The sequence below is a fragment of the Oenanthe melanoleuca genome, chromosome 4 (assembly GCF_029582105.1).
Source record: "Oenanthe melanoleuca isolate GR-GAL-2019-014 chromosome 4, OMel1.0, whole genome shotgun sequence".
NCBI lineage: Eukaryota > Metazoa > Chordata > Aves > Passeriformes > Muscicapidae > Oenanthe > Oenanthe melanoleuca.
The window spans coordinates 8,723,763-8,867,941 of NC_079337.1; the positions used below are offsets into that span (position 1 = coordinate 8,723,763).

Here is a 144,179-nt window from a genome sequence, read left to right on the forward strand (position 1 = left end):
TTTCTCCCTTTTTCTTTCAGTTGCAATGCAAAAGGAGCCTAAAGGTTCAAATTTGCATCTCATGGTGGCATAATTATTAATAATCTATCCCTCTATTATCTGCCTAAAAAATAGGGAAAATTATTTGAAAATTTAGCACAATTTTTTTTAACTTATGCTGGCTAGCAAAACAAGTGAAATATTCTGAAACTCCCAGAAATGCTGTTGTGTCATTCCTTCCACAGTGCCAAAAGAGCAACAGGGAAGAATAAATAGAGATGAATTTCTTGCTTCACTTCTAAGTACAGCCTTGTCCACAGAACTCTTTAATTCTGCTCCCCAAAAACACAGGGAGCACTACAATTTGATGCTGAAGTCTGTTATCTCAGGAAGTTTGCTCCCTCCACTACTGACTGGTCCTTCTGGAAGTCACCTGCATCCAGCTCTGTTTCTAATGAAAGCACCATCTTTATAGTGCAGAAATCACTTGAGCTATCTGCCAAACCCATGCATTCCTCTCTATTCTGGTAAAAACCACAAAAGAATTAAATACACAGACAGGAAAGGAATTTGATTTACACTGATCACAGCTGAACGTACCTTTGTTGGTCCGGTGATTTCCTGCTTTGATCATTAATTTTCTGGCTGTCTTACTAAAAAAATCTATTCCTTACTGTGTGATATATGACTTGAAAAAGCAGTCTGAATTCAGACATCCTCTTGGCTCTGAAGATTTGAAACCCATGACATTTTGCTGCAGCTATTTGCTAATGACAACGTGTCAGAGCTACAATTGTTGGCAAAATGTACCTTTAATTTTCTGATCCTTGGTCTTGACTAAGCTTCCTCAGAAAGCCCAACCCTATGAACTAAACTAATAAATTCCTGACTAGGAATCTCCCATCCTCTCTGGAGCATGGCCTTTGGGTTTCAAGCCTTTCAGTAGATTAAGAGTGGGATTGCACAGATCTGCCTCTAAACCTTTCTTCTCTCACCTGTCACTTGTTGCACAATAAAGATTGCTGTGCAATGCTCTCAGTTGACTGTTCTTGGACATTTCAAGCACATGGCTATTTTATGGTGTCAGTCCTTAAATCCATCTACTCAAGTAATTTTTAAACAAACTAGATATAAAATAAATTTAAGTCATTAATTTAATACATGAATTTTTCACAGCCTTCATGGTGCAATAAGTCTAACCTCCTGTGCCACTGGGTTCTGGACATTCCTAGGCAGAGCTTGATTTTCACATCACAGGCTGGAATCTAAATAAAGTATGCTTGGAATGAGCATATTCTTGAGGCTGGAATTCTTATTTTGGCTATATTAATTTTATAATGTCTGGTTGCTAGGTGTTATTGTGGTAGTTAATCAACTGACTAAGTTTGATTTGGTAATTGTATTGTCTGATATGATTCTGTTCAGCAAAAACTGTATAGGGCTGTTTGTTTTCATGTTTATTTGTTCTTCTTTGTGTACTTCTTCCCACAAGGTGGGAACCTATCATTTGGGTGTGTGAGGTTCTTTCAAAACAGCAATACAAATCCAGAGAATTAAAATAAAGCAGTTACAATTCTTGGGAAGTCTAAGTTCTAAGTCCCATGTTAAAATTAAAAGTCAGATTTGCTTAAATTTTTAATTTTGTGATATCTTAGTCTTAATATTTGTGAATTGCTTGCAAAAGCTGATCAATGAAAAACAAACAAAGAAAAACCTAACCCAGGAAAAATGGCACTCTGGCTCTTTTATAATCATGCTGTATACAATGACAATACTACTTTTAAAAAAATTATCAGCTTTTCAGCATATCAGACTTTATTCCTGGCACAGTTAAGTCCATTTTTCCTCATCCTACACTTTCTCCCTCCTCGTGAGATTGCTTAGAAAAATAACTCACGCATTAAATAGCAAAAAAAGTTACCTTCTTTTCCTTATCTTTAATTTCCAGAGTAAATTCTTGCATCCACAGCTCCTGTGATGCCTTTCTGTGTCCAGAAAGTTTTAGTTTTTGTCCTTGAAAATTTTGTATTCCCAATGGTCTAAGTTCTGTTAATTCAGTCTGCTTTTGTTAAACTCTGCCTTGCTTAGCAAGGATCTCCTACACCAGCAGTCATCTCTTCCTGTACTGCACTCTGGGCAACAAAACGTGTTTGTAAAGATGGTCTTGTAAAACTCACTTAAAAAAACCAAGACACTCTCACACTTGTAACCTAAAGCACCTCTTTGTAAAGGAAATTGTTTCCTAAGATGTGAGTGCTTACACAGAAATAAGATGAGAGACTAAAAAGCTGATTCTTCCTCTCTGATGTTCACCTAAAAAAAAAAAAAAAAACAAAAAAAAAAAACCACAACTTTAAGAGAATAAATGACATGTGTTAAGTACATTTAAAATTTGCCACTTTTTGTGTTTTTCTTAACTTCTACCCTTGTGAAAACACAATAAAAATAAAAAATATAATAAATAGATTGTTGCAGCAATAATGAATTGAGTTTATTAATTTAAAAAGTACTCCAAAATTATTATTCAGAAAACACTTACCAGTTGAAAAAGTTTCATCAATGTTGTTTTTTCCCAGTATGGAATAGAACAGAAAGTTTTGTGTATTTCAACAAGATGAAAGTATAAACACACATAAGATCACAGAAGAAAACTATGGAAGTACAAATACTTTTACAGTTTTTCTAATAACTGGAAACAATTTGAGATTTTTTTAAACTTTCAACAGAATAATAAAAAAAAATTAGCATTTAATTGCCACAGTAATGAATAAAACTGCATTTATTATTAGTCAAGTATTTGGAAGATTTTGAAGTGCTGATTAAAAAGTCTAATTTGAATTTTAATTTTAATCACAATTTTTGAACTTTTCAAATTTCCCTGTCAAATGTTTGCATCCGGATAAATTAAAGTTAAACAAAAAACATACTTCTCTGATTTGCATAGCTAATGAAAATTGCATAGCTTATTTTCAGTTATCTTCCTTCAAAATGCAAATAATAAAAAAAAAAAAAAATCTATTAATGTTTTTGGGGGAACACATAGCACAACAGTGTAAATTGCTGTAAATCTATGAACTAAGTTTAATCATATGAAGTAGGCAGGAAGTATTGTCCTATCTCTTATTTGCAGTAACTTATAGTACAAATATTACAGTTATATATCATTTTATTATCTTATCAGGCTAAATTCATGCCATACAATATACAAACTAGTTTTCTAAATATCATGACAACTCTTTGGAATGTATGGTTTTGTTTTCTTTTATTTTTTCTCCCTTTTATGAACATCTAGATTGAAATATAAAAGGATTTTTTTCCATTTTATGAATAAGATATCAGATTATCTTAAAGTACTTTGAGAAATAATTTCTATGTTAAATTAACATCATTCACATATTTTTGCTGCTGGCTGCAATAATTGCCATGCTGTACATTAGTGTTGGGAAGTCCAGGTAGTCTTCTGATCAGTGTAGCTTTTATCCATTTGCCTAGGTGTGATGTGCTAGAATCTCAAATATGACTGCAATATAACAAGAATTACATCCTTGTACAGCCAAAACTTTTGTTGCACCTCATTGGAGACAAACAGAAAAAGTTGCTTTACATAAAGACCAGGAAATATTGCAAATCACACATAGAGCACCTATAGAGAACCACACCTCCACCAAATTATAATCAGTCAGAATGTACAAAACAGGAGGAACAGGAAAATATACAAAATATACAAAATACAACAATATACATAGTTATAATAGAAATACTACAATGTACAGGTTGGCAAGAATTAAAGAGAGTAGTACAAAACAACTACCACATTCCATGGTAGCTCCACAATATATATATATAACCCCACAACTCATAAAATAGGTCCCTAAGGATGAATATTCAACAATGATGATATACTTTGAAATAGGTAATTCCTACTTACATTTTTTGACACTCATGCTTCTTCCATGTAAGGTGGATTAACACAAATTAATTTTCACGCTAATCCATCTATCACACTAGAATGTCTCATTAAGCTTTTCCAGCCTCAGACAATTTACACAACTTGCAAAAGCATTGCCATAGTAATTATTGCTACTACTGAAATCCATTACTGGATTTTACAGTATAAGGTGCTAATATGGCAATTTCTCCTGCAGAAATTTATGACAAGCATTTAACCAAGAGTAAAAATACTCACTAAAGAAATTAGGATGAATGAAAATATTTTACCAGTGAAAATTTAATTTGAGTGGAATACCCTGAATGTAATTTCAAATGTATTTGTAAGGAGCAACTTTGTAGTGAGTATTCACACAAAAATATGAACACAGTATAACTTTGTTATAATTTGTACAAAATTGTAGCTTTTTTAACATCTTCATTGAAATCATCTAGTTCCAAATCTTTTGCACTAAACAGAGAATTTCTGATAGATGAAATTCACAAAATTTAAATTATCAGAATTTCTAGAAAGTAAATACACTCTTGTATTGGAATTAAAATGAAAATTATGTACAACTGTCATTTGAAGTCAATGAGGCATCTATATTCTTGACTCTAGCTTTTCTACTGCTTCTTACTTTCAAAATTCTGACACAAATTTAGAGCAGAAACAGGAGACATCAGAACTTCTCACTGGCATTAATTTACTACATAAGTCAATTAACCAATTGGAGCTAAAATAAAAATCTGAACCAAAATAATAGAGAAGACTGTTCAACACAGGGAGATGATTAAGTCATTAACCCTCTTGGATAGAAAAAAAAAAGCTAAATATTGATTTTAAAACATTGATGACTTAGTTGGATGTTAGGTGTGAGGAAATTTGTCATATGTCAGAAAGCTAATATATCTGCTGAGTCAGTGATTTGTAATTGAGCCAGTGATTTGTAATTTGTTAATCTTTTTTAGATTTATGACTTCAGAGTCAACTTGTGAAGGCAATTTGTTGGTTTCCCTTAGGAGTCAGGACTAAGGGAAAGAAGGAGGAGTGATTTGGTAGGTAAAGTTACTGATTACAAAATGTTTTTTTACCTTTCACTTATCTTGAGTAGTGTTTTCTGCTACCTCATGGTGGAGTGCTTTTGCTCACAGAATTGCTGGTACAAGACATTTAGACACATGTTATAGATATGAAGAGACATATGGTGACTATCTGTCATCCAGCAGTTGTCTAAAGAATGCCTTGGAAATAAGTAAAAGGGGATGTGGGGTTTTTTGAAAAAGAACATGGTATTACCTTCCTAGAAGCTGAAAAATTACCAAAATAACAAAATAGAAAGTTAATGAACAGCAATACTGCTGTTTACTTTAAGAATTACTTTAAACTTATGCAACATAAGTTAATGAATATCTGGGATAAAAATAGTAAACTAAAGGTTTAGCAGATAGGTATCTGGTGCAACACTGTTTTCAGCTCCAGCCAGTCCCTGCATCCTTGAGGTAAACTCCAGTCTTCAAAATTGTGTGTTGTTTTGTGTTGATACCCATTACATTTTTTTCTCACACCATTAAACACACATATAAGACAATAAGCACGTCATATAAGAATTGCAACCTGTTATCATCTGCACAAAAATAACTTTTTGATGGTTTTGGTACATTTTCAGATTGCTGTCAACTTGAACAATATTATATAACAGCATGTGATTGCATTGCACATGTAAGATATCTGAGAACAGAGTACAAGATATTTTCAATTAAAAGAGGAAAAGAAATAAGTTTGGTGTAGTGAGACACTTGTGCTTGCCATCAATAAAAGATATTGCTAAATTTAACACCTTTGGAAAAGGGAGAGCAAAACCTTATATGTCAAGTCCTTCTTCACTAAAGACTGTTACAACCCTTAAAAGTATCTCAGAGAGAAAATAAGAAAATAGCATATTCAGAAAAGTTTCCCAGGGGACAATTATTTTCCCTCATCCTTTCCTCCTCCTTCTTTTTCCTTCTTAGAAATCAAATATTATGCTAGGTAATTTTACTCAATTAAAGAAAATATTCAAAATTTGCAAATATATATTTGCTGGTAATATTGTAATGACACAGGGTAAAAAAAAGTCACCCAACTTTTTCTTACTATTGTTTTTTAAAGACCTAACCTGAAGAGAAAAGAATGTCATGTTAAAGTAAGGAAATGAAATATATTTCAGTCTTTTTTTCAGTCCTGTACAGCTTTCAACATTGAAACAGGGAAAAATAGGCAACTTCCTTCAGACCAGAATTGTTCTCCAAAAAACAAGTTCTCCACTGTACTGAGAGAAACAAAGTAATACATTCCCAAAAAATTTCAATAGCAAAAAGCATTTTAAAAAGGTAATTTCACTGTACTGCATTTAAACTGGATAGAAGCATGTTTAGAACCCCCAGCTATGCTGCCCTTTGAGGCTGCAGCACACATTTCACTTCATCCCTTATACTAACCTTGTACAGGCTGGCATTTTGCAGCAGAAGCTGATTGCAGAACTTTGTAGGACTCTTATGAATGCTACAGCATCTTTACATAATTCTGTGGGCCAAAGAACTGCTTAAAAGTTAGTGTGCTTAATTCTTTTCCTTTCTTTATCCTTTTGGGAAATCTTTTTGTAGTTGGTCACTGTTTAGAGTGCTATGTAAACTTCACTCTCTCTCTAATCTGGTGCTGAGAGCCCACAGGGAGTATTTGTTTTATGGCTGTATTTGTATTTGCTAAAAAACAATACCTGGGAAAATACTCTCATATGATAAATATGGCACCTTCATCCATCATTTCTACGAGAGGAGAGATATAAATAAATCCTTTTAGAGATGGCATCCACAGACACTGCTTATCCATGTAAAAATGTGCACAGCCACTATCAGAGTTTCTTCCACTGCACCACATCTAATACAAATGCTCATTTCAACCATCAGAAGGGTTTTTCTTCAAAACAGCGTAAAATCCAATGTGCTAAGAAACAAGCAGAGTAGTGAAAGCAAATGAACTGTTAAAATGCACAGACAATTATTGCTGCAGGCTAAAAGGGAGATCATTGGCCAGACACTTGAAGGGAAGCACACTTTGTGATTATTCACTGCACACTTTGACTATTCAGATGTCTAAAGCTAACAATCTCTCAACCATATTTAAATGGGGAGCCAAGGTCTGCCTTGGCACAGGAAAGCAAGCTGGAAAAAGCTGAGCACCATCACCACACTTGTACTTTCTGCTGGTAATAAACAAACAAACCAACCAGCAAACACCTAATTTCACACTTTCACCTACTATTACTTTCATCTGAGTTTAATGTACAGTTTTGTTTAAGAATTTTTATCCCCCACCCACATATGTTTCTCAGACAACTGACAGATAGAAATTTCTAATGTTAGACATAATTCTAAACAAAACTCTTTTGTCCAAGTCCACAGGAAACTGTTTTGCATTCTGTTTTAAGGGAATTCCTAAACACAAAATATAAATGAAACTGAAATACTTCATTTAGAAATACTTCATTCCGAAGGGCCACATAATGCACAGAATGGAAAATATATTATGAATATAGTTAATTTCTGTAATAATTCACATTTATGGGGGGTAAGTGATTAACAAAAAATATATATAAATAGATGACATTTTTTAAAATTATCTCTATGTATGTTATGCGTGAGTTAAAATTTTCTAAATACAAACACAGTTATCTCAAATGTTTATTTCAGTTGTTTATCAAAAATATTTTGAATAGAGAAAGAAGAGTATGGGAAGGAAAATTTACCATGGATCTGCCTAAAAATGGGTTCAATTTTAAAATCTACCTGATTTAGATGATATGTGAGTTTTTATTAAAGCCTTCAAGAGCATATAAATTTTCTGAAATCTAGAAATCCAGGCTGTGAAATTCAGAGGTGTTTTGAAATTAATTAGATCAGCTGGAAATGAAAGGAGATGACTGGTAGCAATTAGCAGATATTTCTGGTAGCTCAAGACACAACAAGAATTGTACTTTCTAATTAACATTTTTCTTGGATTATTTCCCACCAGCACAGCTTTCTCATAAATCTGAAACCAATTTAAAAATGTCACTAATTTAAAAACATACTTTTATTACAACGACATCTTTACTATGAAAAATTACGATGAAAAATACTCATGTTCCTAGAGTTTCATTCACTATCTGTACAGAACACTAGGCTTTTATAACAAATTTATTTCTTCTGCTTCTCAAGTGCTCTTTGATTTTTGTTTTGGAAAGTTTGTCTAGAACTGTGTTATAGTGAAGAAACAAATCTAAATCTTGTTATAGAGATACAGATTATACAAATTAGGTTTTGAAATATATTGTAACAACACACAATTGCATTCTGTGGAAAGTGATTTTCTGTAATTCTTTGATCCTATTAGATGAAATTATTTTAGAAAGTTACTTAGAGGTATTCACACAGAGTTTTTCACTGATAAATAGTTGGAATCCTTGGGGGGCAAAAAAAACACTATACAGAATCATAGCAGGGTTGACAGAAGTTTCATCAGTTTAAACACATATATTGTCATAGCACACAGCATTATTTTGAAAGAGCAGAAAAGAGACACAGCAACTTCCCAAAGAGTCCCACCCTGTTCCTGAGAGCACTGTCCAAAACTTCTTGAACTCTCTCAGGCTTGGTGCTGTGACACTTCCCTGGGGAGCCTGTTCCATGCCAAACTATCCTCTTGGTGAAGAACCCTTTCCTGATGTCCAACCTAAACCTCCCCTGACCCAGCTTTATACATTTCCCTTGAGTTATACTGGCCAGGAGATGAAGAGACTTGTACCTGCCTCTCTGCTTCCCTTTATGAGGATGCTCCAGGCTGAACCAAGTGAACTCAGAAGGATTCCTCACTTCACCACCTCCTGTGGACACTCTCTAGTAGTTTATTTTCTCCAGTAGCTTTTTCTATTGTGGTGCCCAAACTGCACACAAGCCTCAAAGAGACAATTGCATTTATTAAGTAAGTTTATTTTCATAAGATATGCCATTTTGGTGAGGCTTATTGTAAATGCTTTCTGCATTATAACTATTTCTCCAATGTTTGTAGCTTTATTGAGCCACAAGGAGAGGTCAGGTGGCTTTTGGTTGTCACTATTGACAATAATAAGCATTCACTTTATTGAAGAATGAAAATAATGTAAACAATGAGTTTCTGCTAAAAATACAATTCTTACTTGCTGTTTCCCTGTTATTACTTTCCCAAACAGCAAACAACATCAGTCATTGAAGACAAACTGCTGTGCTATGACAGAAAATATATGCTTGCCTTACAGTCATGTTTTTCTTCTTTTATAATGGACATTATTCATAATGGAAATAATAAATCTTAATGACTGGTTTCAAGAAATTTGGCATCAGACAAGTTCATATTTTATTCAATGTTTTAAGAAATGTTTTTCAGAAAAAAAATGGTATAGTAAATCAGACCCCAGGAAAATTATTCATCCTTATAGGTTCCCAAGCTCTTCAGAGATGATCATTGAGACCATAGGTTTGGTCTCATGCATGCCACAGGCTGCTGAATTTTTCAACTACCAAATTAAAAAGTGGAAGTATTAAATATCTAGAACTACATCACTTAATCAGGTCAATGGTAGAACAATCTATTTTCTTTTGGTTTTTTTTGTTTTTTTTTTTCTGATATAATCTTGTTTGGGGTTTTATAAATGTTGAACCAAGAACTAATTCAATCATAGCACTATTATTATACAGTCATGGACTGTGATATCCCTATTCTCCTTTCTCCTTTTTTAGCAATTATAACCATAATGTCAAAATGAAACCTGGTATCTGTTAAAAAAAAATCTAATAGAAAGAATATAGGACTATTCTATAGGATTTACTGACAGGATTTACTTGTTGTTAGAGCTGTGTAATAAGTCAATAAATATATAAAATTAGAGATCATATATAGAGTGTTTAGACATTTCCCCAAAGGGCTTTTTAACCCAATGTGTTAATCCTTCTATTCTACTCCTTGTGCTCATTACTGAGCTGAACAGAGTACAAATGCCAGACTGAAAATTATGTTTTCCTCATGAAAAGAACATTATTGATATCCAGGGATAAATTATTATATTTCTTGTCATATTAAATCACTGAAAGAAAGCAAAAATATGAAGCATATAATAATCTAGTAGGCCAGTTTTATGCCCTCAGACAAGAAGAGGAAAATATAAGATGGCTGGAATCTGGAGACAAGATTTTCTTAAAATTAGGGTAATGTCAATAATCAAAGAGAGAGGAGAGACAGATCCAACAAAACAACATCCCTTGAGTGAGCCTGACTTCTGTTAAATATTCACATCTTAAATTAGCCCTAGATTTCTTATTTATTAGGAGAGTTGGTCACCTCAAAATAGTATTAACAAGAATGAATAGGGTTGGTGAACCCAATACACCAGGATAGTTTAAACTGAATTCCTCTTTAGCATGGTTCTACAGAGAAACCATCTTAAACTTGTGTTTCAGAGCTGGAATTTGCTGCACCTGGCAGAGGCACAAGTGATTTTTATTCCAAAGATGATCAGTTACACATATTAACATTTCCTTTCTAATCAAGTATTTTTACAGTCAGAGCATTTAGGAGTTATTTGGAAATCACAGTTCAGTTCTTTTCTCTAAGAGGATTTAAAACCCTTTGCCTTCTACAAACAAGCTGGGTACAGGGGTGGAGATGACCTGGCTCATCCCCTGAAACTCTTCCATGTTCCATTAAATGTCTGCTCGGGCAGGAGCAGTGCTGCCAAGTCCAGCAGCAAGGTGCTCAGCAGAGAATGCAGACTGCTGATCCTGCCCAACAGCACTCAGCAAATCTGTGAGTAAGGGTCACAGAAATAACAAAGCAATAAAACATGAAAGGAGAGCAACATTTAAACGAAAATATTTATTTTGACTGTTTTGCTGAATGGTTTGGTTTGGATTTTTTAATTATATAGGATAAATTGATAAATAAAATTCCAATGTGTTTAACTATTTGTCCCAATTTGAGACAAAATTTGGAATGAAACTTCCCAAAGGGGACCACTTTTGTCTGTGAAGACTATTGTCTGTGCATGAAGTTATTTTCATAAATTATGCTAAATATTTGATTTCATTAAAGTGGTTTTAAAAAAATATTTAGCTTCTGGGTAAATACCAAACCACACAAAGTTTAAAATAAATAGAAATTGATAGAATACTTATTTACTTCTTTAGCCAAAAGGATTGATGCTGATGTTAAGAAAGCTAAGCAATGATTAAAACAATACAGAAGTGGAATGGGAGGAAAAAGAAAATTATAACATTGAACTTTATTTTCTGTCCTGTAGTTTATTTTATCTTTTTAGGTATCTACGCTTCTACAACCAATGTCTGGAAGTATTCCAATTGCCTGAATGAGGATCGAGGCTCCAAAAAGAATTAAAATGCTTGAGAAAACAATTGGAACACAGCTTGCTACTTAGAAATTATAAAATCATTCTCAATTCCTTTCTCATTTTTTGCCAGTTAATAAAACAGGCTAATAATTTAAAAACTACTTACCACATGTTTCCTCTGAACACATTTATTCATCAAGAACATTATTTGTCTGAAAAAGATGATTAATAATATAATTTACTTTTCTGTGAGAATGAAATTTGCTCTGGGTTGGAAACTCAACAGGCACCTTTGTACATGAGCCTGACAATTCAGGGCCACTTATGTGTACATTTCTGTAAAAAGTGACTCACCAAATCCTTTCTTGCCACACTTCAGTGATCTCTCACTTGATGGAAATTCTTCTGCTGAAAATATTTGCCTGCAGCTTGTTGTGTGAGCAGGTCTTCTACCTAATTAAAATACTTTGATAAGCCATGGAAATGTACCATACAATGCCTCTTGTACTGAGGACTAATGCATCAGCATTGATAATCAGTTTTTAGTCCAAAATGGTCACGACCAATGATCATGACAACTCTAAGAAAAACCTTCATTTCCATTTGAAACAATTGAAACAACCTTTACCAAGACCACCATAACATTGGTACTTTGCAGAAATATAACCTTGTGACAACTAAGGGAAAAAAATATTTCTTTTTGCCACATAATGAACACAATTCACACAAATATGATGCTTGTTCTTTTAGCAACTTGTTAATACTAAACTTAAAAAATTATGACAAGACAAAAACAATCATCACTTAATTGGCATCATCTTCAGATTCATTTTCTGCAGTATTTAAGTATTTCCTGAATGTAAGACCTGTGTGGAAGATTTGAAATATTCCTATATTAAACAAAAGTTCTGCAATGTTTGACAATATTGAAAGTTTTCAGGACTGCAGAGACTATTCATAGAAAAGGCTTTTTCCCCATCAAGAACTGTGGAAAGCAACAATTAATTTTGAAAACAACACAATAGTCAGCAGGCAGCCAGATCACTCCTGGTTTTTATCACCAGAAGAGCAGAGGGAGCCTGAGGGATTGCTGGTGAACTCATTGGGTTTCACAGAGCAGCAGGGAATTTCACCCATTTTATGTTTAACAGGAAAACGTTTTGTAGTTTGGAAATTCCTTGCTTAATTCAGCATTAACTTTTCCATATCAAAATGGCTGTAAGGGCTGGAGATGAAAGAGCAGAAACAATTCCTGGCAAGGGCACACACACAAAAATCATATGGCTTGGCATTCTGGTTCTCTTGGTTTTGTTTCTTTTTATAGGCACCAGCTATGGATACAAATCTGCTGGGCTTTGAGTCATGGAATAGCATTTTAGAAAACACTTGTGCAACCTCCAACATTGAGTGATTTTGCATGAAAATTGCATCAAATACAATCTGCTCACATGTTCATCCTAAGAATCCCTAGATGAGGAAACAAATCTTCCATTGCCTTTCCAGGAGGCAGAGGTTAAAAAATAAAAATAAAATCCTGCCTTCATAAGTCCTGGTTAACCCCACTTTGGTAAGTTTTTTGGTTAGCTGTTTGTGATCACGAACATGAAACTTTGAAGCAATGATACCTAAATTTCAGCTAAGTTGAGATTATAAATGATTGAATGACGCAAAAAATTGTTAGCTTTAGTTTTTTAATTAAATCCCCAAGACTTAAGTTTTCTGAGGTGACCTGTCCTAAGAGTAAAATAATGTTAATAGTTTTTCATCTAATGGATCTGAATTCAGGAAGGAATCTTTAGTTGTAACCCTTATATAATTTAAGATTAAATTTTTCAATTTTTTTTTCTCTTATTGTAGACATAAAAGAAATCATTATCAGTATATTCTTTAGCACTTAGAGGTCTGTTCATTATGGAAATCTCTATGATTGATTTTTAACAGGAAAAAAGAGGAAAGGAGCAGAATACTACTGTGAAGTCCTGTTAACAGGTATGCAAAGATTCAAGAGACAGGACAAATGAAGAGCTGTCTTTCAAAATTTGCTTTGAGACATTCTGAATCTGCACTGCATGCATCAAATTTGTTTCTATTCAGAAAAAAATTTCATACACCAGTTGTGAATAAACCATGTTAAAAAGCAGTAAATTCTTGGAAGAATAAGATTTTTAAAGTATTGTTACAAAGGGCAAAATAAGACCCACATAAAACAAAAAAAGAAGAAACACCAGAAATTGTTTTGAGGAGTCATTACAGTCCTGACACATGGAGGCTGAAGTTTATAATCTTCCATAGACTATGGTTCATTTGTTTAAAATGGAAGTGGAAGAATTAAATATAGAAATGTAAAGATCATTACCTCATGACAAAATTAAATTAGAAACACAGAAATCAATAGTGACTTTCTGTCCTTAATGTGTTCTAGTTCATCGTATTATTTTGGGATACAGACTGGATAAAATATTAGCTTAATTCTGGATTTACCAGTTTAAAAGGTTTTCTTGGGGTCTTTTCATGAGTTAAACAGAATTTCTTGTTTAATTATCACTGCTGTATCTGAAACACCTTTCTAGCTCCAAGACAATAAGCAAATTACAGAAATTTATGTGTGTCTATCCACAGCAGAACCATAGGCTGTGCTGTTTCTGTAGGAGACCATGCTGTGCATTGAAGAGTGAAGCCAAAGCACATCAACTTAATGGAGAGGAAGGATGCTCATGTGCTAATCCTTCCCCCTTTCTCCCTGTGTTGCCATCAGCAGTTCCCTTGTAAAAGAAGAAGGAGCTGAAGTCAGCCCTGTAAGATGAGCTTGCCCGTGCCTCTATGTGACACGGTTCCGTGAATAATTTATGTACCAGACACAGATCTGGAGCTGCTAATCTTTCATGGAGCAGCAGTAGAGCCCACATGGGGACTGCAGTCACCATCTCCAGAGCCACATGGCACAGCTGCCCACTGACACCACGCAGAACAAGGCAAGGAGGTGCTCTTGCTGCCAGGGTTTTCCTGGCATGGGGAGATGAGGAGGGCTCAGAGCTGTTTTCAGACAAATGGATTCCCCAGTTCTGGCTCAAGCCCTGCACAAGCTGCCTCCTCTGCTCATGGCACAGCTGAGATGCCATGCTACCTTTCCTCTCCATCACAATGAGCCAATTGCTTGTGGTAGGTCACATACACTCAGCTAAAAATCAATTGTCAGCTTCACTCTAAGAATATTGCTGAATCAGTGATGCTACACATTGCAGTAATGCTGTGTCTGGCCACAGATCTCTCTGGGGAAACTTTCCAGGTTTCATGGATTTTCATCTGGAAATGGAATCACACTTAGAGTATTTCACTGCAATAAATAACATTCCAAATAATATTTCCCCAAAAATATGCCTTCTCCTCTCTTTTATTTTGTTTGGGGTTGAATTTTTTTTTTTTTTTTTTTTGTTGGTTGGCTGTTTTATTCTTGTTTTCCAGGACTGCTTTCATCAGTTGCTAATAACCACATAATGAAAGAAATGATCCAGTTTCAGGAACTGTGAAAATGCACTACGTGTTGCCAATCTTTAAGGGAAGGATTTTCAGGTACCAAGATGCTAAAAATCAGTAATAGCTCCATGGTAACTAATACTTCTATTAATGTAGTGCCACTATATAATTATTGTGTGGATATTTGATTGCATATTACATGAATCTTTTACAAGGAAATGTTTTTCCCAGTTGCATGCCATGCTGCAAAAAGCACATAACTGGTATGTGACAAGGGCATGGGTCCAAGATTCAATGCTTGTATGTAAGAAAGAAATAGGTAGGATCATTACACTTCTAACCTGGAAGAAGAATAGAGAATAGCTAATTCTTTAATTATTCTTACACAGTAATTTCTAAGTTATGAGACTCTATTGAGTGCTTTGATTTCACGTATTGCAGTCATACTAATTTACAAAAAAAGAAATTGTGACAGAGCTGGTTAAAATTGTTGCAATTATATGATTATTGTTTGGGTTAAAATGATAAATCTTTATACTTAAGGTAATGAAAAAGCTGGAAATGGAGTGAGGACAAAAAGCAAACATTAAAATACTCTAACTGGATAGAAAAAAGTTATTAAATCATGTGTCAATGTGAGAGTACTGGCTTAATGAAGTACAGCAAACTTGCAATTATTTCTTACCTACAAGAGCACCTTGATTTATGCTATCAAAAAGAAAAGTATTATTTTTGAGCTTAAATTGAGAAATACAATGTTACAGAAGGAAAGTGACCTTTATAAAACAGGAGCAGGTTGGGGACAGCAAGGAAATATTCTTTTATATAGAGTTCTTCTGTTCTTTAAATTTAAAAATCTCAACTTCACTTACTTAAACAAATCTATGAAAGGATTTTCCTTGAAGTCATTCCCACTGAGCATAATCAGAAATTGAACTGGAAATTGTACAACTAAAATGCTCTTAATTAGACCTCTTTATGAGGAAATCAGAGGACTGAACACACATTGGCTTATTAATCCTTACCAAAGTGCAGACTGGAACATGAGATCTAAAATCCACACCTTCTTGTTGTCACTGTGTGTTTGGGAGAACTGCTACAATTTTTGAAACAACATTCCATGAATATATATATATATATATATATAATTAAGTGGTACTTCAAGTGGTGCTACAGTATGTGTTGAAAAGTTCCAAAATGAAATTTTCATATTATGTAGGTATGAACAGCAACTGAACATATAAAATCAAAAGCCACATTCTGATATCTGAATTTTCTCACATCAGAAGACTTATTTTAAAATCTACTAATGTTCAATGATGATGACTTTCCCTCTATTTATTTTGGGAAAAAAAGCACCTGATTCAAATGCTTTCACCTTAAATGGCTTCATCTTCCATTAAGACTCAAAGATGTTTAAAATATATTAATAAAACCAGAATTATTTAGGCAAAGCTGATTATCTAAAATGAGCATTATGCTCAATAGACTCTACCTGAGGTCACAACAGGTATAATTTTTATACTAGAACAAAGTTACAGCTGTACTTTAAATCTACCTGCTGGTTATCCATAACTCCTTCTCTGGAACCATGTGCTACAATTTCCCTTTCCCTTTCCCTTCCCACAAATTCCATTCCTGCTTTTTTCTTACATTGTCGCTGTTGGAGTGCTTATTGTGTTTTAGGGGTTCTATTTTAAAATATAATTCTTTTCATATAAAAATATTAAACACCAATCTGTTTTTCAGCATTAGAAGTATGAATGGAAATTTATATACTCATTAAACTTCTTAATTTAATGATGGACAAATAGAACTCTGTGATCCTTGCAAGATTCCTGTGGAGTAAGATAGACATGGACAATTAAAGCATGCAAGAGATTATATTAAAAAATGGGATGAGTGAACTTTTATATAAATATTTATTTAAAGGATTAAACAATGTAATATTACTAAACATTTTTTCAGGTCTTGATTTAAAAATATATGAAGCCTTTCAATGCTCTCAAAATCCACTAAAATGTGTATAAAATAATACCTCTAACTAGAATAAAAACACAAAGATAAAACCAATCTGAAGTTAAATTACAACTTGACATTTTTATTTCTTCAGTTAATTTGCCTCTGTAAGGGGGACATTATTCTAATTTTCAGGTTTGCATATTTCAGGAGCAATTTGCACTAACATCTTAAAAAAACATTTTTAACCAAAAATTAAAATGCATTCACCATAAGCAACTATAACCATGTTATCACAGTCATAATATTTTTTCCTAAGAATTTATTTCACTACAATAAATAGTTATACTGAAATCAGAGTACTTAATAAATTTGAATAATTTCATTTAGAACCAGATATCTAAAATAAAATAAAGAGGCAGATTTCTTGGACTTCAAGTCAATATTTCCAAACACTTTACTAGAAAAGCACTTCCATAAGGATCATTTCTGCAAACTCAGGTTTTACTCCTGTCTAGAACCAAGCTCATACATCTTATGAGCTCACTTTCCCTGGAGTAGTGATTCAGCTGAACTGCTCCTCTATGTTGGGATGCCAAATGCACAACAGTAAAATTTATTTCTAGACATTGAGATTTTTACTTGAAAGTTTTATACAATCTTTTTGAGTGTCTTGGTTACTTGGAGATGGGGCATTTTGTCAACTTCATGAAGCTCAAAAAATTTCATATATTAAATATTCTTCATGACCATCTATTGAACAAAATCATGCTTTAGAGTAAAACAAAAGAGAGCTATTTAATCCAAAAGGAAAAAATAATTAATTATTGTGCATCAGTTCATTTTGTCCAAAGAACATTGACCAGATTCAGAACTGTAGTAAGCACATCCAGGTCAGGCAGTAAACAGCACAACACCAGCTAAAGTGAGCCCTGAGGCTGCTGCATTTTCAGCCAGACATGATTTGTATAAAAGGAAAAGCAGCTCTCCTAATCATGGCCATGCCTAATCCCTCAATGTCTCACTGAGTGGGTGGGTTGGTTGTCCTACACCTGCACTACCAAAAAGCTTTTCCCTATTATATTAAATACTAAATCTGCTAAATTAACTTTCCCCTTTTCACTGGCCAGAGAGCACTTCTTCCATCACAAACATTCCTATGCATTGCCCAGTCCACAGGCACCATAAATCCACACCAGTGGCTGGACATGGAGCTCTAAAATGCCCTATTAAGGGAACCTCATAGAGTGATGTCTTAGGCAAGTATCTCACCTTAGTTAAGGAACATATCAGAACAAAGACTTTAGCAAAAACTTCTTGCAGTTAGTGATGTGCTTTTGCAGTTTCTTTTGAAACAACGTTGCCCTCTAGCTTTCAAGGAATGAAAATAAACAAGAATAATTTAAGAAAACGCATTCTGTGACTTGGAAGAGACCAATCCAACTTGGAATTTGTCTGTATATTTCTTATTCATCTGAAATCTTTGGCCTCACCTGGAGATTATAGCTCCAGCAAATCAACATTTCAGGCAACAGCCTGTACAGGATGATGAATGAAATAAATTAAATTACTGAAATCTTCACCAAAACAAGAGGGTTATTATGGAATGGTCACTCCACTACTTTTCCTATCAGATTTTTTAATTCTAAAAGATTGTATCTCAACTGTGAGATAAATACATTCTGGGTTGCCTCCCATGGTATGAAAACTCAAGTTATAAAGTACCTGAAGGACTGAAATATTTAAAATTCAATTCCTTCATAAGTACCTTTGAAATTAAATGGATTTTAATTATAATCAGAAAGAATACCTCACTGGAAATGACAAATAATGATAAGAAAACTTGTCAGAATTATATTCCAGTTCCAAGGGAAAAATATTCTCTTTCACTGATTGATCAAAAGCATCACTTCAGGGATAAAATTGTTGCAGTTCACCTTATTGAAATAAATGCCAAATATCAGAGTTGTCCTACTGCTCATTCACATTCCTTAATTCAAGAACAGTGTTCTGTGGATGCAAGAATCAGTATTACTTAGGCTGCATTTTGGTTTCCACTCAATATTTGAGCATTGCTGAAAGCAGAGCAATTTCTTTTAGTCATTTTCTGTCTCATCCCTGAATATCTTCTAAGATAATTACTACTGATGACTCCAAAATCTTTTCTTGAACAGATGTAAGAGCTTGTTCCAGAGAATGTTTGGGACAGCAGGAACTCAAAAGCCTAAAAGATCAGGAACTTTTTCAGGTAAATGATTTAATGCAGTTGTGGTACAGTGGCTGTTGTTCAGTGAGAAGAGGAAAGGAGCCCTGTTCCATGGGTAGGCACTGCAGTGATGTTGGCTCAGGATAATCTCTTCCCCATGAAGAATAGTGAGATCATGATGGAAGAGAATTTTTCTATTTCCTGACCCTACAGGGAACAGACCTTCAGATCAAATATCATTCCTCATTAAAACTTTATTTTTTTGTTAAGAATTTGGCTAAATATATACACATATATAATTTCCAGGATATGAACTCATTAAATTGGAGACATCAGTTTATTTTTATTTAAACTAAGACAGCAATTTTTGTGTTATCAGATAAATTACAAGTTGTTCTACTATGAAATCTGGAAAGAGTCCTAGTTCAGATTTTAATTCTATTTTTCTGTAAATAGCAAAGATTTTCTCAATGTTTCATTTGATGTGAATGTTTATTGTTGTCAAAGATAAAGAAAATTAAAACTTCCATAGGTTGTTAATATACACATATTTAACAAAAAAATTTAGTGCCTGTATCAATTGTTAGGTGGGAAGAGAATCTTCTGTTAGGCTCTTGTCTTGTCAGCCTCTTCCTTCAGGTAAGAGAGAAAAGCTACTTGTTCCTTTGGTCTTTAAAACAACATAAATGTATAAATGTAGTAAAATTGTAATACTAAAAATCACTCTTCTAAAATACATTTCTAGATAACTTGTAAAGTAAAATATTTTCTGCTCTTTCTTGCAAGAAATCAGCGTGGGAAGTTTGGAAGCAAAAATAAAAGCTATTTGCCTATCAAAGCCAAATTGATAAAGGAATATGTTTTGGCTGACTCCCCTTTGTTTTGAGGGCGCTGTATGATGGCTTTTTATTTATCCATATATTTTTACTTTTCAAAGCTAAACATGTTTAAACATATTCCTGACTTCTCTAAGTTCCCAAAGTCTATATCATCATGAGATTGACTGTAAAGGATAAGTTTATTAACTGTCCTTGGAGTATAAGTGAATATAAAGGGAATTTTCATGTTAAGGCAATTCTTTCATTCACACATGAAAAATTAATGGTGAAAAGGGTGAGATTATGTTTTAAAATTATCCAGAACTACTAATGAAGGTCTTTACTATAATAACTCAAAGCCACAATTTTAATTTTCTCTAAGCAGTTTCTATACTCACAGACTTGACCCAAGAACTCTACAATAGTTTAATGTCTCAATTGCCTTTATATAGATTTTCATTCCTTCATGGCTACAAAAAATTATTTCTCTTGCTTATTTGCACACAAGGGTTTTCCCCTCCTCCATGGACAGCTCAAATACATGCAGGATTTACATTTCTAATGTCTTACTCATGTAAGTTAAGGAATACAATAAAAAAATGAGGCATCCTATTTTTTTCTCTAATTGCCTCTCAAATTTATGTAAATTTGCATCTCTACATAGTTATTCACTGAGCATCTGGGAAAAGCCAAGGAAATCTGTTAACTGATATAAAATCAGAGTTTTTCCCTTCTATTTTCTCTCTCCAACATCATATACTTCAGGAACCCTTCAGAGTTTGCTGGAGGCTAGTAAAATTATACACAGCTGTTCTTTTCCCAGTAAAATGGAATACAGCAGCAAAGAAAAATCTACCAGAATGGATCTTGTTTACAAAGAACTAAAGAAAAAAAATATTGTAGTTAAAGCAACAGGCTTTAAACAAAGAGCAAGTGACTCAATAGTAACAGAAATGAGAAATGATGAAAGGAAAAATAAACCAACAACCAACAAAAAAAAATTCCCAAAACCAAAACCCTGAAGGGGAAAAAAAATAACAAAACACTTTTCTTAGACACCATGACCTAAGGAGAAGAAAAACTTTTAAAATAGTTATTTTACATCTGGGGAATAGCACATCAAATAAAAATATATTCAGTAAGAGCCATTTCCTTTCTACAAGAAATAATATGCTGCCTTTTTTTCCTTGCCAATCATCTGCTATTGTTCTGTCAGATATAATACTACCAAAAACTATTGACAAAGTGAAGTCTCCAGGCAAATGTTATACAAGTGCATTGTTAAGCTGATTTCTGTGAATAAATCACCCACCCAGTTTGAGAAAGTTTGAGTCACACCATCCACCTGCCTGTCCCTTGGTTTTTTTATGGGAGTTGTTTACAAATTATGACAAAATAAATAAGTGCCTGGATTAGCTATAGATTTTTTAAAGAGATGTTGCATTTAAGAATGTTTTGTTTTGAACTCCACATTCTTACAAGAGTTTTTTAATAAAATTTGTAGAATATGTTGATTTTCTTTTTTGTCTGTCAGTAGCATTTATTGAATATTGTTTAATCCTTTCTTCCAAACTTGTGCTGAATTCTGTCAGAAAGAAAATTATTTGTCACTTATAAACGACTTCTGCCTTTTTTTTTTTTTTTTTTTTGTGTTTACACAGCCTTGAATATAGTTATAGAGAAACTTCTTAGAACTCTGAATTAAAGATGAAACACATGAATGTGGCTTATTTGTCAACATCTTTCTAGGGTTGAACAACAGCAAAAATACCCCTTCTGGAATAGAATATAATTATACACAGAAGAAAACAGCCAGAGTTCATGAAGACAAGAAAATATAAAAGTCCTGGATCTGGCCAGGACAGGGTTAGTTTTTGCAGCAGCCATGGTGGGGGAAAAATGAGTGAGTGACTATGGTTTGGAGTGTTTCAGTGGAAGCACTAAATTGAGGAATACCATTCCTAAACCATGACAATAAAGAGTAGCAGGAATTTCTGCCCCCCAGAAAATCCTGGTAGTAAAAGTAAAAGCAAAAAATTGCAAAAGTCTGATATTCTTAAGGAAGAAAAAGAGAGAATTTAGGAGTGTGAGAAGAAGCAAGTGTAATTCAGCAGAACAATAACATAAAAAACTAAAATTCACTTGTACTTTCTGTAGTATAATAAATGCTTTATATTAAAATAAATGAATGAACATATTGAATATCTAAATTTGAAGTAAGCTATCACATCTACATTAGCATAAAGTCAATTAAAAACAAAATGTTCCAAAGAACTCCACTGAATGAAAATATTTGCACAGCTTGGAAACTAGTTTTGGAATCTGTCATCTCAGGAAAATGTTTTTAAATGGAAATTTTCCTGATAAATTTACTGATTTTGACAAAGAGTTTTCATTATCTGGCCCTAGACAACAGTTCTGCTTCATTTTTGCTGTGCAAAACAGATATTAGATAATAATTTTTAATATCTCACCTTTAAGAAATGTACCTAGAGATGACTTACTGATAATGATGCAAATAAAAGTTCACTGCATCCCAAATGGAGACATTTACAAAGTGCTCAAACACAGCTCCAAACCAAATATCTTGAACTTTTTCACAGGAAACTGTTTAAAATATGGTCAATGTCTCTGCTCTAGTGAAACACAATAAATAGTGAGATTACAGATTGGGAGGTCTAGAAACATCCAAAAAATTTAAGATATTGTCTTAATAAGGAGGCCTTACATATATATATAAACAAGTTTTATGCATAACATTATATTGTTCAGAAAGTTTCCACACTAATTTAATTTCAGGAAGAGAAATAGAAAGTTGATATACATATGAGAAAAATGTACTTACATTAGCAAAACTACTTTAAATTCTGGAGATTGTTTTGCAATAACATATGGTTGAGATGTTGCACAAGTTTTGTAAATGTAGCTGCTTTTTCTTTTTTTGCATTTTGAAGCAAATCTCATTTCTGGTACCTTTTTCTCCTTTAGGTCAGGTAATTTTCACTTCTTCAGATGTGTCTTGTATAATATCTCATTGGTATGCAATGCAGTAATATTGCAAGGACATCTTGGAAACGAGATAAATAACTTTAAATATAAAAGGTACATATATTCTCTTTCTTGATTTTTACTTTAATTATAATGAATCCCTTTTTTCAGTATTTATATCTTAGTGGGACTTCAAGAGAGGTAAATGGCTGAAACAAGAAGAAAGTGACTTATAACTCTATAGCATATCTCAATGTATGCACATATCAATATAGATATTTTTAGCTTATACAGTTCTAATTAAATTAAATTTTTATCAGTATGCATTTTTCAGTTTGCTGATTCTGTTTCTATTTTAAGTTTTATCATCAAAGTAATTCCTAATGGAATAAGTGCAGCATAAAATGCAAATTATCCTGAAAACACAGCCAATATAAATGAGAATTAACAGACAATAAATACTTTATAGAATATGTCTATAACCACAGGATCTGAAAGTTTTATCTGTCTTTTTTTTTTTTTACTTTCTTGTGTATTTACATTTGATAGAAAAGTATGAGTAAATATTTCCTAAAAGGAAACAAATGTATAGTACACAAAATCTTAACTGGTTCTGAATGACTAATCTATCCCTGTGGAGTTAATATTAATAGCATAAAACAGAAGTTATTGAGCACTTCAAAGCCTCATGAAGCTTGTGGAGAGCATTAATGCTTTGCATCCCCTAGGAACTATAAAATTGAAGTCAGTTTTTTCAGTGTACACCTTCACACTCTGTGCTGAAATCAAATATAAGCTGTGAAGTTCACTCACAATCAGGAGGCAGGTATAGAGCCCTGCACTAGGTAAATCCTGCTTAGAGTTTCAAAATCAAGATTTAAACAAGACATCTCCACGTTCTCAGCTCCAGAAGCTGGACTCTGCAAAGGATTAAAGCCATACCAGGGATCCTAGGGGTGCTCCTGCAGCACGGATTCAGCAGGCTCACTAAAGGTGCAAGGAGCTAAACGCCAAAAATGACATGGGATGCCAATCTCAAGATATCCAGTGTGGGTGTATAGAGGTTGACATGCAGACATGGACACATCCTGCCAGTGTAAACATAAAGTCTTCTTGAAACCAAAACCAATTACTCCCATTCAGCATGTTAAAGTAATAAGTTGAAACTTGAGGCTACATAGAACTTCTGAGCGCATTAAGAGAAAGTTTTTTTCTGCAATCTGTCCCATTCTCAAACTCCTTTTATTTTAAAAACCATTTATTTGGAGAAAAGTGTTTGAATCTAGACTTGTAAACTGATGAGATGGCCCTACTCAATAGTTTACAGTAATTAAAGATTCATCTCAATCTGAGTCTTGTGAGTTCAGATGAATACTGAATTCTTCAAGGCAGCAAGACACTCCTTTCCTCTCTGCCTCCTTCCTAAACTCTTTCTTGTAGCCCCTAAAAACACTAAAGAGTGCCATGAGGTCTCTTCAGAAAACTATGCCCATATTACATCTTAATAAATTAATCATGCATTTTTACAGTCAAATGATACCCCAAAAAAATTTGTTTTTGTTGAAAGTCAGAGGTAAAACGGGTCTGAAGAAGATAAAAGTTAGTTCCTCTTTCAAGCTGTGGAAGTCAGTGGAAACTTGTTTTTTAGGCTACTAAATAATTCTGAAAAATGTGATCTAGAAATTCATCCACACAGATAAAAGCCAAAGGAAATGGTCAGAAGTGAGACTATATCCAGGCAAACCTGACTGTAGCAGAGAAATCTATATATTTCCTTAGGTTTTTCTTCCAATGCAATAACAAATGCAATAAGTAGTTTGAGCTCCATGATAGGAGTTGTGCTCAGATGACAAATTATTTTCACTATGGCAATTATGAAGACCTGCTGTTTCACCCATCATATTGTGATTTACTTGAGAGAACATGAAAACAGCTTGTGTGCTTCAGTACACAGACCACTCCTGCTTGATAAAAAAGGCCTTATTTCTCTGAAGACCTTCACATTTCAGAACAGATCTTCATATTTCAAATATTCTTCAAAGACAGAATAACAACTAAATATATATTCTCATAAGGCATTTCCAACTAAAAATTATAATACAGTTATTTAATTTAATCTGTTATGCATACATTTAATGGAGTGTCTGACCCCTAAACAATTTTCTACAGGTATTTCAGACTGGGTTCTGATTCTTAATTAGCTGGAAAAGCCTGATGAAGCAGCCCATAAAACTCCTTCTAGATTTAGGACTATGGTATTTGACTGGTTATGTAATGCCATCACTGAGTTTTTCTCCTTGCCCAGTGTTGGTTTGCATGATAAACTCTTTTGTTTTTCACAAATACTTCTGCTGGTTTAGATATCAACTCCCTCCAGGGAAAGGACTACTCTCAGGAGACTGCTGTTTATTCTGTGAGATGCTCTTGATGTGCTGTCCTTGAAAGCAGAATCAAGAATAAATTGATTGGTGTTTACTAACATGCATATTGTTGTCTACCATCTGTTTTGTTATCATAACTACTCTAAAGAGCTCCTTTTATATGGTTTTCTTTTGGTTAAATATTTATTATTTAGTTTTTTTCTCTAGCTCAGAAATGTTATAGTATGCAGCTTTATATCTTAGTAATATGATTCTACTGCTTATGAAAGTAGTTATGCTTTTTCTGCTGATGTGAGTCATTATCAATTAACTTTTTTAGATTGTAACTATTGCCTAATACCTATTATTTAGTAATACAGGCTAAATCTATGGGGAAGTTTTCCTTTTTTTCTGGGTTTTTTTTTTTTAATCTTTTTTTTCCACATCATTGAAATTAATACTGAATAAAAATGTGATTCAATAAGCAAGTAGTACCTTTTCTTTTTCTAGCAACATAAAACAGTTATTGAACATGCTTCTAACTGCATTGATATGACTAATTAAATGATGTTATTATCTCAACAGAGATTAACTTCATAATTGATAGTCCCATCTCCTGGTATTCTTAGAAAAGTCTAACCTGGATAAACAATCAGCAGTACATATAAATATACACAGAACTGGTGTGTCCCTCTTTGCTAGAAAAGGAAATCCTACCTTGTTTTATAACCTGGGATTATAAAGTTAAATTTTTATTTTATTCTTTCAGAAAATGTCTCGTTCCTCACATCACCTTATTTAATCCAATGACTTGCATATATGTGTTGTAGTTTATAATCAGTGAAGTGTTCATTTTAAAGCTATTAAAAAGATTAAAAACACCCATAACATTCCAGCTGCAGAGATGTAATTCAGAGGCCTTAGAAGCTAAGATTGTATTAGAACATTTTCAGATTTAAATGACATTAACATGTTAGGTTATGTTAAAATGTATTGCTCAATGCAGTTGTGCATATGCACTCTAATTCCCACTTATATGTTAAGTAAACATGATTCAAAATATATTCCACCTCCCCCCTCTTCCTCTTACAAAAGGGTGGGCTGCCAAAACACTGAGCTCATTCCAAAAGCAAGATTCAGTTGCATGGAGAAGGCTCAGGAACAGGAAGATTGATTTGGGATATCACAAATTTGAGGAAAGAATGGAAATTATAGGAGAGCCATCATAGCCCAGGGAATGTGTATTAAATCTACTCTGGGTGGTATGTGGAAAACCACTTACTTCCTGTATATGTCATCTAACTGGAAAAGTAAACATCTTAGTATATTTATTATATATATATATATATATATATATGTATATATATATATATAAAATACTATATATATTGTATATTGTATATAATATATATATTATATATGTATTATATATATATATATATATATTTATATATTTATATAATTCAGTGTTAACCTGAATTTATTATCTTCATTCTTCATCTAGACACTCTACATGTCCTACTAGCCCATTTCTGATTTCCTGAAAATGTCTGTTAATAGTAGGTGAAGCTATAATTAGAGAAAGTAAATTCTTTAGAGGTAGAAAATAATTATGGATGGTATTCATCTTATTTAGCTATTTACATTTGGATATCCTTTTCAGAATTAGATTCCTAAAAATGATAAACTGACTTTGGAAAAATTTGCATTACGAATTGGTGAGTGAGGTGAAGGAGAATTTATTCTAAAAATAATTTTCAAAATACTGAGAGGGAATTTTTCAAGAACAGCGCACAATCTGCAAAGGGATTCAGTAAAAAGCAGGAATTCTTTCTCATTGAGAACAGAATTAATATACTAGAGAACACAAGCCACATTTAAACTTCTGTTGCCTCCTGTAGAGGTTACACATAAATACATTTCAATTTGCATGGCACTAGCCTGTGGGCAATAGCCTCATTGCCCTCATTGCTTCCCAGATTTTCATGGTTTACAGTTGGATCTTCTTTTAACCTTGATATTGCTTTTTCATTCTGTACAAACTTAAGTCTTCTACTCACTTCAGGAGGAAATCTTGCATATCAAGAGTGAAAAAGCTTATCTTCCAAATCCCTTTTTCAGGGGACACCTGCTTTCTTCCAGGTGTCTCTAGAAGGGATATTTTCTAGATGGGCCTTAAGCACAAAAACCAGCTCAAATACTCTTTTGTTCTCTTAGGGTAGGGAGAAATTTCAAGTGTCCCACAAGTTTTTCTATAAAAGTCTGTTCTACTATTTAACCTTATTTCTTCAAACCCCAACGATTTGGAGTGCCTCCCAACAGAACAAGTCTCCCAGATGTTCTTAGGCTGAAAAATAAATTTGTGGCACCTTTAAGTTTGTATTTATCTAGAGATTAAAATAAAGGAATAAATCAATAAATGTGTAAAAATAATACACATTTTCTGTGTTCAAACAGTACATGTATAAATAAAACAGTTCTATTCAGCAAGCATTCCTTTTCAACCTCCTCCTTTTTAGAATCCCTGTAGAATATGATTTCAGTGTCCCACATCATCAAGGTTCAGAGCAAAGTGTTGCACCATATAACTCAGGTATAAAGTTCAAAGCAAAGATGGCATTTTGAAAACTAGTGATGCATTAGTTTTATAAAAAAACTAATGACTTAATAATTAAAACAGAAACATTGTCCAGTATCTAAAGGCCTGATTCAGATTCATGATGCAAATGCAGGGATGGAAATAGGAAAGGTGTAATGATGTCAGCAGAATAACAGCACAGTAAGTTTTAGTGTTAGATAAATGTTACTCAACATTACTGTGCTTCTTCTCATACCTTCTATGAAGCTTTTAGCATTGCACCCATGAGCCTGTTCTCAGGTTCCTCATATTAATGGAGTAGAGGAGAATGGAAGGCAGTATAGAAATGCAATTAACAGCAAGAAATGCTCAGGCAGAGGAAAGAAGAGAAAAAAGAGAAAAGCTGAAGATTTGATCTCATTGAAATCTGTTTTTTGTTACTTGGTCTCTTACTGATTTCTGCCTCTAAAATAGTCTGTGTTTTTCTACTGGTTTTATTATATGATATTACTCTAATGGAGATGAATAGAGTACCAAGAGGTTAATGAAAATGATGTGAACTATTAAGAGTAAATTTTAGTGAGTTATCTAGCATAACACAGAAATACAATCCATGAATTATTTTCTTCAACACTATATACATGAAAGACAATATTAAACTGTTAAAGATGGCAGTTATGAATTCTATTTAATATTATTCATATGAGAAATTGTTTATTAGGGCAGAAAAGAATAGAAAAGAAAAGTGATTTCTCTCAGAAACAGCTTTTACTTGGACCAGTATCCCAATCCATCCAATATAGCTGTGTCCTAAATTGTATCAACCATGGAGCTTTATCATAACTTCTTAGTAAAAAAGCACAAAAGCACCTTTCAGGAAACTAGAAAATATATATGTTCCTATTCTTTCCAATGTAGACAATTGTTACATACCTAGAATAATTTTGAGACATTTCAAAAGTATATTTCAAGCATAAATGTCTGTTTCTAAAGATTAACTGAATGATATTTCAGATATTGTTTAGTTAGTTAATAAAGGACTTTGTATAAGTAAGCTATTCTTCTCAGTCCTGCCAAAGTCATCACCATTAAAAAAATGCTTAAAACTTGCAGAAAATGGGGACATTATTCATATTGATCATCATGCAGCTACACCACTAATTTTGGATATTATTAAAAGTGATTGCATTTAATTTGTAGAGACATCATGAGTGAGCTAAGCCATCAAAGGAAGAAAACCATTGTCAGGAGTAATTTCAAAAATTAAGCCTATCCTGGAAAAAAAGTAGATGCACATGCCTATGTGAACTACGTAAATAAATATCAGTAGCTACCAGGAAAGCTTTTCCCCTCCTCCCCGGTTAGATTCTCTTTGCACAATTGTCTTTCCTATTACTTAAAATGCTAATGAGGTGAGATAAGCAGCACCACCCACGTTCCATGTATAGGGTGATAAAAGAGTCTCATCTTAGTCTCTAACAAGACTTTTTATGTTAAAATTGCTGAATCTTTGGAAGCAGATTGAATCATTATTCTCTTAAACTCCAGATGGCCACCTTCCCATTTAGGTATTTTTCTTTATCACTATTATGCCACCACACGTACTGGCAGGTAATGACTATTTACCTTTCTCTCTTTTTATTTTTTTCAACTTACATTTATAGGATTTCCACTGGTTCTGCTGATAAAAATCTAAGTCAATGTCACCTCAATTAATAGTTACTCTAATGTTTATTGTCTCTAATCCAATGGAGATGGAAACTAATCATGAAGACTTTTCTTAAAGAGATAACATCCCCTCAAAGTCATGATAATATTCTCCATGCAAACAATAGGATAGTTATCCCTGCTGATGTCTTTTTTCTCTTCCTAACATAATTTTGATGTACTTTCAAGTTTTATTTTGCTTTTCTTCTGGCTCAAGGGGCCAAAAATATGTTGCATGTCCTATAAGTTATGTACTATTTCAGACCAGGAATGAAGTCCACTACAGCCAGAATGCAAACTGTAGTGTTTTAGAGGAAAACAACCCTAGCCATCCATTCCCACCTCACACAAAGTCCTGCACCCAAAATAAAAGTCACAAGTCAATGTGCCCTTATAGCCTCTTTCAACTGTAGGGCAAAAGGGTTATTCAACATTTCCTGGAAAAAAAAAATTAAACAAATTTCAGAAGAAAGTCTTGCAATACTATCTAGGTAATAGCACCACCTGGTGATTTAACCTTGATGGTTGGAAAAAAGATGCATTTTCAACTGCATAGATACAAATGCTTCTTTTTCAGCTGCTAATCTCAGCAATCTTTATTTTAAATAAAAGAGCTAATCTTCACTTGTGTAAATTGAATCCAGATAAAAACAAGATTGGAATATTACAAAAATCAAACAAAAAGACTCTGTAATATGTGTGCTCTTCCCCAAGAACCTTCTACATGCATGTACCTAGGGACAGCAAGACCTTTAGGAAAAAAAATGGATACTTATGCTTAATGCTATGACATTTTACTCACTTGATCTTTGCAAAGAATTCAAGTGATTTATCTGACATAAATTAAGTGCACTAAACAGAAGATCAGTAAATAAAAATACATCAACTCAAGTATCAATCTTCCACTTATTTCCTTGCTTTGCTTCAAATGACTAAAACTCTGGGATATGACCTTGCAATGACTTAGCTGGCAACCTGCATGTGGAATTTTAAGAAGGTTCAAATGAGAGGAAGAGCTGATTTAGTACAGAAGAGCTTGGCCTTGCTGCTGAAGAAATGGGATGTTCCAGGTTAAGATTAGCAGGAAGAGTATCTTTTATTATCACATATTTGTACTGCAGCAGCACCTTCATAACCAAGCCAAAGACCAGGACACATTGTGCTAGGCTGGCACAAGCCATTAGCAAGAAACAAACCTTGTCCAAATTACCTTATTAAGTAGGCATTCAGAGGTTTAAAATCCTGTCACACATTCAGCTCCCATCTCATGCAGATATACTACATCAGAATATATTTCTAACATTCGGTTTCTCTCTTACAAATCAATTTTAACCAGGCTTTACAAGACAGAAATGTTGAAAATAAATGAGTGTAATTAGTAAGAGGAAACTATACACTACATAAATTTCGTGCTATGCAGAACAGAAAAGCAGAATTTCAGAATGACCCTGAACCTTTACCTGCCAAAATGCACAAAATATGTTTGAAGGTGCAAATAATATTGGAAAGTACAAAGTGATAGATGAAAGCACAAAATGATGTATGAAAATATCATCAAAACAATGCCTAGTTCAGCCTATGCCTGGTTCATTCATTTTTCTTTATATTAAGTAAAAACTATATAGGACAGCAGATATTTTCTGATTTGAAGAATTCAGCCCTTATTTTTTAACAAGATTTGAAAGTTTACAGAAGGAAGACTTTTAATACAAGACAAGTTCTCTTTAAAATATTGGTTTAAAAAAAAAAAAAAGAAAAAGCAACAAACCAAAAACAATTTTAAAAATGTGTTAAAATCATCTGTGAACAGCTTTTATAGTATTACCTGTTAGGTTTTTACAAGACCACGATGCTTAGAGAAGAAGGACTGACCATAGTAATGGGAATCCTGCACAAAGAAATTATATTCAGGGTTTTGTTTGAAAAGAACAAAATATTGGTAGCCATCTGTTGACTTGTAAAAATCTAGAGGCTCATAATAGCTAAAACTTCAGACCTGTGATAAACCTGTCTAATAATTTATTATTTATTCTCTTAAGAAAGAAGAATTTTGCCAGAAATAATGGCATTTCTCAGCTTGTGTGATTGCACATTCAAAAAATGGGAGACACTTTCAGGCATGATCTCACAGTAGACTGTGTGCTGAGTTTAATAAGCACAGGAGAATCTCTCAGCATGAAAAAAAATTAACACTATCAACAGGAAAAGTTGATATATAAGGTATATAGGAAATGTAAAGGCACATTAATCTAGAATGATTTATGTCAGAGTAGGGAAAATCAGAAATATGATATGGAAATCCTAAAAACAAAGCTAACCTGTGAGGTTTCATACCATTAACTTTTTTTCACAGACAAGTATGAGAAGAAGCAGCTACTATGATGAGATCCATGGTGCACCCATATAACCACTACTCACTGAATTTTATATCCTCTGGTGTGAGAGCACAAGGATGACCCCCTGAGAGAATTTTAGTGTTGGGATCCTCCATGAAGTTCCTTGTTCAGAAATCACCATGAAACACTGCTGAGAACCCTCAGCTGCTGAAGGCAGGGCTGTCAGCTTTGTCACGGAGCTGGAGGAGGTTTGGGTCACAAAAATCTTCTTGTAGATCTTCACTCTGACCTCTGGGCTGGTTTGGGAGTCACTGACACCTGGGAATCTCCTGATTCTGCAGATAAATTAAAATATTTCAAAATAAAACAGAAAGGAAATAGAAATATGAACAGCAGGAGCAACAGTGAGGCCAGTGGGAATAGATCAAAGCAAAGGCAGTGACTGCTGCCCTGTTCTTCCATGAAATGATGAAAAATTTTGAAAGACTGCTTAAATGCAGTGGAGTAAGTGGCACTTGAACAGTCAACAACCGAGTGGCAAAGCTCCTTGAGAAAAACCTCACCTGCATTTCATGTAGACTTTGCCCAGTACAGTTAATGCAAGTACAATATCTTTTGTAGAAAATATATTTTTTTTTAATTTTTTTTTTTTTTTTTTTTTTTTTTTAAGGAAGATGGTTGTGTTGAATTAGTTGAATGCTATTGATGAAGTCAGGTAGACTTAACCCTGCTTGATTTCTTGTCAGTTCAAGTCACTCCATGAGTGTGTCAGAGACAGGTATGTGAGCTCTGGTCTGCTGCTGTACAATTGGCAGCCTTGGCTTGCACCTCCTCTCTGTGCTGTGGGACTGTCCCTTTACACAAAAATTGCCACTTATAACTTTTTAAGATACATGGGCATTGATCATATTGTTTAATTGTATCTACATTACCAAAGAGTATAGTTCAGCTGGTACATGCTTATTTTTATCCATTGTCCTATCAACTTTAGTGTGATGAATAAACATTACCTGTAATTAATTTTATTTATTCTTTTGTGTCAGTGTGGAAGGTGCATATAGTGGGGCTAAGAATAGAATGTTGAAGGATCTGACTGGAAACACATCCTTGGAGGAAGATTCCCTGATAAAACCACTGTGGAAAATGCACTTAAGATAGGTTTATAATTATTTTATGGTGGTAATTTTTTGATCAAAATCTGATGGAAGCGTACTACAAATCTCAAATGTTTTGCAGAAGTTTCCATCTATATTTGTGTAAATCACCCAAAAAATACTAACAAATGTGCTAACCAGAATTCACCTCTCCAAGCCATGGCAGATATTGATCACCCTCATTTCCTTTACTTATTAAATCTCCTGCTATCCATAAATTCAAGCTATCTGTTCAATCTTTATCAAGTTGATCATGTTCAAGCTTTTCTAGTGTATGTTAGCACAACAGTGTTTTGCTTTCTCCTCTGGCGTTTTCCTCTGTGTTTCAAGTTTTGATAACTATCTAAATGATGTTCAATGGTTTTAATCCACTTGGGAGCAGTGTGCCTATGCACAAAGATTTAAAATGATAAGATTAAATTGTTTAAACCTCTTTCAAGTTATTAATGGAGTACAATGAACACTTGAAAATGACAGCTGTAAATTTGAAATCCAACTTAAGTGTGAAGGAAAGATTAATTATCTTAATGAGTTTCAGACAACATATGAACCAGCCTATGATATGCATATGGCATATAACTGTATCAGAATTTTTTCCTTTCTGCTTTACTTTTATTTTCCTGTTATGCTAATATTTATGTACTACTTTTTGGTTTTGTTTTGTTTTGTTTTTTATTTGGGAAGTTCACATTATGGAAGTTCAATGCACATATTTATTAAAATTCTACAAGGTTTTTACCCAGTATAAGGAATAAAGTATTTGCTGTGTTTATATTTTTGCATATTTTCTTATAATATCCCATTCCACATTTTATTTTTATTCTTACATCTACAAGAAAAATGCAATAAAATTTTCATGCTATAAAAATAAACACAAATCCTAGCCCATAACTTGAAACAAATCCAAACCCTAAAAGCTTGAAAGAAAACAAGCAAATGAAAAGATCTTTTTGTCAGCCTATTTCCATTTTGCACATATTTATACTCCCTGATCCAAGCTGAGATTGGGAGCAAAAGTGTGGAAATATCATAGTGAGTAGCCATCTAACCCAACCCAATTCCAACTGCAAACAAGTAACCAACAAAAAGAAGAAGAGGAAAAAGATTAAGAAAATAAGACCTACAGCCATCTATCATCTTAAATATTTTGTGAATATTTCCAATGACACTGTTCATCTTTTCTTCATATCCACAATTACTAAAACAGCAAATCTGTAAGAGGTGAGATGCACAAGCAGATGCTCTTGCAGTAACCTGTACTGCTTGTCTAAACTCAGCTGGACTGGAAGTTGCCCCAAATCTTATATGGTTAAATACTTTTACATCATGATTTTGCCTTTTCACACTCTCTGAATCAGCTTAAATTATCCCAGGGGAGAAAAATTACATGCTCAAGACCATTCAGGCCAAGACTATGGCCAATTGGGACTCCCAGCTCACCAAAAATTTTAATGACATGGAATCTTGCTAACATCTATCCCAGTTAATTCCTGAAAGCAGGAAGAGTAGATGGTAAAATTCTCTGGAGGGCAGCTTGTTCAAAGCAACCTAAAGAACACAACTTAGACAGGACAACTCCCTAAGAGCACAGGGGTCAGGAAAAAAGGTTTATGTATTGGGTTGGCATGGCCAGGCTTAGGTAGCAGTGGGGCTACAGGAGATGCAGAGGGAGTAAGAGATTGGTTTTGATGGGTGCCTGAAATCCAGCCAAAAAAAATGGGTAGAGAGAGAGTGCAAATGTCCTTCAGGTCACTTCATGTTTTTTCAGAATAGCTCAGAGCTACATGTCCTCCCAGTTTCACTGATAATCCATTTTTCATGGAACTGAAGTAGGCATTGCCAGAAGATGGGGCAAGAGAAGATGTCATCTTTCAGATCATGTTCTTTGAGACAGCCAAGACCTTTTCTAAATGGAGAAGTTAGTGGAATATAGGGCAAAATTCTGATATGGGATTGCACTAAGTATCCCCCACAACCTTCCTACCTCAATGCTCTTAACTTGCACATGGCTGGAATCAGAGTATTTCATGGTGCATTCCCAGATTTGGAGAAGTGGCTGAAGCCCTTCTGAGGAGGAAGGGAGAAGGATCACAATTAACCTTGGGAGAGAGAGAAAACCACTGTGTAACAAACCCCTCTGCTGCCTCCTGGCACAGCCCAATCTGGTAGCATAATGCCAAAAACTTTCAAATTATATAAGAATATTAAAATTATTTATTTGCTTGTATTTTTTAAATTATCGAATGAATTATTAAATCTTTTATATTATTTAGTTATTTATTTTTAAAAACAACCTTATTTCTATTAGTCACACACAAAATCCAGAAATACTATCCATGTGAAAGAACTGCACACCAAAAAAAGTTAGTAAAGAATTGTTATTTCAGGCATATTTACTCACTTGAACAAAATCTGCCAAGTTGTGGCAAGCAACCAGAAAATAAAATATATAAATTGGCAAGCCCTCAGACTATGAATAAACTAGTATCTTAACCATAATGGACAAAATTGTTCACTGGAAATAAACTCAAAAAATAGGCAATTAATATGTAAATATACCACACAGAAAGAAATACACACTTTCACAAGCTGAATGCACTTTTCAAGACATTTCCATGAGTTTGGAAGACACAGGAAAGATTAGGGCATTTATTGAGTGTTCAGGGCACTACCTGTCAGATAAAAAACATGCTTAGGGTTCATTTCTAAATTAATGAAGTGAGATTTTGTAGTTTATTTAAATTAAATATATATATATATATTTATTTTTTTTTTAAAATCTAGTTTCTTCCCCAAACCCATCTGCAATATAATTAAATTCTGCGGTCATCACACACAGATTCTGTAAAATCAAAGTACAGATGGTGGTTTATTACAAAATAACATAGGAGGCTTAGAATAGATGATACATTTGGTCATTTTTGCACATAAACTCCCTGATTAAGTATGAAAAATGTGAACATTTGTTTGTCTTGGAAAAACTGCTATTACTTGTCAAGCATGACCAATTAGGTATTACTAAACTGTTATCCATATAATTAAGAAAAACAGCCATCTGTAAAGTCAGAAGTTTGCATCTCTGGTTTTTGTATGTTTGGTTTGTTTCCCCACTACCACCACCCCCCCAGCTTATAAATGTAATTTTTCTGGTCTGTTTTACTTATAAAATAGTAACAGAAAAAAACAGAGATTGCTGATTGTAGAGGCTCTTTGAAAATTTCTTTAATTATTCCTTTCTTGTCTCTTTTTTCGTTTTTTGTTTTCTCTCCATTTAGTGACAGATGTAATCTGGAAACAAGGATGGAAAATGAAGCAGATTCTAAGAAATATTCATATTTTTCATCTTCTGCTGCATTTAATGGATGTCCAAGTTGTAGATAACAAGAAAAATAAAAAAAGAAAACTTATAATTTTTCTCACTGTTGTTTAATTTTTTGTGACTTTAAATTTGGAAAGAAAAAATGCCATTTGCTTCTAGATTCTGTATGGTTAAAAATTTTGCTATAGAAATGTAGCAAGCAAGACTAATTGCAGCTTAGGTTGATATGATAGAGTTTGTAGAAAACAGGTAGGGTCAATCAAGACATTTTTTAACATGGAATTAACAAGGAATGGACTGAGGATGCTCTCCTGGTGTGCAGTTTTACCAACTCACAAATTCTCTCTGAACCAGTTATTTTTAGTGTTAGATGGCTTTGATGCCTTGTTTACTTTTGCTTATGTTCAGAGAAGAGCTGAGAGATGTAGAGAAGGTCTTCTGATGAAAACAAATACCAGAGACTATGCCTTGTATGCAAAAAAAAAAAAAAAAAAAAATATATATTCAATATGGAATTCCTGAGTTTTGAATGTTTCTTGCTGAAATCCATGCACTGGTTTCAATTCCTTTATTAATTTGTCACACAAGACTGCTGCATACATTGGTGTGCCCAATGTGAGATGTATTTTGATTTTTTCATCAGTATTGTGCAGTTTACAGTGAAGAATACAAGCAGCAGGTTTGCATGGCATGCCTAAAATATCTCCTTTAGAGAAAAAAATTACATTCACTGTACAGCATCAGAACATGGCAATTTTGTCATGCTCTGTCAAAAACAATTTAGGTAGCTCTATTCTCTCAAGGATTCTTATAAATAGTGCAAGAAAGAGTCTCAAATTCCTGTGCTTCATTAGCACAGAAAGTTTCTAAAATGCCATGGAATTTTGGAGAGAGATGTCTTTAAATATCCCTCTGTTCTTGCTCAATAAATTGAGATACATAGGCTAGCATTTACTATGTATTAAAAGCAGTTCATTAAACAATCCAGAGTAACAGCTTGGAGTTTAGTTGGTGGCTATTAGCAATATTGTCTGTGAAACAGCTGCTTGATTTAATTGGCAAACACAAGTTCCTTTCATTTACTGGCAAAATTGGAACCTCTCTGCTTTCCAACAAGCTAAAGACTGTACCCATTCTAAAACAGACACTATTTAACCTGCCTCATAATTAATGCAGAAAAATCCCACCCTACAGTCAGCTCGACCTCTTTGCATTAAAAAAATGATCAGCTGACAATCTTGGCTAAAAGAAATCACTTTGAAAGTGATTTTTTTCTCTTGCCTTAAATTTCTGCTGTAAAAAAAAACACAAAATGTTGAGTCAAATGTTGAAGATGGTAGGCTAGATGGGATTAATCAATCATTAATTATTAGGTAACAGGGATGTGCAGGGTGACTGATGCGATTCTTCTGAATGGTGAGACACACAACCCAAATTTCTTTGTGAGTTTACAAATGGTCTTTCTTCCATCTTGTCCTTAGCTGTTCTTTCAAATCATTCCTTTCCTCACTAGTAAAGTGTTTTGTTTCTGCTCTTGCAGACAATGCTGTCATCATGGCCTTTCTGAAGGAAAGAAATTTTGTATAAAACTTGAGCTAAAACACATAAACTTCTAAACTATATTGGAGACTTTAGCATATTTGAGATAAAAAAACCTATCTACAACACTGTTAGGAATATTAACTCAGTATTGTCATTAATAAATAATGATGTAGAAAATTGCAAAGAAACATTCCTTTATAAGATGAAAGATAGAAACACTTAACTATATAATTAGATTTCCATTCTTTTAACTATAAGAGTAAGTACATATTAGTCTATGTACATCTCTGCTGTGACCTTGAGAAGCAAATATAAATTAGTATGTGCACACACAACTAGCGGGAGCTGCTTGGAGTAAGAGCACAAGAACAGAGTGAGGTTTTAGTGATACTTTCCCAAGTGGAACTATACAGACCACAGTGGTGAGCAGCTTAGGGACTTTCTGAGATGTGTTTATCATTCATTCATATTTAGTCTTAAAACAGACATATAAAAACACCACACACCATCTTTCATCCATTTTGTTCACAACTGACCAGCAGAAAAGAAAATTCCTCAGCCAATTAGCACACAGCTAGAATGCAACATACAGAAAGGAAATGCAGATGGCATCTGTGTTATTGCAACACCTGGGAAGTGCAGCATCACCACCACAGCCTGCAGAAATAAAAGTTTTGTGTTGTCTTCATACTCCTGTGCAAAGAGGCAAATGTCCTGGATCTTCACTAGGGCAAGAAACAGTACAGAATAATTCTCACTACTATGAAAACTTTCTCACATACATTTAATGAAACCTGAAGTTTAACCCCAAGTTTAGCCTCTAGGGCTCATTGAATTTTAAATACCCTTCTTGAATTACATTTACTTTCATGTACTTAGGGTCCCAAGCTTTTGACCATTTCTGGGCTCAGTGTTTTCACCTGCTCTCACTGATAGCAGCCTCCAGCTGGGAGGTTGCCAGAACGACCTGGCATGATGGGAACAGAATGGAAATTTCATTTTTAAAGTGAAAACAGAATGGAATATCTCCTTTTGAGCAGAACTTATCGTGTAGTTGTAGAAGCAAATTTCATCTGTGGCTTCTGTTAACTTCCTTATAGTTTCCAGTCTTCCATGTGACAGGAGAGACAGCTAAGTCTCCCTGCAGAGCTGACTACAATCAGAACATGTCAAAAAGACAACCAGGGATCCTTTAAACATTGCATTTTCTTTTAAACAGCATTACAGTCAAATGTAAAAAGAGGCATCTGTCTTTCACTCCTTTCAAGATCTCTACAGGCTTCACACTCACACTTTTCAAGAATAGCACTGTCCCCCCTGAGGGCTATTACATACTTCAAAATCTACAAAGCAAGACATAGGTCAGGAAAACAATAACTATTTTAACAAAAAATGTTGTCTTTCCTCCCTCCAACATTTTGGACTACTTCAGTGAAAGGCTAGATCTAAAAATATTTTGTTGACATCATAATTATTGCAATTAGATTCAATTTTCTTTTAATGTTATCCTGTCAAGCCATGTTTCTTCCTTTAGGAGTTTCAGGCTATTGCCTATTCATACAGACATGTATTATACTCCTGAGCAAGTTACAGACTATTTTCAGAGAAAATTCTGATATTGATTACAAACATTGATTCAATAGGTTCTAAATTAAGTGTAACAATTTGTTTAAAACAGGACTTAAGATAAAACCAGCTCCCAATGTCACTGTGCTGATGGACTACACAGCACTTGCACCTTGCAATGAGCACATTCAGTTCTAGCTGAAAGCCTGCAGGGATCCAGGAAAAATCACCAGGGCTTTCATTTACACTGTAATTTTACTGGACAGCCAGGTCAGACAATGTGTAAAAAGGCAGAATTAAAAAGTAAGGGGGAAAAGTGGGAAAATCATAAAAATATTCCACTTTATGCCCAAATCTCTCTGACATGTCCTGTGCTGATGCTCCCAACAGTGCATGTAGGTTTTCTTGGATTATAAACCCTTCTGAAATCTCAGCCACCCAACCACAGTCCCCAACAATGTTTATCACAGATTCCATACTGATAGATAAAATTCCAATTCACTATGATATTTCTGTAAATAAATCAGGAATCATCTTCCTGCCTTTGTCCATATATTACTATAATGTCACATGTACCATTCATTTTGAGCCTGGTCTTACCCTTGTCAGAGCTTTTTGAAGTCAGAGTCAGACAGCACACCTGCATTGTCATGGTCAGATTAAAATATTAGAGGGCAGAGGAAAGTCATATTAAAATTAATACCTTACAATTAATACTAACAAAATGAATGGTCTTACATGTTGGGGAGAAGAACAGGAATTCAGGACTTGAGAAGACTCACAGAGCTTAGACTACCCAGAGTTGGAACAAAAGGAAGAAATGACTGAATATGCAGAAAATTTGGAATATATGCTTCACTTATTAGAGAATGCAATTTCCTATCAGCAAATAATATACAGAAACCCTTAGGAAAATACCTGCCATATCTTCCTTTTGTGATTGATTTTCATGAAAGATGACAATTTGCAAATTCCATTGCTTATAATTCTCGTTAGCTGAATGGAAATGGTCTGAGTTGTTGACTTTACCACTCTAAATATCACTGCATGAGCTACTGTGCTGTCCTCCCCAACAGCCAGTCTGAGTTACTTTCAATCTGCTTTTAAACAAACATAGAAAGATAAAAATTATCTAAAAACATCATTAATCTGCAAAGTCAAGGACTGAAAAATGATGAAATGCAAGAATTAAGACTGACTCTGCATTTCTATTCCCTGTACCCCCCCTGCCTGTATGCATTTTGATACAGTTTTTAATTTCTTAATTGCATTTTGTGTAGGATGGACAGTGCCCAAGGGATAAATTAGGGTAAGATAGTGAATGAAGCTGTCATCTGTGGGACTTCTGTCTCAGTTGATACAAAAATTGTGAGGTGTAAACTGAATATAATTCAGTCATTTGTCAGGAGCACAGGTTTGATGAGTTATTTAACATTCATACAGGCAGGTTGTTTGATATGGACAACATAGCAGTGAGCTAAAAATCACTAAAGTCTCTCACCTTCTTAATAAGAAAGAATTAAATGTGGAGAGATGTTAAGCAATGAAAAAAACCTTGATTATAGAACTATTATAATATTTCTTTCCATGCAGATTATAATGGATTTTTTTCCTGTAAGAAAATAAAAGTGCAGTTTTCTAGCACTCTAGCACTATTTTTATCAATATGTTCAATTTCAGCAGAAATTAAAAGCAGAAGTTGGGGTTTTTTAAGGAGTGGCTTTGGAGTAAAATAAAGTATTTTAAAAGCATATTTTGACTTCTGAAAACAAGTCTATGCCCTCATAGAGGAGAACTGGAATGACTTGGAGGGTAAATCCCATGGATTGTAATATATATTCTGAAATCAGAATTAACCTGTGCAGAGGTTCACAAGAGATTTTTACCTCTGAATTTAAGTAGATGCTATGGGGGTACCTAAAGAAGTTCAGAGCACATAACTTTGAACCTCATTTTGCAAAACTGGTAGAAAATCTAGTGGTAAACAGGATTGTAATGCCTTCCCCTTTCAAAAGTCACCAGTGCATCACAAAGACAGAGGCAGAACTTCCAATATGTGGATAGAACACAGAATAAAAAGAACTAATATTAATTTCCCAGCCTGCCAACAGGAACAATAATTGAAGAAAATAAATTGTGCCATCATAACTTTTTTTTTTTTTTTTCTATTAAGCAATTGTAGGATCTCCCAGAGTACTCTGCTACTCTTACTCTATCACAAATTTCCCTGAGATATGTCAGGAACCATCCCAACCCCTAACACTCCTTACTCCACTGAGATGATGTGCACAGTGTGGGGTGATAGAGGCAAGGTTGGATTTCATGGGTAGCATCAAAATCAAATCCAAACAACTCCTCCAAACCCACTTACAGCAAGATTAGATGCCTTTCTTCTTCCCAGCTTGTAGTACAGCCCAAGCCAAAATTGAGCTATGTAGAAATGAGGATAAGGTGTTAATTTGGCACTAACATGACACTCAGATAACTGAGATGTATCTAGAATAAGATGCTCTGAAAAGTCTTATTGGTCCTATTAGTAACATTCAGCAAATAATGAGTTGCCTCTTGGATATGTTCTTTTTCTTCACAATTTTGTCACATTCTCAATATACCTCCTTAAACCACTTTACTGTAAGAATAAAAGAGATTTGAATCACTAACAAATTTTTATTTTTAAAAATGTATTAGAGTCCCTGCTTCTTTAAAGGTTAAAATATTCTGAAATTCTGGAAAAATTTATCTGAGTATCGATCTTTTAAAAAAAACCTGTGGTAGAAAGTTCTTAGGCAAATTACACTCAGATCAAAGTTCCTTAGGGTCAATCATCTGAAATGGGGCCAAGGCTGTAATATGCAAACTTCTGTGGCAGCACTATTATTGGGCAGAGATTGTGAGAAGAATAAAAAATATTTTGATTTTCTAGAAAGTGACAAAGGTTAATGGCATATATTTTGTACAACATATAAGGTAGTGAACTCAGTTCAAACTGGCACTAAAAGGAAAAATGTTTTCAATAAATGTTAACTACTTCATATTTAGGGAAAATACAAAAATAATTAATCTCCTTGATCAATCATCAAGCAGTGGTTTTCTTTTCTCCTTAAATTACTTTTACAATGTTATTTTTTAGTACACTTGTTATTGCACAGTATTTATTCTTCACTGATATCTCCTTCAAGAGTATCTTCTCCCTGATTATTAATTAAGGTTTTTGTTATCTTCACACATAGATGTTGTTTTGAGTTTTCTCCCTCCTTACTGTAGGAGAAATAGCTTTAACTTGAAGGAGAAATTATAAACTTCAGACAAAAACCAGGGAGCTGAATCTAATGTAGCTGTGGAGAATTCATTTTGTGGACTCTTAACAAATACAGTTTTGTTCCTTCAAAGTTATTACTGAAATTCATGATGAAGTAGAAGAATGCAGTTATTATGCCAAAGACATTGATATTTTCTGTGCCAGACAGATACAGAAAACAGGATAAAGACACAGGTAGCGATAGCAAAAAAACCCACATCTGTACTGACCAGTAATGCTGGGATGGTGAATTACTGTTTAGAAACCAGCTAAAATTTGAAAGGCCTTGTTAAACTTAATCTGAGTATTTGCAGCATATCTGCATAATGATTCCAGTGGGATTTATCTATTCTGAAATAGAAACTCTGTTGTTTTTTTTTTTCTTTTTTACAATGGAGATATGGCAAATACTAGTATATCTTACAGTGATAAGTATAATGCAATTGTTATTATTGTAAAGAAAACTGAGAAGTGGGAAAGTGGAAGAAGCCAAATTAATTTTTTGGTTTACTGAGAAGTTAAAGGTTTCTAAAGAATTATATATTCTCAGTTTGCAATGTGAGAGAAACAATAATTTATTATAAAATAATAATTTTTTTAATGATTTTTTTTTCACTTAAATTTTATATTTTTGTATCTGCCTAACAGACACAAAATACTTCTGGAAAAAGAGGCAATCTTCAAACACACAAAAAGTTCAATTATGTTAATTTCAGAACCATGAACTTAACTAAAACAACTTATTTTTTCTTTTCTTAAAAAATCAAACCTAATTGACACTGAGATGCAGCTTTTGCTTTTGTAGCATCTTCATCTTTTCCTAGAAAATTATTCATATTTATATCTCTGCTTTGAGTACTAAGTTCTAAGCGCATCTCCAATAACTTCTGAAGTTAATGCCGCTTGAAGTAGAAATTTTGTTTCTTGAATTTACATTCCTAAGCATTTCACCATCAGAATTTGTTCCCAGAGCCAAGTAAGAAGCCTGTAGAAAGTGAATGGCTAATTGAGGAGGAGGCTGGTGTCTCCCTGGAGAGTGTGGTCCCTCACCTGCCACTCAGAGCACACGTACAGCACTCTGACATTGCTGTCCCCACTCTGGAATCAATGCACATGCACCCACGCCCTCAAGGACAGCTGCTGGGACCTCATCCCTTCTCACATTAGCCCTCATCAAGCTGCTTATGTCTGCACAGATACCAATCAGCTGCTGAAAGGGAGATTCACTGTGTGCCCATAATAGCTCCACACTCCAAGTCTGCCAATCAATACTGACACTGCTCCGAGTGCCTCATTTATGCTGATACATGGATGAAGATCACTCACTGAGCCTGAAAAGAAATTGGGTGGGCCTGTTAAAATAGTGCCTTTTAAGAGCCCTTTCCCCCTAGTAAACATCATATTTAATAATCCACTGACAAATAGATGATTTCATCAACTGGATGTTACCCAGCTCCTTAGGATCACTTTGAATTTTATTAAAAGTCCTACTTACTAAAGCCTAGATGCCATCTTCAAAATTTTGAAAATTCCTTCTTCTTCTATTAAAAATAGAAGCAAATAAAAGCCAAAATTTTGCATTCTTTAAACCATAGTTAAATAATTAACTGAGAAATAACTGAGAAATTGAGTCTTGGCAAATGTGACCCCAGGTCTGAGCACACTTAAATAACTGAACAGGCTTATTTAGCAAAGGCTTTATGAAGCAGCAAAACAGATGACAAACCTAATTTGTCACTGAAGGTCTTGCTGGCACTTGTGCAAAGTGGAAAGAAAACATTCCCAAAATACAATATATCAGACACTTGCAAGGCTATTGCTTGCTGGTCACATCATGGGTCTAGAATGGGAAAACTGGGTTTCAGGTATCTTTGTATTATCCTTTTTTTGCTGATTCAGAAATATTACCATCCTGTTTGCTGCACAATAGCTAGCTTTTAATGCCACAGGCTATGAATAGCAATTGAGACTGAGGTTTTAAAAAGAAACTATTGTGGGTTTATATTAGTTCTATTTTTGAATGCTGAAAAAGCAATGAAGCATAGAAAATGTGAGCATACCCCAAAAAATATATATGAAGAGATCAGTTTTCAAACTATTTTGCCATCTGTCACCTGACAATGATTAATTGTGTGTGATTAGGAATAATTACTGTTTTAAAAACAACAGATAAAGAAAAAGCAATAACACAGCATTTCAACAGCATAGGTGTATGGTTTTCAGCAGTCTTTCTCAGGAACACTGAGTTACACTAAGAGAGCACATATCACCTACAGGCTCTTTTTCCCAGGAAATTTGTCTTTCTCCTTGTCTTCTAGAGACACACAATGTATTTTTACAATTGACTAAGGAACCAGCAGGATTCTATTGTTTGTCATAGAGCTTGTCTGCAGAGAGAAAAAAGCTCAAGTGAATCTATTTCTCTTTTTTAACGATTCAAAAGAACAAGTTACAAGACCATCTGTTAGCTGCATTGGCTTTCCAGTCAGCATCCATTTTCAAAACTACTTGTCTGGCAGAAGATATCACAAATACTCTCCCTGCTCATGTTGCATGGCAAAAGCAAAGATGAAGGCAGCAGATAGCTCTGCTAAAAATATAACTGAATATTAAAGAAATCAGTTTTGGTATTGGACTAGATGTGGAGCATTCAGAAGATACCACCCACAACCATTCTAGCCTAAAGGAGAGTTTTAAATAGTGATGGATTCTATGGCAGGCTGTGGTCACCATGGTGTGGGTTGCTCTGCTGGTGGCTGCTGAAGTCAATTAAAGAGATTGCAGATCACACTCAGAGTGTAGAAAAATATCTGAAAAAATGAACTGTTTCACATAAAACAATGTGTTTATAGTAGCAATTTCTAATATAGTATCTAGAACAGAGAAAACCAAAAAAAGAAACTTTTTTTTCTTTTGTAGGAATGAGGACCTTAATTACAAAAATCAATAGAACTTGTTTGGTTTTACAGGTTGTTTCTTTTTACACTTTATTTGTAAGTTGTGGGACAAAAGGTTACCTAGGTGCTGTATTTTTGTCAAATCATTTTGAAGAATACTTAAAAATTATTCCCCCACTCTAATAGTTGAAATTAAATCCTAAAATACAGTGTTAGATAATGCCTTTTACTGTATATATATGATGATGTTGGAGTATAATACAGGTAGATACATTCTATATCCTGCATACTTCACTAACAGTGTATCTTTTACACATTTATTTTCTGAAACATTAATATTATCTTTTGAACTACAGTTATATTCAGTTACAAATATAAAATTCTTTCTGTCTGCTTTATTCTGCTTCATGTATTTTTTTGATTCTAAATAAAAAAATTTTGTTGCTTACCATAGCATCTTTCTAGAAATCTTTCATATTTTTCATAAGTTCACTATTTTGTACCCTTTAGACAAGCTGCACAAATATTCAGTGACAGCTATGCATGAAATATTGATGTTTTCTGTTTCTTATCTAAACTGTTTTCTGAGAAGTATACAATACAAAATTATTCTGTTCAGTTGAACATGTTGTTAAAAACCACAAACCAAACCCCAAACAAATACATCCAGGAATTTCTGTGTCAAAATGAAATGCTGTGAGCCTGTCTTTAGCTAAACATGTTTTAAAAAATGTATATTCTGTCTTGCCTCCACACTTTGAAGGATTGGCCCATTTTATTTATCTGTTCATCAGTTTCTGCACTTTAGCCCTGAAATCTGCAAGTGCCAGAGAAGCACACTGATTTCTGGTGGTCAAAAAACACAATTTAACTCTGTGAGTCAGGACACACTTTAACTGCACATTGCAGGTTGTAGCCTCATGATATTACCTTCAACAAGAGAATTGGAATAACTGTAGTAAGACAGAGGGAAAAAAAAGAAAAAAATCAAATAAGTTCATCAAAGTACAAATTTTGAGACGTGGACTGAATCCTGCAAATGCTCCCCATAATATTAGAGCAAATGATAGGCAACTCTGGCTATTTCTAAACTGGGAAAACCCAATTATCAGACCTGTGCCTTTTCACAGATCCTTGGCAGATATCCACTTATTATGGGGCACACCAGATTAGAGTAGCTCTTCTATGGACTGTTCAGCAAGCCATATATTTTGAGTTTTATTGTGTTATTTAATTTTCTGTGTATTCAGCTGCTCCCCCAAACAGAGAAATCCTTCAGGATTTATAGGCTCTGTTACTTTAGGGATATTTCCTAATCTTAATATGCTTTACTCAAGGAAATCTTGAAAGGTGATGGGCTTAACCAAAAAGCATCTATGCTGCTGTGCTGGTTTTGACTGGCATGAAGTTAATTTTCTTCATAGTAACTGCTGTGTTTTGCATTTATGATCCCAAGAGTACTGCTAATACAGGGATGTTTTCATTATTGCTGATCAGGACTTACATGGAGTGAAGGACTCTCCTGCCTCTCACTCCACCCCAAAGAAGGAATGAGGATTTGGGAGGGGACACAGCTGGGACAGCCAATTCCATGGGATCTCCCATTCCATATGGTGTGATGCTCAGCATATACAACTGAAGAACAAAGAGGAAGAGGGGGATATTTTGGAGTGATGCCCTTTTTTTCACCACTACATGTGAAGGAGCTCTGCTTTTCTGGGCTGGCTGAACACCTGCCTGCCCATAGGAAGTGGTGAATTAATTCCCTGATTTGTTTTTCCTGCATGCTTTACCTGTTAAATTATCTTCATCTCAACGAACAGTTTATCTCACTTTTTCTCTTAAGGTTTCCACATTTGTCAATAGCTGCTTTATAATAACTCCCAGATGAAAGAGGCTGAATTCCTGTCATCTGTATTCTGTAGTGCAGGATATAATGATCTTGGTTCACAGCATTCTACTCTGCCTACAGGAAACTAGAAATTGAAATGTATCTCTTGGTCATTATTAGCTAAAAGATGAGTACCCACATGCTAAAGAACAGCTTCTGACCTCCTCACAGGATGCTCTTATTGTAAAATGTACATATCACTGTCTCTAATTCTGTAATTCTTTTTGCTTGCAAAACCACACATGAGTCAAATAAAGTGCTTCTATGTTAACAGGTTTAAGAGATTTTGTGTAAAAACTATACAGGAATTGCTTCTGAATTTCTGTAGATGGACAGACATTCAAAATGTATTTTTATAACTTTACCATTTCATACAGGATCAGTCAGGCTTGAGAGAGAGTTTCTTTAAACCTATTATTGGTGTACATAACCAAAATTTCAAATATTGTTTCCATCACTGAAACATTTGTTCTGAAAATAGACACTCACATGATCCCTTTCTTGTTTTTCAATAAATTGTATTATGAATACTCAGTAACAGTGCATCAGCTAGGGTTAATACTTTGCAGCATGTTTAGGATTCAATACTTTGCCTAGCTATTCCCTCCTACTCATCCATTTTACTGCAAATACATATATTTTGAATGTTGAGTGGTTTGCTTCTGGGTTTCTCACCCATATTCATTGCTCCTTTCTCATGCAGATGTTACCTTGACCAGAGATATCTAGAAGGAAATGCATTCAAACAAGAAAGGAAGAAAATGGCTCTGAGGTGTAACCTATAACTGGAGTATCCCAGTAATGAGTAGAAAAATGAAAATACAGCTGTTTGAAAGCAGTGCCTTCTGCTCCACCTCTTGATTTGACTTCTGAAGTACACAAATGCAAGAGACCACCTGTTAAGTCTTTGTTGGCAAGCCCACCACTCTCTGCCCATACCTGGACAAGCATGTAAATTTTGAGTAATTTTAAAATTTTAGCTTAATAAACCACAACAAAAAAAAAAAAAGAACAAACAGAAAGGAGAAACTGGGAAAATTTTGAAAGGAAACAGAGAAAGCAGCATGTCAGATAAGAGCAATTCTACCTCCTTTCACAACTTTTATCCTAAGTGAAAACATTGCAAATGACATCTCGACCTAAAAGATCACCAACTTTTCCCATGCCCTACAAAGTGAAAAGATTGAAGTTGTGCAGAACAAACTTTGCTTTTTACAAATCTCCACACACAAGTTATTATCTACTTGACAACCCAAAATAGCATTTATTTGCCACGTCCAGGTACAGGGTCTGTACCAACAAAGTGTTTTCTTGATACATTTGCTGTCCTCTGAGAAACAGCTGCTCCAGCTTCCTGCCCTGACACAGGAGTGATGGGTCAGGGGACACCAGTGAGTTTCTCACTCTAAAAGTCAGTAATGCACGGGCTGTGCCTTCAGTGGATGGAAGAGCTGCTGCAGAAGGTTAAGAACTGCCCCCTGCTCTCCCAGCACTGGAGCTGTGAATGGGGAAAAGGCAGAGGCAAGAAACCAGTAATCTGCAGCAAGCCTACAACCTGGAATATTTAAACAGGGGGAGTATAAAGTGGAGAGAGCTCAAACAAATGGAGACAGATGGAGTCTCATTCTATTCAGCAAAACAAATGTATTTGGGGAGAGTGAACAGAAGAAGCAGAGATGACATGCAGAGTTATTTGACTGGCTTTGAATTGTCTTATCCACAGAAATTGATGGGAAACAGCTTAGTAGCAAAAGCAAAGAACTAAAGCAAGTTCAGGGGATTTGCTCACCAGTGACACTATTGATCCACTCCAGTTCTGGACAAGTCATTTTACTGTATTCTAGGAAACAGCTGCCAATTTCTGGTTTTAAAAGTTATTAGAAATGCCTCTGCCCAAATTAAGGTGCAAATGAGACCACATGCCAGTGACATTAGAAAAGTTTTTATTTGATAGTAAATATGAGAGGTTTTCTCTTTATCTAACCTCAGCAGTTTGACTCACAGTCCAAAGTTCCTCAAGGAAGTTTCTGTGGTTGTAGCTTCTTTATGCAATTTTTGCTAAAATGAGCAAAACTTTATATCAGTGGTTGATGCATGAACTATTACAGTCTAACAGTAAATAACAGGGCTAATTAATTTCTGTGAAATATTTTGGAAATATTTATTAACTGATATTGACTTTAAAATATTAATGAAAATGAAATCTTGAAGAAAATTTTTTCAGGATTAAGACACAGCAAATTATTTTCCAAATATTATCTTTTATATTTAATCTTTCACAAAGATACATTGTTTCTCCATACCATGTATCTGAGAAAAAGCCTTTTTTTAATTAATTTGGTTAAATTTTATAAAATTTTTTTTTCTTCTTATTTAAGTCTATATTTCTGTTTCTACTGCATCTGATGGAAGAAAACTAGCTTAATTCTAGCAAGAAAATAAAATTTGCACCTTAAAATACAAGTTTTGTTCTGAGTACCCCTGAAAAAGTTTAAATGCTCAGCCACAGCTCTTCTGAGCTAAATGACATTTGAAGCCCCTTCTGCGTGGTCTTGCAGCACAAGATTAATTTTTCTTTTCTCCTTGATTGATTGCTTTTGTTTTGCTCTAAACATAATGTTTCATCAAATTTTGCTAAGCATCTTGTGAGACACATCTCATCCAGTCCCTTATCCTCTAATGACAGCAGAGGTAAACACATTTCTTGCTTGTTTAGCTAGCAGCAGCTTCAGAATGACCCACAAACCTCATTTGGCCTATAGAGCTATGAAATACTGCCCAGAATTGCTAAAATTTATGGTCCATCTCCTTCAAAATCCCTGTATAAAAATCACTCAGCCCTGTCAGGGAAACCATTTTGATGTAATAACTTTTAGGGATTACAGTGTAAGGTTTTTCATGAGCAGTCTCTGTGTGAGGAGAGGGAAAAGGGGCCATTCCTCCCTGTTCCACAAATTTACTCACTGGGTTGTTTTATTCAGGTTTCTCACATCCACACACCCTCCAGCAGAATGCATCCCACCTGTCCTGTGCTTTTCTTTTCCACACTGCAAGAGGGAATGCCATATTTTAATGGCAGCTCTTTAAATATTTTCTCCTTTTTCCATCTACCACAAATGTAAAAGTTTTGTTCTTTTTATATAGCAGGATTTCTGTCCTTTGGTGGTAAGGAAGCTGAGTTTTGTTAATTTAACATAAATAGTTCTAATACAGACTTAAGCTATGAGCAAGGCTGGTACCTCTCTTGTGTCTTCTGTATATTCTGTATTCCTTTTCTCTATTTCTGGAGAGATGGTAAACTAGCAGTTTTTAAAAACTGTTATTCCCTGGATTCTATACTAATTACTCATACAGTCAGAACATTTTTCATTAATAAATCCTTAGCTTCCTAGAAATGCAGCTCCTTCTAATTGTGTGTTTGTATTGCCCATGCAATTCTAAATTAATTAGATTGCAACTAGATTAATCTCTCTCATTGTTGCTAAACGTAATAATTGCTCTTGCAACAATCAATACACATTTAATTCATAGGAAAATTATTTTCTTCTTAAATTAAAGTTACTTTCCCATGTTTTGCTGAGTATTTGCATTGAAATGCCATTTTTCATCTTCTGCAGTAAATTTAAATTTGGAGATAAGGAAGCTAAGTCCCATGGTTATAGCCAGATGTTGAAATCAGCAAGGCTTTTGCACATACATTGAAATAAACATTAGGCCAGGATATAAAACATTCCATCACACTACTCTGATGTAAATCAGTCTTTCTGCACCTTTCTGTTCTGTAATCACTGTTGCAGTTAACTCTAGTTTGAGAGAAAAGAGTTAGTTTTCAAAAGATCTCAGTTTCTACAGATTTATTAAACATGCAAAAGTATTTTTACTGGTTTGTTTATCGAAGGAGTGGAGCTAACAAAGAAACTATAAATTTTGTACAGAGGGAATTTTCAGTTGCAGTTTAAAGCACTCCAACATCTTTGTTTATGAATCAATAACATCTTTGGCTCTTCTGTCTCTCTACACAATTATCTAACATTTTGCCCTTTCTCAGATCAGTATTTTCTTCTCTCACCTTGTGTCCCTGAATTTTCAGTAATTAATTCATTTGAAGTTACTTTATAGTACAATAATTCAGGCTCATGTGCTCCATACAGAATGAGAGCAAGATATGTAGACTTTGAAAGGATATATTAATTTAAAAGCTTACTTAAGAGATTATTTAAGTATTTCTTGCTACTTACAATAATGTATTCAAAGAAAAATTGTACTGGAAAGGCATTTAAAATTTTCAGTCAAGAGAGTATAAATTACTTTTGACCTTTAATTTACTGATTTTCAGCAAAAGTTTTCCAGCTCACCTGTCAAAAAGGAGCAAAATTTGTTGTTTCAAAATGAATTATTTCTAGACATCCTATTCTTTATAAATTTTTGTTCTGGTTCAGGGTGAAGTGATAAACTATTATAAATCATTTGAGGAATAAATAATCAGACAGCTTATGAATTCAGGTATTTTAAAAACTAATATTCAAAGCTTCCTTGAATTTCAGTAAAAATGGAGCTGAAGTAGGGTTATGAGCAGCCAGTTTGAGGAACACAGGTGCTTCAAGTGATGGAGAAACATGTTGAATTAGATCTGCCTTTCTCTTCCTCAGTAGCAGCAGCTGGTGCAAAAGCTAATCCTCTGATCAGCTCCACAGGCTTTCTTCTAGCACATCCCACAGGCAACCATGTCTTTAAAGAGAAATGAAACAGGCTGCATTCTTGTCTTTACATACATACATTTTTACATGAAAATGCAGCCGGTCCTTGGCGTTCTGTTTGTAATTCCCAAGGGATGTGATAGCGCGGATCAAGTGGCTCTCACAGAGGCACAGCACGGCCACATGATGGGAAAACAGGCCTTTGGAGGTGTGAGATTAGCACAGAATCAAAGTGTGGGATTCTAGCACAGGATCAAAGCTCTTGTGACAGGAGGATCAGAGAGAAGCCGTGGTGAGGAGGAAGCATCGCACCAGAGAAAGGTTCCTGATATAAGGACAAGTTTTGCAGCTGGAGTGAAACACCTCTGCTCCTCCCTGCCTCTGGGATGCCACACACAAAGTAGAATTGTCCTTTGATCAGCAGATATTTTGAACCATTCAGCTAGACAGGAGCTTTGATTGCATTAAAATGCACACCCACATGGAACATCATACTTATTTTTTAGTTGTCTTTAATATCTCCACTTCTGCTGTTCCTCTTGATGAGATATTCCTATACAGTTGCTAAATAGGCTAAAATAAGAAGTAAAACAACTTACCTTCACAAGCTCCTGAAAGTACCTCCAGAAGCTCCCATTTCCAAATGAGAGAGAGATCCTGAGTTTATGCTCTCTGCCACAGATCAGTTTCCATAATGCACAATGATTTATGCTTCCAGGTTCCTTCTTTCAAAACAGATTTTGGAAGTTGAGATCTGACTGCTGCCAGTTCTCACTGACTGCAAAAGCAGGCATCAGCTGAAATGTTTCCACTGGTGTTGATTGTCAGGAGGTGCTAGAAACACCCTTGTTTTCCCTATTAATCTTATTTTGAATAGCTATGATTCCTAAGGGGTTTTTTTTATGTAAACATTTTGGAATTTTTTTGAATGAAGAGTATTTTTTGCTAATAGACGGTTCAGTTTTCTGTGTTTTTATACTTCATTTTTCTTTTCTCAAATAGATATGTTTTTCCTGAGATTTATAAAATAATTATTCAAAGTATCCCCATTTGTCATTCCTTCATGACTGATAAATGGTTTAAGTAAGCATCCTCTATTGTCATCAGCTGAGAGGTAATGCCATTCAAGGTTCTTATATTATTATATACTTAGAATTATATATTCATATACAGTATACTTTCCAGACATTCATTTCTGCAAAGTAAATACTATACACTAGTATGAACTTCTTTAAATTCACTGGTTATCTAGTGATTATGCCTTGAATTGATGAAACTTGCATCAATTTTCTTCCTTACTCATGGTTTTGCTCTTATGTGTACTAAGCATTTGCCACTTCCATATTTCCCAAGCTGCTTATAGTTAATAATACTCAAAAGAAAAACATGTATTGACCAACTCTAAATAAAAACTCACTTAGTCCAAAATTTTGTAAAGTATGATCAGTTATGCATAATATTAGAGAGCTCACATTTAAGGAAATGTCCTCAATAACTGCAGCTGTAACTTCATATATCTAAAAATAGCTCATTATATTCTGTATGGTTGTGCAAGAACTTAGTCATTATCAGAAAGGAAATAGAAACATATTCCCTAAAGAATTTGTCTTTTATTGAAAACTGTGACACCACCATATTACTTTCTTCAGAATTCATAATTTTCTTTGGATATCTGATAAGACAAAACATAATCAGCTGTTTGGTGCTAGAATGTTTTATTAATAAAGCCAAAGTTTAGGTGCTCAGATTTAATTCTTAGTGGTGTCATCTGTATACTGAATTCTATGACATGTTTTAAAGTTTAGAGATATTTGAATTTTAAGAAATTAAAGTACATATACTTTAGCAATATCTGATATTTAGATTTATGGATTGTAGTCTGGAATAACAATAAACAATTTTTTAAAAACTTGAATATATCCATACTTTGAAGGCAGAGAAAATAAGCAGAAACATCATGTCCAAGGCCAAAGCTTTTAATTAGTTCCTAAAACTTTACATCTCACAGATCAAAGAGGACAGATACAATCACTTGTGTGATAAACAAAATGGTGTTGCTTATCTTAGGAAAATATTAAATGCTGTCTCTTGCATAAATTGTGTGGTGGAACAAGTAAATTATTAGGTTCTTTATTCATGTATCATTCTTATTAATTTAATATTGATTTTATACCAACTCAGGATAGGACCAAATGCTTTTAAAATAATGAATTACAGTTCAATTGTTAAAATGGGTTATTTTAAACAAAATAACATTTCACTTCAAATAGATGGTCAAAGCTTTCTTTTATGTGGAACAAAAGAAAAGCCTCAATTAAAATGTTCAGAACTGCAGGCACCAACAAGAAAAAGGAAGCTTAAAGCTGTTTAGTCTAGTTTTATCTCAAAAAGGCATTTATTCTGCAGCAGTTCTGTTCTCCCTGGTATTCCAGAAACAAATTGTCTCACCTTGGTTCCAATGGAAAGGCACCTTTCCAATTCATACAGGCACTGCCATTATTTCCACCTACCATCCAAGGGGTTTAAAATGAATCACCCAATTATCCAGAATTATAGGGCAACTTGGTCTGCAGGCTTTTATTCAGCATGGGAACAAACAAAAAGCACACAGCAAAAGCACAGCTGCAGTAAAGAATCTTGATGTATCAATGGCCTTGGCGTTGGCTCCAGCCTGGCACTAAGTTTTAAGATGTAATGGGAATGCACCTGAGTCTCTCCAGAAGCAATAGCTCTGAACCCCAAGTATTTGTATATCTACAAGTTACTTATAATGAAATATTTTATTTCCTTGGAAGATCTATCAGTTTATTCAGGTGTTCAGTCATGGTTTTGCTACAAAATAACTGAAAAGTGTTCTTTTAAAATAATAATGGTAATATACTCATACATCATTGCACATAAATATCCAGGGCACAATGGCCACATAGTATAGGAATAAAATAAGGTAAATAAAACATATGCTATGAATAAAACTGGGTGAACATGCAAAATACTATTTATCATTTTCAGATTTCCACTTTACTGTGTTATAGCCTGACTACAGGGACACAATAATTAATCCCTTCAGAACTGTTCAGAAAACTATGAACTATTTCCATATGAACAATTCAGTATTCGATTTTTTTTATTACTATTTAAAACATATAGTATTTCATTGTCTGATTTTATAAGAGTTTATTGTTTGATTCAAAACCTGAAAATAAGAAAGGGTACTGGTAGATGGAGAAAACTCTGAATTTCCCTGCCTGCTTGGCTTTTCCTTCTGTCTTCACATCAGTTGAATGGAAAAAAAAAACTTCTAATATTTTAGTTGAATTAATAATTGACTCTTTTGCAGAAAATATTTTTTAAAGAAGGGTTTGGTTTCTTTTTCATGTAGAGGGGACCATGGTGGGGTTGGGTGGATTTTTGTTGTTGTTGAGGGTTTTTTTTTCTTTTTTTTCTTATTTGCTTCCATTTTCACTCTCGCCAACAGAAATACATGCTTTTATCCACATCCAAACTGTTTCCCAACTGTTAGGAAAATTCAGGAAAAACATTTCCAAATTCTGTGCAGCTTTCTTAATTAAAATTGTCAAACCTAGATGAACAGTCTTATGAGAAATAAGCATGGTTTATGCATGGTAAATGTACTTTTAATGTCCTTGAGAGCCAGTCATATTACTATATACTGGCCTCCACAACTTGAATGAGGTCTTACTAGCATTGATGGATTACTTCAGCAAAATCCCTTGTAGTTAAAAGCATTTGAAAGACACCCAAGGGGAGAAATAGCATTAAACCAGAGATATATTTATTTATTGCCAGGCAGGAATGCCCTCAGAAAGGAGTAAATCAAAGCTATCTCACACAGTCTTAAGAAAAAAGATGTTGGAATGACAAATTTTCCATGGCCCCTCAAGAAAAACACTAGTTTGATACAGAAAACCAGAGTAGATGGTTTACAAGTGATCATGGCTTGAGGATGCTTGGAGAATAATGGAGAAGTCAGGACATGAGACTATTTGTAAGAGTCACTGTCCCAGAGACTGTATTTCAACTCTTTTCCATAAATGCTCTAAATCTTAACTTAAATCTTTACTTAAATGTTAATTCACTTGTGGGAGCAAGATCAAAGTCTAAATCCAACCATGTGGAATAAGATGTTAAATAAAAATAAACTCCTCTTATTTGATGAACGAGATAAAATGATTACCACTGTTGTTATATACTTTAAGTTTTGTTGAACTGGTGCTAACTTGGCACAATCTGAATGGTGAGAACATGCACTTAAAAAAGAACATGTGTAACTGTGACCTTACCCAGACCTTGCAGCAAAATTTAGCATAATTGCTGGATTTCAACTAGGCCACAGTTGAAGTTCCTTCTTCTCAGGAAGACTTTGCTACACCAGCTAAGCTCCCTGTGAAGTCATTGAAGTCTTTCTATTTTTCTCAGTAGGAGATGAAATGGATCAATCTATAATAGCTTTGACCTTTTTAGGGTTGGAAGCTGGTATTGCACTGGAATAATCCACATCAATAGTCCAAGAATACCTATAAAGCACTTAATTTTTTTTCTTAAGGAAAAACAAAGCAGTAGGGCTCCTACAATGGTTCTGGAAACAGTTGTCAGATGTAAGAAGGAAATTGTGCACAAATGAATTGCTGGCAATTCTCAGAAGAATTAATAGCTGAATTTCACAGCTACAATAGTCTCTTGCATCTTGTATTCCTTCACCTGTGCCCAAGACAAAAGGATTATTCAAAATGCCAAGTGTAAACACATTTCCTTTATTTGCATTCACACCAAAATCATCTGAAAAGAGTGAATCCTCTGGAAGAGTCAAACTGCAATCTGGAAGTGAGGAAAAACACCTTAGGATATTACTGTTGCATAATTAAATTCTGACAACTTTCTGTCTGCTAACCCTTTTGAACTGGACCATAGCTCTTTGAACTTCAGAATAAGAATATTTATTTGTAAATGTCCTGAATCTCACTCTATTTCAAATCATTAAAAGTTTTTAAACTTTCCTGATTTGTTGAATGTTTTTATGCCCCTTGTAGGTACTCAATATTTGGGTCCTAGACCAGTGTGAATGGGTAGACATTTCTAAATAATAAATAAAGATGAAAAATCAATAAGTGGAAGTTCTTAATAATCATGGAATGCCCTCTCTTGTTCTTTGCTTTGAGGGTTGTTCTATTGTTGAGGTTTCTTTTTTAAATATGGTTTTCCTTATCAATTCAGTCCCACACTTTCACAGCTGCCAAATAAAAGTTCTGAAAAAACTTATATGCACCTTGTAGTATATAATTTCTTAAGAGTTTTTGCCAGGTTTCAAACAAGATTTATGTTATTTTTCTGTAAATGTAATATTCCAGTTCTGCTTGCAAAATGCCAATGTATTTAAAAAGCAATAATGCACACATTTTAAGTCACAAGTTTTTCCCTTGAAATATTGCTCTCTGCTGTATGTGTCTATTTTGGATTTTTCCACTTTGGTCATGTCCAGTATCAGGAACCACTTTTGTGAGTCTGTGAGGCTCTTTTTCTGCTTCATCCACGAACTTAACTACTTGAGCCAACTCTCTCATATCAGGGACACTTCATTCTCCTACTTTTAGTAGTTGTGCACATCTTCTAAAATAGAAAAATATCCTTCCTGCACAGAAAAATATCCTTCCTTGATGTACACTGGTTGAGAGTGATACTTCATACAGAGACAAGGAGAGAAAGAAAAAAGAAAGGAAAAAACCCTTAATTTAGCTGTTGTCAACATACACTCTCAGATACAATTTCCTTTACAGGCATAATTGTTACTAGGGCTTTGTTTACATATACAATTTCTCAGAGAGTTTAAGATCTGATTAGGGAAAATGGGAAATTGAAATATAAATTAAAAAACAAAAATACCCCATACATATTAACTAATATACTCTTTCTTTCTATTGAAATCTATTTCTGGGATAAAAGAACATTTGAATGATACAGAGCTTTCATTCTCCAGGGAAGACAATGGGAATTGCTTCTCTCAGCTCAGGATTATTATTCTTCCCAGCCAAATCTTTCAGTAGGAACCCCACATTTTTTTCCTTGTTCCATGTGTTTAACCTTACAAACCACAACAGTTGCAGAGACAACTGAAATATAACATTGGCATTTTATAGAAACAATTACCTTAAGAACAGAATATTTTTCTGGGCATTAGGGCCAGAGAGCCACATCTAATTAAATTCAAGCAAGCCCTATCCAACTAACTATGATTTATAGAGTTTAATGTATCTATTTTGCATATTTGTGGCTTATATTTCTATCTTTATATTTTATATTACTATATTTCAGCATTTTATTCAGTTCCCCTGCATATAAATTCTTTTGACATCAGCAGAAACAAATCTCAATGGCCCTGTGCTCATGTGCCTTTTTACATAGCAATTTAAAGGAACAGAACTTAAAGCCCAGTGGAGTGAAATTAATGTAATTTAATACAAAAAAAAGGATGTTCTTCTTTTAAAAAATATCTTTTGTGTTCACTTAGCTTTGGTTTGAGCATCAGAGCTGGAAGATCATTGATAGATATATGGTTACAGAGCATTAAAAACAGTGATTTTTCCAAGAAATAATTCACTGTATTCCAGACTGCAAGAAAAAGTATTAATGGAATTTGCATGCAAACTATTAACATGTTTGCTTATAATTCTCAGAAACAAAAGATATTTTTTCATTTTTATGTAAGATTAAGTTTAATATTTCAGGCAGGTTTTTTGTTTGGTTGGTTGGCTGTTGTTTTGGGGTCTTTTGTGGTTTTTTATCTTGAATTTTGAGTTTCTCAGAAGTGTGAAATTTTCACAATTATGCATTCTTAGCAAAGACAGATGGATGCTGGAAAAGGTTAATAATGTATGAAAAAGTTATCAAGACAGTAGCATGTTATAGCAATAAAGAATTTCTTTATAGATAGCTCTGATAACCTGTCAAATTTCTATCACTTATTTTAATTACAAGATATGAGGGGAAAACAGAAAAATAAAAAATAAGATAATCTGTCATTTCTGTGTCTTCATAAATTTCTGAGACAGTCAAAACAGAAGTTTTTTTCTTGAATAAAGCAGAAATTTGAAAGATTTTGTTTTGTTTTGCTTAGTTAGCAAACATGAAGTTGATATACAAAGTTCTTATTGAGGCTCTCCACTAATTTCAAGGATTTTTATTGTAAAATTTTTGTGAGGTTTGGAGAAAAAATATTTTTGGTAAAATTCTTAACAGTCTGAACCCTGGAAGAGGAGTACATGCTACTGTTTTCACTCAGAACCATCCCTTAGTGTTGACCTAATCTCTCAAGTCTTGAAAGAAAATTATACAAATAGCTCAATATTCATTGGACCAAAAATAAAAAGATAAAGTTCATGAACCTTAACTAGGTTGTGGAAAGAAACAATCCCTTATCTGGACCCCAATTGTCATGCAGAATAAAGAATAAATATTTGATTCTTACACATCATTGGTGACTAAAAGGATCATCAGAAAAAAATGATGCATTTGTATCTATCGTATTTTTATACATAATTTCTGCATGGAATTATTTTTAATTGGCTGAAAGCAAAATATTTATGGAGTGGAAAAATCTAATTAGTTGCAAATTTTATCAGGGTTTTTTTGCCCTATTGTTTACATTTTTATTTTTTTTTTAATAATGACCAAAATTATATTCTCAAAAATTGTGTTAACTCTAAATATAGAACTAGAGAGCAGAAGACTCACAATGGATTTATCCTGCATCTTTCATAATAAAGCAGTGCCATTTATTAAATCCAAAATCAAAACAAAAAAGGGTAAGGGAAAATTAAAAGGTGTCTTAACAAATTGGACTTAAGCACATAAAAAGCTTCATTTTTACCAGTTTTGTTCTGTTTTGTTCGTTTTTTTGGGGTTTTTTTTTGTTTGTTTGTTTGTTTGTTTGTTTGTTTGTTTGCTTGCTTGCTTGCTTTTGGTGGTGTTTTTTTTTGTTATGTTTTTTGTTTTTTTGGATTTTACCATTTAAAGATTAGGAGTGAGTGAAAGTTTTTATGTAGGATTATTTGTACATTTGACAATCTCACAAAACCAGTCAGAATGGTTAACATTAGGAATAAGTACTCCATAAATATATAAGAGTCAAGCCTTTGGCAAAAAATAATTATTTCCTTAATGCAGTAAAAATAATAGAAAATGGATCACAAAGAAGAAAAGCAGAAGGAAAACACGTATAAATAAATAAAATAAAATTTTTAAAAACCCACTAAAAATAGAAACTCTGGCCATTCTATCAATTACAATTATCAACTAAACTATCAACATTCTTAGGGCATCCGTGCGTTATATTCCAAAATTGAACTAAATGAAATTGTAAAATAGATGCCAACAACCATAAGACTTACAGTCCATATTTTTTGTATATTGTTACTTTTGTATGATAAAGATAATGCTAGCAAAGCTCTAATAAATCAGGCAAGGGTTTTGATTGCTTTTGGGAGCAATCACACAGAGGCAGCATAAAGTGTCCCACATCTGGATGCTCCCTATAATCAGTAAAATGTCTGTTGTGAAGCAAATTCACAGCCAGAATGAAAAATCACCATTTAATGGGGCTACATCTGCTCAATTCTTTGTCCATTGATATTTTATTTGTTTGCCTTTCCTTTTAACAACTAGTACTTTGAAATAGAAATCTATTTTTTAATTTTTTTAAAGATACAAGCAGTTAATTGACAAAAAGGATTCGTAGCTAAACTAAATGGAGAATCCTGGTTCATATTCTTTTAATATAAAATAAATAAAATCAACGATGTTATTACAAAAAGGACTGGATTACCAGAAGAAATTTAAAAATGTTTCCATACACTGTTAACTTCACATAAAACAATACATCAGCAACTGCCATGTTATGTAAGCAATTTTTTTTTTTTCTTTATTAATCTTATTACTATTCTTCAATCATTGGAACAGTCATAGAGTAAATGTCTGGTAAGAAATGTTCCATCAATTAAATGATTTGGTATCCACACTATCTGAATTGACTGCCATAAGAGCCCATGACAAAGGATAAAAACAGAGAGGTTTTTTTTGCAGGTAAAATTTCAGAAATTACCACTTTTTATTTCTATAGGATGATCTAATTTAGAAATACAATGCAAATATCTGCAGCAGTCTTGTAGAGCCAGGCTCTTTAGTACTTGCTGAGGTGGATATCCTTGTCCTTCTGTGGGTGGTACTGAATTGCTGGTCTTTTCAGACCTACATTATTTTGCTGTTCAGCTCTCAGATAACAGGAGAGTTTAGAAAATTGCCTTCAGATGTTCAGTTTTGAAAAATAAACAAGTTTGCTCTAGAGAATCCAAAAGGCTTCAGGACACAAATTCTTGTTCTTAATGCATGGGTAAGAGAGCAATATCATGTACCTCTGGCCATCTAATGTGCACAAAGTCAAATTGTATGATCAACTGACTGCTCAAGTACATAAGAGATGTGAAATTAGTGGGGGGGAAAAATTCAGCTCATATTGTCTATTTTCTTTTGCATTTACAAAATCCTGGAGATATTAAGATGGATCATCTTTCTTGGAAGGAGCCTAGGCATCACAAGAGGCAAGTCAAAGAATCTGTGGGAACTCTGCAAGTTTTTGCTGAGAGGTTTAAGAGAAGAGCCAGGGAGTCTGCTACCCATTATCTGCAGTAAATTAAGAAGATATTTGTGGCATTACCCTTTGGAGATATAGTGACACACCAGCAAATCAGTGGCATGGTTCTGCATGGTGCTAAGTCTCCTGGCCCAAGACCAAAGCAGCAGTTCATGATTTGTGGAGCTTAAAGGTAAAGTTAGTTTGTTAAGCAAAGCCTTACTCAAGTAGCCTGAATCCTTGGCTAGATTCAAAGGTTTCAGCTCCCACTTCACTGTCAAGGAAGATCATATATTCAATGAGTTCAGCACTAGATCTAGTAGGAAATTCTCATGAGGAATATTATCCCACTGGAAAAGGTCAGGCCACTGAAACTAAGACTTGTGTACTGGGAATACTTTTGAGGTACCCTACAGAAAGTGCAGAGAGTGAGTTGGGAGTCTGTGTATGAGAAAAAATAGTGCATTGTCTTTTAGAAGGGACCTTTCCTCATAGAGGTGTTTCTGTCCAAAGATATAAAGAGATAATAGGAAAGAGAGAAAGAGACATGTATTATAAGAATATGTATATTTATACACAATAAAGAAACTGAGAGAACACATGCCATAGCTATTTAAAATTAATTATAGAAATGTTTTGCCCTACAGGTTTGTTTAGAAGAGTGAGGAATAGTCTGGAAAATTGGAATTATCAGTGCTAAATCCTCAACACAGCATACCAACTGAGGAAACTAGTTCTTAACCAATTCCAGCTTTTACATGAGCTCCTAGTTGGATGTTTCCAAACCTGCCATGCTCTGATTCTCTTTCCATACATTCTCAGGAAGGCACCATATCTTATCACTGGTACAGAAATTCAGCAAATATTCAAGCAGATCCAATCAAAATCAGAAGAGTGTGCCCCATTAATAGCTTTATAAATTAATTTCTATGAATTTAAATGATACCAAAACATTTTGTATGTATGTTATTCAAAGAAGCAGCACTCTGGAAAATGAAGAGATATCAGAGAAATTGAGGAAGGCAGATGTTTGAAAAAAAATATTGCTTCAAACATAGCAAAACCCTAACAGCAATCAACAATATGATTTAAATAGCAAAGTTTACTCATGGATGGAGTCCAGGTGGACTTGACAATTCCTACTGTAACCTCAAATATGGAATTAAACTACACTTACTTTTTCTTCTAATCACTGATCTAGCCTATAAGATCACAGTGGCCACTCTTCATTGGCAGTATTTTAATGAAAGTTAGCCCCCCAAAACCACCTAACAACAGAAAGTCAGGTGATATTTGTATTGTATTATGTTAATCATAGTACAGAAGAGCCCAGGAAATAATGTGTGATGGCCATTGGGCCTGTTTTACCACCAAATCCTTTTAAAAGAATCCTCAAACAGAATGGCATTACTAAAAGATTTAAAGAAAAATATAGAAAACAATCTAAAGTAGTAAATGGTCTAAGAAGAAAATTTTTTGTTTAAAATAAGGGGTTTAGTCCCAAACATTACCAGTATAGCTACTCTTAAATGAAGCTATTGAGTAATTTGAAATAAAAACTATTAAATCAAAATGAAAAAGCTTTTATGATTCATATCTCTGGGTTGTTCTTAATTTAGACATTGTTTCTTCCCAAATTGAGATAAGAGCAGAAAATAGCTGAATTTTGCCATTTATAATATGTGAAGTAGCTAGTGTGAAAACAAACCTTACAGTCAACTAGAGTAGCTCTGAATAAATTATCAGTACTCCATACAAATAAAACACAGACTGGCTCTAGGGCAGTGACAGAAAGAATAATTTTCCAAAGGAAATCCAAACACATGATAATGCATTGACAGGCTAAAATATGAATGTCTGTGCATGACACTCCTACCTTGTTGGCTATCCCCATGGATAATGGCACCTGAACCTTGAACAGAATTGTTTCCCAGCAGGGACAACAGTCAGAATATGCTTTTAGCTTTAGATTTCATCCATCTACACCAACACATTCTGTTAATTATTTTCACTAGACACATATAATTAATTTTTTACTTTGGCAGCCATTTATTCATACCTTATTTATAGTCTATATGGCAAATAAAGAATATTCAAGAGTTTTAGCTCTTAGTCCACTTTTGTATTTCAAGTTAATAGTAGTGCACTGTAGAGTACCTAGCAATAGAAGTACTCTTATGAACATTTTAAATAGTTATGACTCTGGACTACATCTAATAAATAAATAAACCAAATTAATTTTCACAGTTTGCCCCAAATGTATCCACTTATTTTTCTGCATGACTTACATTGTACATTCTTCCTATAAACAAATTGTCACTTATAGAAAAGTACAAATACATGCTGGCATGATGATATAACTGAAGCAAAAGTATTGATGAAATTTAGGAATTAAACCGAAACAGATTTGGCTCACCTGAAGCTATTCACACGCTTATTATCAGCAGTTTATATCAGAAAAGAGGATCTCTTTAATATCTACTATTTTATTTAGCTGCATCCAAACAGGAGTTTTTATAATTAACTAAAAATGAGCTGTGCTTTACAGAAGTCATGATCAGAACCCTGTCCCAGTCCTGAGCAATTAGCAAGGAGAAAAGAAAATTGTTTAAATTCTGCCTGACCCCTCATTATTTAAGAGATGAATTTCCTTAGTAAGGAACAATTTTTCTGTTTATAATTTCAGATTTCCCCATCCAATCCCACAACTGAGTGGTATTTTAAACATTTTTGTACTATAAGCAACATTTTTCCTTTAAGGTCTTGCAAAAATCTATTTTTCTGTTCTGAAACACCATGATAAGATGATCATGATTCTTTCACTGATTTTAATACATGGAATAATTGTGACTTTACAACCATATGGGAGATAAAATTACATATGTGCTTAGACATTCACTTCCAATAAAGCTGTCAGCCTGTCTAGCAAAGGTCACATCTCTGATAGAAAATACCAGACAGCAGAGGAAGTCATTGCATGCATCAGTCATCTCATCACAGTAATGATACAGATTGCAATATGTCCATTTTATTATATCACTATTATTCATTATTATTACATATTTTAAGTTCAGTTAGCAGCCTGCCTCAGAATTTTCCTTATTAGGTTTTCCCAGACTGAGAAAAAGCAATCCTGCTCTACTACAGTCTCTATTCATTAGTTTTCTATTTCTTACCAGGAGATCATAGTCTGCATTTTATTTTTGGGGAGCTGTCTTCTAAACTGGAAAACACCTACCTAAAGAGAGTAGATTCATGCCAAGCCCAGAACATACAACCCACTTTAGTTTAAGGCAGAAAATCTCACAGCAGTAAGAGATTCTGAGTCTATTCCAGTGCTCTCAGAAAAGCTAAAAGATGGAATATATCCAGCAATTAGGTTTTATCATGTTGAACACAACTGCTGTGCCTCTTCTTCTGACCTCAACAAGAAGTTTCTTGGTTTTACACAAGTTCCATTGCTTTCAGCACTCAAACCCAGGCACTTTACAGATGTTTACAGTAGAAGCTAGACCCAGGACAAAAGCCTTCCAAGCACCAGCTTTTTCTTGGTTTACTCTTAATAAACATAGCTATTGCTTTTTAATCAAATAAGGATTTCCATATGTTCTGAGGATTTCCCAGAACAAGGAATGTTTTCCTATCCCCATATTATATTTCCATATTTAAATATGTACTCATCCAAATCCCACAAACAGAAACAATGCCTATTGTTTGCAAAGAGCTGATTTCCTGGGTGAATTACCATAAGGAATACAATGAAAAAAACAGTGCGAATGCAATGCAAAGTGAACAAAATAAAAACTAAAACCTTCTTTTACCATTACAGTTCTAATTTAATACTGTGTTTCAGGCACATAAAGGCAAGAACATCCAAAGTTTCTTTACATCTTATTACTGTAACATTCTGTTAGCTTTGAACTGTGATTTTAAGGTAAAAGTTTATACAACAAAACTTCAGGAAATGGTTTGTCAGTTTAGTAAAGCCCTTCTACTGATTTTTTTTCACATTTGTGATGCAGTATTTTTCTCTCTTAAATGTCTCTGTCAGTAGTAAACTTCTGAAAATACAGAGGTTGCAAAAGCTTGACACAGTAATGTACTAATCCTGATTTAAGCACCATGTGGTATTCACTTTTCTACCCTTCCTGCAGTTCCTTGTACAAATAGCTGTATCTAAAAGAGTAATTCACAAAGAAGGACTAAAGAGATAAATACAGCTGAAGAGAGGGAGATAAAAAAATAATAAAGTGAAAATTCAGACTGTACTTTAGACAATGCAGGAATGGGCAAGAGTCAGCTTAGTCTGATGGATAGCTGGTCACTGCTTTGGTGGTCTGGGAGATAATAGAAGACAAAGGAGTGCTCCTGCAAACTTTTTTTTGCCTATTTTATTATAGAATAAACATCATGTGAAGAGTTTGCTCTGCGTCTATTTAACATACATACATATGCTCAAATTATATTTATATAAACTTTAAATGCACAACTGCAAGCACATTTATAATAAAGGGATGTGAAGACATCTATCAACTTCTGATTTATTTAATTTCCACACTTTTCTGTAGGAGTTATCTAACCTGAAAACTTTCAAAGGGAAGGCATCAAGCAGGCTAGCTCACTTATTTGATTGATTAAATTTCTGAAAATTACTAAACTAATTTGGAGATTAAAATTTATTGGAATGACATGAAGTCCCTTCTTTCATTCTTCACATTTGCCATCTGACTTCCTTTTCCTTCAATTAAAGTTTCTTGTCCTGCTTTGCCCCTCCATTTTCACTGATCTGAACATGTATATCACCCTTCCCTGATTCAACACAGAGTCAACTAACTTCATTTGCACCTGTAAGAAATTTTATGTTTTGTTTAGAAGCTCGAATGAGTAAAACTGGCTGAAGGTAGCAGACTTCTAAATAACTTTCATGGGTTTACATGCATCGACTGCTGTTAAAGTACCTTTTCCTCTTGTGCATGACAGTTCCTGGCTGTTTAAAAAAAATGCAAAAGAACAACCAGCCAAACAAACCCAAACAAACAAAAAATCTTGCACACTTTCCACACCTAACCAAAATACCAATGCAATGTGACAACATCTTGCTTGTGATTATTTTATCCTGCTGATAGCTTAAAATCTTGTTACACTTGAACAGCATAAATGCAAAGATTCTGAACTTTGCTCGTTTCCTTTCAAAACTTGAAAATTTAACTTTTGGATGTGAGATGGCAGACTCAATCAAAGAGTCTCTTTCATTTGTTATTTTTTTTTAAGATTTATTTCACTTCTTAAAACTGAAAGACTTTTATTGCCAAACTTTTAAATTAAATAAAAGAGTTGCCACAGCTAAAAGCGTTGAGCCAAGCAATGTGAGAGAGTCTGGAATCATTCCACTCCCTGTTTGGGTCAGATATAACTTGGTTAAGGCTAGAACAGATGGAAGTTGTGTTTAATCATGACTGTGGCATCAAGCATCCCTGAAGCAAATAAAAGAATCATCTCAGTAACTAATGGCTGTGTTCTGATGTCACTAACAAGGCTGCAATCAATATTAACTCCATGATGCAATTAGGTTCAGAAAACACAATTCAACATGGGGTTTGTGCACTAATGCTTCATAATTAAAATGTAAATGACTGACATTTACTCCACTCATACACGTTGTCCAATTCTTCTGGACACTTACATTTGGCTAAAGCAATTACTCTCATAATAGATTACTGTATGCAGAAAAACATCAAATTAAGATTATCACACACATAAATAAACAAAACAACCCCCAGGCTATGCAAAAGATGCATGAAGGCATTTCATAAAGTTATAATATTTACAGAAATAATATGAAGTACTGATTATGCTAGTCAAAAATACATTTGAATTAGTTACAGACTACAATGTAAAATAATTACAATAAGACTAACTAATAAGGAGGACTCAGTGTTATTTAGAGAGGCAGCAGAATATTCTTTCTATAAATTAGATTTCAAGGCTTTATACTGGAAGTTGTAGGTGGATACATACAAAATAATTATGAATAAGAAATACTTGAGAATCAACTGAACCAAAGCCAATATATAAAACAAATAAGATTTCTGCTGGGAATGGAAGAAAAGTATGGAAAACCCTCTAAGGCAAATGCAAAGACTATTAAATGAAATTTGAGCAGAAATCCAGCTTAGGGAAGATATCCAAGAAGAAACCAGAACAAACTTGATCCAGGGCATATATAGAGAGGTAATTTTTTAAATTAAAAGATAAAGTGAACCAATTGTTTATAGCAAAAACAATATTAATAATATAATTGGGGCTTTTGATTGGTTAGTTTGTTTGCAGACACATCAAAATTATTCTGTCCAAAACAAAGATCCAATGACAAATTGATACTAAAATATAGTGATTTTTTTCATAAGAAATAGACTAACTTTTTATATTTTGAAATTTATTTTAATATAAATTAATACTAAGATTGCTTATATCTATGAGTGTATGATTATCTATTGCATATGGAAAATAATCCCAGATTTCAAAAACAGACCTTGAAAAACTTGAGAAAATAGTATTTGAGATATCTAAACTAGGCAAAATCTAAAATGTATATATATGCATATAAATAATATATTTTCAACAACAACTGGGGGCTATAAAAAGGGGAAAGCACTGCTTTTAATTATTTCACTGCATCTCAAACAAACTCAACAATGAAATGCATAAATGTTTTATTTAAGATAAATTCATCTGGCTAATAGCCTAAGCAGTTTTCATTTTTATGTAGGTTGCTTAGAGCTGGGAGAGTTTTCAATAAAAACATAGCTGAGAATATGCAGTGTTAAATTAACACTATTGGTACCCTTTTCCTCTCCTTTCAGTGATGATCAAAATTGATTGGATCAACATGAGTTGCTGAAGTGTGGCCATGATGTCTAATCTCTGTCATTGTAACTGGATGGGATGCTTGAACATTGACTTGTCCCTGGATATAGTTTAAAAAACTGATGCCTTAAAGAACCTAGAAATGAAAAAACACACTTTTGAGATAATAGTATGGAAGGCAATATAAAGGATGGTCTTTGTTGGAGGCCTGCAGGGGCAGATATGGCAAATGCCCACAAAATGCCCACTCCCCCACATGGTGAACACAGTTTTATAAGTTTGGCAAATTAGCATGTTTGACAAAAACCAAGTGGCAAGGCAATTTCCCACATTTCAGCCATCTCTGAATTCCACCCTCACTTTTTAGGGACAAAATGTTGTTGATGAAAATGTGTCTCAAAGAGCTGGTTTTGACCTTGGTGCCCTGAGTTCAGCTTCTAGCCCCAGCTTGGAGCTCTGGAATGTGTTTTGTCTTTCTGCCTATCAGAGCAGGGAAAAGTACTGGGAAAACTAGCTAGGAATTATATAACTATGCAAAATAGTCAACAGAGTTGCAAATGTATGAGTAAAGAATACAGAGAATACATAAAAGAAAAAAAAGAAAGCAAAACTCATTTTGGCATCACAGCAATGAATATTTCTGCATAAAAATACTATTAAAAATTGAAAAAAAAAAGTAATCAAGATGGGGCATTGCAAAACAATGATAACTAAATGAAAAATGTCAAACAATCTAACTTTTATATTTTGAAAGTTGAATGCACACACAGAAACTACTGCCTTTCTTAGCTGTATTTATTATCATAATGTAAACTCTAACTTGTGGTGGTTTTAATGGCTTTTAATATAAAAGTGGCCATTTTATGCCCATTATCATCTCTATCATCCAAAGTTCAGCTGTTCTTATTATTAGAAAAGTTAGATTAATAATCAACTTTTTAGTTCCCACTAGTAATCACCTGCCCTACAGATTTCACAGAAACAGCTTTCTTTGAAAAGTGTTCTGAACCATGCCACGTGTCCCATGGTAGCTCCAACTCATTTTCTATTATTCTTATTGCTATTATTAAAAATTAATTTATTTCCTGCCGTTGGGAACAGCAGATTAGGCCAGCTCTTGCAAACTCTAGCAATGTAAGCTAGGGAGGATTTAAAGATTTGCAGCCAGAGGATACTGGCACAATCAGACACATGCTATAAAAAAAGGACAATTTGACCATTTCAATTGCTCCCATCCACTAATGCAGATTGCCATTGACATCACTTAATAAACCAGTCTGAATTGTGACAGCTTATGGCTTTGATTCCTGATTCCTGTCAAACCAAACCACAGCAGCTGAAGTGAATGCCACTCCCTTTAGTAATAACTCTTACTTGCCTCGCTCAGTTAAGCACAAGTGCAACCAGCTCAAAATAACTTTTTCTAAAAATCTACATTACATACAGGGCTCAGGGAAAAGTCAGACATTTATTCACTGTTTGGGGCAAGAAGCCTGGGATCTGAGAGGCAGCTCTAGACTATTTCATGGTATAGGAACTTTCTCTTCTTTTATCGAGCTTTTATTTTCCACCCAAAATATAATAATAATAAGCACATAGACACTGAGGCAAAGAATAAATTACCTCTGAATATCTACTACTTACTAGTATATAATTGAAGAGTATATAATAAAATACTTCTTACTTTTGCCCCAAGTACCTGCATAATTCTGAAGAGAGGACAAACCACAACTCTTCTTTCATACAAAATCTATATCTTTCTGCCTATAATGAAGACCATTAGGGTTTTCAAAATAGAGAGAAATCAGGTTAAATTTGCTTTGTTTTGTTTTGTTTTGCTTCGTTTTGCTTTGTTTGGTTGATTTCTGTTTTTTTTTTTTTTTTTTTGTTTTGCAGGGCATGGCACATTTTTTTTAAATACAAAGACATCCTGGAAATGTATTTGATGACAGCAACACTTGGAAAGTGTCTGGCTGAACCAGACATTCTCATTTAGGTTCCCTTCTGCTCCTCCCAAGAACCAATACCTTTTTATTTAGAAGAGAAGAGAAAATAATTGGTCTTTGTTACTTTCCATAAACTTTTGCATCAGTAGTTAATCGAAAATATATTCAGCTATTTATATTCCTTAATATAAGTTATTGATATCCACTTCTTTGACTTTTAGATGAGCTACCTTGTGTGGGGCCTAAGGTCCAACAGAAACCACATTGGAATATGGCCAGTGGGGTAATTTCAAGGCTAAGGATGGATCCAAAGGACAAAATGAGAGTTAACATCCTTTGATGGGATGGTTCATTATAACCAGAAGTAGGAGATAATGACTTTCTTGTAGTGGACTGCTGAAGACCAAGTAAAATATTAAAAAAAAAAAAAAAAAAAGGCAAAATATCTCAAAACTGCCTCTTTCCCATCAGCCATACTTCAGCTGGTTACACAGAAATTCACTGACATATTTTACATGAAGATTAACTTCTCAGCAGTAAGACCAACAAAAGTGGTTGAAGAAGCAAATCTCTGCTATCATATCACCATGGAATACTGCTGCACTTACATGATGTGAATAGAAACATGTTTGTGAATTACAGTTCAGATGTTTAATGAGTTATTTCATGAAGGAAGATGATTTTAAAAAAGCAGTTAAAAGGAGATAAGAATACAGCACACAGTCTCCAGCTCTCTCACACTGCCACACTGGAAAGTGATCAAGTTCAGCTTGTACAAGCCTCTCTCTAGTTATCCTATGGAGCTTATGGTAGTTTGTAACTTCTGACATACAGATGAGTTATTTTTAAGGTGTTGATAACTATCACTGAGAGAAGTGCTTAGAGGAAGCTTCATTAGGGATTAATTTCAACCCACATCCTTTATACAATAAGAAAAATTTCCTCTTAAAATTCAGAAGCAATAACATGAATATTGACAATACCGGTTTTGCACCATCAAAACAAAACAAAACAAAACAAAACAAAAAAAAAAAAAAAAAAAAAAAAAAAAAAAAAACAAACTAAAAAACAAAACCAAACCAAAAACAAAAAAAAAACAACTGTAGTATCTCAGCTGCAAATTTTAATGAATAAAATATTTGCTTTTAGGTGGACTTAACTCACATATCTTTACCAGTCATGGGTTTTTCTAAAATAACTTCTTCTGGACCCATTTTCTAGTGTAATATCTGCTTAAGCAATGTTTTTATTTCAGTATTTTTAGTGGTTGTAACACAGGGCTAATTCAAAGGAAAACCCACAAAGAATAGAAATCAGCAGGCTCACAACCTTGCTGTACAACAATAAAACAAACAAAGCCCCCCTACGTTGGCTAATGCCTATTTCTTAATGGTTCAGCTGCCTCTTATTTATTCTCAGTTCTCAAGGATATTTCAGACTGCTCTGACTTGGTTTTCCCCATGATAATCCTTTGAATTTCCTTTTACTAAGACCATGATAATGCAGGATGTTGTGAACTTTCCAGAAAAGAACACTATGAAACTTTAATTTATTGTCTTAAAATCATTGTCCTAAATGTGGTAGCCTGCATTTCGATATTTAATTTTCTAACATTGCTTTCTTGAGGAAAAAACGAAACAAAACCCTAACATTTAAATCAAAAATTACTGTCACTTTTCTGAAATAAATCTCTATTAGTACTTGACCACATATATATAATTTCTCAATAATTCAACAGTCATTAAGCATTTGTATTAATACACTGCTTTTAAGTCAGTCAATTAGTCTGAAAGTTGTTTTATTTTAGAATTATTTGCTTTCATTTTTATTACCTTGTTCTTGTCATAGATTCCCATGTAAGTATGAAGTGCTGTAAAAAGTATGTGAAGCTGAAGAAGTCCTCTATATTTTTATATCCTGTTTTTAAGGGAGAAAGTCACCTGCCAAGCAGAAGATGAACTTTTATCAAAATGGTTAGAAAATACAAAAAATCTTGTGCATAATTTGATTGACAAAATTATGCTTTAGCACAAGCTCTTTCAAGCAAATTCTAGCTTAGCATCCTAGGAATAGTTGCAGATGCTCAGCATCATCCTGATTCACTGAAAACCAGGAGGAAACAGATTTATTACAGCCTGATGGACTCAGATTAAAACTTGGCTTTCACATGGAGTTCCTCCACCCAATTGCTTCATGAACATTTAGCTAGTCCCTTTAAACACTTTCCTTTCTAGAAACTCTTCCTAGAGAAATTCATTTCCAAGTGTTCATTAGTTCAGAATAGGCAGTCTGGGCAGAGGAGAGCACAAATCCCTTTGATAAAGATGTGACTGCAGATCAGACAAGCAGCCCAAGGAAGAGCCTTTGCAGTGCTGGTGAAATTACCTTTGGCAGAGAGATTTTCCTCTGCTCTCTGTCACAGCAGGGAAAGGCATGCTGAAGAAGGAGGATGAGCTTTGGACTGGCACAGGTGATCTCAGGTGCTTGCAATTTGGAACCTCCACATAAAAATGAAGCATACAATATTAATCAAAGTGCATTTACTACAGTGAAGTGAATATTTGTTCTGCACTTTTAAGACAACAACCAAAAACCAAGAAAAGCAGAAAGTTCTTTGGATTGCTCCAGGCAACTAAAATACTTTAGAACATCTTGATTATTTTTTAGTAGATAATTTGTTAAAGATGGAATGTGCATCATAAAAGGCAGAAGAAAAAGAATAGAACAGCCCAATTAAAGCTAAGGAGCATATTTATTTCAAACTGAAATCTTTTATCACACACCTGTGCTTTTATAAACAGTGTCATCAAAACAAACTTTGCCAACAATATGAACTTCTCATAAATATGTATTCATCATTCCTGAATTTTTATTTTATATTTGAATATATTTAACCCTACCAACACAAGCATGAAGCAGCAGAGAGAATATAATCACTGTCACCTTAATGGCAGAAAAGTAATTCAAACATCTGCTGACCTTTGGGAAGCATCTGGCTGCAGCTCTCTCATGTCAGGGTTTTAAAGAGGGCTGTGGCAATTGTGGAAATCACCTTGAGTATTACATGAAATTGCATGTTTAGCATGTTAACCCATAAATAAGAATGAAGGTAAGATATAAAAAGATAACTATTTATAACACCACTTTCTCTCTGCAGATATCCAACACACCCTAATTAACTTTCATGATTTATTGACCTATTTTTAGAGATGTAGTAATGGAGTGAACAAGCAAGGACTGAGCTCAAGGACATCTGGGACCCTCTAGTAGACCAGAGTGAAATATTCATCCCTTACTCCCTGCTTCATTCTTTAAGCAGATCATCTTGTGAATATGCAGCATTAAGACAAGTCTTCCACTTTTCTCCCACTTCGAACACAAGATTTCTGATATGTGAGAAAAACAAGGTAAAATATGGCTAATCTTTTCTTATATTTCAAAGAATTTCAAGGAATTGCCCCAATTCAATGCTGCCTCCTTCATGGGAAAATTTCCAGCACAGATATTTCTCCCCCTGTGATCTGATTTGCAGGACTGAGCTATGAAGAACATGTGCTGCAAGATGAACAGTGGGGGAAAACCTGTATTGCATGTTATATATTACATTATAATTCTCATTATGTAAGTTTAAATTTATAGCTGCAGAAACATGTATAAATTAGATGCATTCATATGTAGATTTTCCTCATCAACAAGCATATCAGCATATCAGAGAAGGTCCCTTCAAATTTCAAACAAAGCAGCAGTCTGGCATAAATTATTCTGCAAAACCACTGTGAATTAATTCAAGCTGGAAGGGTCATCCCATGTGCATCAAAAACATGGCCTTTTACTCTATTGCATCACATGATAATTCAGGGTTGTAGGGCAATGATTAAGTGACAAAAGATTTCAATTAATTAATTGTGAGTTTTCAAGAGGTTCACAAGGGAAAGGGCAGGAGAGATTAATTGATTTATTGTACAACAATGCTGCTGCTGCTAATTAAATCTTTCATTAAGATCTTAGGAATATGGGAGATATCCGCCTCTTTTTCCTTTTAGCTCTTGTATTCATTGATAAAAATAGTAGCATACATTTGTATTTATGCTCCCCTGTTCCTAAAAGTTACAAGAGCCTAGTAGACCATGCTGCTCTCCTTCCACCTATGGATGCAGTGGAACTATACATATATATATATATATATAAATATATATATATATATATATATATATATATATATATATATATATACACATATATATTTATATATATATATATATCCTGTGAAAGGAAATCATATATCTAGTTATGCAGAATTATTTAATTTTTCCTTTGAAAAAACATTTCACAAAATTTACTGAACATATTGCTAACCATGAGGATCCAAACAATTGAGTCAATATAAAATAAAAAACTCCTTCATCTAGCTAAGATTTTAAAAATACTTACTAAATTGGCAAGTTTTGGACACCTTAGTAGTTTTGGGATTTCTCCAATTAAAATGAAAATATACACTAGAAGTGGATAATCTGTTAAGAACAAGAGTCTGTGTTTGTAATTTCACTGCATTCATTAACAGGAATATTAAGGTACAAGAAGATCTGCCTTATTTACAGGTGATAGACCAATACATTACTATCTAGTGATCTTAGATTGATCTAATCCAAGATTATTAGGCCTCAGTATTACAACAGCAATTCTTTCATCCACAGTACCAACCTGAGCTTATACATCCCTACACAGCTCTGCTATTTCTATATTAACCTTTCTCCTGTTCCTGAACTGGGAGAATCAGTTCTGATGACAAACCAGAGGTGGAGCAAAGGCCTTTTATTTTTGCCTCTTGAATTGCTGGGTTAGCCTAGATAATCTTTAAAGTCCCTTCCAATCCCTTCTATTTGCTAATTTGTTTTAATTTCTTTTAATCCTCCCCCACTTTTATGTTTATCAAGGGCTCTTCTCTCAGAAAACAAACTGAACCCTTGAGGATTCCACCACCTTTTAGGTTTGGAGTTAGAGAACATTTAAGTGAGTGCTTAAGCACATTTTTTCAGCAATGGCAATTTTGGATTTTCAGCCCTCCAAATCTCTATGCTAATCTTTGTTTCCTAATCCCCCAGGACTGTTAAGGCATCTTTTTTGCCTTTGTGCCTTTAGCAGTTTTCTCTTTCCTACAAGGGAAAACCACTAAGCCATAAGTCATCTGGATCTCTCATAAAATTAATCAATAACCTAAAATAATTTCTCTGACTGTTGGTGGGCATGACACATGAAGAATTCAGTATTTTTACTGAAAATGAAATTACTTCCTCTCTAGGTGCTTGGCATCGAGCAAACATTTTCTCCAGAAGCTTAAAGCATTCTAGAAATTGGTATAATCCTCAAGGTTAAGTATTATACAATTTTGTTAGGAGCAAAGAACAAAACCCTTAAGAATTGCTTGATCCCTCCTGTTCTGACAGGATATCAATAGGTATATGTTGAATAAATTTTGTTAAATTTTTGCTCTGAAAGGCATTTTTTATGGTAGGTCACCCCAGGACAAAATCTTTTTACAAAATGTGTAATGCAATCATCTTTCCTAAATTCAAAAATCCCTTTTCTAGCATATATTAAAGCTGATGGGCAATCTGCCCACAAAAGAATGGGGAAATAGAAAACAAAACTTTTAAATGGCTATGAACTCCAAGTAAATCCTTTTGCCATTTTGCTACCCCAAAAAAAAAAGTGTTGTTAACATTTCAAAATGTCTGCAGAGGCACAGAGATGGAACAATATATCCCAAACCAGCAAACCTGGTCATTCTGCAACCTTTGAACACATTTTTTCAGTTGATAAAAACTGCCTAAATAATCTCTAAATAATTACTTGTAAGTCTTTAAATTTAAGCTTGTTCTTTTCCAAGTTGCAAATCTCTACAGTTACTAAAAACATCAATTCTGTGTCTTTTAACACCAGTTTTCTTTTGATGCTTTCAGAGAGTTACTTAAAAATAGCATCACACAGTCATGCTGAGCAATTAAAGAAGATTCATAACTTATATGGTTTGTCCATATTTTCTTACCCCTGTTCTCCCCTTGTATCCCAGCAGGTTTGAAATAAGCAGTGTCTCCTCAGGAAGCATCATAACATAAAATAAATGGGTGACATAAAGCAGCAGTAGCAATTTTCATTTATGGAAAAAGTCCACAGTAGTTGTAAATGCAATTATTAAGTGCTTCCATCCCCCAAAAATTGTCTTTATTTTATTGTGTAAATAAATTTGACTAGTAAGATGTTGAGGTTTTCTGCTACATAGTTGATGTTATTTAATCTTGTTAAAAATAAGGTGCAAAGTGAATACTCTATACTAAAATTATTTCAATTTATTAGCCACTTTGTTGCCTTGAACACCATGAATTTTGTTATTTATTATAGTTAAGTAAATAGATACCTACATAATATGCCCATTACTTCATTTTTCTTCTCTTACTAAGAAAAATTAAATATTGTTCCCCAATTTTTAACACTTAATGAATGACTAAATATAGTTATTTCATTCAAACTTGATTTTTTATTCATATATATTATTAATAACTTCATTTCAAAACCAAATTCTTCATTCCCTTGTTATCTGTCAGATTCTCTGTTCATCCACAGCTGGAGCATCCAGTGACAGTGTGTCCCAAAACTGAAGCAATATGGGAACGTGTACTTTGCACATTGTTTTTTTGTTTTCTAGAGTGAGAACAGAATTTCTAATCTAAACATCTGTTTTGCCACACAGCACAAGACATACAATACTGTAAACCACATCATTTTACAGTAGTCTGAAGATCAGTTACCCTTGTGACACAGGTTTTTGTTGAGTTAAGTGGATGTTCTTTAATTGTACAGGTCTTTGCATAGAGTCATTTATGTTGGAAAGTACCCTTAAGATCCAGGAATCACAACATTTTTAAATTTAAAAACATGATTTTACAAAAGATACCTGGGATGCATTTATTCATGGATAGAAAGGAAATTTCTTACAGGTCTTGAGATTCTGAAACATGAGTGTAAAAAAGGTGCCAATTGAGCCTTTGTTTTCATTTTTCTTAGTCTGGGGATTCATTTAAATAAATATATTTTGAACAAGCCTTATTCTGATGTCCAGCTAAGCATTATTTCAAACAAATAATTTTAAACAAACAGTATTTTTTTTAGTACACTACCATAATTTCATCTACTAGAAACAGGGTACTTTTAACCCAGGGGAAAAAGAAATTTTACTTTTGAGTTTGGAAGAGAAACATTTAGAGAAATGCATTATTAAGAATCCCACAGCTAAAATACATCCTTGGTCTGTAAGTGTCCAGTTATGTCAGTGAACAGCCAAGAATATTTTTCAGGCTGCTGGTGAAGATGCAGCTCAGTTTATGCCTTCATAGTTCTGATTTTGTGGCTGTTAACCTACACATCCTGAAATGCATTATTTCCTTGGCTGCTGACTTGGGAGAAAGCAGCAGCAGGGATACCTGAGACAGGATTTTCCTTCTTGCAAAATGTTATTATTTTCTAATAGTCTGGGAACATGAATTTCAGAAGCAGTATGTGGAAGGAAAGGATTTAATTAAACATCATTTAATGCTAACCACAACCAGTCAGTCTGATTCTGTTCTGTAGTATGGCCTTTGTCTCACTTGCTGGACCACAAACCTCTATGTTTTGTCAGAAATAATTTTACAGGTCTAGAATAATAAGTTACATCTTTTCTTCCCCATAGAAATAAAGTTTAAAGGGATGCTCTATAGAAACCTGAAGACATCTTAAAGAAACTGTAAAATATTAATTTCATTAGTCATTGATGGGATGAGAGCAAGCAAAATGGACTTCTCTTTTCTTAATGGATTTTTTTGTCAAGTTATTAATTAGATCTTAGGAGACAGGCAACTCATTAAAGCTTTGTGTGTTCTAAATTTTATTTTTCATAAAAACCTATTTACATATATTGCTTTCACAATTAAATTCTAATAGGAGTACAATTTTAAATAGAAAACATTATTCAGAATTTATGTCTGATATATTAGTGCTCTTGTGACAGTGCTGGGATTCAGAGGAATTCTTATTTTTTTCTTTCTCTCAAGTTTTAGAGCCTTCCTCCTTGAAGATTGTCATTGACTTGTTAATTAGTTTTGTCAGTCAACTGCCTCAAATCAAATTACCAACTTTTTTCCTAATTTTAATTTTAAATCTCAGATCCTTCTGACTGAAATGGTGGGGAAAGGACACACTGGAAGCTTAGAGTCAGCTGTGGGCATATAAATACAATAAAATCAGAGCACAGAAAAGATTTCCACTTTCTTCTAATGTGCATATCTGAGAAATATTAAAGGATCAAAGCTCTGTCTATCATTCCATATCTTTTTTACCAATTTAAGATTAAATACTCTATCATTCTCTGAATGCACTAGAGAACCATATTGAAGTTTCTTATTACTGGTATATTATTAAAAGGTTTCTGAAGGACTTGTTGAGATATTTGATAAAACAGAATAAATCTCTTTGGAAAGTTATGGTGAGTTGATAAAAAATATTTATAAAATATCAGAATGGACATGAATCTATTTAATTGATACTAATTTTAAACAGAAATCAGAAACATTTTTGTTGTATTAAATATGCTGCCAAAAGAAACAATTTAAGTGATTTTCAGTCAAGAACATTTCCAGCTTTCAAAAATTTTATTCCTTATGATCTGTTTGGAGGAATGTGTGAGCCAGTGTGAGCTTACAAGAAACTTTCACCAAATAGTCCATAAATTTTATATTTTTAACTAAATAAAAAAAAGTTCAGAAATCTTCAGAAGTCTTCAAAAATAAGTGTTCAAATTCACTGCTCTCTTGCACACTAATTTATCCTTACCTTGAATCAGCTGTGCTAAATTTCTTGTTTTATAAAGCAATATTTTCTTTAAAAATATTATTTTGTTTCTTTTAAAGAACATATTTATATTAGTCACAATAAATTCTGAGATACAAATGTGATGGAATCTTACTCTTGAAAATTACTTGAAAATGGACAAAGTTTTACCTTTTAAATAAACAGAAGCCTGTATACTACAAATTGGAAGGAAGGATGCCTGCCACTGAATTGTATGTATTTTGTAAAAATGTCTCCAAGCAAGATTAATGATTTTTTACTCAGTATACACCCCCATCAAAAAAAATTATTTACTTAGATAAAAGGAATTATGTAAGTAAAAACCTCTAGTAGAAATATCATGAACTTCAAAGTCAAAGAAAACAAGATTAATGCAGATAAACCACAGATGAATGTTTCTGAAATGCAAAAGAATAGTCATATTTTTCTCTACATAAAAACCATACAGTTAGGCATAGATACATTTTCTTTACTCTTGCTTGTACATTTGTGAAATAGCAACAAATTTTCTGTACTTTAAATATCCACCAGAGTATCAAGAACTGCAGAGACATTATCATCCCAATATTAGGCACAATTTATAAAAGTCACTTGCACAACACTGCTTCTTACTTTCCTGTATGTCAAAAGTAAGAACATTTTAATAAGCACTAGAAAACATAACCACACAATATTATTTTATATATTCACAAAATCTTCTACTAAAGTAACTTCATAGCAGAGACCTAGACAAGTAAACTGATTAGAGCCATAAATGTGTCAATTTAGGATTATGTAAATGTAAATGTAGGATTACATTTCATATGGGAAGATCTTTGGTGGATTTAAACACCCTACAAATATTGACAAAATAAGATACTTGATCCCAATTGCAATACTCACTAGATATAAGAAACAAACAGAGAGCAACCTGATAGCTGAAGAAATAAGGAATTTCCATGTAGAGTGCAACCTGGAGAAAAGTTTCTTTTTCTATGTTTAAGGGCATTTGTACAATTTTTAAAATTGCAATGACATAAAAGAAATTTTCTATTATCTTACAGACACAAAATAAAGTACAAAAGTCATTGATCCATATTATAAATCCCTAGTATTTTACATATAAAAATTTCTTTCTCAGGTTCTCACACGTCCCCAGAGACTAAAGGCTATGCAAACACGGAAAAGAATAAGTATGAAAGACTATCAAGTTGCTAATTTCATTTCTTCTTTCTCTTCAGCTAAATTAGCAGTGCCAGTTGTAAACCCACCAGTTTCAGCTTCAGCAATAAGATCCTTGTTTGTTTGCTGCACAAGGTTTCAACCCCAAAACATTCTCAACCAGGAAAGCTCCTTGGCAGTGTCCTCCCCCTTGCAAAATCATCTACCTGGGGCCACAGAGGTCCAGAGAGCACAACTCCCTAATTTTAACTTTAGTTTGGCTTTCCAGCTCTTCCTGGATGTGTTGTATTTCATTCCTATCCTTCTGAAAGGCAGGTCCCACAAGCACCCCTGCTGTACCCTGCCACTTGTTTCATCCTTTTCTCCCACCATCATTTTCTCTCTCGTGCACTTGAAATCTAAAGTAAAAAACGTAAACCAGTAAAAACCAGTGCAGCCTAAGTTGTTGTCCATGAATTCACTGACCTTGTAGATTCCAAGGGGGTCACATAGTCCAGTGCCTGTGGTCACTTCTCTTGTACAATGAGTCACTGAGCTTAGGGAAACAAGGCAAAGTCATCCTGGCTGTACAGGTCAAAATCAACCTTATAACAAAGTATTTCCCTTCACCTCACTGTGATAAAAGTGCTTTTTCTTGTTAAAAAAAAATTGTTGGATACATACATTTATTGGTAGCAACTATGAAGCAGAAATTCCATAGGCATTATCTCAGTCAAGTATGCAAAATCTTTATATTTTGTTGTATTATGAAATGTAATGAAGTGGTAAAATACCAAATCACTGATAGGAAAACAATTAAGGAAATTCTAATTTTTATGTTAGGTGTTTCCACAATAGTTTATCATGCACCTTTCCTCTCCTACCCATCATTTCCTTGAAATAGGAATCTGAGAAAATAAAATGCTTGTCAATAATTTCACACAAAATACTGGCTGCTCAACATTTGTCATTGAGGTCAGCAACAACAAAAATGTTTTGAACTAGAGATCAAAGCTTAAATAAAAGGACATCTGTCAGGAAAATGGAGAGGAATGATAGTAGGTTTCCAATCCCAGGATACCAGATGAAAGCATGAGCAAGAACCAGAAAAATCTGAAAGGCAGCACTAAAATTAACCTGGACAAGAAGAATCCCTTATCTGGAAGAGTGGACAAGGCAGAGCAACTAGAAAACTTTCCTAATGCTCCTTCTTTGGGGGTGTTCCCTTCCAAAATACATTTCATCCAGAAAATTGCATTTTATTTTCAAATAGCTGCAGATGCCCTGAACTTTAATAAATGCAGATGATGTACATTGCCTACAGCTGAGCACCACAAAACCACACTGTTATCTTCATTTGCATTATGAACTACTCACTTCTTCCATATGTCCACATGATACCTCTGAAAGCTCTGATGTCTTCATTTTTCCTGTCAGAGGCTGTAAAAATTACTTAGTGTGCTTTTTTTCTTTCAGCATAAAAAAAAAAAAATAAAAAAAAAAACAAAGAAAAAAAAATCTGTATGCAAATTCATAGTTTATTCAAATTCATAAATCCAAGTAGAGACATCTGCTGCTAGTAGCAGAGCAAGAGGCAAGTGTCCTGCACTGATTTATGTTTTTATTGCCTGGCCTCAAAATTGGCATTCATAGTATCTCAACATTTGGTTTTTTCTGCTATAAAAGAAGCTGCACGATTTATAGTAGAAAAAACAAAACAAAACAAAACAAAGCAAAAAAAAACAAAAACAAAAAACCCTCAAAGCCTCTTTTTTTTTACAATCTTATTCTTCACTATTTTCTTAAAATTTCTTAAAAAAAAACCAACTTGACACTCCAAAATTGAATGGATTTTTAGTGAAAAAAAAAACTACCAAAAACAATAAATAAAACCAATGAACAATTGCAAAATAAAAAATTGGAATGCTTTTGCTTTTCTGTCAGGCAGCTATTATTTAAATTCTCATTTTTGTAAGCATTCTTTTTCGTACTTTGCAATCCTTAAAGACCTTTAGGAGGATTTAACCTGTCATCAGGAAAGGAAACAGAATTAACATTTGCTAAAATCCTGCTGCCATGAGTCAGTGGTGAACACCTACTTAACATGTTTGTAAAACTCTTGTTTCCACGTAACACATACTGATATTTTGATATCTTTCACATATGTGCAGACATGCATTCCAGGACACCACTGTAAAATCTCTTCACTCCCTAGTATCCAATAAAATTCTAGTTTTCTCAGGCCAATACTAGATTGTTTTATAGGTGACAAGGTCAAAATGCACATGAATGGGTTGTGAAAGACAGAGGCACCTTATTCTTTGGAAAAGATCTTAGATGAGGACAAACTATTAACAGAAAAAAAATTCCCTTTCTTGACAGCCTCTGGATTCTAGATATTTTCAGATTTTGCTTCTCTGATAGCACAGGATGAAATTCATACCAAAAAATGGAGTAGACTCGAGTGGGGCAGCATCTATTTAGGAAAAAGCATGAGCAAATGATGAAAATGATCTTAAGTTTTGAAAAAATGCTCTTAAGTTCACTGAGCCTACACAGAAGAATGGTATTAAATTACATTTACATTTATCTAACTAATCTATTAAAAATCACTTCTGATAAATAATGAAAATCTTTAGTGTAGGACAAGAATCATATACAGGAAAATATATGACACTAAATGTAACAACACTAAATTATTATTTTTTAGTTATTATTATCAAATTTCCATTTAAATTAAACCTTAATTTTGACTTGACAAGTACATAGAAAAAAACTTTGCTTCTATAATTACTGATTATTAATGTGATATTTTGCACTTAGCTGCAAGAAATGAAAAATATAAACAGGTGAGATAATTTTTACTTCTTTTTTTATTGTCAAAGCCAACAGGTGCACTGACCATCTGTCCCAGATCATACTACAAAAATTTTCCCACATAAACTCTAATTATAAACAGCTACCTTGCCTTTGTATCAGTCTCATGAGCATTACTACATCACTATCTATTATTAAATTAGTGGCTTTCATGGTCTACATGGCCAAACTGGATATAAATGAAAATTAAGACTATGCTAAGAGCTACCTAAAAAAAAAAAAGATTATATATTCACTGGCACTTGGACAGAGTTGAATTGCCTTTTTTTTTTTTTTTTTATCTCTATAAAGATTTGAAGTACAGATGAATTCTGAGTGTGGGAATACTCTGTGTTATTTAGAAAGTTCTACCTGGAATTTGACCTTTCCCAGCTTCTTCCATTCTCTTATAGCTTTCAAAAATAGAGCAAAATTTTTGTGTTTCTAATATCAATCATAGTGTAATTTCATAGTACATTGGTTCAGTTAAAATGATGCATCAAAATAGAAATCAGTAAAGTGATGAAAGAAACATTTTAACATTTCAAGAACATTTTCATCAGTTTAGTTTTTTGGTTTTTTTAACATGATTTAGCAAAGTCTATTCATTAGTTGTTTTATATTCTCAGAAGTAGAAGCTTTAGCAAAAAAAAAAAAGAAAAACAAACTACACATTTCTTACTGGCCAGGCCAGGAGTTTGTTGCTGCTATTCCACATTAGGCTCTCAAGCAGTACAAGACTTCTTAAAAGTTTAAGGTTTTAAGAAAATGGTGTAGAATAAAATAGCTTCTCTGTAGAACTGTGATGATAGTCTTTATAGAACTAGAGATGTGGAAGTGTATGAAAAAAGAGTGCATTTCTAATGTGATAGAAAAATACTGGATGGAAGTACTGAGAAAAGGAGATTTAAAGAACAGAAATATTATAAAGGGAAGGTAAAACAATTCAGACAAAATATGGGCTTTTCTGCACAGAGCAAGAAATTTCATTTTCAGGCTCCACTTGAAGTTACAAACTAATCTTTCACTACAAGAGCTTTTTCTTTCTTCTTGAGAAGAAAGAAATCCAAGATTTAAACAGTTATGTAGTAATTCAGTGAGTATGAAAATGTGCCAGGAATTTAATCCATTTCACATTCAGAAGCTCCTGAAGTTTGAGAACACATTTGGCCACATCTATATTTAAATTTGTTAAACTTAGTCATAATTTCTAAACATACTCTTCATCTTTTTTTTCTTGAAAGAAACATTTGCTGTGGAATAATGAATACAAATTATGCAAAGAAAGTCTTTAAAGAAATAGTTCTTGCATATTTTAAGCCTGTTAAAAAGTTGAGTTTGAAAGACATTGACATCCAGAGAGACTAATTTCTTTTTATAATAAGAAAAATCATCACAAAATTGCAGTTCAGAACATGTCAGTTAAGTTACTGGCAGGAAAATTTGTGTTACAACTATTTTTCAATTTTTGATAGGCTAAAAACCTTACCCTATTCACATTGTAGAAAGTAAAAATATTTTTAATTCATTTCCTCATCTCAACCTAAAGTAAAAAAAAGAAAAGCTTAACATTTACCTTTCTGACAAAACTTTTCACATTCATAATGGAAGTTAACTTAGAAAGATGATTCAGCCATGGAAGATGGAATCTGCAATCTCAGAATTCAGCACCACTAAATTCACCAACACTCAAATAAGTTCTTCCTCAACAGTTCAGTTAGAATAAAGTTGGATACAGAAAGGAGCAAAGCCATGCTGAGTATTGTTCATCCATGCTGATTGATTCCTCTTGACTTTCTGCATGGATGTGTTTGGTTGTGCAGGGGTTTTTTCATCCTTTTCTTTTTACCATCAAACACTGACTTTCCTCTTGCAAACTTAAATTAATTTAACATCCTACAAGCAGGAGAGCTTCTCTTAGACTTAGTAACTACCTAGACAGACTTGAAATTTGAAAATAACAAGAGAACAGCAATCATTGCCAGAAGAACACCTGGGACCTTTTAAGATTTATTTTACTATTTTGGCTCACCATCTAGTCTTGCCTTCTGACAGAACCTCATGAACCTGGTGACAGAGACTTAGAGGAAGCTCAGCCAAGAGGAAGCTCAGAGACATCCCTGATAAGCTCAGCCAAAACCTCCTTGATGGGGAGTAGTTGACAGGACAAAGAAACTTTGATAACAATCAGACATCTCAGAAAAGCAGGACTCAACCTCATGTTCTGCACCCACTCAAGTCTTTACAACAAAAAGCTACTAAAAAGATAACTCAGTTCCTGCCCATAAGAAGCCTCTCTGGGCAAGATCACCCAGACAGAGAGGACCCTGCCTGGATATGTCTGGCTGTTCTCAGCATCCAAGGTGTGGATAATCCATAAGTGATGCTTTTTGTCATTGATCAGACCAGCTCCAGGGAGCAGCTCAGTGCTCAAGGGCCAATAAAGCCAGACACTCTTGTAAGTACAGAAGAACATGTAATAATGGGAAAGGAAAGCAGTTCTCTGGAACTTTTTTTTTTTATTCTTTTCTAACCTTATTTTTTATGACTCAGTCTGTCTCAATATTCCAAATATGTAGCAGTTAAGAAAAGAATGAGCTGTTCATTTGTTATATGGAACTTTTTTTTTCATTTTTTAATAGCTGAAACAAAAAAAAAATCTCCACCAGGCAGTTCTACTTTTGTTCTTTTCTTCCAATCTTTAAGGCTGTGTTAGCTAGAAGAGTGTTTTTTACAGATGCAATTTTAGCACACAGAAAAGTGACACTTTTCTCCCAGAAGAACCCTAAGTGTAGTTTTTACCCATTCTTTTCATACATTATCTTTGAGAGGCACTTTCATCCCATCAGCTTTGCTGGGTTTATACATGTTGAGATCCTTCAGACTACAAAAGAATTTGAATTTTTATAATATGAAATAAATTAACATAATACAAATGCACATACATTAGATGTACATTTTCAGTTTTAAAACATTTTTGGTCTACAACCATAATAAGGAACTTTGAAAACTGATCAAAGTTTATTTTTGTAATTTCATGGATAAAAATGATCATGACCTTTTTTATCTTAAGCATCTTTAGATATCAATAAGCAGAGAGCATATCTCATGCTTTTGTGCACTGAACATGTAATAAAATATAGAAATTTAAAGCTAACAAGAAACATCCTCTTCCTGCATCAGTTTCCTGATATCACTGTATGTCACTGTAGAGTTGTTGCTCCAAGGCTGGTAAACTCAAAGACAAAACATGGTATATCTGTCCTGAAAGGAATTTACTGGTTCAGTTAACAAAAGAACTAGCTGGGTAATTGTTGTGGAATTCTAGTGACACCAACCAGCTCTGCAATCCATTAAACAAGAATTCAAGTAACTTAAAGAATGTGGCATCTTTCCAAACTTGCCTCCTGTGCTCTGTTATATTCCTGGAGTCACCCCTAATAGGGATGCCAGGAGCATAAGGAGAGAAAGTGTACAGTGAAATTCAGCATCTCAAAAGCAGATTGTTGGGTAAGAGATTTTCTAATTCAAAGTCCAGCTACAGTTCTTTAAGTGAGGATACCCACCCACCTGTCATAAACACATATTTGTGAGCAGTCACTCAAAATTCTGTATTACCTCCAAATCACCTGAAGTTTGTACACCAGAAACAAGATTCCAAATAAACCTACACAAACTGGAGAAAGAAATAAAATACTGTTCTAACAATTTAAAAGCTTTTCCTACACAGGAGAGGGGGAAAAAATTGCTCCATCCTTTTTCATTTAAAACTTTATCTTTTAAAATAGTTTTCATTTATGCTTTTTTCATACAGACCTGTACAAAACAGAGCTTCCTCCTTAGCATCATTTTCTTTTGTCATATTTCCATTTAGAATTTTTCCACTTTATAGAAACTATTTTCAGAATGAAACACTTGAGCTAAGTTTTCTTCAGAGAGGTAGACCCTGCAGGTCATATCTTAGTCATATTGTAACATAGAAACTTTGCTCTTAAAAGAACATTTACTTGGAAGGGAAAAGGACTATAATTTACTAGCAGGAAATAAGCCAAAATGAAAAAAAAACCTAAAATATTTAGTGTATCCTGCTGATTCTGCTGAGAGTTCTTCCAAGTGTACCAATAATTTGGTGATGCTGAGAAAAAGTCTAGACTAGGAATAGTAGTGAAAAATAATCTACTGCTTATTCACATAGCTAGCACAGTGGTGATACCTGTGTAAAAAAAGAAAACACATAGAAGTAATAATAAACCATTCAGAAATCTTTCCAAAGCAGCCCAGACTTATGAGACTGACATTCACCTTATTCTTCCACCTTGGCCTGCCTGCATTGCTACCAAAGTGGCTGCCATTGGTGATATTCAGCTGCTATTAGAAACCAATCATATATGGTGTTTTCTCTTATCATAACCTATAATTGTTAGCAATTTTATATATATTTTTTTAATTTTTTTTTTTTAAATTATGAAGCAGTTAAACTATTAGCATTTGACTATCTGTAGGATGCCCTGAAATAACAGGACCTTGATTTTGCAGACATATATGCTGACCTTATTATAGCTAATCACAAAAATACAAGTGGGCATTCAGATATCTGAAGGACTGACAGTCACTGGCTCAGGAAAAAAGGGTCTTTTATTATAGACAACTTAATTATCAATAAAACAATAAATATATTTAATTAATGAATTATTAACAAAATATTTAATTACATAGTAATTATTAATTTTATTATATATAATATAAACAAATTATTACTAATAATGTTGAGAAAGCACATGAGAGATGAAAAATAGACAATCCTAATGACTTTTGGAAAATAAACACATATAATATAAAGGTTATATGGTGTGAATTCCATCCTGAGAAAGGTGATGGCACTGTAGCCTTCATACTTCTGAAGGCCCAGAGTTACTACAAAATGCTACCAAAATTGATCTAGTGGAAAACATCCCTGCCAGGCAGGGAGGGGTGAAACCAAAAGATCTTTAAGGTTCCTTCCAACCCAAACTATTCTATGATTCTATGAAAGCACAAAAAATCTCAGGAGAGACCAGTGATTTCCAATGTGGTCTCACTCCCTCCCAGAGAGGGTTCCCACAGAGAAGAACTGAGTATTTTTCTAGAAGACAAGAAGATCAACAAACCACCACACAATAGTCACTATAATGCAAAGAGTTTTTTTAATAGCCCATATAGAAAATGGCTTTACATTTTTTCCCCTCCACTAATTCACTTTATACTGCATCAGCTGACAAGATCATCCTATTTCTGTGAAGTGGCTTGATGCTCAAAACTAATACATTTATTATGCTGTATTTTTATCTCTTAGTATGATAAATGAAAGGGAATAACATGAAATTAATTAGCCTCTGAAGTGGAAAAAGATCAGCTCCTTAGATGTAGCCAACTATACTAGTGTTCATCTACTTCAAATTAATTTGACCTATATAAGTTCATTTCAGAACAGCTGGAAAACCACCAGAAAATTTTCATTCTTGTAAACATAAAAGATGTGGTTTTCATATCCTGCTATAAAGTTCTCTTTCTTCTTTTTCTGGCTGAGACAAACAGTGTCTTTAGAAAGATATGTCTTTAAAATTTGGTAGGAAAGCTGGAGAGAAGGGAGTCTTGGATGTCTTTATCTGGTGTCTTGTATGTCTTGCACTTCCAGAAGTAAAAGTTCCTAGAACACAGAGTAGAAAATTTCTAACCTTTAGAAGGGCTCAAGCCAGATTCTACTGTGGTAAATATGGAAAGAGTGCAATTACTTCTAGGGCTTATTTCATAGAAATGTAATGCATAGGGAAAACACTAAATAAGTACTTAAAGAATTCGACTCCTGTGTGTTCTGTTCACTTAACAGTTGGACTCAAAGACCCTTGTGGGTCCAGCTCAGAATATTCTGTGGTTTAAATAAAGTGATATGTGTATATGTGGCAACAGAATGCAACTTGAAACTTGGAAACATTGTCCAAAATTTAATACAAATGAGAAAGGTTTTGCAATCAAGCAAAACAGCAGTGCGTGCAGAAGACTTATCAAACTTGTGTTCCTTTTCCCCATTTCCCAAAGGGAGTTGCAGAATAAATTTTACCTATTCATTACTTAAATAAAACATTCAGAATTTATGACAGGACTCAACATGCAAAGAGAAAACCAACTAAATGTAAAAGTACACTTCAAATGAAAGAGTAAGGAAAAGATTCGTTTGATTTTCCAGACAGGAAGCATGGAATTACAATAATTTATGGAAAAAAAAAAAATTTGATAAAATTTTTCAAGTGGCTATTTTCCTACATTTACATACAACTGAGTACATACATGGCTTGAACAGATGTTGATGAACAGAAGAAGAAAAAGAGCTGCAGTTCAGGGAAAGGCAATGGAAGTTGTGCCAGATGTCTTTCCACAGGATTTCTACTTCTATTTATCCCTAAGGGATCTAAGAGTTTTGTTAAGGCATCCCTTCTTAATCTGGTATAAACACTTCTTAATCTGATATAAAGGAATAAAGATAAAGAATATAAAGTTCACTTTATGCAGACAGCATAAAAGAGGGGAAAAGAAAATATTTCCCAGAGTTTCTAGGAAGATTCAACTGCAGGAGTAGGTCCATGGTCAAGGAGTAGAAATAGTGTACCTAAGTAAGAGTAGTAAAATTCCTGATGAAAGCATATCAAATCAAATCAAATCAAATCACATCAGCAGTATAACTGTTCATCACATCAGGATTGCCTCAGATGTAATCTCTGCTGAACAGCTGAAGGCAACAAACAAAAAGAATAGCAAATACAAAGGTGTAAGTGTACCTGAAAACTTTCTGACAGCCTGTATTGCTGACCATTTTACCTGTCCTAAATAAAGCCAACACATTTTCTTAGCAAATCTCAGCCATGCATTTTGTCAAGATAAAGCCAGGCTAGGCTTTTCTTTATCCATAAGTTCATCAAAGAATTGGCACAGTTTGAATAAGTCCTCATTAATATATTTCTTTGTAACTTAGGCCATTTTTTATTCCCACTCTGTATCTGTCATTTTGTGAGGATAAGTTCATACTGCCAGGTGCATTATTTGATATCAGATAAACAGTACCTTAATCACTTTATTCTTCATCATGCATCATACCAATTTTGGCACTACTCTAATTTCTTTACAAGTTAATTAAAATAGTATTCTCAGTATGGAAACACACATTACTGCAATCTGTCAGATGCTATTACATCTCTGTGAGAGTCTTACAAAAGTTTCATTTCTTATAATACAAAATGCTTGGCCACATTTTCTTTCAGTTAAGTGAATACAGTCAATAAAATTCAATAAAAAAAAAAAATCTACAGTTTCACTTTCTGGCTGCTCTGCATGGTTTTGCTTCCTTGAGAAACAAAACTAAATAGTCCCCTCTTAAAATATTTCCTACCTATCCTAACTCAAACTGCTCCTCACCTAGCCCCTTCTGGTGGCATGAAATGTGTACAGATATAAACACACACATGTCTACATAAATTTACAGGCACAGAAATCTCTTGGATAAATGAGATATAGAATTAATATTATGAGAATCACAGTTGATTGAATAAATATATAGACATAAATCTGTCATACAATAAACTCTCCATATTTTAATGTTCTACTTATTTTACTTCTAAATGATTGTACTGGAATTTAATTTACTTGATATAATTATGAAAGGCACAAAATAATTATTTATACTTCTATTTATATGAAAGGCAATTAAATATTCAAGCAAATAAGTGGCTTTAAGAATTTTAATACCTATTTTTTTGTGATTAAAGTTGCCATTAAGGTCTGGTAATGTCATATCTTCAGAGCAAGACAGCTTCAGGAGATGTAATTGTTTACTCAAGTATATTATTCAAAGTATGGCAACATCTGAACAGACCAGACAATAACAGAACATATCCACTGAAAAGCTTAGAAGGCTTTTTCCTTAAAGTCTTCAAAACCAAAGGTTACAACCCAACAAATTTCACCCTGAATGAACAGATGTAAATGCAATAGATTTGACAAAAAGGATGTTAACATTTACAGAAACTCAGGATAGTGGGCTTCTAAATTTTTTATTCACTTCCTCTATTCAGCAAAGGGACAACTCACTATACGTTGCTCTCTGAGGAATATAGAAATAAAAATTGATTTAGACAGACTGTGTGCTTCTTGTAGTCCATAGTCATACCTCATGTTACCCCTGCTGGTATTTAATGTCACTATTTTATCATACTGATTTAATAAATAGTTTAAATACCACCAGTTTTCTTATTTTAATTGCACTCGACTAGCTTACCAGGAGTATTATACAGGAACTATTTATTCTTCATTTATCCCAGACAGTGTAAGCTCTAAAATGGATTGAAGAATTAAACTGTAGTTCTGCATCAAATCCTACATTATCTTTCAAGCACTTTCAGAATGATTATGTGCATGTACATACATGTGGACATATACACACCTATTTTATAGAAGCTGGTTTTATATAATGAGACACCAAAGATGAACACCAAAATGAACTCTTATCAGCATTAGAGAGCAAACAATTATACACTTTTTTCCCCAGGCATATACATAGTGATTTAATTTGAAACATCACCCTACTAGATTTAGTTTGCATTAAACAAGAAAAACAAAAAAAACCAAACTAAAACAAAAAAACTAAACAAAACAAAACAAAACAACTAAAAAAAAAAAAAACACAAAAAAAAAAACCCCAAGAGTATTGATATATACACTCCTTAAGTTGCCAGATTCAATGAGTACACTTGGACACAGTTTAGACCAAGACTCCTGTATTAGGGTAGACACAGCCTCAGGCACTGCTACTCATTATGTTGATCTAAGTCACAGTGTGCCTTAATGATGGGTTGGAAAATCCATCCCCTTTAAGTGCACAACCCGAGGTTATATTTAACTGGATTCATTCTAATGTACTCTGCCTCCAGTTGGTATTGGTTTTCTTAGGAGTTGGAGATTTCCACTAGGGTAAAAATAGCAATGAAAAGGAATTAGAAGGGACTACAATTACCTGGTCCATAAGAAGGAAAGGTCTGCTATCATTTTTTAAAATATCAGGTGCTTAGGAGAGCTGGTTTAATGTCTAAGAAAAATATTATATGTTGCATATATCAGTATTTTTGAGAGTTCAGCTCTGGACTTGATATGAAATGCAGCATAGAATGATTAAGCAGGATTCTTTCAGGCAGTTTTCTTATTCATCTTGAGCTATATTAGTTTTCTACAAATGCACAAAATTCTGCTGCACACATGAAATAGGAGGACAAAACTGTGTTCTCCCTAAAGATACACTGTTTTCAAGTAAATCACTGAATATAATCATCTTTTTTTTTATTATTGCATTGATTTTCTTCTTCTATTCACAATCCTACCATGTTTCCTCTTCTACCTATTCTTAAACATTCCACCTTCTTTACAAGTCTTTTTACAAGTTTCATTTCTCAAGTCTTTTGGAAAGGAATGGTTTCTTTCAGGCTCACCATGAATTTTTGGAAATATGTTCATGACTTATGACCACTGTATCCTATCATATGTATTCTGAGAAGAGTTAAACTTGAAGCCTGTTGGCATTAAAATCCACAAACATTGATCTTGAGGAGAGTGGCAAAAAATAATTGTAAAAATTCTTAACTCTACAAAACAGGAGAGGACAGGATGAAAAATTTGGTGCTGTTCAGCCTGGAGAAGGTGACATGGACACCTTCCAGTATCTGTGCAGCCAGAGAGGGAGCCTTGATCAGGAGCTGTAGTGACTAAACAAGAAATAATGGATACAAACTGACTGAGGGGAAATTTAGGTTGGATATTAGGAAAAAAAATATTGATTGTGAAGGTGGGGAGACCCTGGAAAAAGCTGCCCAGGGAGGTTGTGGATGGTCCATCCCTGACAGTGCCCAAAGCCAGGTCTGGAACATGGTCTGGAGGGAAGGGGCAGGGGGTGAGGACTGATGATCTTTAAGATTCCTTTCCAACCCTTAATTTTCTACAACCCTATGATTACTTAAACTGCTTAAAGACAAGAATCTACTCTGTACTTTTATTTCTCAGGCATTACTGTGGGGAATTCTATCAGACAATTTTTAAAATTATGGTTCAGGCTGATTTGTTTCTAAATTTAACATAAGAAGAAAAGGAATTAAAAAGTGCACACAAATTACCTGCTTTAGGAATGAGGTCTTCCATTCATTAGGACAGATGGCAAAGATTTCCATCTATGTTAAGAGAGATTAAACAAACTCTGTTAAAGAAAACCAACCTTAGAATCCTTAATAAACTTTTCTTAGCAGAATACAATCCTTATTATAACAGTTTTCTTCCAATGAACTAGATTATTATTTTAATTCTGACATAGAAGGAAACAAGTCTCTTGTACTGCTACTGGAGTTCTGATTTGTTGTGCTACATCACTTTCAAAAATAACAAGACAAAGAAATTAAATATGCATAAATATCAATATTATTACAATTTTATAATTTTATTTAAACTGATATTAGTAAAAAAACATAATACAGGCATTGTTCCAGAATATCCATCATAGACTGGACTATTCAAAGCACTTATAAACTGGAATTTAAAGAGCATTTTAAAGTAAAACAAAATAAATAACAAAAAAATCCTCCCAAGTTGTTGTTAGCAAGGGCATTATCATAAACAGAAAATAAGTATATTGCATAGAGTTGTCACCTCCTCTGAATTAAAACATGACAGTTGCCATTTTTTGCACTTTTGCCTTTCCTTTCTTTCATTTGTATTTGTTTTAAAGGTGAATGGGACATAAGAATGAAAAACAGCCCCAGAGTGGAAAAAAGAAAATTGAAAGTAGACAGGAGAATTTTTTTCCAGACTTGATATAATGAGGAAGAGCAGTATACACAAAGAGACAAGAAAAGCTCTCACATCACTGTGATAAAGTAGAGTACATGACTCTGCTCTGCCTTTTACTCCTCCTTTGGGAAGTGGAGATTCACTCTTTTTTGTACTCAAGGCAGAAAAAGGAAGTTTTTGGCTGGTTTTGAAGTATTTTTAAAAAATCAGAAAAAAAAATTCCATGTTTTTCAACAAAATCCATGGAAACTTAACCCAACAGATGACAATGAACCCCTAGATGTAAATGAAGCACTGCAGTGCTATTTGCCTTTAATTAAGGCAGTACACAGGATTTTTCCTTTCATTGGAAGGGATCTGAGCCCTTTAAAACTAGTTGTCTCCATTGTGTTAATAAACTGTGCCTAAAGGTGTGAAATGCCACCCATTGTTTCAGCTCCAGTACAGCAGTAGAGGCTACAGTACCCTACTATTGCATAAATTTGCAATACAAAGAATAAATATGCATAGTTGTAGTGCTAACAAACTCTCCCAGCTGTGGTAGGAGAGGGTGAGTGATCTGCTCTTGTGGGTACCTGGCCTTGGACCAGCGTCAAACCATGACAGTCACACAGGAGAGACCAGAGAACAAGACAAATAATATCCAATTTGGGCATATGAATTTTCTTTACAAGAAAAAGCTGAGGGTTTGCTATGTACCAGGTTTACTTTTATGCTTTTGTAATTCCCTTAAAAAAAAAAAAAAAAGAAAAAAAATCACCTTATTCTTCATTTCAGATTCTTAAAGTACTGTGGTATTAAAGAAAGAGGCTTTTCATCATTTATTTCCAGAAATATTTTTAAAATGTTTTTTTTTGGGCAATTGTGGTCTGCTAAGGCAATAAGTACTCAGGGTTGTATTCAAGACCTGTAAAGGATGAAAGAAGTCTGAATAAGGAAAATGAAGAAAAAAAAAATCACAAAGGAAAATGGGGTTTCTATTAGTATTCAATTTGTACCAAAATTTGACAGTAGATAATTTTTAATTACTATTTCTTACACAAAACACCATGAAGTGATATTCAATAAAGAGACTTTCTGCCTCTGAGAGTATTCAAATTAAAATCATAGAGAAGCATATCATTATACAAGGAAAAATTAGTGATGAAAAGGCCCTCAATGACAAAAAGGCCCTTTTTAAGTGTACTTACCTGCCCACACACAATTCCCCACTGGGCAAGAAACTCCATACTAGGAGCAATGATCAAAAAATGCAATTTGTAGAAGATTAACTACATAGAAAAACTAGAGGCTTAATGCTACAAAACAATGAGAGGAAACATAAGATTAATTTATTGCATCTGATAGGACAAGGAGCTTATGAAAAATAATCTTAAGGGTAATGTGCAGCTAAAGAAAACTCTCTAAACACTCTATGTGACAAAGATGAGCATGGTTCCCTCCACATTTTCAAAAGGAAAAAAAAAAGACAGGAGTTGACTGTCTCCTTAGGCAGTGTTTGACCCCAGCAGAGGATCTTCATTAGTTCTTTCCCCTATAGTCATTCTCATAATTTCTTCTTTAAAAAAAGAAAAAAAAAAAATGGCTGATTTTACACTTAACTTCTACTTATTGCACTGGTCATTTCCATAATCATAAACCAGCCTGATCACTGGCTGTCTTTTGTGACATAGCAATAATGTGAAAGAGTCTAAAGGCTGCCTTGGGCAACAATCTGGGGATATTAGCATACATCAGGTACCCTGGGCTCACCACTTTAGAAGTATGCAGCAATATCAGGTGAAGAAAAGCAATAGGCACTTATGAGATAACTTCTCCCCAGGGAAAGTTTAATTCCAGCTTTCAGTAGATTCTGGTTTGTGCCCTGGGAGAAAATAATTATATTACTTCTAAAATTCCATATATATTGTTTTCTTGATAATTTTTGTTTATTATTAGAACTCTAAGGTCTTGTTATTCAAATGAAAAGATGGATGTGCTGAGGAAAAGCTGCAGTTCCAGTAACAGTGAGCAAGTTGGGGGTTATGCTATAATGAATGTATTATAATACCACTATGTTGTCATTATTGCACCTGAGTTTTCCCAGCTTTCTTTTGGAAATAAATACTTCTCCTAAGACTCTAAAAGATAAGACTACAAGTCTGTCCAAACAGCCTCATTAAAACACTGAAAATTCAAAGGCAATCAATGCTGAACTACAACATTATAATCTGCAATGAAATATTGGCACAGCAGTTAGCATAGATGGTATTATGACATCTGAAAGAAGTGTCTTTCTAATAAATTATTAGATGGATCCCTGAAGTAGGTAAGATAGGGGAATAAATAGGTACTGTTAATATAACATTAAGGGTCAGGGAAGGTAAAAATCATTAGTGCATCATTTAATTGGTTTCATAAATTGTCATACAAAAAGTTAATCCTTGAGCTTCCTGAGACTGTTGAGATATGGAAATTGAGACTACAACCCACAAAAGTTACACAGTTTTATCTTCAATTAGTACCACTGGGAAGGGAGTAACATCATTAAGGATGGCTTAAAAGTTGGAATGTTATTCAAGCGTCTCAGACTTTATTCTTTTTTTTTTTCTTTTTTTTTGGGACTCATATTATATTTTACTTCATTACCTCACTGTGGATTTTCCACTTCTGACCACTAAAATCTCTATATTTTAACTGTAAGGATGTGGGGAATGTAAGAGTGCACATATATCAGGAGCACAACATCTCATTTATGAGTGTAGAAACCAGAGGCAAGACATGGAACAAGTAATAAATCACAGATAGATATACAAATCCCAAATGTATGAGACAGATAAAAATTAACAGTGGTGGATACATATTGGAGCTGGACAACACTGGCTCCATCAGACTTTAATGGAAGCTTCTCACAGAAACCCCCATGTAGCCTCCCCTCCTCTACCTAAAACCTGCCATGCAAACCCAACACAGTAAACTCCACTGTCCCAGGATAATATTCATAGAAAACAGCATTTATTGATTTATTTTTAGTGAGGCCAGAACTGCCAACATTCTATTTGTCTCTGTGTATATCACTTGCTTTTTTTTTTCCTTGCCCTCCATAAAAGTACTTAAAAAAAATTTAAAAACAAAATGACAACACCAAGCATAGTCAACTCAGAACCACTTAACATTTCCTGACACTACCATGCAAAACAATTATTCTCTGGACTGTAAAGTATGCACAGCTCTTGACTGTTTTGCAAGGTTTTTTTTTAATACAGGTATAATTACTTCAGGGGGATTGAGTACATGGAACTAATTGATGTTTAACATTTAAGAAATGTAACACAATTTTATGCCTGTTTAAAAGTGTCAAAAGTGATCCACAATATTTGAAGAAATTTCGCTGTTGGCAGAATCAATATCTACACATGGGAAATTATCCCAAATAAGAGTGTCATATTTGATATAAAACTCACATTTAATATAAAAGGTAACCACATTTCCTGTTTCTGTGTGTGCTGCCACTAATGTTAAGACCATTTTCTTTTGTCCACAAAGTCAGATGCAAATCATATTTCAGCAATTTAGCGTAGAATCATAAAATAATAGAATGGTTTGGGTTAGAAGGGACCTTAAAAATCCTTAAAGGGTTCCACCCCCCTGCCATGGGCCAGGTTGCTGAAAGTTTCATCCAACCCAACCTTGAACACATCCAGGGCTGAGACACCCTCAGCTGCTCTGGGCAGCCTGGAATAGGGGTTAATTATTATTGCAGATATCTCTTCTTGATGTGAGCTGAACCTACACAACAAATTTCAGCAGAAAATTACTTAAATTACATCTTCCCTAAAAGAAATTAAATTTCAAAGATCCACACGTTGGCAAGCAGTGGTCCCATCTTAAAAATTATTCCATCACAACTGCTATTCAAGCTTAGCAAAATAAACTTAGCTTTTTCTAGCTGGTTGAGGCTTTAATGTGGCACAAGAGACAGCTTATCTTCAAATCCAAGCAGTAGACTCTTAATATCAGCTCTTATGGCCCTCCACAGAAGTCACTAAGAGAGCTTTTACTATCAGTCAGAAACATTATTTTTCCTGGCTGAGCAAATGTGCTCATTCTTTGAGAGCTGAATTCTGGAATTTTTAGAAAAAACAATTCAGCATGTTTTGGGTTAGTGAAAAAACATCCTCTTCTATATCAATCATTTATGTGGAGTGGTAAGAGAGAAGTTGGCATCAAAGTGGTGCTACATAGCAAAATAATGCAGACTTAGAGCTTTGTGAGCAAAAGTCATTAGCTGTTTGATCTAAAAGTTCTTCTAAAGAATAAAGGAAAAGACATTTACATAGAGAAGAGGTAGTAAAATACAAAATGAGAGAAAAAATTTAAAAAAAAAAAAAAAAAAAAAAAAAAAAAAAACTAAACACCTCCAAAAAGCTACACACAGAAACTTTTATACCCCAAGGTAAAAAATACCTTCAATATTTGGCATGAAATGTTATACATCTAAATTAAAATAAAGTTACAATTTCTACATTTTTAGATCATCATTTATTTTCACAACAAATACATATTACAATTTCACTTTCTAGGAAGAAAAATTATGAAGCTACTTTTCAAAATGCAGGCAACAACTTAAAACTTAATTGTACAAAATCAAAAGAAATCAGTTTAAAACTAAAAGTCTCCCATTAAAGGCAATGCTTTCTCCCTTTATGCAATTCATATAGGCTGCAGATTTTGAGGGCTGAGTGATTTGCTATATGGTTTGCTTTTAAGAACATTTTTTTATTACATATTAAAAAGCCTGAAAGCCTCATCACAGCTACCAAGGATAAAACCCATTTTTCATGTAAAATCTTGAACTGCTACCTCTCAAGTATAATCCATTCTATAAACTTTTAATTAGACCCCAAAATGCTTATTAGACAAATTAAAATTTTACATCATGGTTTGTGTTTGGAAGGCTATGTCAACACATTTGGCTAAAAAAACAAAAGTGCATAAATAATGAGCTGTATTTCTACAGCTAAAATTAAAATTAATAAAAAAGAAACAGCCAAAAAAAAATTTCCAATATATAAATTTCTTTTGTTCTTTATTTGTTAACGGGAGCTGCAAGCACTAGATTATTATCTATAAAAATGTTCACAATTCTTTCTACTTCAATTTTTAATGCTATTGCAGAATGCTTTAGGAGCAGGAATTAAATGAATAATAATTCTTTTATTAAAAAGGGAGTTTAAATTTTGTTTACAATTTGGCAAATGTCACCTTGCATAAAAAATACAGATTCAATGCACTACAAAATCCTTAAAACCCAAGAAAAACCCCTCCAAACAGACAAACAAAATCAAATTAAAACAATGCAATATGCTGTGTGCTTTTCATGCCTGTTATGCATTTCTAGACATAAGAAAGATTGGGTTTTTCCTTCCAGCAGTTTTTTAATTAGCCTCAGAAAATTCTGTAAAATCAAGTGGAAAATATAGCATATATACATTTTCTCTGAAATAATCTTAATTGCTTATTTGCAAAACATAATTGTATCCCAAAAGACCTAAAACTTTCTGTGTCCTCCCACGTAATGGAACATTGTTAGCTTTAATTACAATGTTTTTCTTGTCTTGATGGGAAATTATGAGAAAGATGCAAAAGGATTGTTAGTGATGGATTTTGTTTTAGTTTTCTCTACAGCAATTTCTTTGAATTTTACTTCAAGATTTTTACATAAAATCCAGTTTGTTAATCTATGCAGGTCCCATATATGGAATCCATAGAGGGTAGAGAATTCAAATTCACAACTCTTTTAGAACTGTTTACAAATTTCACTTAAATATTTAATTTAATTTAAATATTTTATATTTCACCTACATAAACTAATGACCAACAGCATAAAATAGCAATCATTTCACCCAGAGACAACACAATGTGTAGCAGAAATATTTTGTTTGCAAATTTTTGAGAGTTACTGAAGAAACCTATTGGAAGTCTGACTCTTAAATTTCTTAAAATAGCTGTTTGTAGCTTTTGTGATTTTTTTCTTTTTTAAATTTACCTGAACCTCTGAAGTTGCAATGCTTTCCTCCTTTATATCAGGCAATATAATTTGGTGCTCAAGAAAAATAATTACAGTTACATTTTCTTTTTCAGACTATTAAAAAACATATAAACTGTTTCATTGAGTCAATAAACATTTCTGCAATCCCTTTAGTTAACAAATTTAAAATTTAGCAGTAAAATGCCAGGTTAAGCATGGCTATTTTTAGATTTCACTCTTTTCTAATGCTTTGCATGACATATTAGAAACTTACTGGGAAAGGAGAAATTATATCAGGCTGCCTCAAAATTCTTTGTTTTGATGATACTTAAAGGTCCTGCTATTTCAGACAAACCACTTGTCAAGGAATTTGCTGTTTTAGCCATGTTTCAGAACTCTTTTCTTGCTGTCATTGATAGAAATATAGCTTAGCAGGTCATAAACATTTAAAAATATTTAAAATATCAGTGCTTGCTGTTGATGTTAGCAAGTATTTAAAACTTCAATAATTTTTTTTTTAATGGCTTTTTGCTTGCCTACTTGGCTTCTGAATGCCTTGTGGTTGTCTCATTCATGCTTGGGTTTTTCCTTTCCTGCTCTTGGGTTCATCTTTTGCCTGAAGACAAAAGCTTATAAAACAATGTAGCTACTCCTGCTTTCTCCTCTTTCATTAGAAATGTGGATTTCATTCATGCAGAATACTTGTTTCTTTAATCAATTTTTATAACTACAGGAGTTACCAAATTTAGAAAGACAGGATGCCTTTAAAAGGTATCAAAAATTACTGATATCTCCAGGTTTGTGTTGTTTTTTTCTTTTTTATGATTTGTAACATTTATTAAATATATGTATTGATTCCAACTGCTGGACACCAAGCTATCACTAAAAAATGAAACAATAATTGTGTGTACATTTAGATGCAGAATTAAGAGATCACTTGCAACTGACAGCTGAAATAAAAATTGTGTTGAAGCATGAGACTGCTTGCTCTGATGTGAAAAGAAATGAAGAGCAATGGATCCAAAGCACACAAGATTTTCCTGGTGACTGAGCACACACCCCAGTGACATGACAATGTAACTGTATTTAATGGTGATATCACTCTGTAAATATTGGTTGACTACAACTGAGGAAATGAAGGAAAAAAAAAAAAAAAAGGGTAACATTTCCAACACTACTTGCAGAATTTATGGAGCAGCAAAAGTGCTGACTCTTCCTAGGGAGGATATTTTAAGAAAGTCTCTGACAAAAACAATAGTTGCTGTTACTGGGAAAAGTAGTAGGTCCTTTTCCAGAAAAGTGATTAATGTGCATGTATACTTAATTCAGTCCAATATGCACATTCTGTTTTCAGGTTGTTCTTCCTTACCAGCCACAATTTAAACCCCTTTTCATAGCATAAATAGAAATGAGGGATTATTGTACATGCAGAGATGAAATGTAGACTTTAAATCATGTTCATATGGTTTTTTAACAGGTATATTTTTTAAAGTAAAACCCAAAATACTTTTGTTAATTAAGACTTAAATAATAGCATTTAAAAATCAAATTAATAAGAAACATACAGTTCTCCATGGGTATAAAATTAATTTCTATTGAGTAACTGAAATTTAAAACCTATTAATTTATTGTCCATCTATAAGACATATGTCTTCTAGAATGGTGTATATGGAAATATAAACCTATAAAATTATCTGAGATACACATATATTCTGATCTATTCATTCTAGAAATGTTAAAAAAAAAAAAGAAGAAAGAAAAGAAAATGAAATAGGAAAAAATCAATGCAAAAAGCCTCCAGGTTTGAGGCACTAAATAGGTTACAAAAATGTTACATAAGGTTTGTGAGGGCTTTTAGTGATAGGAAAGTTATTTTTAATTAGGACAAAATGTAGGAGGAAGACAAACAAACTCAAATCCCTCCATAAATTATTTTCTGCAGTTGTGCTCTGTTTAGCATCAAGATCTGTTTTTAAGTAAACTCAAGGGTAATATGAGATGCAATCGAATTTCAGCTTACTGCAATGACCTACTGAAAATAAAAAGAAAAAAAATTCATACTTCATGATCTCATCAAGAACTTAATTTACTCTTCATTTCTGTGGATTAGTGTGTGGGAACCTCTGACCCTCCTCAGTCATTCATTAGAAGAAATGCTTAAAACTGACAGCTGAGCTTTGCATTCAAGCCACGATTTAATATTCAAAGCTAAGCTTAAGTATGAAAGGCAGCTAAAATGGCCAAATCAATGGATAATTATGCTTCCATTTTGAAAGAGGCATAATATATTTCTATTATAAAGCCAACATCTGATTTATCCCTAAAGAAGGGCAAGAGGAATAGATTTGAAACAGAAGAGTGCCCTGTGTTTATCAAATATTCTTATCTTGAATACAACTTTGCAACAAATCCCCATGTTTTTCTTAATATGCTGACATCTTATCCATCAAAGGCTTTTGGTTAATGAAAACTACAGTTCCAAATAAATTATTTCTCTCTCCAAAGAGTTATAACTAGTGTGTTTTGGGGTTATTTTTGTTTCTTTCTCATGAGAAAAAACCCTGGCTCATCACCAGAAGCTCACCAGAAAACTACCCTGAAAAGTTTGAGACATCTAATCTGAAGGCACAAGATAAATTTTTGTACTATTTACTACTTCATAATATTTCAAAAAGCAATGAAAAAAATGCAAAAAGGAAATAAGAATAGGGGTTGGTTTGGGGTTTTTTTTTGTTGTTTGATTTTAGGTTTTTGGGATGTTTCATTTTCATCTGATATTTCTTTGAGATTTTTTTTTTTGTTGCTTTTTTTTTTTTTTTTTTTTTTTTTTTGTAAAGAGTTCTCCTTTCCTCTTGTTTCTTCCATAATTGAGTAAGTCCTTTTCCTCAGGTTATTCTCTCTGCCTTTTTTTCTTTTTTTTTTTTTTCTAAATTTGACTGAAAAAAACACAGTCAGAGATTACAATCCTTTAGTAAATAATTGCTTGTTACTGGGGCCCTTGTATGTACTCAGACAAATGTTTTAAATTACTCAGTGTTTCTTTAAGTTGCATAGAGTAATGTTTTAAAATAGAGGAGATCCTAGAATTTAATAATAGTTATTTAAGAACAATTCTCAGAGTTAAGAGAAAAGGAAGAAATAAATGGTTTTCAGGAACTATTAAAAGAAAGTCAAATGTTTCATTCAAAACCTTTCTCCTGTAAGTATACTCAACATCAAGAATGTTTTTATTATGAACACCTTGACATAGGATTCTGTTCATCCCCTTGGAATTTCTCTTTCAAAATCCATGGAAAATGCCAGTTAAAAAAAAAAAGTCTCTATTGCTTAAGAATGTTTCAACAATGGGTGAAGGCAAAAGATCAGTTTATTTTCTCTAAATTTATACTCATGTGTGTAATTGCAGCACAGAAATGGAAACTATTTATCACACAATAGTAAAGTGCTTAAGTAACCTAAAAAATCTCTGCAAAATTTGAATTATAAAACTTAAAGATTCAAAGTTAGCATTAATCTTCTTGAAAATTGTAGTTCAATCTAAAACCTTGAAAGAAGATTCAAATTAACCTGAGTGAAACTAATTCTTTTGATGCAGATCATTCTTATGTATTATTTCCACAATTTATCCAGTTCTGACTTCTTGATTTTTCTTTTGCCATTTTTAAAGCCTTTTGACAATTTAAACACTTCAGAGTGCTGTTCTATACTCAGTTCACAGAAGACTTGGTAAAATCCAATGTAGGGAAAAAAAATATTTCCCAAAGGAACATTTACAATCATAGATGGAAGCAAATCTATTTTATTGATGTAAACTGCATATAGTCATAAGATCATAATTTAAAGCCACAATGTGAAACAGTCAAGGCACAAACATTTTGGAATCAATAGTATGAGAAACTGTCTAATGGGAAACTTTCCTTTCAGTCCTTGCTCTATTAAAAGTTCCTAGCCAGTACATTATTTAAAAACACTTCCATATCAATAAAGATATGTCATTTAGTTTGACCCAAAATCACCATTCAACATTCAGAAACTAAATGAAATACAAAATACTTAGATGTTTCATTTCTTGATTATGTTGTAAAATATAAAAATCATTCCTTCCAAAAATACATCTAGATTAATGTTGAGGAAACTTACACACTTGACAGCCACTGTCTTCCAAAGAAAACACTGGAAAATTATCTATCTCATTAAAAATTCATATTTCAAGATGAACATTTTCTTTCTGTTTAGAGAGAAAAATTAAGCAATTTGAACATGCTTGAAAAAAACCTGAACAAAATTCCTGTATAGGGCAGATGGCACCATGAATGCAAATTATCCATTTTTTTTCATTCCACAAAAAGTAAAAAACTGTCATTTTGTAAACCACTAAGGACTGAGTCTAGAACTCAAACTTTGTATTATTTGATATTGATTTCTTTTATAGTGTTTTAAAACAAAAGCACTGTGAGCTTTAAAGAGGCATAAACATAAACAGAACATAAACAAAATCCCCAAGTAACTCCAAACAAATCAGATTCTGAAGTTTCTTTATAAAGAGTTTTGGCACATGGAACATTAGAATTTCCATTAGAAAATATTGAGTCTCCTAAATACCTAAATTTCTGACTTCTATTTTCCCAAAATCTTTAGAAAGAGCTAGATAACACTGGTGACTTGAAATTTTAGGTCTTCTTTTTCCTTTCTTGAATGACACTTCCTATAGGGATATTCTCAAAGAACCTACAGTGAGATGAGGTTTACTTCACCACAATTATGATCATCATAAAGATTACCTTTATAAAAATTAATAGTATTAAGCAACATTCAACATGCTTTGTAGTCATGATGAGAACATAAATATCTCAGTAAGAGTCAACTTAAGATATTGTAAAAGTCATACTCTGGCTTTCTGTAGGAACTTCTCACTCAGGGAATTTTCTTATTTTTATATAAGCCTTGCTAAAGAAAATTAATGGTGAGAAATGGTCTCAAAAACAAAACCAAACAAAACCAGGGAAAGAGTCTATTACAGAACAAATATTTCTTGAAAATGCTGGTTTGATTTTATGTGGAACATGGAGGTCACTTGTAAGCACCTGCTAACACTACTGAAACAAAACAAAGCAAAATAAACAACTCACAAAAACAACAAAAAAGGGAATGTCAACAAGTTCAGGCATGCAAACTTGCTTAACTTGCTTGTTTAAATTATTTTCACCTTTCTGTTTCAACACAGATACATGTCTACATTCCCTTTGGGGAAAGCAGCTAAGTCTATGTTCATATTTCAAATATCTGACAAGATCCTTTTGTATTCTAAGTTTTATCACTGGGATAAAGACACATTCTCTTTGCAGAGACAAATTTTTAAATAACCAATACATTTCAGATATGTAAGAGACAAGGAGAAAGAAGCAAAATTGAGTTAGATTGCTGATTAAACTTTAAATAAAATCTCTGACATTAATCCGGTAACAATGCCTGTAGAAAAGCTGAAAGTCACATATTTGGTGAAAACAAAACTGTTTTCAGAGACATATTATAGAGGAAGGCAGAGGCTGCCAAGCATATAAATCAGTTCAAGAGTAATCTAGATGTATTTCTGGAGGGAATGATTGAAGGAATAGTAAGAAAGCTGAAAAATGGATTGGCATCAGCAACAGCAACAACAAAAAGAGGCCTGCTATGTAGATAACATTTCCATGCTCTTAAAAGTTCTGATATTCTTATCTTGGCACAGCAGGAGTACATAGTACTTAATTGAATTCTGAAGACTTACCAAGAAAGTGTGTGCAAAAAAAAACATGCACTGAGTTTCTGCTAAACTAGTGAAACACAATGGAACAGTTTTATTGGGTTTACACAGCCAAGTTTTGGGAGCAGGGGGGCTGCAGGGGGGACTTTGGTGACAAACTGCTGGAAGCTTCCTCCACTGGCAGAGCCAGAGTTGGGCATGGATTGCTGCTGGTCAAGGCTGGGTCATTTGAAATGGTGGCAACATCACTTTGATAACAGGTTTAAGATGGTGGGGAAAAAATTTCACAGATGTAATTGAGGCCAGAGAAGAGAGAACATGAAAGAACAACTCTGCAGACACCAAGGTCAGAGGACTGGTACTCTGTCTATGCTGCTCTATAAGTGCTTGTAGAGCACCTGGATATCAGTTTTGTAGCAGCATAGGGAATACTCACAGCATAATTCTAGCTGTGTCCTCCACTTGGAACTAGTCTGAACTGCATCTCTTTCAAAAACAGCCATCTCAAGCAAACTTTTCCTACATTTTCTTCAGAAAGGACACTAAAGCACAAAAAACCTGTAATTTGTTATATATTTTCTTTTCCTTTTTTCTGTACAACAGTGACAGGGATGAAGAATTTGACTAACTGTTGATGTCATTTCTAAAAGTATGTTGGAAAAGAGACTTATTACAGGCTTACAATATTTTTCCTTTGTTCCTGTGATTAGACACAGGAATGTCTAACAAACCCTGTGTAGGTAGAAATTACATTTATTTGTGCTGCTCTGATATATGTTTCTGTTATGAAACTTTGTGAGCATTTATCCAAACTCAGATTGCAGGGTGCTCATGATTAACCTCTTCTGAGTGTTTGCCTTCCAGCACTTTGCCTCTATCAAATTTAAAGAAGTCAGACTGAGTGTACCCTTCCAATTCTGAACCATTACCCAAATTTTGGAAGCAGTAACACTGCCTGAACTTGCAAGACTTGACTCACCACGAATCTCTCTCCTCACATCTCAAGAGCAGGAGTGATCAGGTTGTGCAGCTCCATCATGAATCAGGAGGGGGAACCAAACCCACACTGAAAATGCAGCAGCACAGAATTTAGGAAGATAAATGAGTGTTAGTAAGCACCAGTTGTTGCATGAGAGCAAAAGAACACAGCTGCCATTTCAGTAAGAAATTCTATACTGTCTAAAATATATATATATAAATGTAAAAATTGTCTATAGAAAATGTAGAGTAACTTATTTCACAGTATTTTTCTGCTAGAAGAACTATAATATCTTTTTAAAAACTGAAAGGAGGAAGAAGAGGACATGGGTGTCCAGAAGTCTTTTAACTGCAAGATGTTTGACAGAAACATCTAAACCACCTTGTTTTAATCTTTCAGGTAAGGACTTTTAGAAAAATCTTTGTAATGAATGATGTGTCTAATGGAAGGATTTAAAAATCTCATTTTTAGCTACATACCAACAGAAAAAAAAATCTCAGGAAGTGATAATAAAAATACATAGATGTTTTATTCATAGTGGAAACACACCTGAGGTTCAAACACTGCTTTTCATACCAGAATGTCAACTTCACCTATAACCACTGGTAATAATTACACATGAGAAAAGTCATACTAAATGTGAGGGCCAGACTCTGGTTTCCACAGTACAAAGCAACAATAAAAAAGAAAAAAATATTAGTATTTTACAGAGATTCTAACTCACAGATTCCTTTAGGTCCAGTGGCCAGTATTGAACAAGATCTATCACATCTTTTGTAACACACACTAGATGAATTTTTCTTAATCTTTCTAATAAAAAGCCAGAATTTGTTGAATATACAGCTCTGCCTCAGTTTTTGTGTTCTCATCTGGGATCAAACTTCTGTAAGTAAATGGAATTAAATATTAAATATTTTTTGCCAAGAAAAATTGCCTTTGTTCAGATTAAAGAGAGAGCATTGTGAGTTTATTCATGCTCCATCTGTTGTACTATTTTCTCCAGTGGCAACTTCAAAGCACTTTAGCATTATCGAGTGTTTGTGAAGAAATGGCAGTACAATATTCTCCCTCAGAGCAGGGAAAAAGAAATTAAGAAGAGTTCAAAAGTGAAAGAGATTTTTAGTCACTCTGTTGGCTGTTTAATCCACTATTTAATTGTATGTGTATTTATTTCTATTGATTTTTTTCTTTTAAAGACTGATGGAGAGAAAATAACTTGCAGCCTTCTTAACACAGGAACAATTACAGCAGGAGCCCATATCCTTTATCACATGAACAATGCTATTCATAAATGATGAAAATTTCAAAGGTTTGTTTCCTGCTGCTAATTTTACTAGTGAGCTGAATTAGTGGGGCACTGCTGGGAGCAGCAGGAGATCTTTGTGATACTGTTTCAGAAAGGGAAAGATCTGATAACTAGTGTTAATCATTAAAAAGCAGTTCTTGTAGGTGTCAAAAACCCCCTGAAATATGATTCTCTTTTTCCCTTCCAGCCTTCCCTCCTTACCATCTTAGAAATCCAGCTGTAGTGAACTGGAAAAAAAAAAATAAAAAAAAATGGGTGATTAAAAATATGGTCTCACATAATGATGAGATTGAGATTCTCCTTTAAAACTGAATTGCACAGGACTTGAACAAAACAAGAGGAGCAGATATTTGACTCCCTTAGCCTATTTATCTTCACCCTGGGTCTTAAGCCATCTTAGCCCTCTCTTTTTTGGTTGCTTGATTCTGTCTGATTTTAGGCATTAATAAATAAATCTGCAGTAGGAAAATGCATAATCTTGCTTGACACCCTACACAAGTAGTCACAGGAGCTGTTAAGGAGCTTAGTTCAGAACTGTGTTTCACAGCTTTTCTGGGATGTTTTGAAGTGACCTCATTTCCAAAATGGTGCTATCACTGTCTTCCTTCATATTCAGATTTTAGTTCAGATTTGTTCTATAACTAATTCTTAAAATCTATCTTAACATAACATTTTAGAAGTGTATAATACCCTTGAGAGTTTTCTTGTTGTTGGATAATGGTGATAGCTAAAGGCTTGTCTGCCTTGGTCATGCACAGTGGTACAACTGTTCATAGGAACATGCTGTAAAATCCAAGTCACTAGAAATAACCAATTGGAGGAGAAAACAATCTTCAAAACCATTGTCACTAACTATTATTGCTGTGCTGCAAAATAATTGGTGTTTCACAAGCAGTAGAATTAGCACAGGTGAGGTAGCAGTGAAAACTGACATGAGCACCTTTATAATGATGGTTTTGCTTTAAAAATTCCCCAACATGCCACAGATTATACCTTCAATGCACCTATGTTTACTAGGAAATTCATTTGCTCTTATTCAAGTGCCCAGAGCAGTAATTATAAAGTTGGATTTTGTAAGGAACACTTATCACCTCCATATAATAAAAGTACTGTTTAAACCATGTGTGGGCTGGGATTTTATGGAGAATGAAGACAGAGATTTCTGTGGTTGTTTGGTTGTGTTGGGGTTATTAACCCAAAAGTATGCACTAGAAATACATGACCAGAAAGCAGCAAAGTGTCCTGACCAGCACTGGGTCAATGACAAACTCACACACAGAACTGAGCAGGAGTTTGGCTATTAAGCCTGGCTACAACTTCCCCAAATGATTTCCATCTCATACTTTCCCTGGCAGTGTTTCATTCCAATACTTCAGGGAGTTCTGCAGCACTTTCCCCCTCAGTGTTTGGGGGAAGAAAGTGACAAAATAAAAATCAGTATTCTTTCAATCAAGAATAACCTTCTGGCATATGTCATGTACTGTTTTCCTCATGCCAGCCAGCTATCCTGGAATTAGGAGCTGCTGGGTTGATAGTGTGGCTGCCTACTTCAGTAACTGTGATTTTAGATTTGTAGCTGTGAAGATTCTGCCTACAATTTCCCCACAATCCAAGTTACATTAAGTGATGTCTGTACCCCTTAGGCTATTTTCATTGGGTTAAGAATAACAAGCAAATCTGACTGCTGGCCCACTCCTATATTGTAAATAGTTCTGACAGAAAAAAAATCGTGATACAATCATTCTACTTTATAACTCTATAAAAAGCTTTAAACTGTAACCTATGTAATAGATTGTCACAAACAACTTCTGGTTGCTGGTTGCCAGTAGCAGACTGTGGCATTTTCACACTGTGTGATAAGAGAAGTCAGAGTCCTTCACAGAGGAGTGAGAGGTAGCACACCAAAGGCCTTACTAGCCTTTTGCAGGAGCTAGACAGAAAAGTCAAAACACATTTATTTTAAAGTTTAACTTCTTGGGGGGGAGTTTCTGCTTTGCCAGTATCTGCATCTGAAGACTGGATTTTAAAGTCACAAATATATTACTGCTACAGGGAAGAACCTTTGCCAGTCCATCCACCACAGGGCTTCTGGTCAGTAAATATATTCACTCTCATGTTTTTATATGCTGCCTCAAATGCCTGGGTGGCCTCACTTAGATCAAAGGAAATGTTAAGCATGTGCAATTAGCATTACCCATGATATAAACCTGTGTAGTAGCATTTTTGCCCATATGGTCTGTAGTTAAAACTAAAGCTAAAACACACATGTAAAAACCTCTTTCATCCAGCAATATGACTTATATGTGGAATCAAGGAGGTTTTTTTCTGTTTAGCTGCTTCATGCTAAGGCTCCTCTTGCATTCTCCTGAACTGCAGAGCACCAGTCTGACCTCCCACCAACCTGTTCAAGTCACTGGTTTCTACTGCATAATTCATTTGTCAAATTACTGCAGATGCACAACAACACTGAAACTCAGAGCTCAGTGTAACTTCAGGCACTTGCATCTCAGATTTTTTCTATCCCTGACTCACTCTCTGTAGGGCAAGGTGACTAACCCATATTGATAAGAGAAGGAGAGCTGCCATGGGGCACTGTCAGATTGATGTTCAGCAGTCTCTGCCAAAAAAAAGGAGTATCCCTGGACAAAATCCACCAGGACATTGAGATAATCAAGAGATCACTGCCACAGGGCACCTCACTCCTGGCTCTCTTCATTCTCACAGCTTTTCTCACTCCCTTGGGAGCAGTGTAACACTCACTGCTCAAACGATTAAGGTCACTTCTGAGAGCAGGACACCTCATTTTTCCCTTTCACTGCACTCCCTGCTTCATGTGTGCTGAATCAGCTCACAAAGCTCGACTGAATGCTGATCCTGATGTGGGGTAAACAGTGAGAACCCAGCCAAAGCAGAAAGCAAACCAGCATATCAACAGAAACCAAATTTATCCTCAGGGATTGCAATCTGAAAGAGACAGCTGTGGACATAGATTATTCTGCTTTCAAAACAAGAAATAATAGGTGCAGGATCTATAGATCATCACAGCTGTATAATTAACTTTAGGGTTTGTAATATTGGACAAGGAAAGTTAGTTGTTTAAAGAAAATGCAAATTTCTTCCAAGTACATCGATAGCTACCTTTATACCATTGAGGTTTTTTTGCAGATCTTCCTCCCATATAAAACAAATTGGACACTAGTACCCTAAAATCCACAGAAGTGCAACTGATTGGAGTTGGGATTACAAAAGTGGGGTGCTGAGTCTAAAACCTCATCAGAAAAAAAGAATAAAAGAGAATTAAATGAGTGTATCCATATTATCCAGCATGCACTGGATATGCTAGGCAGAAAGTTTGTGCAAAATTTGGAGCCATGCACACATTCAACATTTTTCTTTGGCTTGCAAGGCTTTCAAATACTTAAGTTATTAACCCAGGGTTCTGAAAACCAACTCTGCTCATGCCTCTTTCTGCTGCAGATAGCTCAAGTATAGGTTGACATTCATTCAAAATTTGTTCTTAATTTCTAGTGACTTCTTAGGCATTGCCATCCTGTCAAACAAACAATTAAGAAAAGGGACATGATGGGCTTTGTGCTGACTTCAGAGATACTTAAATAGATTATCTGGGTCTTCTAGTGACTCTATTAGGGATAGCATATTGCACTGAGCACCTATCAGCAAACCACTCATCACAGTATTGATTTACACTCAGTTAGCACTTAATTGACATTTGTTTCTGTCTTTGAAACAATGACGACTGGAGATAAATTTTAAAGGATTCTGAAAGTCTTTGGTAAGACATCCAAAGGAAAATAATTTCTTGCATGCAGCAGGTGTGTGAATTCATACAAAAATGCATCATCTTTGCTACTATTCTTTTGCTTATACTACCTCATTCAGGTGTAGATCTTGAACTCTCCTTATTATAAATATATTAATATAAGTTATTTATATTTACAAGGCCCAAAAAAGGCTATATCTCTAATATTATATTTCCTCTCAGCTATTTCTACCTTTCTTTAATAAAACCTGTCTTATTTTCAGATTTTAAAAAAATACTTCTGTACTTTAAGCATGTTTCATTGTTCTTCCCTTTCTTTTCCCAATGATTTTTATAAAACATAATATAGAAGGCATATCACCCCACTAGATCAGAATCATTCCAGATATTCTCTTGGAGGTAGTATAGTAACAGTGATAATATTCTGATATTCAACTCTGGGTGTTTCCATTTCTTATTATTAAAGTATTACTTGGCAGTGCTTGAAGAAAATCATTCATTTTATGTGATCTTGCAAAAACAGATTTGCACTGTTGGGTACAAGTTAACATTTTGAAATATTTGGATAAATACAAGGTCTCCACTGAAAGTGTGTGCACTGTGCTTATAGATTGTCATCTACTATAATGGACATTACTATGCACTGTAAGTCAAGATAAATTACAAAATCTGTATGCTAATCTTTATCCTGAGACAGGTCAGATGTCAAATCTAAGTTATTTGGGATTTGGACTAAAGTTTAACACTGTCAGTACCATAAAGAGGCAGATACTCTTTTTTCTGTAAAAAGAGCAAACAATTTTGTCCTCAGCCCTCTGAGGAAACTATACAAACCAGGGAAAATTCCACATAAATCCAAGAGATTTAAAAATATTGTGTTGTCTCAAGAAAGAAATGAGTCTCCATTTGTGATATTGACTAACACTTTGAAAAGTTTAACAAAAAAAAAAAAAAGAAAGAGGTTACATTTGTTTGGCACAAACCAAGTATCCCAAAGCTAATACAGTAAAAACATACTGCACACATGAAAAAGAAACCCAGCAAGTGTTAATCTGCAATTAATCACTAAATCCTTGTCAGTGACCTTAAAAATCATAACCTTTTTTTTTTTTTTTCCTAGAAAGGCACTTTATCATTTAAGTTTTTAATTGCATGTACTATATATTTTCCCCTCATCTCTCAATTCAGTTTTATAATCTGAATTTTACTGCATTATTAGTGAAATAACTCTGTCTTCTCCCACATATTTCTGGACTAGTAGTGCAAGGAATTAAATTTTTCAAAATAGTTTTTGTTCGTGAATAAATTAATTTTTTTTTTAAAAAAAGGATTATCAGGTACTGGACATCCAAAAATATTCTTATCATTTATTCCAGTTTCCAAAGTTTTCTAGACTTTGAGAAATTGGGTTATAGCTCTGGGTAAAAAGTCTTCACATGCAGAAAACACTTGGAAGTGCAGTAGACATGTGAGTCTTGCCTGTTAATGCAAAGTGTGTGCATAAAATTTAGAGTTTAGTCTCCTGTTGAGCTTGTGAGATTCAGAGCACTGAAGGCTGCAGGGTAGAAGCCAAAGATTTAATTTGTGGTTTCTACTGAGCACCTAAATGGAATTCAGATTGATTTGTAGGGTTGAGTTGGATCGAATTCAATATTATAATTTGCAGCTGCACCAGGAAAAACCCAGGAGCTGTGGGGGTTCTCCACGGGAGGATCATGGCTGCAGAGGGCAGATTGGCTGCCAAGGACAATGAAATTCTCAGTGGGCACAAAGGACTCAAGCTGGGCTAGTACCTTCTCTCTGGTGTCAGCAACACGTGCACTTGGGGCCAGAATGAGAATTCTGGCTGAACATAGTGCTGGGTTTAGGATTTTCACCTCTGTCATAGGGGAACAAGTGGATAAAGCACCCTCCTTTAGAAACCTCTTTGTTCCATGTTTCAACACTGCAGAAATGGAGGTGAGGATCACTCCCTATTTGCTGCTTCACTCTGAAGAGTCTGTCTGCCTTTCTTGTTGTTCCCAAATCTGCAGAACTAGGACAACCACCTCTAGATATGATTAAAAGCAACCACATTGCACACAAGATATTAACAAGGCACATACTACTGTAAATTTTCAGGTGCACTGTTGGTATTTTTGAAAGTAATATAGTTCAGCTTTTGGATACATAAAGGAGACAGTATATTAACACTTGCCCTTAAAAATAAAGATATATAAATATTAAAGAAATAAGAGAATAAATCTATTTGAACTTACAATATCAATGTATCTTCTGTAGATAGAAACGACAGCTTGTCTTGATTCTTAAGACTGATTTTCTTTCTATTAATCCAAGAAATGTTAAGGTTGGAAAAAACCTCCAAGATCATCAAGTCCAACCATCAGCCCAGCACTGCCATGTTTATCCCTTAACCAGATCCTAAAGTGCCACATCTGGATGTTTTTTCAACTCCTTCACAGGTTGTGACTTCCCCATTTTCTTGGCAGCCTGTTCTAATGCTTGACCACCCAAAAAACAAATTTCAGAGAATATATTTTTCCTAAAATCTAATTCAGGTTAGTATACAAAAAACAAACAAATAAAAAGAAAATAATCAAGCTATTTTTAAGATCCATCTCCAGTCAGAAATCTCAGGACAGCATGAAGAAAAACAAAACCAAAATTTATCCCATAGCAACAAATTTTTTATGCATACAGGGGTAATACTGGCCTACTGTAAGGTAGTTAGGAAAAAAGCAGGGAGGTATCTTAATGTATATTCTGTCTCCTTGCTTCTCTCTGCCTCCACTTGTGGAGACCTGTGAAACATTATCTTTAGACCTCTATGCCAAGATGGTCTTTTTTGTCATTAAATACAATTTAATGCAAAACATTTACAGCTTTAAAACATAATATCACGTGTCTTCTCTCAGATAATCCATATGAAGTGAGCCTTTTGCTGTTTTTGCAGCTGCATTTTAAACGGAAGTGGGCACTGGCTAAGAAAATGTCTCATAAAATTACCCACTCTCACCAACAAAGTGCTAAAACAGAGCTGGTTTGCACACTGAGAAGATCACAATGAGAGCACACAATTTAAAGCTAATGGTTTTATAGGCCAAAGCCACTAGCAGGGCATCCTCATCCTGCAGTGTGAATAGGATTATCCCTGCAAACATTCCCCTAACATAGAATTAAGCTGTCAGGTTTGCTTTGCAGCTGCATGGAGGTATGCACAAAATGAACACAAGTTCAGGTCAAGTGTAATGCTGCTGGACTATCACAAATTGCTCATGGGGCAAGAGAAAACAGGAGGAGAAAAAAGCTGAGAGCTGAATTGCTGCTGCTGAGAATATTTAGGACATTAACACCATTAGTCTTGGACAGAATTACTGGATCATGCTGGAAAGATGATGACAAGCATTTAAATGAAATTTTCTTTTACTTATATATATACATATACATATACATATATATATATACATATATATATACATATATATATACACACTCACACACACACATATATATGTATATATACATATATATATGTATATATACATATATATACATATACATATATAGATATATACATATATATATATATATACATATATATATACACATATATACATGTACATATATATATATGTGTGTGTGTATATATATATATATATATTTATATATATTTGTATATTTTGAGCTTTAAACTCCTCAAATATCCTTGACTTCAAATCCTTCTAATTTTATTCCCTGAATTGCCATCACACAAACATGTTTGCTTCCTTACTTAATTATAGAAAACTATTAATGTTAGTCTAAAAATACACAAAATTACAACTGCAAGCAGTTGAATATTCATGAATTCTCTGTTAGGCTCCCACAAAAACAGTCATAAAGTAGGTTATGTTTTTTTTTTCCACACACTTTGCACACATCAGCAGGCTAAAGAGATTTCCATGCCCCCACACACATCTGCAAACATGTCTAATTTTGTCTATCAGTGTTTGCTGGTTAGACTGAAAAATAAAAAAGAAAAAAAAATAAAGAAAGAAGGGACTTTTATCACTTTTTTAATCACAGAGTACTGTCCTGAAATTGTAACAGGGGTAGAAATAATTGCATATAATAATGTATATAAAATCACATAGACAAACCTGCTTGTCTATAAAAGCAGCATAGAGACTCACCAAGCATGAGTTTAGTTATTCTCCTTTCCCATACAAGTAAGGTAATTCTCTTTAGTTCCTATGAGATGATTTAATCATACATCCAATAGAGTGAAGTCCATATTTTCACTTTAATAAAGTCCATCAAGGACTATAATTTAGAGATCAGTGTGATTATGTACATGTGTTTCTCACCCTGCCCCAAGCTTCCCACAAAATGTGAAACTTTGGTCAATAGGGATATCTATGCCCATAAACAATTCCTTACTTCCAAAACAAACTATCATATCCAAATATTTTCCATTGTATTTCTACTATATTATTTAACAGTATTAATAAACCAAAAGTTTTAGTGAAAACACATTTATCTATAAAGATCTACTTATTTTTCTCTTTAAATGAGATATTGTGCACATGAGAGATGAAGGGTGTTAGCACTCACATTCTAAGGATATTAAAATTCAGCCCTGATGTAACCTGGTACTCAAGAAAAGTTTCTTCATGAAAGAGTTTTCCTGTAAGTTTTAGTTAAACATTTATTTCTTATCATACTTATTTAAAATAAAATTGTATTATGGTCATAAGAGGTATTTTATTGAAGACAACTTCATTTTGAGCCATTCTGTCAAAGGCTTGTCTTTGTGAAATTTAAAAGAAAATGCATATGGCACTTAGAAATAAAATTTGTGAGGAAATCTGCTGTGTAAGATTACAGCTTAAATCAAATTTCACACCATGATCGGGATTCACAATAGCATTAAAAAAATAATCTATTTTTTCAACTGCCTGTGATTCAGAAAAGCCAATAACATGGTGTTGGATAGCAGATAAATTATTTTATTTAAATAGAATATAGACCCTAAATTGAGGGATTCATAAAACAAAAGCCTCCTAAAAAATATCTTCAAGGCATTTCATTAGAACTGTTCAGAGCAACAGGTTTAAGTGGATAAGATTGATAATAAGCTTAAAATATTACCTGATTTCTCTGAAGAAATAAGCTCATACTCTCTAAAAAGTAGAGTTCTAATATAGATATAAACACACCATTTTAAAAACAGGTGAGCAAAGACAAGCAAAACAAGGGTGTAGAAAACATTTAAAAAACAAGATTAAAGATGATGAAAATAATAAAACCTCCATATTTCAAGGAAAAAAGTAAGAGGAATCTATTTAAAAGGAAGAATTAGTAAACAAAGTGCAAATAACTTTGAAGATTTTGGAAATTTTTCTTAAGAGCTTCCACACAATTTCATATCCATTGTTAGCTTTCTGTTATGATGCATTTTTAACAAGATTTTGAGCAGGAAATTAGGAAGTCAAATCACTCACTTTTGATGCCAAACTTCTTGCTGTTGACAGCATTCCCCACCACGGTGTTAGACATAGGAACAGTGATGATTTCCAGTGAGACTGGCTCCAAGTTCCCCTGCCACTGGAATGCAAATTGCAAAGTTCAGTTTGATTTTCCCTGCACACCTCTGGCAGGATTTGGCACACAGTCAACACTGACAGGAAGAACCTGGCAACTTCTAATCTAGAGCCCCATATGTTTGTTTGCTTATTAGAGGATTTCATGGTATATTTGTAGTCACCATACAACTATGTTTAACTTTTCTAGCATGCATGACATAATAACATTTGGAAAGTTTTACTTGGCATGCTGAACTGGGTGGCCATTTGAAGAATCCAGAAGCTCCTGTGCTCCCAACTTACTTTTTAGTCTCTGAAATACTTAAAAGTCTCTTATATGAATAGTTGGAGGCTTCTTAAATCCAGGATTATATTGAATAATTTATATGATAGTCATAATTATGACGTTCCTACAACACAAAAAATGCACTCAGCCATAGGCATCAGGATGTAAAGACAAATTTAAAATTAACTTTGAAGTTTAATTCCTCTCAAAATATATAATTCTCACCTTGCCTTCAAGGATATGCTCTCTCCAAGATTTCAGAAGACCATAAACCTTTTGAATGGATTAGAATTTACATTTTTACTTCCCTGAAAATGTTTTGCCTTCATCTTTTTAACAGACACATTAAAACTGAGCATTCCTGCTTTTCCCCAGGTTGCCAACACTGTTTAAAAGAAGCAGCCCTGCAAGAGTCTAACATCAACTCCCACACATCTCCAGCTGACACCAAAACCAGCTGGGCACTGGGATTGTAGAAATGCAAGAACCAGATTTTGTTCCAGCAAGATTATTAGACAAGGCATTGCATGTCATGGCCCAGTAGGGCACAGTTTAGAACTGATTTTCAGAGTTTTTAGAGAAATGTTGTGAGCCCCTGATGGTAAGGGGATTTTGCATCACTCTTTTCTGCCTTTTTTCAGAGGATAGGTAAGAACAAGAGCAAAAGTATTCAAGCTAGCAGTAGATAATATTAATCTTCTTTTTTCATCACCTTTACAGTGTTAGCTTATCATATCAAGCTGAAAGCAGGCTTTGATTTTTAAAAACAGGCTTAATTTTACTCAAATTTGGTGAAATACCAGATTTTAAGAGGCAAAAAAAAAAAAAAAAATAAAAAATTGAGATTTCCAGAATACTCCTAACTCCAAAATGAATTCAACTTCACTGGCAGAACACAACATTTTTTAATGATCAGATTCTGATCAACTGGAAGACATACACTTTCATTAAAAGGATCTCATTCCAATGATCATTTGCTTCTGCCCAATGAGCCCTCCACAGCAATTTCTTTCCCATCTCCCTCTTCCACACCACTTTCCTCCAACAGCACAGGTGAAGTTTTGAGGCTGTTTCAACTCTCCTACTGACCCTATCCTATTTTGGCAAGGACTTTGAACACTGCAGCAATGCCAGCACCCAGATGTTGTCCCTTGCTTCAGCTTGGAAGAATAACAGGACACCTCTCTGCTGTCCCTAGGCTGTGGTGAAGCCTCTAAATTGAAATTGAATCAGCTTGAAACCTTTACAGTCTGACAGATGGGGGTCTGGGTGGAGGATAAATGGGAAGGAAAGTCCTGCCTGAGGAAAACCTTAACACACAGGTATGCAGAAAGCCACACAAGGTCTGATTATTCCCCCAGGGCTGCAGCCCTGTGTATCAGCAGTGAGCAAACTCAGCATACCCTGTAACTCTGGGGCTGGAGGCACAGCATGACCTGTGGCAGGGTGTTAATCACACCCTGTTTTGGAGCTGAGAACCTGTCTGCATCCTGGGGACAGAGGTTTCCCCTTGCTCTGCCTCCCTGGCTGGTTCAGCTGGCATTTCACAGAGACATAAGCACATGCACAGAGGTGCCAGCAGGACAGAGCTCCTCCACGTCACCTCCAGCCTGGTGGAGAGATGCTGGTCACAAGCAAAGAAAACAGGAGAGTCTCAGGTGCTTTGAATAAGTAACAGGCTCCTTAAAGCTTTGGAAAATATACTTTTCTGTCATTTCTGATAGTCTCTCTGGCAAGTTTCAGGTCCAATGTGAGACCTCTTTTCCTTTACAAAGTCGTCGTCTGATGAAATAAAATTACAAAATTTTATAATATAAAACTGTGACTTGCAGACCTTTTGTCACTGCTTTACAATTGCAAGGCTCTTTGCATGTTCATAGCTCACAACATCAATGTGTTCTCTGACTACAAGAAGTAATTCCTAAATAGATCATCTGGAAAAAAATCCTGCCAATGTTGTTCAAATTGAAAACACCATTCTTGCAGACAAAATGTTCCTGTGAAAGTCCATTTATTAACAATTACCTAGCACAAGAACAGCCAATACCAGAAAGAAGCAAGGAACTTATTTTACTTTTTTTTTTTTGTTTTTTCTCCTGTGTCCTTTTATTAAGTACCTGTTCAGGCAGAGTCAAAACTCAGAGAAGATTCTTTCTTCCTTGCCACCTCCTTCAGCTGTATTGATTAAAAAATTTTGGTTTGACTCAGCTCTTTTTAACAGACAATGTAAGCTTTCTTTCATTTCTGGAAAGAAATAGAACCACTCCAGGACCATTCTTGAATGAAAATTTAGTAAAAAAAATTTTAAAAAACCAAAAAACTTTAGTGACTCAACTGTAATCTAAACTGTATTTTGCTTATTTGTGTTACAACTATAAATTTCCATGTAAACTTTATCAGAAATTTAATAGTTACAGTATGCCATTTATTTTTTTCACTGTTTAATAGGTAAATGAAAATCCTGGCATTGTCATTTTTCTAAACTCAGTCCCATTTTTAGGCCACATTATGCAAGTGAAAGACTTTGCCTTGGCACTTGCACACAGAATGCTTGAAATGTCTTTATGTACTTAACTCCTGTATTCAGGAGTTAACTCCTAAATTCTCAAAGATGACTTGTTTTCAATAACAGGAATTAAAATTGGTTTAAATAAACACTCATTTTCTCCAAGTTTTCTAAGCTCAAATACATCTCTTTTTTTTTTCCCCCCAGAGAAAACAGCATATTCTTTCTCTGTTGCCAGGAAAAACTGTGATGTTTCTGTTTAAGATACCAAAGGGGTGTTTAGACTACAACTTGAAACAGAGTTTTCAATTCGTATTGCCAGGAAATATCTATAAATTTAAGCTTCAAGAAAGCTTTTAGCAATATGCTGTGGTATAAGTTATACAAACCTAAGAATTACTAAGCTTTATAGTGTCAGGAAAGGGAAAACTGAATTTTTCAAGTATTTATCGCTGATTAAAAAGGTTATCTACTTCCACTCAACCCCCTTTTTAAACTTGTGCTAAATTGAAGCAAGCAGAAAATTATTCCTGTCCCAGTTGTCAGGAGAATTAACATTAACTTCATCCTAGCAAGGGTAGTAAATTATCAGCTACAAATAAGTTCATAATTTGGTCCAAATATGATACAAATACATGAGCATAATCAAAGTAGATTTCAGAATCCTGGATAACTTTGGAATCATCTCAGAGCTCCTCAAGCCTAGGAAGATCATATTAACAAAATCACTTTGGCACTCCTGTGCCACTTTCACAGATTGCTTTGCTGCATTCTAAATTTCACCCTGTTTTTCAAACCAGACTGTAATGGCAATCATTTCAGGTACAACCTAAGTAACACTCTTACAAACTGTGTTTGAAAAACCTCCTTCAATGGTAACCAGGATACCTATACTTATAAAAATAGGGATGCTACAGCACTTATCACCCTGAACCAAGCCTCTAATTTGCTGCATCTTCCTACATTTTTTATAACTCTAAGAGCATCTCAGAGAGGAAGATACTGCTTGTCACCATTTTACATACAGAGAATAGCCCTTCATGAAAGGAAAAATAAATGGTAGCTCTTTTATTAAATTCCTTTGACCTGTATTGAATGCCAAAATATTTAAATCCCATGACAGAATCCCTAAGTTGTTTCAGCAGATTAATTATTACAAAAGATAGAAGAAAGCCTTTATTACTGTATAAAAAGGAAGTGATGATGTCAGAGCAATGATTTTGTTCCTGCTTGTGTGGAATTGCTACTGTAAAACAAAATAAGCAAATAGTGTGAAGGTGACTCTATATGCCAACACAACCATTGCTGCTTTCACTAATGTGAGAAAAGCACCACTGACTGATGGAATACCTTGATGTAGCCTGTACTTCTTGAAAAAAAGAAATGCACAAAGATTACAGTAGAGATTTCATTTTTATTTCACATGAAATTTGCCTTTTGTGCCCTATGAACACATAAGGGAGAAGCTCAATATGTTGATACACTATACCAATATACAGTATGTTCTTCCATGATAAACAACATCTTTGAAGAGTAGCTCAGAGATGCAGGTGAATGCCAGAGCAGCAGATGTATCACTCAGGAAGTTCTCCATGCAGAGTGCTCATAAGCTGTTTCTCACCTACCCTTCCCCAGTTATTCACCATTATAAAGTTCTCCCAGCAGCTAAATTAGCAGAACCACCTTGGGGACCAGCAACCACTCAATGACTTCTATGAAGCATAAAGTGGTTCTGCCATCTAGAGGAAAATTGGCTTCAAGGCTTTAGGAAAAAAATTCAGGAGTCATTCAGAGGAGCATCCAGCAGCACTGGGGAATCCACTGGGCAAGGACAGGAAGCCCAAATTCCTTTGAAGACACTTTGCCTTGGAAATTTTAATTGACACCTATAGATCTGCATGCATTAGGAATTTGCCTTGGTCCGATTTTCCATTCTAACTTTAGCAGATAAAAGAAACATCAAATAAAAAGCTTGTCAGAAAGTCATTAGTAAGAAAAAAGCAACAACTACTGCTGCCAAATAGGTTTCTACATCACCTGCCTCCCGTGTTTATGATTTATTACACCTCTTTCTGCACAGAAAGGTGATTTAGAGAGAATTTGGTTGAACATTAAACTCTGGAAAGTAGTAGGGGTCTGCTAGGAAGGCAAGACTGATTCAGCAAGCTTTTGAAACTTCCTTGGAAAAACATGATGTAGGAAAAATGATACAGCCCAGCCTAATTCTGCTGTGATCTTTCTTTTTTCCTTATTTTTCTTTTTGTGGGCTGTCCCATTAGATAGAAGACACAAGACTCTGCTTCCACTGAACTCATGCTGCAAGGAAACAGTAAAACAGGAAGAAGAGTTAAAACTGAGAGAATTTGACATATACTTCAACAATTGATAGAACATTTATCAAGTTTAGTGTAATAGATTCATTAACACTTTAAGAGAATAAAGACCCCAGGGAAAAGAAGAGGGTTTCTATTTTAAAGAGGTGTCAGGCATACATATCCTCATGGCTGTTGCTCTTATTGTATTCAAAATTAGAAACTGGGCTTATTTTTCAGTTTTAACCACAGAAATTGGTGGAGAAGTGATATTTGCAGCTATTGCAGTTACACAGCCCAGAAAACAGCAATTACAGATGGATCAATTATTTAGTTTATTAATTGTGGGGTAAAGTGTACATGCAGAAGCAATCCTCTATATACCAAGCACCTAGGCTAAGTTTCAAGACATACAGAAATGCATAGTGTTAAATAGCAACCTATTAAAAAAATACCTGCAGATCAGGCTATGGAGAAACTTTTGTTTAATACATTTTGAACTCCATCTCGCCACTGAAATGTCATTGGTCATTCTTGAGTTCAGTGCTGCACTACATTTGCTCTCTCTCTGTGCAGATACAGGAATTTCCATCCATGAGGTGCTATGAGAAATTGCTAGAAGGGCTGGGTTTTTGCAGAGAAGCACAAGCCAGACTCTACAGCTTCTCAACAGAGATCCAGTGCCCTGAAGTCCACTATTATGCCTCCACTAGCATTTCTACAAACCCAGAGCCTTCCATCACCACTGCAATGGCCCAGAGCTGCTTTCACACAGCTCAGCTACACTGAATGCAAACCCAAGGCACTAGGGCTCTGCTCCTAGCTAGAAGTGATCTCCTTCCCCACTCATTCCTACAGTTTGTCATTTCTCACCATCCCACAGGGAACTTCCCACCTGCTCCTGGAGAAACCTTAAGGCCCTTTGAAGGAACAAGGATCATTTACATTAATATTTGCCCAAGTGTATCGTGCACAAGAATCTAAAACACAGTTATTTCATTTATAAATTGTGCTTATAATCGCAACTGAGAACCTTCCAGAGTGTTCTTTTTCTAAATTCAGCATTTCAAAAGACCCCTTGGAGCTCTGTCTCCTTAGATAATCCTCATCAGTCAAGGTAACTGGCTTTGAACTTGCTTCTCTTATTCTCATGTACAGAGATTACCTCATACTATTGTAAATGTTGATTGTATTGAGGGAATACTGATTTTCCTGTCCTAGAGTTTATTTCTTTTTTCTTCTCTTAAAATACCACTTTTCATTCATACTGTTAGCTTTATTATGGATTTCCTTATAGAAACAATAAATAATCTTTCTTTTAATCCTTCCATGTAAGAAAACATCAGCCTTATTATCAGGTTTGTGAGGTTTAAGGAAACACAGAAGGAAAACAAGCATTCTCTCTGCTGCAGCTTGCTCCACTGGGAAAGCCTTCTGCTATTAAAAAACCTGCTGCTGTCAGAACTGACACTCAGGTACAATCCTCTGCCACTGATAAATCAGAAAGGAGGAATCAAACCAGAGAGCAGCCTCACCACCCTGGATTTTAGGGGTTGAGCAGAAGGCTCAGCTTTCTCAGTGCCACAGCCACAAGGACAGGACACCAGATTTCCCCCATGCCTGACCAAGGTGCTTTGCTCCAGCCTTGCCAGGTTTTCCACAGTCCTGGAGTCCCCTGCACGCAGGCTGAAGCTCTATTGAGGGCATTTTAAAATCAGTTCACTTTTTCACTTGCACAATAGGGTAATCCTTCTTTGGAGACTAAATCCTAGCAGGAGATCCTCCAAGACTGTTTCTGCTGTGGATCTGTGGCTTTGCACTTTCTAGATCTATTTTGTGTGCGTGCTGCATTCGTTGTTGCAGTACTGAAGAGTAAAATCCCTGCAGATTGACTTAGAAAGCAACAAAACAAAAAATACACTTCTAAAGCATTAAAAAAAAAAAACCCAAACAGGAATCAAACCTGAATTCACAAATAATCTTCTAGTTATATAAATATAAAATGTACTACAGAAGCATGGCTCCTGAGCATGAGTAGCATTTGTGAATAAATGCCTGGAAGCTGCAGAGGAGGATGCAGATGCTCTGAGCTAGCACAGAGCAATGCTACCACCTTCTGGAGAAATAGCAGCAGCCACTGCTCGGCTCACATGGCACTAAATCCCTGCTTGGATGGCACAAGGATACACTTAACATAAAAGAATGATGCATTGTTAAAACTTCAATACAAGAAAATGTGCCCCAATGTGATTACATTGCAATAGCAGGCAAAATTATTTTAACTTGTCTGCCTTATTTCAGTGAATCTCATCTTTTACCATCCATTATCCACTAACTAGTCACTCCAACTAAAAGGGAAGTGCTGCTGCAGGTCAGTTCTGAAGTTTGCACCATTCACCAGGATGCAGGGGCTCATTTCCAGGCTGTGCAGCAATGGGACTGTGATGAGCTGCTCACTGCTGAGGATCTCTGCCTTTCTGCAGACATATTTTGGCTCAGCACCCTAATGCAGCATGGAACTCCAAAACATCTGTTGCTAAGCATTCTGCAGAGATGTGAAGGAATTCACTGTCAATGTAGTCATCCTGTTCTGCTCTCACAAAGAGAGGACAGACTGCAAAGGAACAAATCCAAGTATTTCCATGCCCCTGTGGATGGAGCAATCAAAGAGATATTCCTACAATCTTTTTGCCTGTTTGAAATACTGCTTTCCCTGGACAACACATTCATTCTCCAGAGGACAAACAAGCTTAAAAAAGGAAATACTACAAATGTTTACAAAATTATTTTAAATTTCTAGATAAAGTATAAAAGCAAAAGAGCAAAAGATTATTTTAAATTCTCTAAGCTACCATGACTACTTTATAAAGAGTATATACTTCCAGTTATGTACAGCAAAAAGCTTAATGGCAAACCCTATAGCAAGCTTTGATTACATTGAACTATATTTCTCTATCTGATGAAGAGAAGATAAATATTCTCCCTTTAAATAGAAGATATTCTCCCCAAAACAGCTGTGTTCTGGACATTACTGGCATTGAGCAAGCTGTTTGCACACATCAGTAGAGGAATATAACCTTCAATACTGTGATGGATGACATAAATTGAATTCCATCTCAACTTCCAGCAGTCAAATGCAACTCTTGTTCCAAAGTCTGCATGAAGATTCTGAGTAGCTTACAGAAGTGAGGGTTTGTATCTTTTTTTTTTCCCCTGTTTGTTTTTGGTCTATTTTAACCCTCGTACTTTTAAAGTGGATTTCAGGCTACTTACATTCTAAGCTACTTTTTCCTAAAAAGCAGGCAAACAAAAAACAAACAAACAAAAACAAACACTGAAACTACCAGAAAACCAGCACTTATACACAGTGTTATACATTTCTCCCAGATAAGCTGGCATGGAGGAACATTTAGAAAGTCTGCTTCCTAAATCTTTATAGTCTTCCACCAGCCATCCAATAGTTTACATCAAAGTTCCTTGTTTCTTCTTTTTCTCCTGCACCATCCTGTCACCATCACTACAAAAGCCTACTGGCTTTTGCTCAAAAATATTTAGCCATAGATTGTACAGATACAGACAAAAGTCTGGTTTTATGAATATAATCTGAACAGATTCTTAGCAGGACATAAAATTAGCACAGGAAATTCTTTAATCTGCTGGTATTTAGCACATCATGTACTCATTAAATACAGAATAATCCAATTGCCATAACCTGAAATTAAAAATGTGTAGCAGAAGCTGAAAATGAGCAGAAAGCACTTCCCAAAGGCAAGAGTGAGCCAGTCAGTATCTGATACAGAAATACAAGGCTAATGAGCTATTTGTGCAGTCAAATTTAAAAAATCTCATACTACAGAAAAACTTGCAAAGATAATAATTAAATCATCATGAGAGATGCACAAAATGAATACAAGTTACCTGTATCCATCATGAACCAGGGTGGTGGGGCAGAGAAACTGTTTAAAAGTTGGTCTCTCATCTAAAGCAGTAAGATTCTGGGTTTTGTTTTTAGCTAGTTGTTGTGGTTTGAGACTGGCCAAACACTAGGCACACATGAAAGTCACTCACTCTGCCTCCCCTGCCACAGCTGAGCAGAGGAGAGAGAAGTTTAATGAAGGCTTCATGAGTTGAGATAAGGACCAGGAAAAAACACTCCAAGGGCAAAAGGGGCTCAGTTTAGAGGTACAAAGTTATATGAATTTATTGCTACAAAATCAGAGAAAGATTATGAGAAGTAAAATAAATCTTAAAAACTTTTCTCCCCCAAACCCTCCCTCCTTCCCACCTCTCCACAGGGAGACAGGGAATGGGGGTTTTGGTCAGTTCATCACCTGAGGTTTTCTTCCCTTGCCCAGGGAAAGGAATTCTTCCCTTGCTGCACTGTGAGGTCCCTCCAACAGGAGACAGCTCTCTGTGAACTTCTCCAGGTGATTCCAATCTCACAAGCTGACAAACATTTGAAGAAATTAGGTCTTTTTCCAGACATCTTATAGTCTTATAGCAGCTGTAAATGCTTCTCATTTTTAAGTAAAATTTACATTTAGCATGAGGTTACTCATGTGATGTCAATCACTGTGTCTATCTCAAGCTCACAGCTCCTCTCTAAAGGATTCAACAAAATGCTAGAACTACCATAAGGATACACAATACATTCCATATAAGCTGGAAGAGTATCCCATTTCTTTAATTTCTCCATGTTTTCACCGTACCCTTGAGAGGGGATAATTGCATTGAGTATGTACAACTTTATTTCCTACTAACTGAGATTAACATTTGCATACTTGTGCAAGAAGTTTTTTGTCTTCTTAGGTTTCTGTCACTAAACTGCAGGTAAGCAAAAGCCAGGAAGAGGGCAGAGGTAGGCACTGCTTAATATAAAGATAGAGTTAAAATCCAGTTTAAGCAGTCAGGTTTCTGTTTTAATAATTTGAGATCAGTTCTAAGTATGCTCAGCAACAGTGCTCAAAGTCACTGCCAACATAATTTTTTTCAATATTTAAAATATAGTGCAAAAGGCATGTAGAATGAGAATGACTGTGTTTAATTAAGTCAGAGTGAAAAATGCAAACATTCTATTTGGTCATATATTTAACTTCACAAAGATTTAAATGAACACATATTTTTCTAATAAAGAAGTTGCATTTTTAAAGTATTTTTTGTTAGACAGAGAGTTCATTATAAGACATTGACTGCACATAAATGCCACAGCAGGGAGCTTGCTCAAAGATTCAGTGTTGCAATCCCAAGTAAAAAAGAATTTGCAATAAATCCAATAAGATTAAACTGTCTGTTGAATCCTAAAATACAAAGATGATGGAGTTGCCAAACACACTTATTTGTAATTATTTTATTATATTTCAAGTTTAATTATTGAAACAGTATGAAATTCAAGTTAGCACACAGAACAAGGACTGTGCTAGTATCATAAGGAAATCCATTCTCCTTCAGCCTTGATCCATCAAATTTCAACTAGCTGTCTGAACTTAAACTGTTTTCTGGCTGCATTCAATTCTATAACTGCTCAGCACAAATTAGGCCATCATTTTAAAGCAAAAATTATTCTTTTTATTCATCCATAACATCCTTATTCACAGGCTAAACAGAGAAAGAAGGTCAAGGGTAAAGGGGGTGATAAGCTGAAGAATTAAATCAGATCACCATTTTGTTCTGTGGTGGGGGGACAAAAACCACCACAAACCCCAATATTTTATTTTACATGCAGGTACACCAAAATCACTACCATTGATGCCTCCTAGAAGTCAGAGGCATTTGGACTCCATGCTTGTGAAGCCAAGATTTTTTGCAGGATTTATGTTCTGATTACAATTACAGAGAGCTTTAAACCAGCTGGTTTCTAGGTTGTTGTAGGAAAAGGATAAATTTGACATCCCTAAAACTAAAGCTGATGAACCCAGAATCTATAGTCTGGGGTGCTCCTACACCTCAATCACTTAAAAGTTGTATTCTCTTGTATTTTACTGATAGTTCACAAAAATTAAAATTAAAAGGATGAAAAAAACCCAAAAAACAACAAACAACTCATGGCTTGGTTATTTTTAATGTTGTTTCCCACAATTGATGTACTGTTCATCAAGTTTATCTCAAAAAAGTTTCAAGCAACAAATTAATATTTGAGCTACAAGTTAAAACAAAATAGATATTGACAGATTTAGCTGAAAGATATTAGCTTGAACTTTTCTAGCATGTTCTTACCAGAAGGAAAAAAAATGCTGTTCCATAGTTTTCTTGTGCCACTATTGTCTCTAAACCATGAAAGCATGTTAACATGATAACACACTTGGATATCATTGATTTCATTTAAAAAATAGCAAAGTCTGTAGCACTTGAAGTATTTCCTCATTTTAATCAGCTTTCTAATTCAATAAAAAAAAAAAAAAAAGATTTGAAGATGGGTTTCTTTAATATAGAAAATTGAATTTTTTTTAATAGATGTTTATATTAACTTCTAAATGCAACTGAACCAGTTCTCCCAATGCACCTTTTAAATTTCTAACTAGGCCAATATACAAAACCAGAAAAAAATCACCAATCACTACTATTGATTACATGAACATTAAAAACAAGAGAACAAGAGGAATGCTTTTATTTAGTAATAGGATTGCTTGTTTGATGCAGAACTCATAAATTACAGAGGCACTATGGCATTGAAAAAGTTACAAATATAAAGAGGTCAGTACATGGAAACACTGTGAATATTATATGCTAATATATAAAGAATCAAAAAAGAGAACACAGTGGGGCTGTTTTTTAAAAGGTTTCTGTAATATCTGCAGAGCAAACAAAAGGCAGAATGCAAATAAAGTAGTCTGATCTCTTTCAACTAGCACTTTCATTAGTCACACATTGTCATTCTAGGAGTTGTTTCTCACAGCAGCAATGAATAGTTTAACTGTTACCTTTCTTCTCTTTCAACTTACAAGCACTTCTCTATGCCTCAATAAGCTTAATGACCTAAGGGTTCCTTTTGCATGTGCAGTTGTTTTGAATATTTTTGTCTGTTACTTTAGGAGAGGTAGGGGGATGCATTTCATTATTTTTTCTTAAAACTATCAAGGCATAGAAAACAGGACCAGAAAACCTTATAAAAGTGAAGGACAGGTTAACATTATTTCTATTCATCTTTTCAATGGTCTTGAGATACATAAGTAGCATAAAAAATATTTAATAAAAAAAATAACTCTATCATTACATATACACATTACAAATTAAGATCCTTGTGGGTCTCTTTCAACTCAGCAAATAAATAGATGTTCCTTAACAAGAGGAAAAATCCAATAAAGGATTCTGCTATTTAATACTTCAGAAGATGATGAAGTTCTCTGGCCCTTAGGCCTAGTGAAAGTGCATTAAGCAAGCATATGCATACCTGTCAGAAATTGTTATTCATCAATACTGGCCATGCTGGAGCCTATAAAATATATTTATTTGAGTTTATGCATATAGTTTACTTCCTGTCAAAAGCCACTTCAGTTATGCCTCTTAAACTTTTTGGAAAGAACTACATTTGTGTAAAGCAAAATACTCCCAACTGAAAAGACAATCCCTATTAAATTATACTTGAATTTTCATAGGGCTTTCTTTCAGAAAGCTTGCAGTGTAAATGGTTATGCTACCTACACCCAATACCTACCTAGCTTAAGACAGACATCTCCTTCTGAGATGATTTGACCTTTCCTTTTACAAATTATGTTCACAGAAATAAAGCCAAACCACAATAGATTTAAAGGGAAATGTCAAGTCCTCTCTGCTTCATGCAATTTCAGCACTGTACCTCTTGACAATCCAGGCAAGTTTTCCCACTCTAATGAGACCAAAACTGACTTTCTCTCAGTCTCTCACTCAGTGAAAATATGAAAATAGCTACCTTTAAGCATGAGGTTAACTTCATTCAAATGAACAGATTGTCTCCCTTAATATTAAAGATTTGCTTCATTGTTTTTGTCAAACAGATGGATTTTTGACTAGTTTAGAGCCTTATCCCAGCACCATGCAAGGGAAACTCCTCAGTCTTTCTCAGAACAATGTAGATTTTACCATCAACCTCAGCAAATTTGAAATGTCACCCTAGGGTAACTCAGCCTTTGTGCTATCTCTTTCAAAGGCACTGGTACCATTTGAAATTAATGGAAATCGGGCATTCAGAATGCTCAGGCAGCTTTTGAAATTTCAGACCTATTTCTAAGCAATTTAGTTCAAGAAAGAAGAAAAAAAATCAAAGTGAAATTATGCTCAGAAGTTCATAGCAACTTTCAGGCAAAAAAAAAAAAGCATGTAATGAATACAAGTTACATGAAAGTACAAAACAAAGAGGCATTTCTGATAGATGTCAAACCACAATAGACACAAAAGCATTTTATTAGATAATTTTTCTACCCAGCAGCATCCAATCATTAAAGTGTAATATCAGAGCCATGCATTTTCTACCTAGAAAAGGCTGGGGTTGACCTGACTGAAATGATAAATAGCTGGAAAATAGTACAGTAAGAGAATACTTCTAGAAAGCAGATTTCTGTACAACTCTCTCAGTACTAGTCACACATGGCCTTTTTTTGGTATGTGCATTGTGAGCGCTTCTGGAAAGTAAAATTGTTTTGCAAACTGGTTTTAGTTTCATGCAGTACTGTAAATTGTGTGAAAACATGAAGACAAGCACTGTAGCCATACAATGTGTCTCTTCCTATATACAATGGAAGGAAGGGAGGGAAAGAAAATCCCTTGCTTTCTATTTACCTGGTGCTGATTTATTGCTGGATGAGAAATAAAAAAGGAGTACTAAACAAGCAGCAAAACACCTGAGTTTCAGAACTTCAGATGGGTCTTTCTCATCTTCATACATGAGATTCTCTGCATCACAAAGTCCAACTGATGGAGAAAAATAAAATATTGAGATGCTGATGGAGACAGGCATGGAGAAAGATGAGTATCTGCAGTGTCAGTGGTAGGTTCTGCCACTCTGCAATCTCAAGTGCAAACCTGCACTTGAAATTAGGAAAGGTTTGGCAGAGGCTTTAACACAAATGGGAGTAACAGCTGTGGTGACTTGAGTTTAGCCAAAGCAGATAGAGCATCTCAAACCTTCAAAGACTTGACTGCAAGACAGAGAATTCAGCAGGAGATCCATCTTAATTGAACATCTTCCAACTTATTTATGTCTACAGACCAGTCTTAAGAAAGAGTCATTATAAAATGAAATAAGGAAGCACCTTGTAGCAGTGGCAATTAATTCAAGTAGTGCAGAACACAAGACAGACACTGGCTAACAGGGAATGTGCTCACATTTTTGCATCTGTGGCTGTTAGTGATATATATTATTATAAAGTGTACTCTGTGGATATTTTTCAGCTGGAAAAAACCCAAGGTATTAACCAAAACCCTGGTAATTTCACATATTTTTTTCTCTGTCACTTTCCTGTCACAAAAGATCAGCAATAAAAAAAGAGGGTTATTCCAGGTCAGCACTGAAATATAGTTCAGCAGTCTGCAAAGCCTTCCCAGTAATTTCTTGAGTTTGAGCACTAAATTTAGTTATTTATCAAAAAGCAGTAACACACATCTATTCACTAACTTCAAAAAGTATTGCCTTTACTTGGAATTGAAATATCTTCCATAGTTCTCAATATTGAAATTTTGCTGTCTTTCTTTTTGTACAGGCTCTTTAGAGCAGTGGTACATAGTTCTTTTAATTCTACTTCTCTACTACAGAAAAAAATTACATCTTTTTCAGCATTCCAATGAAATAATCTCCTTACTTCTTTCCCAAACAACCTCTCAAAACTTCTTATCTTAAAAATCTAAGAAATTGACAGTCTATACTGACTTGAAAGTCCAAAAAAGTGTGAAATTCTGATGGGGGTAAGGGTAGGGAAGACACCAAAGATGATTTTGAAAGTTTATCTCTACAGATTAACTACTTGGTTTACAAATAATGTGGCTTCATGACAGTTAAGTGCCCCTTTAGTGTTCCTTGGTTTTTGGCAGCTTCAGTGGGACTCCATTTTTCAGTTCAGAAATAGAAACAAAATTGTTAGGGAAAAGTGTTTGCAAATAACTAAAAGAATTCCTACTCATACTGTATTCCTAGTTGTACCAGTCAAACACAAATATGTTGCATCCCCAAGGGGACATTTTGATGCCATTCAGTATTCAATGCTACTAGTTTGTTATTCTGAGAATAAGATATAGTACCTCTCCATCCTTGAAACCTAGACTGCACAGTTATGTGTAGTGAATAAAAGTAGTTTAGAGAACTACTAGAGAACTGCTGGGAAAAGTGCAAATGTTATCTGTGTTGCCTTTTTTCAGAGCTCTACTATTTTCCCAGTTTCTTCCTACCCATTCAACATTTTTATTCAGTTTTAACTAGATGTAGGCATTAGGTCTTTTGTCCATCATGCCATACTCTCTGAATTCTCTGGTGCTAGAGCTGTCATTCCATTTGTAAGTCATCATGAGACAATCTGGCCCTCACTCTACATCCAGAGGGTATTATACCAAATTACATTTATCTGAAAGACAAAGGAATATAACTAAAATATTTCAAAGAAAGAAAGACAAAATTAGAAACAGCTGTTTCAAAATTCGTGGCATCATCTTCAAGTACAATCAGTAATGAGCCTTTAGAAGGGCACACCAGAATTACAGTGAACAATTTAAGCAGATTTTGGTGGTGGTCAGTGCTCTTTCAATATTGAATAGCTGAAATAGCAGCTGCAGTAAAAGCAGTAATGTTGCAATTAAAATTAATAACGATAGATATATATAAATGTATGGTTTTAGACAGTGTGTTTTTAGACACTAGAGCCCATTATAATTGTTAGGTGCAGTGAAACACCAGCAGAGCCACACACACTATTTATGTATGTGCACAGAAGTTTCTGTGTATGTGTTTAGTCATTTGACTGACCTACAAAAGTGCATTGACTGGGAGCACTGAGATAGCAAACTAATCATTCTTCTTATGCATGTGCATATGCAAAAATTAATTATATAACAGACTGTAAAACTACATTAGAGCAGATCACAATGATCTTCATGACATCAAAACAAAAAGGATACACAATACATAAAAAAATATATGGAAAGAGCAAATAAACGATAAATTGTGTCCTCATCTGGACAGATAACTTGGAAACCACAAACTTGTGTCCAACTGCAAAAGGAAGAACAAAGAAAGGAAGATTATCTCAAGCATGATTGACATACTTAATTTTCTAAGAAATTGACCAAGCTTGACACGAGCTGTTTAAGAAGAAAGATAGAATGTAGTAAATAAAGAAGTCTTTCATCAAGACAACTTAGTATTTTACAAAGCTATACATTCCTACATTATTATTCTTCCAAATAGGGCTGCAATAAAAGGTATAAAGACAGAACATGCAAGGTTTAGAAGACAATGAATTGCCGGGTTAAGTCAAAGTCTAGGACTAAAATTCAACAAGAAAACCTTATAATAATATATGCTACAAAAATGTGTGATCTTAAAATCAGAGCAAAAGTGATCCTAAAATAAAGTAATGATAATCCAGTGAAGAATTTTACAGCAATGTATTTATGTTTATAAGAAACTCCAGATTTAGCAGTCTAACACATTAAATGTAATTCACAGGAATTCAGTCTCAGCTGTAGAGAAAGATTCTTCTACTATCCCACAATCCTATGTATACACATGGTGAAACCATAGAATACACCCAGATTTTCAATTATTTTTACAATAAAAGGATAAGAATCAGAACCTTTTTTTTTTATTTTGAATTTAGCAAAATTACTATTAATCTCACAGTAACACATTCCTTCCCCTGATCCAGCTAAAACTCAGGAAAACTTATTATAAATTTATAATTTCTGGTTTTCAAATTGATAATTTCTAAGAATTTCATATAAAATAAAACAAGGAAAAGCATATAATCATCTGCAACATTTTCTATCACAGCACAGCATTTTCCAACCTGAAATAATGTTTTAAACAAAGAATTGCTGTGATCTTTCATTTCTACTGGTGAGATTTGATGATGAAACAACTTACAAGCATTCTGCAGAAATCTGTCTATTGCAGCATCAATGAAAACATGTAAACATGTAAGAAAAATGAGGAAGCCCAGCACCAGACATATGATGATTCTAAACTAAGACCTCTCAGAAGTTTGAGTCTACTTCAAAATTGAAATATTATAGAAGCATTTAATCTTGTTTCCACCAAAGAGCAGAGAGTCAAAAGGAAATATTTTGCTTTGTTAAAATCCATGCTGTCACAATTTTTTTGAAAAATTTCATTTTCTTCACCCAGTCAACCCCCTTAATATTATTGGTTAAGTAGCAATATCTTCTCACTTTACAGCTTTTCATAAAGTTTATGGTTGTTTGATAATGATTTTTTTTTTTATTTTTCAAGAAAAACTACTGTATGTCTTGTCTCACCAATACAAACTCTGGAATATACACACAGTACTTTCCACTAGTCCAGTGAGGGAGAAGGGAAATCACCCTGCAAATATGACAAGACTTGAGTAAGAAGGCAAAAAATTTACCACAGTAATATTTTGTTTCTATATTTATAGTTTCTTACTCCAGAAATCAATTTATTTAAGAAATTTTTGGCAGCCCAGAAGAATACAGGCAGGACCTACTTTTAAAAATATATATAGAGACATCATATTTCTCCAAAAAGGAGTCTGTAGGATCCAATAACCCATATTCAATATCTACAAGCTAAGGATTTACCACAATAAAAGTGGGTAGTTCTAAATCTACTATATTAAAAAAACTCCTCTTTTTGATGAATCAAGAATAAATTAGTGTATGTTATAGTTATGTGACTTGATGGATATCTGCAGATCAGTTTTTCATAAACCTTAGCACCTGCCAAGACTAGTTTTTCTTGCAAACCCAAGCTTTACATTTTAATTTTCTCATCCTTTCCCACACCTGAAGTTTTGCACAAGTAAAAACAGGGGCTATTTGACAAACAATACAGACAATAAGTTTTGATAAGAAAAGTTTTGCCTGGCCCACAAAGTTTAGGATTTTTCTAACAGCATGTAAAGAATAAACCAACATTAGATAAACCCAAGTTTACCAGCACTTTAAACAAGAATATAAAATTCACTGCAGGATGAGCTGACGTTCAAGGATCAGTGGTTAATACAGACAATTCTACAGAAGTAGGTTTGCATACTGGAAATGGACATGAGCAAAAATAACAATAAAAACCATCAAACAACCCAAAACTCAGGTAAGATTAAAAAACAGAGAACAATGAACACATTTAACCCCAGTGGTCCACAACAACAGCATATGTTTTTGCAACAAAACTTACAAATCATTCTGAAGCAGTGTCATAAGTTTATAACAGTTTCCTAGAGAAGAGTGGCTTTATTAACTCTGTGCTCTTGAAGGAAAAGAGGGTTGCACACAAATTCTCTCAACAAAAAAAAATATGCTGTTTGAATTAATATTTGGAAAAAGAGAGATTTAGCCTCTTAACAGCAGGGAAAAGGATAGCAGACACATGGATAACTTCTGAGATTGGTTTAAATAAAAAATTCAATGCATAATTTCTGTATAAGGTCAATAGGTAAATATTAATGTGTAATAAATGTGTAATAAATGTGTGTGAACATGTAATAAATACTATTACACATACAACTTATTAATAGTCAAGTGTTCAGTTTTAATACAATAGAATACTTTCTGTAAAATATGTTTTTAACAGCATGCTATAAAGAATTAACAACAAATACTTGTGAATTTACTGAACAAAGCAGATGAAAATTCTTTTTTAATATGCATATTAAAACTGTAGGAAATGGTTATGCATTTAATAACCATATAATGAATTAGTGAAATAGATGCACATATTTTCATATATTAAATCAGACATAAAACTCTCTATTTAGTCATAGAATTGCAAAACAACCAGAAAAATGTTAATAAATAATGCAGTATTTAAAATATTATAACAACTCTTATATTCAAGAAGTAGAAAGTTATGTGGTTTTCATGCTTTACAAAACATTGCAAGTACCCAAGTAAAGAATTCCTTATTTTTTAACTTTTATTTATTATTTTAATCATGGGAAAGCAAATACCAAGTTGTAGCAGCAATAATCAACCAGTAGCTCCAAGAGAGAATCTCTGAGTACCTTGTATGTAGCAGAAGAAAAAAACTGAGGTGGGTTTTTTGGGACTTAAAAAGGCTCATCAAGCTAATTTCTCCAAAACTGGCAAACTTTAATCAGTCAAAAAACTCAATATAGCCAACAATTTTGTCAATATTTAGTTTATTACCATTGCTTCTTGAATATTCAGGGATTTTCTTGCCCTAATGGGAGCCTGCAGAAGTTCTGCAGGTATTCCTTAATTAAATTTTGACTCTTGGAACTGGCATAACTCATAGGTAGTCACACTAGCAGTAAGTTCTGGAGCTGTACTCAACAGAAAGAATTATGAAAATCTGAATTCTTATGATTAACAGAAAATATTAAGCTCTTTTCTGCTTAAAAAAAGTATGTCAGCAAAGAAGATGTTAGTCATTAACACCCAATCTATTGATCCTGGTACCTAAATACACATCTTCAAAATTATCTGAAAAGTTTAAACTTTACTTACCTTTCCACATAAGTTTCCCATAAGATTTTCCATTTTCCCATGAAGTAATATGCTCAAAAGGAAATATTATTAATATTTATTTGGTTTAAAAATAAAAATGGATTGCAAAACCTCATCATCAGCAAGGAGTCATCTGAAAATATATATAATTATACACCAAAAATACAAAACTGCAAACTACACTATTGACATCTCTAAAATATAATCTGTGCCAAGATTCTCTGCACTTGCAGAATTTTTCTCTATAAACTATCTGACCTTCTCCTGTAATAGAAAGTCGTGGAGCCTTTAGAAATGATGAAAAATATTGGACATCACATCAAAACAAATTTCTTGAAATAAGTGACTATGAGTATAGAATTTGAGAGAATTTCTATATACAAACCTCAATGCATTCTGCAAGGAAAATTAGAGAAAAGGACAAAAATATGAAAAATGGCCAATTTAAATTACAGTTATTTGAAATAAAACTATAGAAGACCAGTAGATTATGAAAAAAAGGAAAAACAACAAAGTTAAGATGCTTCTTATCCACATGTGTACATTGACAAAACATTTGCTGATCCAGCTATGTCTCTTCTGTATATTTTATTCTAAAGTATTTAGCTTCTATGAAAAGTACTTTAATTGCAGTACATGGTAGAAAAACAGTTCTTTACAAACTATATTGCTAGAATTGGGCTGCTAAGTAGAAACCCTGATGCAGACATCAGCCTTAGCTTGTCATCCTTGGGGTCTGAGAAATTATTTTCTGCAAGTCAAAGGCATTTGCATCACTAAGTTGGCTCAGGAAAATTTACTTTCAAATAATTAACTGTAATTTGGGTTTTTTAAGTCACTTTAATTCTCACCAATCAAGAATTATTAGAACTGCTAAATTTCCCCTTCTACTTTGTGAAATTCTTTGTTGCATTTTGTATAGACCACTATGACACTTGCCATAAAAAAAGTTTTTCAAACCCACCTCAATTTTTTCCCCTTGCTGAGAGTAATAAAACCACACAGCTAAAAAAGAATGTTTTCTGTGTAAGTGTGGCTATATTGCAAGACTCTCACATTGAAGAAAAATTTAAAACAAGTTTACTGTTCTTAAAAAACAGATTACCTGTGCAATACTAGGAAATGTAACACAAACTGTCTACCTCAGTAATATGGGACCATTTTTCTCCCCTCAATTATATTACAGCATCTATAGAGCTATGCCATAAATCTCACAAGAACAGAAATTGTCCTCTGTCAACTTTCAAGCCTGCACAGGTTCCTAAATATTTCCAATACATCTGGAGAATCTAAACAAGTTATTTGCAGTTATCAATATTGCAAAAGATAACTTCTTACATCTCCTCTGCTCATCAGGCAACTTAGGAACTTAGTTAAAAACTTAGGTGACAAAGGCTAGGAAGTATATTATCAATTTAAAATAGAATCCTCTGCACAAAGAAATGAAGTTTTTCCTGCTGAGTTTCTAGGTCCTGACAAAATACAAATCTTTCAAGTCCCAGAACTCATTACTTCATTTTGTTACTTTTGACTGAATTACAGGAAGGACAAAAATTATATAACCATTCCAATATACCCACTTTCTGAACAAATCCATCCAACCTCCTAAACAAATGCATTTGTAGCAAGTTTATGTTTAAAGTACCTGTTGCAAAGATCAAATGAACCAACTCTATTTTTGGTTAGCTGTGATTATTTTTTATATATGACTAAGTGTTGAAGATAGTGACAAAAGGAATAGATTAACTTACCTGACTTGGAATAGCACTGATTTATGTTAAAAACTTAAATTTCAGCAAGTATCTTTGAACATCCAATTGTTCTGGTTTGGTTTTGGTTTTGTATTTCCTAATTGTATTTCCTCTATCTCAAGTTTTACATGGCCATGGATCTGGTATAGTTGGCTATCAGGAAGGATCTAACAAGAGGCTATTCACCATTTTGTTATAAGGTGACTTAATTGTCAGAATATTTCATAGAGAAAAATATTTGAGGTAAAGTTTTCAGCCCTTCTCCATTCAGTAATTATACTGTGCACATCCTATATAGAAATGCAAGACTTTTCTTTTTTACACAACCAGCCCCTAGGACTGAGAACAATTTGGCCACTCTGAGCCTGGACTCTGCCTTGGTGGTTTGAATCTATATCAAAGAAAGGTAACAATCCATTTTGGTTTTTTTGTTGTGTAAAATTCTTTGAACACTCATTTAAATAGAAATTTAAATAGAAACAGAAAACATAGTTACCATCATTGACCTATTCTGTGATTCAGTTTAACTGCATATTCAAGCAATGGAAAAGAAACAAGTGCACAACCAAGAAAAAAAAGTATCACTTTTTTTTGTTTCAAATATAAATTGAAATGCAAAATTCCAGCAATTATTCAAATATTTATTACCACCTGCACTTATCATTTATTGTAGCACACCTACAATAAATTAGCAGAGGATGCCAAAGTAGTTGTGATTCTTCTTAGTCAAAATGGCTTTCTTGTGAAAACTTAGTCAAACTACTCAAAGAAAAAGGAAAATCATTTTCAAAATTTGGGTTTTATTATCTTCCCATGTAGCATGAAAGGAATTTGTCCATTAAGAAGATGCCTGAAGTGTATCAACATTTCTTAGTCTTATTTATAACAAATGCAGCTGAATTGAAACCCCAGTAAAAATCATCAATACAGAAAATTTTTCCAGAGGGGCAAGTACAAGCTTCTCCTTCCTCTAAGCTGAACTCATCCAGTCTCACCTTGAGCTGTTATTTCCACCTTTGTAGAAATATATTAGTCAGAATGACAAGTGGGTAGCCACAGGTGCAAAACTTCATCAACCAAGGGGTTTTGTGTGTTGGAATAGCACACATTTCCTCAGTGTGCAGAAATCCAAACATCCTCTCTCCAGCTCTGAGCACTTGTCACCCCCTACAGTGTTTTTAGAAGGAAGGAACATGAGGAGAGTTCATTTGTTGGTCCCTGAAGCAGCACACTCTGCTGAGATGCTGAGAGTAAGGATTCATCCAACAGCAACACATTCACATCTCTAGTTAATATCATGTACTAAAGATCACTTCTAAATATCATGTACTGCAAATTTAGCAACAACTCTTCATTGCTTCCATCTAAAAATGTGGGATTTTATTTGATTTAATTCTCCTTTTTTTCACTGCGATGTCATGCTAAGATGACTGCATGTTTCTTCATACAAAATGCAAAACCACTGACAAATCCAGTTGTCAGGTTATTCTTGATATATCAGAGTAAATATTGGTTTCCATGGCACCAGGACATGCTGGGAGCTCTCTCTTGTTTTAAATACTCCAGGGATTTTAAACATCATCTTCAGTGTCAAGAGAAGATTGCTACTAATACTTGACTGTCATAAGGAAAATGCAGTGATAACCAATGGCAATCAAAGTAATAAAATAAGCCATGATCTTGGTTTATTTTTTGCTGAAATAATTTTGAAAGTCACTGTTTAAGTAAGCTCTGTTTTAATTAAACTAGAATTCAAAACGCCATTTTAAAGATTGGAGAAAAATATATAGCCCCTCCAGAGGTGACTGGAAGCATTATTTTTCTTTTAAATGTTTGTTAGGTGACATCAACACAGTGAAGAGTGTACTTTCAGAACTCTTCTGGGAGTATTGACATCCCACCAGCTGCAAACAGTGTCATGATTTTAACCCTGAGTTGAATATTTAAAATTGTAAGCCTGTGAACATAAAGGAGTGAGGAGTTTCACAGATAATTTTTATTCACTGGTATTAATTCCCTAGTTTATTGATAGCTGTATTCTTTTGTCAGGTAAAATTTAGAACATCTCTCTCTATGGACAGGATCCTATCACAGGAGCAGATATTTGTGTGCTGGAGTTATTAGAGCAAATTAAGCATCTGAGGTTATGAATTATGTGTTTTTCATTCATAATGAAAACACATTCATTCATATTGAGAACATGTTTTCAATCCTTCCTTCCTTCCTTCCTTCCTTCCTTCCTTCCTTCCTTCCTTCCTTCCTTCCTTCCTTCCTTCCTTCCTTCCTCTTTTCTGCTTCAGTTAAAGCTTTCACAATTTGCCATTAAAATGAAAATGCGTGTTTACAGTTAATTAGACACAATCAGTGGTGTCAAAACAGAAACAGATTTACCTTGGATCCAGGTAGCACTTTAACACTCATAGCATTTGAATTTTTCACTCAAATTTTCATCATAAATCCAGTATACTACAAAGATGAAAGATGGGCACAAAATTAATATTTTATGCAGGATTAAAGGAAATTACACAGTTGCATCTCTATACAAATGCCACAAAGATACATCAAAAGCTACCATATTCTGCTAAGGCATAAATCTAATTCCTAGCCGAAGAAAATCTCTCCCTCAAGAAAGTAACTCAATTACCCTGTCTCCTTTGGTGATCCCCAACAAAATACATCAACTAGAAAACTTCAAATTAGGCAGAGCAACAGTCAAAAATAACGAGAAAAAAGCAGGTTGCAAAAAACCAGCATTGCATTTCTTTTAAGCAAAGGAATAGAAGAATATTTTCCCCCTATTTATACTGTTCAGCACATTATATTTATGTGTTATGTTACAAAACAATATTGGTTTTAATTCAGGAATGCATCTATATTATCAAAATCTTGCAAAAGGTTAATTTTGAATATTCAACCAGCTTTTAAGTTCTGGCCATTTCAATGCCAACCCTTGGAATTTTGAAGATCCCTGATACAGAGCACATCATTCATCTTCATTGATAGGAGAGATGTCTAACCATTAGGGAAAAAAAACCCCAACAAAATAACCATTTTATTCTCAATTGTGTATACACTACTCCAAAATGCAACATAGAACCAAATTTCAATTAGGCCTCCTAGAATATGAACTCAGAGGGAGTTCTGCATCAGCTCCTTGGCTAAAGGAATGGAACTTTCTGTAAGATTTTTTTTTAATTGCTTAATCTCTACCTTAGCCAAAGCTTCATCTTCCCAGGCTTGAAAAAGTTCCACATGTTTTCAGCCATGTTATATAAGATTCACAAGCACACACATGCTTTATCTTTTGCCAATAACCTTCACTTCTGTCAATTTGTGATCATATACACTAGCCCTGTAATTTATTACATAAAATACCTGTGTATCAGCTAATCAAATACAATTATCAAATTCAGATCATTAATAAGATATTGGGCAGCTTTTAAGCAGTGCACACATCTGAAATGGCAGCTCTTTCTGTTCTCTCTTCCATGTGACTTGTTTAGTTTCCTTGTGCAAAAAACCTTCACTTTGGGCTACAAGAAAATACTTCCTTTTGAGGGCAGCAACAGATTACACAATAGCTTGGTATTTCCTTATTTCATCTTTGACTAAACAAGATTCTAAAAAAAAAATTGACAACATCAGAGTAACATCTTTCTGAATTTTTCACCTAAAAAAATTGGGAGTTAAACACTTTATTTGAAGAATTTTAATTGAAAATGAGCAGGGGGTTTAAAAATCTTCAAATCACAGAAGGGAGAAATGTGGAATAACACACTTCCAGGGAAAAGGACAGGACAGTTAACTTATAGGAGGAGACCTAAGTTCATGTTTGTCTGCTTATTTGCTTCACAACACAAATTGAGGTCTGCCACTTTACTGCTGAGTGCTAATGAGCTATATTAGGTATTCTGCATGAGCATGTACTGCAAAAAGCCTTTTATTACTAAGTAAATGTAAAGGACATCTCAGGTTTTCACCTCTAGCGCAGGTGTCCTAAAAAAGGGCTACAAAGTAATTTTCTCCATCTTAATGAATATTCATTGAAAACGTTTCTGCAGGAAAGACAGAAAACCACAATAATATTCTGTATACACAAATAAATTAGATAGAATTATGGAAGGGTGAAAATCTTGGTTCTATTTCCTTTTGCAATAAAGCAGAATGAAGAATTGAAATTATCTCTACCAAGATCTGTGTATTGGAACTGTTAAGTAAAATAATTTAAAAATCAACAGAGCAGATATTTATAAACAAATAGAGACCATAGAGTTTCCTCTACTCTGGAAACAAGATTTCCTGGTTCTTACAAGATTTAAGTCTCTAGCTGAGAGTATCTCTGAAAGTCCTTGAAAAACTCATAAGAGTTCTGGGTTTGCAGCAAGACCTTCTGACAGAGGGCTTCACCAGGTACACTCCTTATTCTTGTACTCCTCCTTTCACTGTCCTTGTCTTTTGAGCTGTACAAAATTCTCACTTTTTGTAATTTTGTAATTCTCACTTAACCACCAACCTATGCCAGCTTTAATTCCAGTTCCTGCAGTCTGGAAGCCAGCACTGGCCTGGGAACATTTTAATTAGGCAACCAACAATTAGCAATTAAGCATCACATCTTTGCTCATTTGACACAACAAAGTCTGATAAACTTAGTTTATCAGACCATAAGTCCATAAGATTTAAGAAGCATAATACAATCAGGAAACCTTATCACCTTGGAAATTAAATTGAACACTGATAATTGATAGTCACCACTGCCTATAGTACCCTGATTTGTTCAAGATCCTTTATTTTCTCTTATAAGCAAACACATTGGAAAATATGCACTGCAACTTGAGAAGATGAGCAAAGACTGAATTGTAATAGGCAAAGTGTGTCAAAACTCTTCCTTTCCAAAAGACAGAGAGAATCATCCAGACAATGACTCAACAGGTAACCTGAATAACCACTGCTAAAGATGTAAGAATTTTACATTGTTGAAGATGTATGAATATTTTCCATGCACATTTGTGGAGAAAAATCTACTTTATTGAGATC

General features: G+C 34.1%; 1 long non-coding RNA gene across 8 annotated transcripts; it reads right to left on the reverse strand.

Annotated features, from left to right (window-relative positions):
- Positions 1-4,858: 4,858 nt before the first annotated feature.
- On the reverse strand, positions 4,859-117,674 carry LOC130252575 (uncharacterized). 8 transcript variants are annotated; one of them, XR_008840387.1, is made up of 10 exons: positions 117,585-117,674; positions 104,433-104,520; positions 95,473-95,580; positions 93,616-93,669; positions 31,815-32,067; positions 22,609-22,830; positions 22,268-22,399; positions 11,661-11,759; positions 11,473-11,518; positions 4,859-8,882 (listed from the first exon to the last, which is right to left on the reverse strand). It is a non-coding gene; the product is annotated as an uncharacterized LOC130252575 (long non-coding RNA). The 8 variants fall into 8 exon arrangements; XR_008840385.1 differs by having other exon boundaries at positions 4,859-10,763; XR_008840391.1 differs by lacking the exons at positions 4,859-8,882; positions 11,473-11,518; positions 11,661-11,759; positions 22,268-22,399; positions 22,609-22,830 and adding an exon at positions 23,761-23,839.
- Positions 117,675-144,179: the final 26,505 nt, after the last annotated feature.